Source organism: Triturus cristatus, unplaced genomic scaffold (genome assembly GCF_964204655.1).
Source record: "Triturus cristatus unplaced genomic scaffold, aTriCri1.1 SCAFFOLD_169, whole genome shotgun sequence".
NCBI lineage: Eukaryota > Metazoa > Chordata > Amphibia > Caudata > Salamandridae > Triturus > Triturus cristatus.
The window spans coordinates 501,413-645,591 of NW_028187409.1; positions in this window are offsets into that span (position 1 = coordinate 501,413).

Consider the following 144,179-nt stretch of genomic DNA (forward strand, 5'->3'; position numbering starts at 1 on the left):
CCCCTGGGTGTCTAGTTTTCAAAAATATATAGGTTTGCTAGGTTTCCCTAGGTGCTGGCAGAGCTAGGGTTCAAAAACTACAGCTAGGCACTTTGCCAAAAAAGGGTAATTTTTCACTGCAAAATTGAGGTGTGACCACATTGCATTTTGCGGCGTTTCCTGTCGCGGGCACTAGGCCGACCCGCACAAGTGAGGTACCAGTTTTCTCGTAGAACTTTGGGGAACGCGGGGTGGGAGGAAATTTGTGCATCCACGCAGATTCCAGAACTTTCCATCACAGGAATGTGGGGAAAATGTGTGTTTTTTGTCCATTTTTTACGTTTGCAAGGGATTCTGGGTAACAGACCCTGGTGGGAGGCACTCAAGTGACCCCATCCTGGATTCCCCTGGGTGTCTAGTTTTCATAAATATATAGGTTTTCTAGGTTTCCCTAGGTTCCGGCTGGGCTAGGGTTCAAAAACTGCAGCTAGTCACTTTGACAAAAAAGGGTAATTTTTCACTGCAAAATTGAGGTGTGAACATGTTGCGTTTTGCGCCGTTTTCTGTCATGGGCACTAGGCCGACCCGCACAAGTGAGGTACCATTTTTCTCGTAGGGCTTTGGGGAACACGGGGTGGGTGGAAATTTGTGCATCCACGCAGATTCCAGAACTTTCCATCACGGGAATGTGGGGAAAATGTGTTTTTTTGTCAATTCTGTAGGTTTGCATGGAATTCTGGGTAACAGACCCTGGTGGGAGGCACTCAAGTCACCCCATCCTGGATTCCCCTGGGTGTCTAGTTTTCAAAAATATCTAGGTTTGCTAGGTTTCCCTAGGTGCCGGCAGAGCTAGGGTTCAAAAACTACAACTAGGCACTTTGCCAAAAAAGGGTCATTTTTCACTGCAAAATTGAGGTGTGACCACGTAGCGTTTTGCGCTGTTTCCTGTCGCGGGCACTAGGCCGACCCGCACAAGTGAGGTACCATTTTTCTCATAGGACTTTGGGGAATGCGGGGTGGGTGGAAATTTGTGAATCCACGCAGATTCCAGAACTTTCCATCACAGGAATGTGGGAAAAATGTGTTTTTTTGTCAATTTTTTAGGTTTGCAAGGGATTCTGGGTAACAGACCCTGGTGGGAGGCACTCAAGTCACCCCATCTTGGAATCCCCTGGGTGTCTAGTTTTCAAAAATATATAGGTTTGCTAGGTTTCCCTAGGTGCCGGCAGAGCTAGGGTTCAAAAACTACAGCTAGGCACTTTGCCAAAAAAGTGTCATTTTTCACTGCAAAATTAAGGTGTGACCATGTTGCGTTTCGCGCCGTTTCCTGTCGCGGGCACTAGGCGACCCGTACAAGTGAGGTACCATTTTTCTCGCAGGACTTTGGGGAACGCAGGGTGGGTGGAAATTTGTGCATCCACGCAGATTCCAGAACTCTCCATCACGGGAATGTGGAGAAAATGTGTCTTTTTGTCAAATTTTTAGGTTTGCAAGGGATTCTGGGTAACAGACCCTGGTGGGAGGCACTCAAGTCACCCCATCCTGGATTTCCCTGGGTGTCTAGTTTTCAAAAATATATAGGTTTGCTAGGTTTCCCTAGGTGCCGGCAGAGCTAGGGTTAAAAAACTACAGCTAGGCACTTTGCCAAAAAAGTGTCATTTTTCACTGCAAAATTGAGGTGTGACCACGTTGCGTTTTGCACCGTTTCCTGTCACGGGCACTAGGCGACCCGCACAAGTGAGGTACCATTTTTCTCGTAGGACTTTGGGGAACGCGGTGTAGGTGGAAATTTATGGATCCATGCAGATTCCAGAACTTTCCATCACAGGAATGTGGGAAAAATGTGTTTTTTTGTCAATTTTTTAGGTTTGCAAGGGATTCTGGGTAACAGACCCTGGTGGGAGGCACTCAAGTCACCCCATCCTAGAATCCTCTGGCTGTCTAGTTTTCAAAAATATATAGGTTTGCTAGGTTTCCCTAGGTGCCGGCAGAGCTAGGGTTAAAAAACTCCAGCTAGTCACTTTGCCAAAAAAGGGTCATTTTTCACTGCAAAATTGAGGTGTGACCACGTAGCTTTTTGCGCTGTTTCCTGTCGCGGGCACTAGGCCGACCCGCACAAGTGAGGTACCATTTTTCTCATAGGACATTGGGGAACGCGGGGTGGGTGGAAATTTGTAGATCCACGCAGATTCCAGAACTTTCCATCACAGGAATGTGGGGAAAATGTGTTTTTTTGTCAATTCTTTAGGTTTGCAAGGGATTCTGGGTAACAGACCCTGGTGGGAGGCACTCAAGTCACCCCATCCTGGAATCCTCTGGGTGTCTAGTTTTCAAAAATATATAGGTTTGCTTGGTTTCCCTAGGTGCCGGCAGAGCTAGGGTTCAAAAACTACAGCTAGGCACTTTGCCAAAAAAGTGTCATTTTTCACTGCAAAATTGAGGTGTGACCATGTTGCGTTTCGTGCCGTTTCCTGTCGCGGGCACTAGGCGACCCGCACAAGTGAGGTACCATTTTTCTCGCAGGACTTTGGGGAACGCAGGGTGGGTGGAAATTTGTGCATCCACGCAGATTCCAGAACTTTCCATCACAGGAATGTGGGAAAAATGTGTTTTTTTGTCAATTTATTAGGTTTGCAAGAGATTCTGGGTAACAGACCCTGGTGGGAGGCACTCAAGTCACCCCATCCTAGAATCCTCTGGCTGTATACTTTTCAAAAATATATAGGTTTGCTAGGTTTCCCTAGGGGCCGGCAGAGCTAGGGTTCAAAAACTACAGCTAGGCACTTTGCCAAAAAAGTGTCATTTTTCACTGCAAAATTGAGGTGTGACCATGTGGCGTTTCGCGCCGTTTCCTGTCGCGGGAACTAGGCGACCCGCACAAGTGAGGTACCATTTTTCTCGCAGGACGTTGGGGAACGCAGGGTGGGTGGAAATTTGTGCATCCACGCAGATTCCAGAACTTTCCATCACAGGAATGTGGGGAAAATGTGTTTTTTTGTCAAATTTTTAGGTTTGCAAGGGATTCTGGGTAACAGACCCTGGTGGGAGGCACTCAAGTCACCCCATCCTGGATTTCTCTGGGTGTCTAGTTTTCAAAAATATATAGGTTTGCTAGGTTTCCCTAGGTGCCGGCAGAGCTAGGGTTCAAAAACTACAGCTAGGCACTTTGCCAAAAAAGAGTCATTTTTCACTGCAAAATTGAGGTGTGACCACGTTGCGTTTTGCGCCGTTTCCTGTCGCGGGCACTAGGCCGCCCCGCACAAGTGAGGTACCATTTTTCTCGTAGGACTTTGGGGAACGCGGGGTGGGTGGAAATTTGTGGATCCACGCATATTCCAGAACTTTCCATCACATAAATGTGGGGAAAATTTGTTTTTTTTGTCATTTTTTTAGGTTTGCAAGTGATTCTGGGTAACAGACCCTGGTGGGAGGCACTCAAGTCACCTCATCCTGGATTCCCCTGGGTGTCTAGTTTTCAAAAATATATAGGTTTGCTAGGTTTCCCTAGGTGCTGGCAGAGCTAGGGTTCAAAAACTACAGCTAGGCACTTTGCCAAAAAAGGGTAATTTTTCACTGCAAAATTGAGGTGTGACCACATTGCATTTTGCGGCGTTTCCTGTCGCGGGCACTAGGCCGACCCGCACAAGTGAGGTACCAGTTTTCTCGTAGAACTTTGGGGAACGCGGGGTGGGAGGAAATTTGTGCATCCACGCAGATTCCAGAACTTTCCATCACAGGAATGTGGGGAAAATGTGTGTTTTTTGTCCATTTTTTACGTTTGCAAGGGATTCTGGGTAACAGACCCTGGTGGGAGGCACTCAAGTGACCCCATCCTGGATTCCCCTGGGTGTCTAGTTTTCATAAATATATAGGTTTTCTAGGTTTCCCTAGGTTCCGGCAGGGCTAGGGTTCAAAAACTACAGCTAGTCACTTTGCCAAAAAAGGGTAATTTTTCACTGCAAAATTGAGGTGTGAACATGTTGCGTTTTGCGCCGTTTTCTGTCATGGGCACTAGGCCGACCCGCACAAGTGAGGTACCATTTTTCTCGTAGGGCTTTGGGGAATGCGGGGTGGGTGGAAATTTGTGGATCCACGCAGATTCCAGAACTTTCCATCACAGAAATGTGGGGAAAATGTGTGTTTTTTTGTCCATTTTTTACGTTTGCAAGGGATTCTGGGTAACAGACCCTGGTGGGAGGCACTCAAGTGACCCCATCCTGGATTCCCCTGGGTGTCTAGTTTTCAAAAATATATAAGTTTGCTAGGTTTCCCTAGGTGCCGGCAGAGCTAGGGTTAAAAAACTCCAGCTAGTCACTTTGCCAAAAAAGGGTCATTTTTCACTGCAAAATTGAGGTGTGACCACGTAGCGCTTTGCGCTGTTTCCTGTCGCGGGCACTAGGCTGACCCACACAAGTGAGGTACCATTTTTCTCATAGGACTTTGGGGAACGCGGGGTGGGTGGAAATTTGTAGATCCACGCAGATTCCAGAACTTTCCATCACAGGAATGTGGGGAAAATGTGTTTTTTTGTCAATTCTTTAGGTTTGCAAGGGATTCTGGGTAACAGACCCTGGTGGTAGGCACTCAAGTCACCCCATCCTGGATTCCCCTGGGTGTCTAGTTTTCAAAAATATATAGGTTTGCTAGGTTTCCCTAGGTGCCGGCAGAGCTAGGGTTCAAAAACTACAGCTAGGCACTTTGCCAAAAAAGTGTCATTTTTCACTGCAAAATTGAGGTGTGACCATGTTGCGTTTCGCGCCGTTTCCTGTCGAGGGCACTAGGCGACCCGCACAAGTGAGGTACCATTTTTCTCGCAGGACTTTGGGGAACGCAGGGTGGGTGGAAATTTGTGCATCCACATAGATTCCAGAACTTTCCATCACAGGAATGTGGGGAAAATGTGTTTTTTTGTCAAATTTTTAGGTTTGCAAGGGATTCTGGGTAACAGACCCTGGTGGGAGGCACTCAAGTCAACCCATCCTGGATTTCCCTGGGTGTCTAGTTTTCAAAAATATATAGGTTTGCTAGGTTTCCCTAGGTGCCGGCAGAGCTAGGGTTCAAAAACTACAACTAGGCACTTTGCCAAAAAAGGGTCATTTTTCACTGCAAAATTGAGGTGTGACCACGTTGCGTTTTGCGCCGTTTCCTGTCGCGGGCACTAGGCCGCCCCGCACAAGTGAGGTACCATTTTTCTCTTAGGACTTTGGGGAACACGGGGTGGGTGGAAATTTGTGCATCCACGCAGATTCCAGAACTTTCCATCACAGAAATGTGGGGAAAATGTGTTTTTTTTGTCAATTCTGTAGGTTTGCATGGAATTCTGGGTAACAGACCCTGGTGGGAGGCACTCAAGTCACCCCATCCTGGATTCCCCTGGGTGTCTAGTTTTTAAAAATATCTAGGTTTGCTAGGTTTCCCTAGGTGCCGGCAGAGCTAGGGTTCAAAAACTACAACTAGGCACTTTGCCAAAAAAGGGTCATTTTTCACTGCAAAATTGAGGTGTGACCACGTTGAGTTTTGCGCCGTTTCCTGTCGCGGGCACTAGGCCGCCCCGCACAAGTGAGGTACCATTTTTCTCGTAGGACTTTGGGGAACACGGGGTGGGTGGAAATTTGTGCATCCACGCAGATTCCAGAACTTTCCATCACAGAAATGTGGGGAAAATTTGTTTTTTTTTGTCATTTTGTTAGGTTTGCAAGTGATTCTGGGTAACATACCTTGGTGGGAGGCACTCAAGTCACCCCATCCTGGATTCCCCTGGGTGTCTAGTTTTCAAAAATATATAGGTTTTCTAGGTTTCCTTAGGTGCCGGCAGAGCTAGGGTTCAAAAACTACAGCTAGGCACTTTGCCAAAAAAGGGTAATTTTCACTGCAAAATTGAGGTGTGACCACGTAGCTTTTTGCGCTGTTTCCTGTCGCAGGCACCAGGCCGACCCGCACAAGTGAGGTATCATTTTTCTCGTAGTACTTTGGGGAATGCGGGGTGGGTGGAGATTTTTAGATCCACACAGATTCCAGAACTTTCCATCACAGAAATGTGGGGAAAATGTGTTTTTTTGTCAATTTATTAGGTTTGCAAGGGATTCTGGGTAACATACCTTGGTGGGAGGCACTCAAGTCACCCCATCCTGGATTCCCCTGGGTGTCTAGTATTCAAAAATATATAGGTTTGCTAGGTTTCCCTAGGTGCCGGCAGAGCTAGGGTTCAAAAACTACAACTAGGCACTTTGCCAAAAAAGGGTCATTTTTCACTGCAAAATTGAGGTGTGACCACGTTGCGTTTTGCGCCGTTTCCTGACGCGGGCACTAGGCCGCCCCGCACAAGTGAGGTACCATTTTTCTCTTAGGACTTTGGGGAACACGGGGTGGGTGGAAATTTGTGCATCCACGCAGATTCCAGAACTTTCCATCACAGAAATGTGGGGAAAATGTGTTTTTTTTGTCAATTCTGTAGGTTTGCATGGAATTCTGGGTAACAGACCCTGGTGGGAGGCACTCAAGTCACCCCATCCTGGATTCCCCTGGGTGTCTAGTTTTTAAAAATATCTAGGTTTGCTAGGTTTCCCTAGGTGCCGGCAGAGCTAGGGTTCAAAAACTACAACTAGGCACTTTGCCAAAAAAGGGTCATTTTTCACTGCAAAATTGAGGTGTGACCACGTTGAGTTTTGCGCCGTTTCCTGTCGCGGGCACTAGGCCGCCCCGCACAAGTGAGGTACCATTTTTCTCGTAGGACTTTGGGGAACACTGGGTGGGTGGAAATTTGTGCATCCACGCAGATTCCAGAACTTTCCATCACAGAAATGTGGGGAAAATTTGTTTTTTTTTGTCATTTTGTTAGGTTTGCAAGTGATTCTGGGTAACATACCTTGGTGGGAGGCACTCAAGTCACCCCATCCTGGATTCCCCTGGGTGTCTAGTTTTCAAAAATATATAGGTTTTCTAGGTTTCCTTAGGTGCCGGCAGAGCTAGGGTTCAAAAACTACAGCTAGGCACTTTGCCAAAAAAGGGTAATTTTTCACTGCAAAATTGAGGTGTGACCACGTAGCTTTTTGCGCTGTTTCCTGTCGCAGGCACCAGGCCGACCCGCACAAGTGAGGTATCATTTTTCTCGTAGTACTTTGGGGCATGCGGGGTGGGTGGAGATTTGTAGATCCACACAGATTCCAGAACTTTCCATCACAGAAATGTGGGGAAAATGTGTTTTTTTGTCAATTTATTAGGTTTGCAAGGGATTCTGGGTAACATACCTTGGTGGGAGGCACTCAAGTCACCCCATCCTGGATTCCCCTGGGTGTCTAGTATTCAAAAATATATAGGTTTGCTAGGTTTCCCTAGGTGCCGGCAGAGCTAGGGTTCAAAAACTACAGCTAGGCACTTTGCCAAAAAAGTGTCATTTTTCACTACAAAATTGAGGTGTGACCATGTGGCGTTTCGCGCCGTTTCCTGTCGCGGGAACTAGTCGACCCGCACAAGTGAGGTACCATTTTTCTCGCAGGACGTTGGGGAACGCAGGGTGGGTGGAAATTTGTGCATCCACGCAGATTCCAGAACTTTCCATCACAGGAATGTGGGGAAAATGTGTTTTTTTGTCAATTTATTAGGTTTGCAAGGGATTCTGGGTAACAGACCCTGGTGGGAGGCACTTAAGTCACCCCATCCTGGATTTCCCTGGGTGTCTAGTTTTCAAAAATATATAGGTTTGCTAGGTTTCCCTAGGTGCCGGCAGAGCTAGGGTTAAAAAACTACAGCTAGGCACTTTGCCAAAAAAGTGTCATTTTTCACTGCAAAATTGAGGTGTGACCACGTTGCGTTTTGCACCGTTTCCTGTCACGGGCACTAGGCGACCCGCACAAGTGAGGTACCATTTTTCTCGTAGGACTTTGGGGAACGCGGTGTAGGTGGAAATTTATGGATCCATGCAGATTCCAGAACTTTCCATCACAGGAATGTGGGAAAAATGTGTTTTTTTGTCAATTTTTTAGGTTTGCAAGGGATTCTGGGTAACAGACCCTGGTGGGAGGCACTCAAGTCACCCCATCCTAGAATCCTCTGGCTGTCTAGTTTTCAAAAATATATAGGTTTGCTAGGTTTCCCTAGGTGCCGGCAGAGCTAGGGTTAAAAAACTCCAGCTAGTCACTTTGCCAAAAAAGGGTCATTTTTCACTGCAAAATTGAGGTGTGACCACGTAGCTTTTTGCGCTGTTTCCTGTCGCGGGCACTAGGCCGACCCGCACAAGTGAGGTACCATTTTTCTCATAGGACATTGGGGAACGCGGGGTGGGTGGAAATTTGTAGATCCACGCAGATTCCAGAACTTTCCATCACAGGAATGTGGGGAAAATGTGTTTTTTTGTCAATTCTTTAGGTTTGCAAGGGATTCTGGGTAACAGACCCTGGTGGGAGGCACTCAAGTCACCCCATCCTGGAATCCTCTGGGTGTCTAGTTTTCAAAAATATATAGGTTTGCTTGGTTTCCCTAGGTGCCGGCAGAGCTAGGGTTCAAAAACTACAGCTAGGCACTTTGCCAAAAAAGTGTCATTTTTCACTGCAAAATTGAGGTGTGACCATGTTGCGTTTCGTGCCGTTTCCTGTCGCGGGCACTAGGCGACCCGCACAAGTGAGGTACCATTTTTCTCGCAGGACTTTGGGGAACGCAGGGTGGGTGGAAATTTGTGCATCCACGCAGATTCCAGAACTTTCCATCACAGGAATGTGGGAAAAATGTGTTTTTTTGTCAATTTATTAGGTTTGCAAGAGATTCTGGGTAACAGACCCTGGTGGGAGGCACTCAAGTCACCCCATCCTAGAATCCTCTGGCTGTATACTTTTCAAAAATATATAGGTTTGCTAGGTTTCCCTAGGGGCCGGCAGAGCTAGGGTTCAAAAACTACAGCTAGGCACTTTGCCAAAAAAGTGTCATTTTTCACTGCAAAATTGAGGTGTGACCATGTGGCGTTTCGCGCCGTTTCCTGTCGCGGGAACTAGGCGACCCGCACAAGTGAGGTACCATTTTTCTCGCAGGACGTTGGGGAACGCAGGGTGGGTGGAAATTTGTGCATCCACGCAGATTCCAGAACTTTCCATCACAGGAATGTGGGGAAAATGTGTTTTTTTGTCAAATTTTTAGGTTTGCAAGGGATTCTGGGTAACAGACCCTGGTGGGAGGCACTCAAGTCACCCCATCCTGGATTTCTCTGGGTGTCTAGTTTTCAAAAATATATAGGTTTGCTAGGTTTCCCTAGGTGCCGGCAGAGCTAGGGTTCAAAAACTACAGCTAGGCACTTTGCCAAAAAAGAGTCATTTTTCACTGCAAAATTGAGGTGTGACCACGTTGCGTTTTGCGCCGTTTCCTGTCGCGGGCACTAGGCCGCCCCGCACAAGTGAGGTACCATTTTTCTCGTAGGACTTTGGGGAACGCGGGGTGGGTGGAAATTTGTGGATCCACGCATATTCCAGAACTTTCCATCACATAAATGTGGGGAAAATTTGTTTTTTTTGTCATTTTTTTAGGTTTGCAAGTGATTCTGGGTAACAGACCCTGGTGGGAGGCACTCAAGTCACCTCATCCTGGATTCCCCTGGGTGTCTAGTTTTCAAAAATATATAGGTTTGCTAGGTTTCCCTAGGTGCTGGCAGAGCTAGGGTTCAAAAACTACAGCTAGGCACTTTGCCAAAAAAGGGTAATTTTTCACTGCAAAATTGAGGTGTGACCACATTGCATTTTGCGGCGTTTCCTGTCGCGGGCACTAGGCCGACCCGCACAAGTGAGGTACCAGTTTTCTCGTAGAACTTTGGGGAACGCGGGGTGGGAGGAAATTTGTGCATCCACGCAGATTCCAGAACTTTCCATCACAGGAATGTGGGGAAAATGTGTGTTTTTTGTCCATTTTTTACGTTTGCAAGGGATTCTGGGTAACAGACCCTGGTGGGAGGCACTCAAGTGACCCCATCCTGGATTCCCCTGGGTGTCTAGTTTTCATAAATATATAGGTTTTCTAGGTTTCCCTAGGTTCCGGCAGGGCTAGGGTTCAAAAACTACAGCTAGTCACTTTGCCAAAAAAGGGTAATTTTTCACTGCAAAATTGAGGTGTGAACATGTTGCGTTTTGCGCCGTTTTCTGTCATGGGCACTAGGCCGACCCGCACAAGTGAGGTACCATTTTTCTCGTAGGGCTTTGGGGAATGCGGGGTGGGTGGAAATTTGTGGATCCACGCAGATTCCAGAACTTTCCATCACAGAAATGTGGGGAAAATGTGTGTTTTTTGTCCATTTTTTACGTTTGCAAGGGATTCTGGGTAACAGACCCTGGTGGGAGGCACTCAAGTGACCCCATCCTGGATTCCCCTGGGTGTCTAGTTTTCAAAAATATATAAGTTTGCTAGGTTTCCCTAGGTGCCGGCAGAGCTAGGGTTAAAAAACTCCAGCTAGTCACTTTGCCAAAAAAGGGTCATTTTTCACTGCAAAATTGAGGTGTGACCACGTAGCGCTTTGCGCTGTTTCCTGTCGCGGGCACTAGGCTGACCCACACAAGTGAGGTACCATTTTTCTCATAGGACTTTGGGGAACGCGGGGTGGGTGGAAATTTGTAGATCCACGCAGATTCCAGAACTTTCCATCACAGGAATGTGGGGAAAATGTGTTTTTTTGTCAATTCTTTAGGTTTGCAAGGGATTCTGGGTAACAGACCCTGGTGGTAGGCACTCAAGTCACCCCATCCTGGATTCCCCTGGGTGTCTAGTTTTCAAAAATATATAGGTTTGCTAGGTTTCCCTAGGTGCCGGCAGAGCTAGGGTTCAAAAACTACAGCTAGGCACTTTGCCAAAAAAGTGTCATTTTTCACTGCAAAATTGAGGTGTGACCATGTTGCGTTTCGCGCCGTTTCCTGTCGAGGGCACTAGGCGACCCGCACAAGTGAGGTACCATTTTTCTCGCAGGACTTTGGGGAACGCAGGGTGGGTGGAAATTTGTGCATCCACATAGATTCCAGAACTTTCCATCACAGGAATGTGGGGAAAATGTGTTTTTTTGTCAAATTTTTAGGTTTGCAAGGGATTCTGGGTAACAGACCCTGGTGGGAGGCACTCAAGTCAACCCATCCTGGATTTCCCTGGGTGTCTAGTTTTCAAAAATATATAGGTTTGCTAGGTTTCCCTAGGTGCCGGCAGAGCTAGGGTTCAAAAACTACAACTAGGCACTTTGCCAAAAAAGGGTCATTTTTCACTGCAAAATTGAGGTGTGACCACGTTGCGTTTTGCGCCGTTTCCTGTCGCGGGCACTAGGCCGCCCCGCACAAGTGAGGTACCATTTTTCTCTTAGGACTTTGGGGAACACGGGGTGGGTGGAAATTTGTGCATCCACGCAGATTCCAGAACTTTCCATCACAGAAATGTGGGGAAAATGTGTTTTTTTTGTCAATTCTGTAGGTTTGCATGGAATTCTGGGTAACAGACCCTGGTGGGAGGCACTCAAGTCACCCCATCCTGGATTCCCCTGGGTGTCTAGTTTTTAAAAATATCTAGGTTTGCTAGGTTTCCCTAGGTGCCGGCAGAGCTAGGGTTCAAAAACTACAACTAGGCACTTTGCCAAAAAAGGGTCATTTTTCACTGCAAAATTGAGGTGTGACCACGTTGAGTTTTGCGCCGTTTCCTGTCGCGGGCACTAGGCCGCCCCGCACAAGTGAGGTACCATTTTTCTCGTAGGACTTTGGGGAACACGGGGTGGGTGGAAATTTGTGCATCCACGCAGATTCCAGAACTTTCCATCACAGAAATGTGGGGAAAATTTGTTTTTTTTTGTCATTTTGTTAGGTTTGCAAGTGATTCTGGGTAACATACCTTGGTGGGAGGCACTCAAGTCACCCCATCCTGGATTCCCCTGGGTGTCTAGTTTTCAAAAATATATAGGTTTTCTAGGTTTCCTTAGGTGCCGGCAGAGCTAGGGTTCAAAAACTACAGCTAGGCACTTTGCCAAAAAAGGGTAATTTTCACTGCAAAATTGAGGTGTGACCACGTAGCTTTTTGCGCTGTTTCCTGTCGCAGGCACCAGGCCGACCCGCACAAGTGAGGTATCATTTTTCTCGTAGTACTTTGGGGAATGCGGGGTGGGTGGAGATTTTTAGATCCACACAGATTCCAGAACTTTCCATCACAGAAATGTGGGGAAAATGTGTTTTTTTGTCAATTTATTAGGTTTGCAAGGGATTCTGGGTAACATACCTTGGTGGGAGGCACTCAAGTCACCCCATCCTGGATTCCCCTGGGTGTCTAGTATTCAAAAATATATAGGTTTGCTAGGTTTCCCTAGGTGCCGGCAGAGCTAGGGTTCAAAAACTACAACTAGGCACTTTGCCAAAAAAGGGTCATTTTTCACTGCAAAATTGAGGTGTGACCACGTTGCGTTTTGCGCCGTTTCCTGACGCGGGCACTAGGCCGCCCCGCACAAGTGAGGTACCATTTTTCTCTTAGGACTTTGGGGAACACGGGGTGGGTGGAAATTTGTGCATCCACGCAGATTCCAGAACTTTCCATCACAGAAATGTGGGGAAAATGTGTTTTTTTTGTCAATTCTGTAGGTTTGCATGGAATTCTGGGTAACAGACCCTGGTGGGAGGCACTCAAGTCACCCCATCCTGGATTCCCCTGGGTGTCTAGTTTTTAAAAATATCTAGGTTTGCTAGGTTTCCCTAGGTGCCGGCAGAGCTAGGGTTCAAAAACTACAACTAGGCACTTTGCCAAAAAAGGGTCATTTTTCACTGCAAAATTGAGGTGTGACCACGTTGAGTTTTGCGCCGTTTCCTGTCGCGGGCACTAGGCCGCCCCGCACAAGTGAGGTACCATTTTTCTCGTAGGACTTTGGGGAACACTGGGTGGGTGGAAATTTGTGCATCCACGCAGATTCCAGAACTTTCCATCACAGAAATGTGGGGAAAATTTGTTTTTTTTTGTCATTTTGTTAGGTTTGCAAGTGATTCTGGGTAACATACCTTGGTGGGAGGCACTCAAGTCACCCCATCCTGGATTCCCCTGGGTGTCTAGTTTTCAAAAATATATAGGTTTTCTAGGTTTCCTTAGGTGCCGGCAGAGCTAGGGTTCAAAAACTACAGCTAGGCACTTTGCCAAAAAAGGGTAATTTTTCACTGCAAAATTGAGGTGTGACCACGTAGCTTTTTGCGCTGTTTCCTGTCGCAGGCACCAGGCCGACCCGCACAAGTGAGGTATCATTTTTCTCGTAGTACTTTGGGGCATGCGGGGTGGGTGGAGATTTGTAGATCCACACAGATTCCAGAACTTTCCATCACAGAAATGTGGGGAAAATGTGTTTTTTTGTCAATTTATTAGGTTTGCAAGGGATTCTGGGTAACATACCTTGGTGGGAGGCACTCAAGTCACCCCATCCTGGATTCCCCTGGGTGTCTAGTATTCAAAAATATATAGGTTTGCTAGGTTTCCCTAGGTGCCGGCAGAGCTAGGGTTCAAAAACTACAGCTAGGCACTTTGCCAAAAAAGTGTCATTTTTCACTACAAAATTGAGGTGTGACCATGTGGCGTTTCGCGCCGTTTCCTGTCGCGGGAACTAGTCGACCCGCACAAGTGAGGTACCATTTTTCTCGCAGGACGTTGGGGAACGCAGGGTGGGTGGAAATTTGTGCATCCACGCAGATTCCAGAACTTTCCATCACAGGAATGTGGGGAAAATGTGTTTTTTTGTCAATTTATTAGGTTTGCAAGGGATTCTGGGTAACAGACCCTGGTGGGAGGCACTTAAGTCACCCCATCCTGGATTTCCCTGGGTGTCTAGTTTTCAAAAATATATAGGTTTGCTAGGTTTCCCTAGGTGCCGGCAGAGCTAGGGTTAAAAAACTACAGCTAGGCACTTTGCCAAAAAAGAGTCATTTTTCACTGCAAAATTGAGGTGTGACCACGTTGCGTTTTGCGCCGTTGCCTGTCGCGGGCACTAGGCCGCCCCGCACAAGTGAGGTACCATTTTTCTCGTAGGACTTTGGGGAACGCGGGGTGGGTGGAAATTTGTGGATCCACGCATATTCCACAACTTTCCATCACATAAATGTGGGGAAAATTTGTTTTTTTTGTCATTTTTTTAGGTTTGCAAGTGATTCTGGGTAACCGACCCTGGTGGGAGGCACTCAAGTCACCTCATCCTGGATTCCCCTGGGTGTCTAGTTTTCAAAAATATATAGGTTTGCTAGGTTTCCCTAGGTGCTGGCAGAGCTAGGGTTCAAAAACTACAGCTAGGCACTTTGCCAAAAAAGGGTAATTTTTCACTGCAAAATTGAGGTGTGACCACATTGCATTTTGCGGCGTTTCCTGTCGCGGGCACTAGGCCGACCCGCACAAGTGAGGTACCAGTTTTCTCGTAGAACTTTGGGGAACGCGGGGTGGGAGGAAATTTGTGCATCCACGCAGATTCCAGAACTTTCCATCACAGGAATGTGGGGAAAATGTGTGTTTTTTGTCCATTTTTTACGTTTGCAAGGGATTCTGGGTAACAGACCCTGGTGGGAGGCACTCAAGTGACCCCATCCTGGATTCCCCTGGGTGTCTAGTTTTCATAAATATATAGGTTTTCTAGGTTTCCCTAGGTTCCGGCTGGGCTAGGGTTCAAAAACTGCAGCTAGTCACTTTGACAAAAAAGGGTAATTTTTCACTGCAAAATTGAGGTGTGAACATGTTGCGTTTTGCGCCGTTTTCTGTCATGGGCACTAGGCCGACCCGCACAAGTGAGGTACCATTTTTCTCGTAGGGCTTTGGGGAACACGGGGTGGGTGGAAATTTGTGCATCCACGCAGATTCCAGAACTTTCCATCACGGGAATGTGGGGAAAATGTGTTTTTTTGTCAATTCTGTAGGTTTGCATGGAATTCTGGGTAACAGACCCTGGTGGGAGGCACTCAAGTCACCCCATCCTGGATTCCCCTGGGTGTCTAGTTTTCAAAAATATCTAGGTTTGCTAGGTTTCCCTAGGTGCCGGCAGAGCTAGGGTTCAAAAACTACAACTAGGCACTTTGCCAAAAAAGGGTCATTTTTCACTGCAAAATTGAGGTGTGACCACGTAGCGTTTTGCGCTGTTTCCTGTCGCGGGCACTAGGCCGACCCGCACAAGTGAGGTACCATTTTTCTCATAGGACTTTGGGGAATGCGGGGTGGGTGGAAATTTGTGAATCCACGCAGATTCCAGAACTCTCCATCACAGGAATGTGGAGAAAATGTGTCTTTTTGTCAATTTTTTAGGTTTGCAAGGGATTCTGGGTAACAGACCCTGGTGGGAGGCACTCAAGTCACCCCATCCTGGATTTCCCTGGGTGTCTAGTTTTCAAAAATATATAGGTTTGCTAGGTTTCCCTAGGTGCCGGCAGAGCTAGGGTTCAAAAACTACAGCTAGGCACTTTGCCAAAAAAGTGTCATTTTTCACTGCAAAATTGAGGTGTGACCACGTTGCGTTTTGCACCGTTTCCTGTCACGGGCACTAGGCGACCCGCACAAGTGAGGTACCATTTTTCTCGTAGGACTTTGGGGAACGCGGTGTAGGTGGAAATTTATGGATCCATGCAGATTCCAGAACTTTCCATCACAGGAATGTGGGAAAAATGTGTTTTTTTGTCAATTTTTTAGGTTTGCAAGGGATTCTGGGTAACAGACCCTGGTGGGAGGCACTCAAGTCACCCCATCCTAGAATCCTCTGGCTGTCTAGTTTTCAAAAATATATAGGTTTGCTAGGTTTCCCTAGGTGCCGGCAGAGCTAGGGTTCAAAAACTACAGCTAGGCACTTTGCCAAAAAAGTGTCATTTTTCACTGCAAAATTGAGGTGTGACCACGTTGCGTTTTGCACCGTTTCCTGTCACGGGCACTAGGCGACCCGCACAAGTGAGGTACCATTTTTCTCGTAGGACTTTGGGGAACGCGGTGTAGGTGGAAATTTGTGCATCCACGCATATTCCAGAACTTTCCATCACAGAAATGTGTGGAAAATGTGTGTTTTTTGTCCATTTTTTACGTTTGCAAGGGATTCTGGGTAACAGACCCTGGTGGGAGGCACTCAAGTGACCCCATCCTGGATTCCCCTGGTTGTCTAGTTTTAAAAAATATATAGGTTTGCTAGGTTTCCCTAGGTGCCGGCAGGGCTAGGGTTAAAAAACTACAGCTAGTCACTTTGCCAAAAAAGGGTAATTTTTCACTGCAAAATTGAGGTGTGAACACGTTGCTTTTTGCGCCGTTTTCTGTCACGGGCACTAGGCCGACCCACACAAGTGAGGTACCATTGTTCTCGTAGGACTTTGGGAAACGCGGTGTTGGTGGAAATTTGTGGATCCACGCATATTCCAGAACTTTCCATCACAGAAATGTGGGGAAAATGTGTTTTTTTTGTCATTTTTTTAGGGTTGCAAGTGATTCTGGGTAACAGACCATGGTGGGAGGCATTCAAGTCACCTCATCCTGGATTCCCCTGGGTGTCTAGTTTTCAAAAATATATAGGTTTGCTAGGTTTCCCTAGGTGCCGGCAGAGCTAGGGTTAAAAAACTCCAGCTAGTCACTTTGCCAAAAAAGGGTCATTTTTCACTGCAAAATTGAGGTGTGACCACGTAGCGTTTTGCGCTGTTTCCTGTCGCGGGCACTAGGCTGACCCGCACAAGTGAGGTACCATTATTCTCATAGGACTTTGGGGAACGCGGGGTGGGTGGAAATTTGTAGATCCACGCAGATTCCAGAACTTTCCATCACAGGAATGTGGGGAAAATGTGTTTTTTTGTCAATTCTTTAGGTTTGCAAGGGATTCTGGGTAACAGACCCTGGTGGTAGGCACTCAAGTCACCCCATCCTGGATTCCCCTGGGTGTCTAGTTTTCAAAAATATATAGGTTTGCTAGGTTTCCCTAGGTGCCGGCAGAGCTAGGGTTCAAAAACTACAGCTAGGCACTTTGCCAAAAAAGTGTCATTTTTCACTGCAAAATTGAGGTGTGACCATGTTGCGTTTCGCGCCGTTTCCTGTCGAGGGCACTAGGCGACCCGCACAAGTGAGGTACCATTTTTCTCGCAGGACTTTGGGGAACGCAGGGTGGGTGGAAATTTGTGCATCCACATAGATTCCAGAACTTTCCATCACAGGAATGTGGGGAAAATGTGTTGTTTTGTCAAATTTTTAGGTTTGCAAGGGATTCTGGGTAACAGACCATGGTGGGAGGCACTCAAGTCAACCCATCCTGGATTTCCCTGGGTGTCTAGTTTTCAAAAATATATAGGTTTGCTAGGTTTCCCTAGGTGCCGGCAGAGCTAGGGTTCAAAAACTACAACTAGGCACTTTGCCAAAAAAGGGTCATTTTTCACTGCAAAATTGAGGTGTGACCACGTTGCGTTTTGCGCCGTTTCCTGTCGCGGGCACTAGGCCGCCCCGCACAAGTGAGGTACCATTTTTCTCGTAGGACTTTGGGGAACACGGGGTGGGTGGAAATTTGTGCATCCACGCAGATTCCAGAACTTTCCATCACAGAAATGTGGGGAAAATGTGTTTTTTTTGTCAATTCTGTAGGTTTGCATGGAATTCTGGGTAACAGACCCTGGTGGGAGGCACTCAAGTCACCCCATCCTGGATTCCCCTGGGTGTCTAGTTTTTAAAAATATCTAGGTTTGCTAGGTTTCCCTAGGTGCCGGCAGAGCTAGGGTTCAAAAACTACAACTAGGCACTTTGCCAAAAAAGGGTCATTTTTCACTGCAAAATTGAGGTGTGACCACGTTGCGTTTTGCGCCGTTTCCTGTCGCGGGCACTAGGCCGCCCCGCACAAGTGAGGTACCATTTTTCTCGTAGGACTTTGGGGAACACGGGGTGGGTGGAAATTTGTGCATCCACGCAGATTCCAGAACTTTCCATCACAGAAATGTGGGGAAAATGTGTTTTTTTTGTCAATTCTGTAGGTTTGCATGGAATTCTGGGTAACAGACCCTGGTGGGAGGCACTCAAGTCACCCCATCCTGGATTCCCCTGGGTGTCTAGTTTTCAAAAATATCTAGGTTTGCTAGGTTTCCCTAGGTGCCGGCAGAGCTAGGGTTCAAAAACTACAACTAGGTACTTTGCCAAAAAAGGGTCATTTTTCACTGCAAAATTGAGGTGTGACCACGTAGCATTTTGCGCTGTTTCCTGTCGCGGGCACTAGGCCGACCCGCACAAGTGAGGTACCATTTTTCTCATAGGACTTTGGGGAATGCGGGGTGGGTGGAAATTTGTGGATCCACGCAGATTCCAGAACGTTCCATCACAGGAATGTGGGAAAAATGTGTTTTTTTGTCAATTTTTTAGGTTTGCAAGGGAGTCTGGGTAACAGACCCTGGTGGGAGGCACTCAAGTCACCCCATCTTGGAATCCCCTGGGTGTCTAGTTTTCAAAAATATATAGGTTTGCTAGGTTTCCCTAGGTGCCGGCAGAGCTAGGGTTCAAAAACTACAGCTAGGCACTTTGCCAAAAAAGTGTCATTTTTCACTGCAAAATTGAGGTGTGACCATGTTGCGTTTCGCGCCGTTTCCTGTCGCGGGCACTAGGCGACCCGTACAAGTGAGGTACCATTTTTCTCACAGGACTTTGGGGAACGCAGGGTGGGTGGAAATTTGTGCATCCACGCAGATTCCAGAACTCTCCATCACAGGAATGTGGGGAAAATGTGTTTTTTTGTCAATTTTTTAGGTTTGCAAGGGATTCTGGGTAACAGACCCTGGTGGGAGGCACTCAAGTCACCCCATCCTGGATTTTCCTGGGTGTCTAGTTTTCAAAAATATATAGGTTTGCTAGGTTTCCCTAGGTGCCGGCAGAGCTCGGGTTCAAAAACTACAGCTAGGCACTTTGCCAAAAAAGTGTCATTTTTCACTGCAAAATTGAGGTGTGACCATGTTGCGATTCGCGCCGTTTCCTGTCGCGGGAACTAGGCGACCCGCACAAGTGAGGTACCATTTTTCTCATAGGACTTTGGGGAACGCAGGGTGGGTGGAAATTTGTGGATCCATGCAGATTCCAGAACTTTCCATCACAGGAATGTGGGAAAAATTTGTTTTTTTGTCAATTTTTTAGGTTTGCAAGGGATTCTGGGTAACAGACCCTGGTGGGAGGCACTCAAGTGACCCCATCCTGGATTCCCCTGGGTGTCTAGTTTTCAATCATATATAGGTTTGCTAGGTTTCCCTAGGTGCCGGCAGAGCTAGGGTTCAAAAACTACAGCTAGGCACTTTGCCAAAAAAGTGTCATTTTTCTCTGCAAAATTGAGGTGTGACCACGTTGCGTTTTGCACCGTTTCCTGTCACGGGCACTAGGCGACCCGCACAAGTGAGGTACCATTTTTCTCGTAGGACTTTGGGGAACGCGGTGTAGGTGGAAATTTGTGCATCCACGCATATTCCAGAACTTTCCATCACAGAAATGTGTGGAAAATGTGTGTTTTTTGTCCATTTTTTACGTTTGCAAGGGATTCTGGGTAACAGACCCTGGTGGGAGGCACTCAAGTGACCCCATCCTGGATTCCCCTGGGTGTCTAGTTTTCAAAAATATATAGGTTTGCTAGGTTTCCCTAGGTGCCGGCAGGGCTAGGGTTCAAAAACTACAGCTAGTCACTTTGCCAAAAAAGGGTAATTTTTCACTGCAAAATTGAGGTGTGAACACGTTGCGTTTTGCGCCGTTTTCTGTCACGGGCACTAGGCCGACCCGCACAAGTGAGGTACCATTTTTCTCGTAGGGCTTTGGGGAACGCGGGGTGGGTGGAAATTTGTGGATCCACGCAGATTCCAGAACTTTCCATCACAGAAATGTGGGGAAAATGTGTGTTTTTTGTCCATTTTTTACGTTTGCAAGGGATTCTGGGTAACAGACCCTGGTGGGAGGCACTCAAGTGACCCGATCCTGGATTCCCCTGGGTGTAAAGTTTTCAAAAATATATAGGTTTGCTAGGTTTCCCTAGGTGCCGACAGGGCTAGGGTTAAAAAACTACAGCTAGTCACTTTGCCAAAAAAGGGTAATTTTTCACTGCAAAATTGAGGTGTGAACACGTTGCTTTTTGCGCCGTTTTCTGTCACGGGCACTAGGCCGACCCACACAAGTGAGGTACCATTGTTCTCGTAGGACTTTGGGAAACGCGGTGTTGGTGGAAATTTGTGGATCCACGCATATTCCAGAACTTTCCATCACAGAAATGTGGGGAAAATGTGTTTTTTTGTCAATTCTTCAGGTTTGCAAGGGATTCTGGGTAACAGACCCTGGTGGGAGGCACTCAAGTCACCCCATCCTGGAATCCTCTGGGTGTCTAGTTTTCAAAAATATATAGGTTTGCTTGGTTTCCCTAGGTGCCGGCAGAGCTAGGGTTAAAAAACTCCAGCTAGTCACTTTGCCAAAAAAGGGTCATTTTTCACTGCAAAATTGAGGTGTGACCACGTAGCGTTTTGCGCTGTTTCCTGTCGCGGGCACTAGGCTGACCCGCACAAGTGAGGTACCATTTTTCTCATAGGACTTTGGGGAACGCGGGGTGGGTGGAAATTTGTAGATCCACGCAGATTCCAAAACTTTCCATCACAGGAATGTGGGGAAAATGTGTTTTTTTGTCAATTCTTTAGGTTTGCAAGGGATTCTGGGTAACAGACCCTGGTGGGAGGCACTCAAGTCACCCCATCCTGGAATCCTCTGGGTGTCTAGTTTTCAAAAATATATAGGTTTGCTTGGTTTCCCTAGGTGCCGGCAGAGCTAGGGTTCAAAAACTACAGCTAGGCACTTTGCCAAAAAAGTGTCATTTTTCACTGCAAAATTGAGGTGTGACCATGTTGCGTTTCGTGCCGTTTCCTGTCGCGGGCACTAGGTGACCCGCACAAGTGAGGTACCATTTTTCTCGCAGGACTTTGGGGAACGCAGGGTGGGTGGAAATTTGTGCATCCACGCAGATTCCAGAACTTTCCATCACAGGAATGTGGGAAAAATGTGTTTTTTTGTCAATTTATTAGGTTTGCAAGAGATTCTGGGTAACAGACCCTGGTGGGAGGCACTCAAGTCACCCCATCCTAGAATCCTCTGGCTGTCTACTTTTCAAAAATATATAGGTTTGCTAGGTTTCCCTAGGTGCCGGCAGAGCTAGGGTTCAAAAACTACAGCTAGGCACTTTGCCGAAAAAGTGTTATTTTTCACTGCAAAATTGAGGTGTGACCACGTTGCGTTTTGCACCGTTTCCTGTCACGGGCACTAGGCGACCCGCACAAGTGAGGTACCATTTTTCTCGTAGGACTTTGGGGAACGCGGTGTAGGTGGAAATTTGTGCATCCACGCATATTCCAGAACTTTCCATCACAGAAATGTGGGGAAAATTTGTTTTTTTTTGTCATTTTGTTAGGTTTGCAAGTGATTCTGGGTAACATACCTTCGTGGGAGGCACTCAAGTCACCCCATCCTGGATTCCCCTGGGTGTCTAGTTTTCAAAAATATATAGGTTTGCTAGGTTTCCTTAGGTGCCGGCAGAGCTAGGGTTCAAAAACTACAGCTAGGCACTTTGCCAAAAAAGGGTAATTTTTCACTGCAAAATAGAGGTGTGACCACGTAGCTTTTTGCGCTGTTTCCTGTCGCGGGCACCAGGCCGACCCGCACAAGTGAGGTATCATTTTTCTCGTAGTACTTTGGGGAATGCGGGGTGGGTGGAGATTTGTAGATCCACACAGATTCCAGAACTTTCCATCACAGAAATGTGGGGAAAATGTGTTTTTTTGTCAAATTATTAGGTTTGCAAGGGATTCTGGGTAACATACCTTGGTGGGAGGCACTCAAGTCACCCCATCCTGGATTCCCCTGGGTGTCTAGTATTCAAAAATATATAGGTTTGCTAGGTTTCCCTAGGTGCCGGCAGAGCTAGGGTTCAAAAACTACAGCTAGGCACTTTGCCAAAAAAGTGTCATTTTTCACTGCAAAATTGAGGTGTGACCATGTGGCGTTTCGCGCCGTTTCCTGTCGCGGGAACTAGGCGACCCGCACAAGTGAGGTACCATTTTTCTCGCAGGACGTTGGGGAACGCAGGGTGGGTGGAAATTTGTGCATCCACGCAGATTCCAGAACTTTCCATCACAGGAATGTGGGGAAAATGTGTTTTTTTGTCAAATTTTTAGGTTTGCAAGGGATTCTGGGTAACAGACCCTGGTGGGAGGCACTCAAGTCACCCCATCCTGGATTTCCCTGGGTGTCTAGTTTTAAAAAATATATAGGTTTGCTAGGTTTCCCTAGGTGCCGGCAGAGCTAGGGTTCAAAAACTACAGCTAGGCACTTTGCCAAAAAAGAGTCATTTTTCACTGCAAAATTGAGGTGTGACCACGTTGCGTTTTGCGCCGTTTCCTGTCGCGGGCACTAGGCCGCCCCGCACAAGTGAGGTACCATTTTTCTCGTAGGACTTTGGGGAACGCGGGGTGGGTGGAAATTTGTGGATCCACGCATATTCCAGAACTTTCCATCACATAAATGTGGGGAAAATTTGTTTTTTTTGTCATTTTTTTAGGTTTGCAAGTGATTCTGGGTAACAGACCCTGGTGGGAGGCACTCAAGTCACCTCATCCTGGATTCCCCTGGGTGTCTAGTTTTCAAAAATATATAGGTTTGCTAGGTTTCCCTAGGTGCTGGCAGAGCTAGGGTTCAAAAACTACAGCTAGGCACTTTGCCAAAAAAGGGTAATTTTTCACTGCAAAATTGAGGTGTGACCACATTGCATTTTGCGGCGTTTCCTGTCGCGGGCACTAGGCCGACCCGCACAAGTGAGGTACCAGTTTTCTCGTAGAACTTTGGGGAACGCGGGGTGGGAGGAAATTTGTGCATCCACGCAGATTCCAGAACTTTCCATCACAGGAATGTGGGGAAAATGTGTGTTTTTTGTCCATTTTTTACGTTTGCAAGGGATTCTGGGTAACAGACCCTGGTGGGAGGCACTCAAGTGACCCCATCCTGGATTCCCCTGGGTGTCTAGTTTTCATAAATATATAGGTTTTCTAGGTTTCCCTAGGTTCCGGCAGGGCTAGGGTTCAAAAACTACAGCTAGTCACTTTGCCAAAAAAGGGTAATTTTTCACTACAAAATTGAGGTGTGAACATGTTGCGTTTTGCGCCGTTTTCTGTCATGGGCACTAGGCCGACCCGCACAAGTGAGGTACCATTTTTCTCGTAGGGCTTTGGGGAACGCGGGGTGGGTGGAAATTTGTGGATCCACGCAGATTCCAGAACTTTCCATCACAGAAATGTGGGGAAAATGTGTGTTTTTTGTCCATTTTTTACGTTTGCAAGGGATTCTGGGTAACAGACCCTGGTGGGAGGCACTCAAGTGACCCCATCCTGGATTCCCCTGGGTGTCTAGTTTTCAAAAATATATAAGTTTGCTAGGTTTCCCTAGGTGCCGGCAGAGCTAGGGTTAAAAAACTCCAGCTAGTCACTTTGCCAAAAAAGGGTCATTTTTCACTGCAAAATTGAGGTGTGACCACGTAGCGCTTTGCGCTGTTTCCTGTCGCGGGCACTAGGCTGACCCACACAAGTGAGGTACCATTTTTCTCATAGGACTTTGGGGAACGCGGGGTGGGTGGAAATTTGTAGATCCACGCAGATTCCAGAACTTTCCATCACAGGAATGTGGGGAAAATGTGTTTTTTTGTCAATTCTTTAGGTTTGCAAGGGATTCTGGGTAACAGACCCTGGTGGTAGGCACTCAAGTCACCCCATCCTGGATTCCCCTGGGTGTCTAGTTTTCAAAAATATATAGGTTTGCTAGGTTTCCCTAGGTGCCGGCAGAGCTAGGGTTCAAAAACTACAGCTAGGCACTTTGCCAAAAAAGTGTCATTTTTCACTGCAAAATTGAGGTGTGACCATGTTGCGTTTCGCGCCGTTTCCTGTCGAGGGCACTAGGCGACCCGCACAAGTGAGGTACCATTTTTCTCGCAGGACTTTGGGGAACGCAGGGTGGGTGGAAATTTGTGCATCCACATAGATTCCAGAACTTTCCATCACAGGAATGTGGAGAAAATGTGTTTTTTTGTCAAATTTTTAGGTTTGCAAGGGATTCTGGGTAACAGACCCTGGTGGGAGGCACTCAAGTCAACCCATCCTGGATTTCCCTGGGTGTCTAGTTTTCAAAAATATATAGGTTTGCTAGGTTTCCCTAGGTGCCGGCAGAGCTAGGGTTCAAAAACTACAACTAGGCACTTTGCCAAAAAAGGGTCATTTTTCACTGCAAAATTGAGGTGTGACCACGTTGCGTTTTGCGCCGTTTCCTGTCGCGGGCACTAGGCCGCCCCGCACAAGTGAGGTACCATTTTTCTCTTAGGACTTTGGGGAACACGGGGTGGGTGGAAATTTGTGCATCCACGCAGATTCCAGAACTTTCCATCACAGAAATGTGGGGAAAATGTGTTTTTTTTGTCAATTCTGTAGGTTTGCATAGAATTCTGGGTAACAGACCCTGGTGGGAGGCACTCAAGTCACCCCATCCTGGATTCCCCTGGGTGTCTAGTTTTTAAAAATATCTAGGTTTGCTAGGTTTCCCTAGGTGCTGGCAGAGCTAGGGTTCAAAAACTACAACTAGGCACTTTGCCAAAAAAGGGTCATTTTTCACTGCAAAATTGAGGTGTGACCACGTTGAGTTTTGCGCCGTTTCCTGTCGCGGGCACTAGGCCGCCCCGCACAAGTGAGGTACCATTTTTCTCGTAGGACTTTGGGGAACACGGGGTGGGTGGAAATTTGTGCATCCACGCAGATTCCAGAACTTTCCATCACAGAAATGTGGGGAAAATTTGTTTTTTTTTGTCATTTTGTTAGGTTTGCAAGTGATTCTGGGTAACATACCTTGGTGGGAGGCACTCAAGTCACCCCATCCTGGATTCCCCTGGGTGTCTAGTTTTCAAAAATATATAGGTTTTCTAGGTTTCCTTAGGTGCCGGCAGAGCTAGGGTTCAAAAACTACAGCTAGGCACTTTGCCAAAAAAGGGTAATTTTCACTGCAAAATTGAGGTGTGACCACGTAGCTTTTTGCGCTGTTTCCTGTCGCAGGCACCAGGCCGACCCGCACAAGTGAGGTATCATTTTTCTCGTAGTACTTTGGGGAATGCGGGGTGGGTGGAAATTTTTAGATCCACACAGATTCCAGAACTTTCCATCACAGAAATGTGGGGAAAATGTGTTTTTTTGTCAATTTATTAGGTTTGCAAGGGATTCTGGGTAACATACCTTGGTGGGAGGCACTCAAGTCACCCCATCCTGGATTCCCCTGGGTGTCTAGTATTCAAAAATATATAGGTTTGCTAGGTTTCCCTAGGTGCCGGCAGAGCTAGGGTTCAAAAACTACAGCTAGGCACTTTGCCAAAAAAGTGTCATTTTTCACTGCAAAATTGAGGTGTGACCATGTGGCGTTTCGCGCCGTTTCCTGTCGCGGGAACTAGGCGACCCGCACAAGTGAGGTACCATTTTTCTCGCAGGACGTTGGGGAACGCAGGGTGGGTGGAAATTTGTGCATCCACGCAGATTCCAGAACTTTCCATCACAGGAATGTGGGGAAAATGTGTTTTTTTGTCAATTTATTAGGTTTGCAAGGGATTCTGGGTAACAGACCCTGGTGGGAGGCACTTAAGTCACCCCATCCTGGATTTCCCTGGGTGTCTAGTTTTCAAAAATATATAGGTTTGCTAGGTTTCCCTAGGTGCCGGCAGAGCTAGGGTTCAAAAACTACAGCTAGGCACTTTGCCAAAAAAGAGTCATTTTTCACTGCAAAATTGAGGTGTGACCACGTTGCATTTTGCGCCGTTGCCTGTCGCGGGCACTAGGCCGCCCCGCACAAGTGAGGTACCATTTTTCTCGTAGGACTTTGGGGAACGCGGGGTGGGTGGAAATTTGTGGATCCACGCATATTCCACAACTTTCCATCACATAAATGTGGGGAAAATTTGTTTTTTTTGTCATTTTTTTAGGTTTGCAAGTGATTCTGGGTAACAGACCCTGGTGGGAGGCACTCAAGTCACCTCATCCTGGATTCCCCTGGGTGTCTAGTTTTCAAAAATATATAGGTTTGCTAGGTTTCCCTAGGTGCTGGCAGAGCTAGGGTTCAAAAACTACAGCTAGGCACTTTGCCAAAAAAGGGTAATTTTTCACTGCAAAATTGAGGTGTGACCACATTGCATTTTGCGGCGTTTCCTGTCGCGGGCACTAGGCCGACCCGCACAAGTGAGGTACCAGTTTTCTCGTAGAACTTTGGGGAACGCGGGGTGGGAGGAAATTTGTGCATCCACGCAGATTCCAGAACTTTCCATCACAGGAATGTGGGGAAAATGTGTGTTTTTTGTCCATTTTTTACGTTTGCAAGGGATTCTGGGTAACAGACCCTGGTGGGAGGCACTCAAGTGACCCCATCCTGGATTCCCCTGGGTGTCTAGTTTTCATAAATATATAGGTTTTCTAGGTTTCCCTAGGTTCCGGCTGGGCTAGGGTTCAAAAACTGCAGCTTGTCACTTTGACAAAAAAGGGTAATTTTTCACTGCAAAATTGAGGTGTGAACATGTTGCGTTTTGCGCCGTTTTCTGTCATGGGCACTAGGCCGACCCGCACAAGTGAGGTACCATTTTTCTCGTAGGGCTTTGGGGAACACGGGGTGGGTGGAAATTTGTGCATCCACGCAGATTCCAGAACTTTCCATCACGGGAATGTGGGGAAAATGTGTTTTTTTGTCAATTCTGTAGGTTTGCATGGAATTCTGGGTAACAGACCCTGGTGGGAGGCACTCAAGTCACCCCATCCTGGATTCCCCTGGATGTCTAGTTTTCAAAAATATCTAGGTTTGCTAGGTTTCCCTAGGTGCCGGCAGAGCTAGGGTTCAAAAACTACAACTAGGCACTTTGCCAAAAAAGGGTCATTTTTCACTGCAAAATTGAGGTGTGACCACGTAGCGTTTTGCGCTGTTTCCTGTCGCGGGCACTAGGCCGACCCGCACAAGTGAGGTACCATTTTTCTCATAGGACTTTGGGGAATGCGGGGTGGGTGGAAATTTGTGGATCCACGCAGATTCCAGAACTTTCCATCACAGGAATGTGGGAAAAATGTGTTTTTTTGTCAATTTTTTAGGTTTGCAAGGGATTCTGGGTAACAGACCCTGGTGGGAGGCACTCAAGTCACCCCATCTTGGAATCCCCTGGGTGTCTAGTTTTCAAAAATATATAGGTTTGCTAGGTTTCCCTAGGTGCCGGCAGAGCTAGGGTTCAAAAACTACAGCTAGGCACTTTGCCAAAAAAGTGTCATTTTTCACTGCAAAATTAAGGTGTGACCATGTTGCGTTTCGCGCCGTTTCCTGTCGCGGGCACTAGGCGACCCGTACAAGTGAGGTACCATTTTTCTCGCAGGACTTTGGGGAACGCAGGGTGGGTGGAAATTTGTGCATCCACGCAGATTCCAGAACTCTCCATCACAGGAATGTGGGGAAAATGTGTGTTTTTTGTCCATTTTTTACGTTTGCAAGGGATTCTGGGTAACAGACCCTGGTGGGAGGCACTCAAGTCACCCCATCCTGGATTTTCCTGGGTGTCTAGTTTTCAAAAATATATAGGTTTGCTAGGTTTCCCTAGGTGCCGGCAGAGCTCGGGTTCAAAAACTACAGCTAGGCACTTTGCCAAAAAAGTGTCATTTTTCACTGCAAAATTGAGGTGTGACCATGTTGCGTTTCGCGCCGTTTCCTGACGCGGGAACTAGGCGACCCGCACAAGTGAGGTACCATTTTTCTCGCAGGACTTTGGGGAACGCAGGGTGGGTGGAAATTAGTGCATCCACGCAGATTCCAGAACTTTCCATCACGGGAATGTGGAGAAAATGTGTTTTTTTGTCAATTTTTTAGGTTTGCAAGGGATTCTGGGTAACAGACCCTGGTGGGAGGCACTCAAGTCACCCCATCCTAGAATCCTCTGGCTGTCTAGTTTTCAAAAATATATAGGTTTGCTAGGTTTCCCTAGGTGCCGGCAGAGCTAGGGTTCAAAAACTACAGCTAGGCACTTTGCCAAAAAAGTGTCATTTTTCACTGCAAAATTGAGGTGTGAACACGTTGCTTTTTGCGCCGTTTTCTGTCACGGGCACTAGGCCGACCCACACAAGTGAGGTACCATTGTTCTCGTAGGACTTTGGGAAACGCGGTGTTGGTGGAAATTTGTGGATCCACGCATATTCCAGAACTTTCCATCACAGAAATGTGGGGAAAATGTGGTTTTTTTGTCATTTTTTTAGGTTTGCAAGTGATTCTGGGTAACAGACCCTGGTGGGAGGCACTCAAGTCACCTCATCCTGGATTCCCCTGGGTGTCTAGTTTTCAAAAATATATAGGTTTGCTAGGTTTCCCTAGGTGCCGGCAGAGCTAGGGTTAAAAAACTCCAGCTAGTCACTTTGCCAAAAAAGGGTCATTTTTCACTGCAAAATTGAGGTGTGACCACGTAGCGTTTTGCGCTGTTTCCTGTCGCGGGCACTAGGCTGACCCGCACAAGTGAGGTACCATTTTTCTCATAGGACTTTGGGGAACGCGGGGTGGGTGGAAATTCGTAGATCCACGCAGATTCCAGAACTTTCCATCACAGGAATGTGGGGAAAATGTGTTTTTTTGTCAATTTTTTAGGTTTGCAAGGGATTCTGGGTAACAGACCCTGGTGGGAGGCACTCAAGTCACCCCATCCTGGATTTTCCTGGGTGTCTAGTTTTCAAAAATATATAGGTTTGCTAGGTTTCCCTAGGTGCCGGCAGAGCTCGGGTTCAAAAACTACAGCTAGGCACTTTGCCAAAAAAGTGTCATTTTTCACTGCAAAATTGAGGTGTGACCATGTTGCGTTTCGCGCCGTTTCCTGTCGCGGGAACTAGGCGACCCGCACAAGTGAGGTACCATTTTTCTCGCAGGACTTTGGGGAACGCAGGGTGGGTGGAAATTAGTGCATCCACGCAGATTCCAGAACTTTCCATCACGGGAATGTGGAGAAAATGTGTTTTTTTGTCAAATTTTTAGGTTTGCAAGGGATTCTGGGTAACAGACCCTGGTGGGAGGCACTCAAGTCACCCCATCCTGGATTTCCCTGGGTGTCTAGTTTTCAAAAATATATAGGTTTGCTAGGTTTCCCTAGGTGCCGGCAGAGCTAGGGTTCAAAAACTACAGCTAGGCACTTTGCCAAAAAAGTGTCATTTTTCACGGCAAAATTGAGGTGTGACCACGTTGCGTTTTGCACCGTTTACTGTCACGGGCACTAGGCGACCCGCACAAGTGAGGTACCATTTTTCTCGTAGGACTTTGGGGAACGCGGTGTAGGTGGAAATTTGTGCATCCACGCATATTCCAGAACTTTCCATCACAGAAATGTGTGGAAAATGTGTGTTTTTTGTCCATTTTTTACGTTTGCAAGGGATTCTGGGTAACAGACCCTGGTGGGAGGCACTCAAGTGACCCCATCCTGGATTCCCCTGGGTGTCTAGTTTTAAAAAATATATAGGTTTGCTAGGTTTCCCTAAGTGCCGGCAGGGCTAGGGTTAAAAAACTACAGCTAGTCACTTTGCCAAAAAAGGGTAATTTTTCACTGCAAAATTGAGGTGTGAACACGTTGCTTTTTGCGCCGTTTTCTGTCACGGGCACTAGGCCGACCCACACAAGTGAGGTACCATTGTTCTCGTAGGACTTTGGGAAACGCGGTGTTGGTGGAAATTTGTGGATCCACGCATATTCCAGAACTTTCCATCACAGAAATGTGGGGAAAATGTGTTTTTTTTGTCATTTTTTTAGGGTTGCAAGTGATTCTGGGTAACAGACCATGGTGGGAGGCACTCAAGTCACCTCATCCTGGATTCCCCTGGGTGTCTAGTTTTCAAAAATATATAGGTTTGCTAGGTTTCCCTAGGTGCCGGCAGAGCTAGGGTTAAAAAACTCCAGCTAGTCACTTTGCCAAAAAAGGGTCATTTTTCACTGCAAAATTGAGGTGTGACCACGTAGCGTTTTGCGCTGTTTCCTGTCGCGGGCACTAGGCTGACCCGCACAAGTGAGGTACCATTTTTCTCATAGGACTTTGGGGAACGCGGGGTGGGTGGAAATTTGTAGATCCACGCAGATTCCAGAACTTTCCATCACAGGAATGTGGGGAAAATGTGTTTTTTTGTCAATTCTTTAGGTTTGCAAGGGATTCTGGGTAACAGACCCTGGTGGTAGGCACTCAAGTCACCCCATCCTGGATTCCCCTGGGTGTCTAGTTTTCAAAAATATATAGGTTTGCTAGGTTTCCCTAGGTGCCGGCAGAGCTAGGGTTCAAAAACTACAGCTAGGCACTTTGCCAAAAAAGTGTCATTTTTCACTGCAAAATTGAGGTGTGACCATGTTGCGTTTCGCGCCGTTTCCTGTCGAGGGCACTAGGCGACCCGCACAAGTGAGGTACCATTTTTCTCGCAGGACTTTGGGGAACGCAGGGTGGGTGGAAATTTGTGCATCCACATAGATTCCAGAACTTTCCATCACAGGAATGTGGGGAAAATGTGTTTTTTTGTCAAATTTTTAGGTTTGCAAGGGATTCTGGGTAACAGACCATGGTGGGAGGCACTCAAGTCAACCCATCCTGGATTTCCCTGGGTGTCTAGTTTTCAAAAATATATAGGTTTGCTAGGTTTCCCTAGGTGCCGGCAGAGCTAGGGTTCAAAAACTACAACTAGGCACTTTGCCAAAAAAGGGTCATTTTTCACTGCAAAATTGAGGTGTGACCACGTTGCGTTTTGCGCCGTTTCCTGTCGCGGGCACTAGGCCGCCCCGCACAAGTGAGGTACCATTTTTCTCGTAGGACTTTGGGGAACACGGGGTGGGTGGAAATTTGTGCATCCACGCAGATTCCAGAACTTTCCATTACAGAAATGTGGGGAAAATGTGTTTTTTTTGTCAATTCTGTAGGTTTGCATGGAATTCTGGGTAACAGACCCTGGTGGGAGGCACTCAAGTCACCCCATCCTGGATTCCCCTGGGTGTCTAGTTTTTAAAAATATCTAGGTTTGCTAGGTTTCCCTAGGTGCCGGCAGAGCTAGGGTTCAAAAACTACAACTAGGCACTTTGCCAAAAAAGGGTCATTTTTCACTGCAAAATTGAGGTGTGACCACGTTGCGTTTTGCGCCGTTTCCTGTCGCGGGCACTAGGCCGCCCCGCACAAGTGAGGTACCATTTTTCTCGTAGGACTTTGGGGAACACGGGGTGGGTGGAAATTTGTGCATCCACGCAGATTCCAGAACTTTCCATCACAGAAATGTGGGGAAAATTTGTTTTTTTTGTCAATTCTGTAGGTTTGCATGGAATTCTGGGTAACAGACCCTGGTGGGAGGCACTCAAGTCACCCCATCCTGGATTCCCCTGGGTGTCTAGTTTTCAAAAATATCTAGGTTTGCTAGGTTTCCCTAGGTGCCGGCAGAGCTAGGGTTCAAAAACTACAACTAGGTACTTTGCCAAAAAAGGGTCATTTTTCACTGCAAAATTGAGGTGTGACCACGTAGCATTTTGCGCTGTTTCCTGTCGCGGGCACTAGGCCGACCCGCACAAGTGAGGTACCATTTTTCTCATAGGACTTTGGGGAATGCGGGGTGGGTGGAAATTTGTGGATCCATGCAGATTCCAGAACGTTCCATCACAGGAATGTGGGAAAAATGTGTTTTTTTGTCAATTTTTTAGGTTTGCAAGGGATTCTGGGTAACAGACCCTGGTGGGAGGAACTCAAGTCACCCCATCTTGGAATCCCCTGGGTGTCTAGTTTTCAAAAATATATAGGTTTGCTAGGTTTCCCTAGGTGCCGGCAGAGCTAGGGTTCAAAAACTACAGCTAGGCACTTTGCCAAAAAAGTGTCATTTTTCACTGCAAAATTGAGGTGTGACCATGTTGCGTTTCGCGCCGTTTCCTGTCGCGGGCACTAGGCGACCCGTACAAGTGAGGTACCATTTTTCTCACAGGACTTTGGGGAACGCAGGGTGGGTGGAAATTTGTGCATCCACGCAGATTCCAGAACTCTCCATCACAGGAATGTGGGGAAAATGTGTTTTTTTGTCAATTTTTTAGGTTTGCAAGGGATTCTGGGTAACAGACCCTGGTGGGAGGCACTCAAGTCACCCCATCCTGGATTTTCCTGGGTGTCTAGTTTTCAAAAATATATAGGTTTGCTAGGTTTCCCTAGGTGCCGGCAGAGCTCGGGTTCAAAAACTACAGCTAGGCACTTTGCCAAAAAAGTGTCATTTTTCACTGCAAAATTGAGGTGTGACCATGTTGCGATAAGCGCCGTTTCCTGTCGCGGGAACTAGGCGACCCGCACAAGTGAGGTACCATTTTTCTCGCAGGACTTTGGGGAACGCAGGGTGGGTGGAAATTAGTGCATCCACGCAGATTCCAGAACTTTCCATCACGGGAATGTGGAGAAAATGTGTTTTTTTGTCAAATTTTTAGGTTTGCAAGGGATTCTGGGTAACAGACCCTGGTGGGAGGCACTCAAGTCACCCCATCCTGGATTTCCCTGGGTGTCTAGTTTTCAAAAATATATAGGTTTGCTAGGTTTCCCTAGGTGCCGGCAGAGCTAGGGTTAAAAAACTACAGCTAGGCACTTTGCCAAAAAAGGGTCATTTTTCACTGCAAAATTGAGGTGTGACCACGTTGCGTTTTGTGCCGTTTCCTGTCGCGGGCACTAGGCCGCCCCGCACAAGTGAGGTACCATTTTTCTCATAGGACTTTGGGGAACGCGGGGTGGGTAGAAATTTGTAGATCCACGCAGATTCCAGAACTTTCCATCACAGGAATGTGGGGAAAATGTGTTTTTTTGTCAATTCTTTAGGTTTGCAAGGGATTCTGGGTAACAGACCCTGGTGGTAGGCACTCAAGTCACCCCATCCTGGATTCCCCTGGGTGTCTAGTTTTCAAAAATATATAGGTTTGCTAGGTTTCCCTAGGTGCCGGCAGAGCTAGGGTTCAAAAACTACAGCTAGGCACTTTGCCAAAAAAGTGTCATTTTTCACTGCAAAATTGAGGTGTGACCATGTTGCGTTTCGCGCCGTTTCCTGTCGAGGGCACTAGGTGACCCGCACAAGTGAGGTACCATTTTTCGCGCAGGACTTTGGGGAACGCAGGGTGGGTGGAAATTTGTGCATCCACATAGATTCCAGAACTTTCCATCACAGGAATGTGGGGAAAATGTGTTTTTTTGTCAAATTTTTAGGTTTGCAAGGGATTCTGGGTAACAGACCATGGTGGGAGGCACTCAAGTCAACCCATCCTGGATTTCCCTGGGTGTCTAGTTTTCAAAAATATATAGGTTTGCTAGGTTTCCCTAGGTGCCGGCAGAGCTAGGGTTCAAAAACTACAACTAGGCACTTTGCCAAAAAAGGGTCATTTTTCACTGCAAAATTGAGGTGTGACCACGTTGCGTTTTGCGCCGTTTCCTGTCGCGGGCACTAGGCCGCCCCGCACAAGTGAGGTACCATTTTTCTCGTAGGACTTTGGGGAACACGGGGTGGGTGGAAATTTGTGCATCCACGCAGATTCCAGAACTTTCCATCACAGAAATGTGGGGAAAATGTGTTTTTTTTGTCAATTCTGTAGGTTTGCATGGAATTCTGGGTAACAGACCCTGGTGGGAGGCACTCAAGTCACCCCATCCTGGATTCCCCTGGGTGTCTAGTTTTTAAAAATATCTAGGTTTGCTAGGTTTCCCTAGGTGCCGGCAGAGCTAGGGTTCAAAAACTACAACTAGGCACTTTGCCAAAAAAGGGTCATTTTTCACTGCAAAATTGAGGTGTGACCACGTTGCGTTTTGCGCCGTTTCCTGTCGCGGGCACTAGGCCGCCCCGCACAAGTGAGGTACCATTTTTCTCGTAGGACTTTGGGGAACACGGGGTGGGTGGAAATTTGTGCATCCACGCAGATTCCAGAACTTTCCATCACAGAAATGTGGGGAAAATGTGTTTTTTTTGTCAATTCTGTAGGTTTGCATGGAATTCTGGGTAACAGACCCTGGTGGGAGGCACTCAAGTCACCCCATCCTGGATTCCCCTGGGTGTCTAGTTTTCAAAAATATCTAGGTTTGCTAGGTTTCCCTAGGTGCCGGCAGAGCTAGGGTTCAAAAACTACAACTAGGTACTTTGCCAAAAAAGGGTCATTTTTCACTGCAAAATTGAGGTGTGACCACGTAGCATTTTGCGCTGTTTCCTGTCGCGGGCACTAGGCCGACCCGCACAAGTGAGGTACCATTTTTCTCATAGGACTTTGGGGAATGCGGGGTGGGTGGAAATTTGTGGATCCATGCAGATTCCAGAACGTTCCATCACAGGAATGTGGGAAAAATGTGTTTTTTTGTCAATTTTTTAGGTTTGCAAGGGATTCTGGGTAACAGACCCTGGTGGGAGGCACTCAAGTCACCCCATCTTGGAATCCCCTGGGTGCCTAGTTTTCAAAAATATATAGGTTTGCTAGGTTTCCCTAGGTGCCGGCAGAGCTAGGGTTCAAAAACTACAGCTAGGCACTTTGCCAAAAAAGTGTCATTTTTCACTGCAAAATTGAGGTGTGACCATGTTGCGTTTCGCGCCGTTTCCTCTCGCGGGCACTAGGCGACCCGTACAAGTGAGGTACCATTTTTCTCACAGGACTTTGGGGAACGCAGGGTGGGTGGAAATTTGTGCATCCACGCAGATTCCAGAACTCTCCATCACAGGAATGTGGGGAAAATGTGTTTTTTTGTCAATTTTTTAGGTTTGCAAGGGATTCTGGGTAACAGACCCTGGTGGGAGGCACTCAAGTCACCCCATCCTGGATTTTCCTGGGTGTCTAGTTTTCAAAAATATATAGGTTTGCTAGGTTTCCCTAGGTGCCGGCAGAGCTCGGGTTCAAAAACTACAGCTAGGCACTTTGCCAAAAAAGTGTCATTTTTCACTGCAAAATTGAGGTGTGACCATGTTGCGATTCGCGCCGTTTCCTGTCGCGGGAACTAGGCGACCCGCACAAGTGAGGTACCATTTTTCTCGCAGGACTTTGGGGAACGCAGGGTGGGTGGAAATTAGTGCATCCACGCAGATTCCAGAACTTTCCATCACGGGAATGTGGAGAAAATGTGTTTTTTTGTCAAATTTTTAGGTTTGCAAGGGATTCTGGGTAACAGACCCTGGTGGGAGGCACTCAAGTCACCCCATCCTGGATTTCCCTGGGTGTCTAGTTTTCAAAAATATATAGGTTTGCTAGGTTTCCCTAGGTGCCGGCAGAGCTAGGGTTAAAAAACTACAGCTAGGCACTTTACCAAAAAAGGGTCATTTTTCACTGCAAAATTGAGGTGTGACCACGTTGCGTTTTGTGCCGTTTCCTGTCGCGGGCACTAGGCCGCCCCGCACAAGTGAGGTACCATTTTTCTCATAGGACTTTGGGGAACGCGGGGTGGGTGGAAATTTGTGGATCCATGCAGATTCCAGAACTTTCCATCACAGGAATGTGGGAAAAATTTGTTTTTTTGTCAATTTTTTAGGTTTGCAAGGGATTCTGGGTAACAGACCCTGGTGGGAGGCACTCAAGTGACCCCATCCTGGATTCCCCTGGGTGTCTAGTTTTCAAACATATATAGGTTTGCTAGGTTTCCCTAGGTGCCGGCAGAGCTAGGGTTCAAAAACTACAGCTAGGCACTTTGCCAAAAAAGTGTCATTTTTCACTGCAAAATTGAGGTGTGACCACGTTGCGTTTTGCACCGTTTCCTGTCACGGGCACTAGGCGACCCGCACAAGTGAGGTACCATTTTTCTCGTAGGACTTTGGGGAACGCGGTGTAGGTGGAAATTTGTGCATCCACGCATATTCCAGAACTTTCCATCACAGAAATGTGTGGAAAATGTGTGTTTTTTGTCCATTTTTTACGTTTGCAAGGGATTCTGGGTAACAGACCCTGGTGGGAGGCACTCAAGTGCCCCCATCCTGGATTCCCCTGGGTGTCTAGTTTTCAAAAATATATAGGTTTGCTAGGTTTCCCTAGGTGCCGGCAGGGCTAGGGTTCAAAAACTACAGCTAGTCACTTTGCCAAAAAAGGGTAATTTTTCACTGCAAAATTGAGGTGTGAACACGTTGCGTTTTGCGCCGTTTTCTGTCACGGGCACTAGGCCGACCCGCACAAGTGAGGTACCATTTTTCTCGTAGGGCTTTGGGGAACGCGGGGTGGGTGGAAATTTGTGGATCCACGCAGATTCCAGAACTCTCCATCACAGAAATGTGGGGAAAATGTGTGTTTTTTGTCCATTTTTTACGTTTGCAAGGGATTCTGGGTAACAGACCCTGGTGGGAGGCACTCAAGTGACCCGATCCTGGATTCCCCTGGGTGTAAAGTTTTCAAAAATATATAGGTTTGCTAGGTTTCCCTAGGTGCCGGCAGGGCTAGGGTTAAAAAACTACAGCTAGTCACTTTGCCAAAAAAGGGTAATTTTTCACTGCAAAATTGAGGTGTGAACACGTTGCTTTTTGCGCCGTTTTCTGTCACGGGCACTAGGCCGACCCACACAAGTGAGGTACCATTGTTCTCGTAGGACTTTGGGAAACGCGGTGTTGGTGGAAATTTGTGGATCCACGCATATTCCAGAACTTTCCATCACAGAAATGTGGGGAAAATGTGGTTTTTTTGTCATTTTTTTAGGTTTGCAAGTGATTCTGGGTAACAGACCCTGGTGGGAGGCACTCAAGTCACCTCATCCTGGATTCCCCTGGGTGTCTAGTTTTCAAAAATATATAGGTTTGCTAGGTTTCCCTAGGTGCCGGCAGAGCTAGGGTTAAAAAACTCCAGCTAGTCACTTTGCCAAAAAAGGGTCATTTTTCACTGCAAAATTGAGGTGTGACCACGTAGCGTTTTGCGCTGTTTCCTGTCGCGGGCACTAGGCTGACCCGCACAAGTGAGGTACCATTTTTCTCATAGGACTTTGGGGAACGCGGGGTGGGTGGAAATTCGTAGATCCACGCAGATTCCAGAACTTTCCATCACAGGAATGTGGGGAAAATGTGTTTTTTTGTCAATTTTTTAGGTTTGCAAGGGATTCTGGGTAACAGACCCTGGTGGGAGGCACTCAAGTCACCCCATCTTGGAATCCCCTGGGTGTCTAGTTTTCAAAAATATATAGGTTTGCTAGGTTTCCCTAGGTGCCGGCAGAGCTAGGGTTCAAAAACTACAGCTAGGCACTTTGCCAAAAAAGTGTCATTTTTCACTGCAAAATTGAGGTGTGACCATGTTGCGTTTTGCGCCGTTGTAGGAGAGTAGGGTCTGCTATCCTATGGTCACGCCAAATTTTTGCTTTTTGCTTCACTGGTTTTTGACATATTGATGCTGTGGGCCTGCCAATCAGACCCCCAGCCTGCTGTTCTCTCTACTAAATTAAAACTATGCACCCTAGGTGCATAACCAATTGGAAGTGGATCACCCTGTCAGCCCCTGTACCAGTGTACACTAGGTACCCAGGGCATTGGTGTACCCAAGGCCTGCCAGGGGCTGAAGCATGTATTATGCCACCCCAGGCTTGGCCTAACAATTTGACACAACTGGCTGATCACTCAGCTGGGGTAAGTTGGTGTAATCACCTCTTACTAAGGTGTAGTATACCTATACCTAACCTTAAATGGGACACCTGGTAACCTATAAGTCACTCCTGTGGCAGGCCTTAACAATCCTGAAGGCAGAGTGCTTGGTTCCATGTGAGATGGTGCTCTGGCATGAGCTGAGCCTGTCTGCAGTGGTCGGAACAACTTCCTTCTACTGTTTCCAGATATCGTCATACCATATACTCTTAAGTGCATTATGAACCTCGCGGTTAAATGCTATCTTTGGTTTGGCTTTATCAAAACATGTCAAGTAAGGTGTCATACAAATTGGAATACTAACCCCTCGCCAATTCTGGCGACGGGGTTAGCATTCCACCCTTCTAGAGGGACACGACATGTACAGTACCTGAAACCCGGGTAAAATCAGACATAGCCTCAGCTCCACAAAATGGATGCTGCCACCACAGACACAAGTCTGCCCTCCTGCTGCTGGGAGTCCTTCCAGCTTGGGAGGTGTGGACAAAGGGTTTCCTGCCAGGGGAGGTGCGTGCACCACCCCAGACAGGATTTTGTGTATTGGTCAGGTAGGGCTTGAAAGAAACCAGACATGCCTGTGGCTCACAAGGAGCCTCGGTGCATATGCCAGTTCAAACCGGTCCTGGGGCACACCAGTCCCAGGCCTGGGGCGAGCTGGACAAAGGATTGGGGGTGTAACCACACCCCTTCCTGGTCCCACCCATAGGGAGGGACCTAGCAGGTAGTCCGGCCCCTAGAATCCGCTTAAAGGTAGGAGCTGTGTCCTAAGACTTCAGACATCCTGGATTCAACTTAACACTAAGAAGAAGACGGGAACTTCGATGCTCTGCTGCACAGAGGACTGAAGCCAATCTCCCCTGTGGTCAGGGAGTGACCACCTTGCTAACGCAAGCACCATCCAGCGAATCAACATCTGCTTTGCCGCCGCCTCCCGCCGGAGCCCTAGCCCAGAGACTGACAAGACCTGGACTTCCAGACCTCTCACCACCCGATCCACAGTCCCTGAAAAGAGGAGACCCGTGGAGGCACCGAGACATGTGGAGCCGGCCATCTTGGAACGACTACGACAAGCTGACAAGTGCAACAACCGAGGCTTCCTCCAAGTTGTGCTTTGGGATCTGAGAAGCCCAACACCCGAGCAGCATCTGCACCAAAGGTGAGCCCTCCAGCATCTCCACGATCTGCGTGGGGCCCTTCTGCATTTTGCCACTCGACGCGCCTAACCGGTTGCTGGCCCGCTGGCTAGTAGCCATCTTGGCGACGAACTTCAAGAAATACACCGCTGGTCTGGTTGCTCCAGACTGGCCCTTGCTCCCCTCCAAAGGAGCAGTCCTTCTGACCTTGCTGGTCAGAACCATCAGCTTATTTCCTTTTCCTACAACAATTGCTTTTGCCAAGGCTTGTTTGCTTCGATCAAGTCGCCGACACCGCCGACAGCGAGAGCCTGCGTGGGACAGCTCGTGACTCGACTCCTGGACGTCGTCGACCTCCAGGGACCACGTGGCTGCAGAGACAAGCTACACCTTTCTCCCTGTTTGCACCCGACATTGCCTGGTACCCACCTGGTGCCACGCCGGTCACTGGCTAGTGACTGTGAACACTGTCCCCTCTGCTTACAGGTCTTCAACATCTCCGATCCACTCTTGGATCCACTGCATCTCTCCCGGACCGACCGCCTGCAGCATCTTTGTCTTCAGGCTCCACGGAACAGATAGAAGAAACCCGACGCACTTCGAGGCCTATGCACCCGCTTCCTGTGGGTGAGGTAAAGCTGGCACACCTGTGCCCAAGTGTAGTATTACATCTCTAGTGCCTGTGTCCCAAATCTTGAGTTCCTAGTCCATCCGGAAGATCCTCTTTGCAGTAACTTTGTACTTTTTACGCACCCATTGAAACCTATGGGAGCACGCGTGTGACTATTTGCTCTGCACACGCCACCCGTGGACCTCCTGGTCACTAACTGACGTTAGCTCCTTGTAGGCCCAGCGATTCTAGAGGCCCTAGGCCTTTTCCCTTTTCTGTTCGTGGTACTTATACCACTATTTTAGTATATGGTTTGAGTGGCCACCAGGGCCTATCCATATAAAGTGCAACTTCTGTGTATTCTACTGTAATCTTGTTTGACGATTTGTGCTCCTGTGCTCATAAAGAGACTAGGGGTTACTTTGAGAAATAAATACATATATATTTTGAATATATATCTGTGTGGTGTCCTTTCATTGGTATAAAAGGGGGTTACATTTGGTAAAACAGCTGGCTTAACACGCTTCACGTGTTTAGCCTCAAAGACTGCTTAGCCTACGCTACCACTAGGGCAGCTAGTCCGAAAAGGTTGACTTACAACCACACCATAAGGGTTGCTTGGCATGGTACAAGGTGATCACTTTAACTAGTGAGCATCATATACCAGGCCAACTTCTCACATTGGTGAGCAGCGGTTGGATTTGAGCTTGCTGTGTTTTACCATTGTAATCTCTTGGTTACCAATTGAAAGATCACATAGGTACCTGTAGGTACATATAAAACAAGATTAGATATACATAAGTTCTACTGAACTTAGTTGTTGTAGAGCAAAGGGAGTAGCACACCCTGACTACAACTACTAGATAGGTTTAGTAGGCAAACCCAAGTGTAGGTAGATTGCAACACATCCACCCACACTTAAGAGCAATGGCCGGGGCAGAGGGGTCCACTGTACCCATCTCTGTTGAGAGTGACCCCCAGAGGGCACCATCCAGCTTTGCTACCCTTAATCAGAATGAGCTCAGGCATTTGGCAACTCTTAGAGGCCTTAAACAGCCCAAGAACCCTACCTCTGCTGAGCTCAGAGAACTCTTACAGAATGATGAGAATCAGAGAGAACTCAAGAAAGCTTCCCAGTTAGCCCCCTTAGGGTCAGGAACAGGAGGCCCCCCTTCTGAAGATGCTACAGAGGTACCCAGTTCCAATAGCCATCCCTTAGATGAGAATCATACTACAGGGGAGGAAAGTGGTGAGGATACAGAAAGTAGTGATGATGAAGGGAGAACTAGCCCAGTGCCAAGTGTTATACTTGGCCCAGCTAAACTAAGGCTATTGGGGATTGACAGTGGGTTTACCCCATTGGATCTCCCCAGTGGACTTAACACAGGGCTTGGGAGGCAAAGGAATCGCTCAGGTGACTCCAATGCTTCTCATGGCTCTAGAGGCTCTCAAGGTCACTCCAGGAAAAGGATGACCACCCCTCAGAGGAGGGAACATGAGGCCAGAATGCAGGAAGCCCAGCTGAGGATCAGGAAGCAGGAGCTAGAAGTAGCCCTGATGGAAGAAAAACTGAACAAGGCTAGGCAACCTAGAGAGAGTGGGTCTATACCCACTGGTGGCAGCATTGTCCCTAAGGACAAAGATAGGGTCTTTGATAATAGGAACCTGTCTAAGGTTGTGCCCCCCTACAAAAGTGGGGATGACATCCACAAATGGATAACTGCTCTTGAGAGAGCCTGCAAAGTACAGCAGGTTCCTGAAGACCAGTGGGCAGAAATCCTCTGGCTCTCCTTTGAAGGAAGAGGCAGAGACAGACTCCTCACTGTTAGAGAAGAGGATGTCAGAAACTACAGAGTCCTGAAGAGTGTTCTGGTAGATGGGTTAGGCTTAACCACTGAAAAGTACAGGTTAATGTTCAGAGACACCCAAAAGACACAGACTCAGGACTGGTCTGAATATGTTGAATGTGCCACTAAGGCTTTGGAGGGTTGGTTGCTGGGAAGTAAGGTATCTGATTTTACAGGATTGTATAATTTGATGATGAGAGAACAGATTTTAAATAACTGTCAAAACCAGCAACTGCATCAACACTTGGTTGACTCTGATCTGACCTCTCCCCAAGAATTGGGAAAGAAGGCAGACAAATGGGTCAGAACCAGGGTTAAGCAAAAGAACCAGAACCAGGGCCAAGGGGGTGATCAGAAGAAAACAGACCAAAAGGGTGGAGATCAGAAATCTAAAGACCAGAAGTCTTCAACAGGGCCCCAAACTACTGCTAAGGAGGGTGGGTCCCAACAACAGTCCAAAAAGAAGAAAGAAGGTCAAAAGAAACACTGGTGCAATCATTGCAAAAATACAACTCACTGGACTAGTGATTGCAAAAAGGGTGGAGCCCCCAACACTGTTGCCCCTAAGGCACCTGCTCCCAGTACTACTGTTAGCAGTGTTGGTCCCCAGACAAAGGGTGTAGTGGGAATCACTATGGGAACTGAAGGAGATTCTGACTTAGACAGAACCCTGACACAGGCAGTCTTGATCTGTGATGGGGACATTGATTTGTCCCTGACTGTGAGCCCCAGTAACCTGGGCAAGTACAGACAGGCTCCTTTAATTAATGACAAAGTGGCTCAAGCCTACAGGGACACATGTGCCAGTGTCACTATGGTGACACCAGGCTTTGTGGACCCTGGACAGTACATACCAGGTGAGAACTACCTGGTGACCAATGCCAGCAATGCCACTACTTCACACAGTGTGGCAGTTGTTAACTTCTCATGGGGAGGGGTAACTGGCCTCAAAAGGGTTGTGGTTAGTGCAGACCTCCCAGTAGAATGTTTGTTGGGCAATGACCTAGAGAGTTCTCTATGGTCAGAAGTGGAGTACAGGACTCATGCAGAGATGTTAGGTATATCATCACATGTCCTTGCTGTGACCAGGTCACAGGCCAAAAAGTGCCTCACTGAACCTCAGGTCTTGGATCCTGGAACAATGGACCAAGCACCTACCAAGAAGAAGAACAGGAGGGTCAAGGCTGTGCCTTCCCCCCTGCCTCAGAGTGATGATCAGCCTTCCCAGGAAGCTGATCTAGAGGACCCTGAAGGAACTGTCCCTGAAGAGCTTGAACCTGATCAGGTTGAGTTTCTGGGGACAGGGGGACCTTCAAGGGCTGACTTGAGGCAGGCTCAGTTATCCTGTCCCTCTCTTGAACCCCTCAGACAGCTGGCTGCTGCTGAGGCTGCTGGGAATGCTCAAGGTACCCATAAAGTGTATTGGGATGAAGGGCTCCTTTATTCAGAGGCTAGAGACCCCAAGCCTGGTGCTACCAGGAGGTTGGTTATACCTCTGCAATTTAGGGGCTTCCTTCTTACCTTGGCCCATGACATTCCTTTAGCAGGACACTTAGGCCAGAACAAGACTTGGGACAGACTTGTCCCTCACTTTCACTGGCCTCATATGAATGAAGATACAAAGGAGTTTTGTCGCTCCTGTGTGACCTGCCAAGCCAGTGGCAAATCAGGTGGCACAACAAAGGCCCCCCTAATACCACTACCTGTGGTGGGGGTCCCCTTTGAAAGAGTGGGAATAGATATAGTGGGTCCCATGGATCCTCCCACTGCATCTGGGCACAGATTTATACTGGTGGTAGTGGATCATGCCACCAGGTATCCAGAGGCAATTCCCCTTAGGACCACTACAGCTCCTGTTGTGGCCAGGGCCCTGCTAGGAGTATTCTCCAGAGTGGGGTTTCCTAAGGAGGTAGTATCTGACAGAGGCACCAACTTTATGTCAGGATACTTGACAGCTATGTGGAAGGAATGTGGTGTCAACTACAAGTTCACCACCCCTTATCACCCACAATGCAATGGGCTTGTTGAGAGATTCAACAAGACCCTAAAGGGTATGATCAAAGGATTACCTGAAAAGCTCAGGCGAAGATGGGACATCCTTCTACCCTGCCTTCTGTTTGCTTACAGAGAGGTCCCACAAAAAGGAGTTGGCTACAGCCCCTTTGAATTGTTGTTTGGGCACCCTGTGAGAGGCCCACTGTGTTTGGTGAAGGAAGGATGGGAGTTACCTCTCAAAAAGCCTAAGCTAGACATAGTGGACTATGTACTTGGTCTCCGCTCCAGGATGGCTGAGTATATGGAGAAGGCATCCAAAAACCTTGAGGCAAGCCAGGCCTTACAGAAAGCTTGGCATGACCAAAAGGCTGTCTTGGTTGAGTTTCAGCCAGGACAGAAGGTATGGGTGTTGGAGCCAGTGGCCCCAGCAGCACTCCAAGACAAATGGTCTGGACCCCATACAATCCTGGAAAAGAAGGGAGAAGTCACCTACTTGGTCGACCTAGGAACTCCCAGGAGTCCCCACAGGGTACTCCATGTTAACAGGCTTAAAGCATATGTTGACAGGGCAGACATGGGCTTGCTCATGGCTACAGATGAGGGACAGGAGGAAGAGAGTGACCCTCTCCCAGACCTGTTGTCTCAGAACCCTGAAGATGGCTCAGTTGAAGGAGTGACCCTTGGAGGCAACCTCACTGCCCATCAGCAGAATGAATGTAGACAGGTTCTACAATCATTTTCACATATGTTTTCCTTGATACCTAGTCAAACTGACTGGTGTACCCATGTGGTGGACACTGGTGACAGTCTGCCTGTAAAGAACAAGCTTTACAGACAACCTGACCACGTCAGGGACTGTATAAAGGCTGAGGTACATAAAATGCTGGAATTAGGTGTCATTGAACCCTCAGAGAGCCCCTGGGCTAGCCCAGTGGTTCTGGTCCCCAAACCTCACACCAAGGATGGCAAGAGAGAGATGAGGTTCTGTGTGGATTACAGAGGACTCAATGCTGTCACCAGGACAGATGCACACCCTATTCCAAGGGCAGATGAGCTCATAGACAAACTAGCTTCTGCAAAGTTTTTGAGCACATTTGACTTAACAGCTGGCTATTGGCAAATCAGATTAGCTGAGGAGTCTAAGGCCAAAACAGCATTCTCAACCCCAGGTGGGCACTACCAGTTTGTGGTGATGCCCTTTGGTCTGAAGAATGCACCTGCCACCTTCCAAAGGCTGGTGAACCAAGTCCTTACTGGGTTGGATGACTTTTGCGCAGCATATCTGGATGACATTGCTGTCTTTAGCTCCACCTGGGAGGATCACCTGATCCACCTGAAGAAGGCTCTTGAGGCTCTGCAAAGGGCAGGCCTCACTATCAAGGCTACAAAGTGCCAGATAGGGCAGAGTAAGGTTGTATATTTGGGCCACCTTGTAGGTGGAGGCCAAGTTCAACCACTGGAGAGTAAGATACAATCCATCAAGGACTGGTCCCCTCCAACCACCCAGACTCAAGTTCGAGCTTTCTTGGGCTTGACTGGGTACTACAGGAAGTTTGTTAAGAACTATGGGTCCATTGTGACTCCTCTTAATGATCTGACATCCAAGAAGATGCCCAAAAAGGTTCAGTGGACAGTAAGCTGTCAAAAGGCATTTGATGACCTGAAGGAGGCCATGTGCTCTGCACCTATCCTGAAAAGTCCTGACTCCTCCAAAGAGTTTATTGTCCAAACAGATGCTTCTGAGTTGGGTGTGGGAGCTGTGCTGTCACAACTTAATGTAGATGGTCAAGACCAACCCATTGCTTTTATTAGCAGAAGGTTGACCCCCAGAGAGAAGAATTGGTCCGCTATTGAGAGGGAGGCCTTTGCTGTGGTGTGGGCCCTGAAGAAGCTGAGGCCATACTTGTTTGGCACTCACTTCAAGATTCAGACCGACCATAAGCCCCTCTTGTGGCTAAATCAGATGAAGGGTGAAAACCCCAAACTGCTTAGGTGGTCCATTTCCCTACAGGGGATGGACTTTACAGTGGAGCACCGGCCAGGTACTGACCATGGGAATGCAGATGGTCTCTCCAGGTACTTCCACTTAGGACATGAAGACGAGACTGGTCAAGGCTAGTTTAATGTCCCAGCGTTTGGGGGGGGGGTTGTGTAGGAGAGTAGGGTCTGCTATCCTATGGTCACCCCAAATTTTTGCTTTTTGCTTCACTGGTTTTTGACATATTGAGGCTGTGGGCCTGCCAATCAGACCCCCAGCCTGCTGTTCTCTCTACTAAATTAAAACTATGCACCCTAGGTGCATAACCAATTGGAAGTGGATCACCCTGTCAGCCCCTGTACCAGTGTACACTAGGTACCCAGGGCATTGGTGTACCCAAGGCCTGCCAGGGGCTGAAGCATGTATTATGCCACCCCAGGCTTGGCCTAACAATTTGACACAACTGGCTGATCACTCAGCTGGGGTAAGTTGGTGTAATCACCTCTTACTAAGGTGTAGTATACCTATACCTAACCTTAAATGGGACACCTGGTAACCTATAAGTCACTCCTGTGGCAGGCCTTAACAATCCTGAAGGCAGAGTGCTTGGTTCCATGTGAGATGGTGCTCTGGCATGAGCTGAGCCTGTCTGCAGTGGTCGGAACAACTTCCTTCTACTGTTTCCAGATATCGTCATACCATATACTCTTAAGTGCATTATGAACCTCGCGGTTAAATGCTATCTTTGGTTTGGCTTTATCAAAACATGTCAAGTAAGGTGTCATACAAATTGGAATACTAACCCCTCGCCAATTCTGGCGACGGGGTTAGCATTCCACCCTTCTAGAGGGACACGACATGTACAGTACCTGAAACCCGGGTAAAATCAGACATAGCCTCAGCTCCACAAAATGGATGCTGCCCCCACAGACACAAGTCTGCCCTCCTGCTGCTGGGAGTCCTTCCAGCTTGGGAGGTGTGGACAAAGGGTTTCCTGCCAGGGGAGGTGCGTGCACCACCCCAGACAGGATTTTGTGTATTGGTCAGGTAGGGCTTGAAAGAAACCAGACATGCCTGTGGCTCACAAGGAGCCTCGGTGCATATGCCAGTTCAAACCGGTCCTGGGGCACACCAGTCCCGGGCCTGGGGCGAGCTGGACAAAGGATTGGGGGTGTAACCACCCCCCTTCCTGGTCCCACCCATAGGGAGGGACCTAGCAGGTAGTCCGGCCCCTAGAATCCGCTTAAAGGTAGGAGCTGTGTCCTAAGACTTCAGACATCCTGGAATCAACTTAACACTAAGAAGAAGACGGGAACTTCGACGCTCTGCTGCACAGAGGACTGCAGCCAATCTCCCCTGTGGTCAGGGAGTGACCACCTTGCTAACGCAAGCACCATCCAGCGAATCAACGTCTGCTTTGCCGCCGCCTCCCGCCGGAGCCCTAGCCCAGAGACTGACAAGACCTGGACCTCCAGACCTCTCACCGCCCGATCGACAGTCCCTGAAAAGAGGAGACCCGTGGAGGCACCGAGACACGTGGAGCCGGCCATCTTGGAACGACTACGACAAGCTGACAAGTGCAACAACCGAGGCTTCCTCCAAGTTGTGCTTTGGGATCTGAGAAGCCCAACACCCGAGCAGCATCTGCACCAAAGGTGAGCCCTCCAGCATCTCCACGATCTGCGTGGGGCCCTTCTGCATTTTGCCACTCGACGCACCTAACCGGTTGCTGGCCCGCTGGCTAGTAGCCATCTGGGCGACGAACTTCAAGAAATACACCACTGGTCTGGTTGCTCCAGACTGGCCCTTGCTCCCCTCCAAAGGAGCAGTCCTTCTGACCTTGCTGGTCAGAACCATCAGCTTATTTCCTTTTCCTACAACAATTGCTTTTGCCAAGGCTTGTTTGCTTCGATCAAGTCGCCGACACCGCCGACAGCGAGAGCCTGCGTGGGACAGCTCGTGACTCGACTCCTGGACATCGTCGACCTCCAGGGACCACGTGGCTGCAGAGACAAGCTACACCTTTCTCCCTGTTTGCACCCGACATTGCCTGGTACCCACCTGGTGCCACGCCGGTCACTGGCTAGTGACTGTGAACACTGTCCCCTCTGCTTACAGGTCTTCAACATCTCCGATCCACTCTTGGATCCACTGCATCTCTCCCGGACCGACCGCCTGCAGCATCTTTGTCTTCAGGCTCCACGGAACAGATAGAAGAAACCCGACGCACTTCGAGGCCTATGCACCCGCTTCCTGTGGGTGAGGTAAAGCTGGCACACCTGTGCCCAAGTGTAGTATTACATCTCTAGTGCCTGTGTCCCAAATCTTGAGTTCCTAGTCCATCCGGAAGATCCTCTTTGCAGTAACTTTGTACTTTTTACGCACCCATTGAAACCTATGGGAGCACGCGTGTGACTATTTGCTCTGCACACGCCACCCGTGGACCTCCTGGTCACTAACTGACGTTAGCTCCTTGTAGGCCCAGCGATTCTAGAGGCCCTAGGCCTTTTCCCTTTTCTGTTCGTGGTACTTATACCACTATTTTAGTATATGGTTTGAGTGGCCACCAGGGCCTATCCATATAAAGTGCAACTTCTGTGTATTCTACTGTAATCTTGTTTGACGATTTGTGCTCCTGTGCTCATAAAGAGACTAGGGGTTACTTTGAGAAATAAATACATATATATTTTGAATATATATCTGTGTGGTGTCCTTTCATTGGTATAAAAGGGGGTTACATTTGGTAAAACAGCTGGCTTAACACGCTTCACGAGTTTAGCCTCAAAGACTGCTTAGCCTACGCTACCACTAGGGCAGCTAGTCCGAAAAGGTTGACTTACAACCACACCATAAGGGTTGCTTGGCATGGTACAAGGTGATCACTTTAACTAGTGAGCATCATATACCAGGCCAACTTCTCACAGCCGTTTCCTGTCGCGGGCACTAGGCGACCCGTACAAGTGAGGTACCATTTTTCTCGCAGGACTTTGGGGAACGCAGGGTGGGTGGAAATTTGTGCATCCACGCAGATTCCAGAACTCTCCATCACAGGAATGTGGGGAAAATTTGTTTTTTTGTCAATTTTTTAGGTTTGCAAGGGATTCTGGGTAACAGACCCTGGTGGGAGGCACTCAAGTCACCCCATCCTGGATTTTCCTGGGTGTCTAGTTTTCAAAAATATATAGGTTTGCTAGGTTTCCCTAGGTGCCGGCAGAGCTCGGGTTCAAAAACTACAGCTAGGCACTTTGCCAAAAAAGGGTCATTTTTCACTGCAAAATTGAGGTGTGACCACGTTCCGTTTTGCGCAGTTTCCTGTCGCGGGCACTAGGCCGCCCCGCACAAGTGAGGTACCATTTTTCTCATAGGACTTTGGGGAACGCGGGGTGGGTGGAAATTTGTGGATCCATGCAGATTCCAGAACTTTCCATCACAGGAATGTGGGAAAAATGTGTTTTTTTGTCAATTTTTTAGGTTTGCAAGGGATTCTGGGTAACAGACCCTGGTGGGAGGCACTCAAGTCACCCCATCCTAGAATCCTCTGGCTGTCTAGTTTTCAAAAATATATAGGTTTGCTAGGTTTCCCTAGGTGCCGGCAGAGCTAGGGTTCAAAAACTACAGCTAGGCACATTGCCAAAAAAGTGTCATTTTTCACTGCAAAATTGAGGTGTGACCACGTTGCGTTTTGCACCGTTTCCTGTCACGGGCACTAGGCGACCCGCACAAGTGAGGTACCATTTTTCTCGTAGGACTTTGGGAAACGCGGTGTAGGTGGAAATTTGTGCATCCACGCATATTCCAGAACTTTCCACAACAGAAATGTGTGGAAAATGTGTGTTTTTTGTCCATTTTTTACGTTTGCAAGGGATTCTGGGTAACAGACCCTGGTGGGAGGCACTCAAGTGACCCCATCCTGGATTCCCCTGGGTGTCTAGTTTTCAAAAATATATAGGTTTGCTAGGTTTCCCTAGGTGCCGGCAGGGCTAGGGTTCAAAAACTACAGCTAGTCACTTTGCCAAAAAAGGGTAATTTTTCACTGCAAAATTGAGGTGTGAACACGTTGTGTTTTGCGCCGTTTTCTGTCACGGGCACTAGGCCGACCCGCACAAGAGAGGTACCATTTTTCTCGTAGGGCTTTGGGGAACGCGGGGTGGGTGGAAATTTGTGGATCCACGCAGATTCCAGAACTTTCCATCACAGAAATGTGTGGAAAATGTGTGTTTTTTGTCCATTTTTTACGTTTGCAAGGGATTCTGGGTAACAGACCCTGGTGGGAGGCACTCAAGTGACCCCATCCTGGATTCCCCTGGGTGTCTAGTTTTCAAAAATATATAGGTTTGCTAGGTTTCCCTAGGTGCCGGCAGGGCTAGGGTTCAAAAACTACAGCTAGTCACTTTGCCAAAAAAGGGTAATTTTTCACTGCAAAATTGAGGTGTGAACACGTTGCGTTTTGCGCCGTTTTCTGTCACGGGCACTAGGCCGACCCGCACAAGTGAGGTACCATTTTTCTCGTAGGGCTTTGGGGAACGCGGGGTGGGTGGAAATTTGTGGATCCACGCAGATTCCAGAACTTTCCATCACAGAAATGTGGGGAAAATGTGTGTTTTTTGTCCATTTTTTACGTTTGCAAGGGATTCTGGGTAACAGACCCTGGTGGGAGGCACTCAAGTGACCCCATCCTGGATTCCCCTGGGTGTCAAGTTTTCAAAAATATATAGGTTTGCTAGGTTTCCCTAGGTGCCGGCAGGGCTAGGGTTAAAAAACTACAGCTAGTCACTTTGCCAAAAAAGGGTAATTTTTCACTGCAAAATTGAGGTGTGAACACGTTGCTTTTTGCGCCGTTTTCTGTCATGGGCACTACGCCGACCCGTACAAGTGAGGTACCATTTTTCTCGTAGGGCTTTGGGGAACGCAGGGTGGGTGGAAATTTGTGGATCCACGCAGATTCCAGAACTTTCCATCACAGAAATGTGGGGAAAATGTGTGTTTTTTGTCCATTTTTTACGTTTGCAAGGGATTCTGGGTAACAGACCCTGGTGGGAGGCACTCAAGTCACCCCATCTTGGAATCCCCTGGGTGTCTAGTTTTCAAAAATATATAGGTTTGCTAGGTTTCCCTAGGTGCCGGCAGAGCTAGGGTTCAAAAACTACAGCTAGGCACATTGCCAAAAAAGTGTCATTTTTCACTGCAAAATTGAGGTGTGACCACGTTGTGTTTTGCACCGTTTCTTGTCACGGGCACTAGGCGACCCGCACAAGTGAGGTACCATTTTTCTCGTAGGACTTTGGGGAACGCGGTGTAGGTGGAAATTTGTGCATCCACGCATATTCCAGAACTTTCCATCACAGAAATGTGTGGAAAATGTGTGTTTTTTGTCCATTTTTTACGTTTGCAAGGGATTCTGGGTAACAGACCCTGGTGGGAGGCACTCAAGTGACCCCATCCTGGATTCCCCTGGGTGTCTAGTTTTCAAAAATATATAGGTTTGCTAGGTTTCCCTAGGTGCCGGCAGGGCTAGGGTTCAAAAACTACAGCTAGTCACTTTGCCAAAAAAGGGTAATTTTTCACTGCAAAATTGAGGTGTGAACACGTTGCGTTTTGCGCCGTTTTCTGTCACGGGCACTAGGCCGACCCGCACAAGTGAGGTACCATTTTTCTCGTAGGGCTTTGGGGAACGCGGGGTGGGTGGAAATTTGTGGATCCACGCAGATTCCAGAACTTTCCATCACAGAAATGTGGGGAAAATGTGTGTTTTTTGTCCATTTTTTACGTTTGCAAGGGATTCTGGGTAACAGACCCTGGTGGGAGGCACTCAAGTGACCCCATCCTGGATTCCCCTGGGTGTCAAGTTTTCAAAAATATTGGACTAGGTTTCCCTAGGTGCCGGCATAGCTAGGGTTCAAAAACTACAACTAGGCACTTTGCCAAAAAAGGGTCATTTTTCACTGCAAAATTGAGGAGTGACCACGTTGCGTTTTGCGCCGTTTCCTGTCGCGGGCACTAGGCCGCCCCGCACAAGTGAGGTACCATTTTTCTCGTAGTGTGGAAATATGGATTTTTCTGGTCAGTTATGTCCCCTATCTTGGACCCCAACGGTTTCATGTATAAATCACAAGTACATGTATGTTCCCTCCAGTTCCAGTTATGAAGACGCAAACACATGTGCGTCCACCGCCAACATGTCCTCTTTCAGATCCGCCATGAATGGGCTGGATATTCCATTCCTAAGTACGAAAGGCCACCGGCTTTATATGGTTCACTTATGCCATTTTACAGTCCAGGCAAGTAGGCCCTGATTCTGCCGTCAAGCTTTTCCTGCCTTCTGCCTCTGAAAGCTTCAGTCTGAGCTCGCATCTGTATCCATGAACTTTGTCCTCATTCTCTGCGCAGCTAACGGTGCCTGACATCAGCCTGTTGCCTGCCAAAAACTGTATTTCACCTTCGAAATTATCTGCTCCGGTCCCTACCCAATGCATTCCTGTCTAGTAGTTTAAGTAAACATTCTTCCAGCTACCGAGCAAAGGGCCCGGCTTCTCTGTCTTTATGCAAGTAATTCATAGCCCGGTTACTATGGAAGATTCCTGCCCTCGCATCTAGTGTAGACACTTAGACGCTTGTACACACACTAACAGTCAGTATAGTCAGTATAGAATAAGATTCTACTCTAAGAGACCTCTCTTTTGGATAACATAGTTCTCTAAACATAGGATGTTAGATATGATTTGGGATTAGGTTGACTTGACCCTCCAGACTTCTGTCGCCACATGTAGAGCTAAATGTCAAGTCCCCTTCACCCCCTAGTTGCACGTCAATCACACGTCATGCTGCTGCGCGCGCATTTCTGCCAAGTATTTCTGCTGACATTGCGAAATTCTTTCATGGAACCACCCTATTATGACATCATACCTGATGACGTTCTTTAGTTACGCCCAGTTACACCCACTTTTGCTACGCATGTATGTTTTATCTCTACTATCAATTGTTACGCCTCCTGCATTTGCTTCACTGTAATGCCTATTGTATAAAAATGATTACTTATCAATAAAGTACGGTCTTCACTTCCTGAACCTTCGTGGTGATGGAATCTGGAGCTCATCGATTTAAATTGATTATGGAATAAAGCCCGTTCCGAACCTCTAATACCACGGATTCTGCCTCTTATTTTACTGAGCTATTGTTATAGATTTTCCGCATCAAATTAAGTCCCGGTAATTAAATTATTTACCACATGAATGGCGCCCGAATAGGGACACTTTCTCATCTCACGCGCCGGCGGTGCGTTGCAGGCCCGGTCTCCTGTCACAGCTGGACGGACAACAACGCGTACCCACAGGATTTCCTGTATTTCCCTCCTGCCGAGCGGGGGTAACTGAGGCTGCGATCAACACCCAGACGAGGCGGTGAGAAGTGCGAAGTATCCCGACCAGAGCCTAGCTGAGAGAGCAAGATCCGAGGTATACAGAGGCCCACCAGTTTCCGAAGTTTCCAAAGTTCCGAGTCGAGTCCAGTCCGGTTCAAGTTCAGTTCAGTTCCGAGGCCTTCCGTTCCGAGCTACCCGGTGAGTACCATTATCGGGGAGGCGTTCTGACGTGCACATAGGTTGTGCCGGTCAAGACGGGTTTGGGTACACAAATCCGGTCTGCACTGTTTCAGCAGTGTATCTGTACTGTTTAGCAGTATATCAAGTATGTCTAGTATATAATTCAGATTTACCTAGTTAGTATCGAGTATTATGCTTAGTGACTAGTTCCCTAAATGACCATCATTGTTTATTCATTAAATGTTAAATGTTAAAATGTTTTAAATACGTTCTGTATATTGTGGTGTGAATGACTGTTCATTATTGTGTTTTATGGTATTAAACGTGTTCAAAATTAGGTATCAGATCAGATCAGTTCTCAATATGCCGCTTTTTTCGAAATTAAGACAGATCAAAACCAGAAAAGGGGTACTCGAAGAAGCTGTTCCCATTCCTCCTAGGGACACTCCAGGGTACTTCATGTATCATAAACATGGCCTAGACGCCATATTATTTCTTGATCTATGGGTAGACTACACCAAGGAATTACCAGAAAGTCAGAGGTGGCCCGCAGCTGGGACCTGGGATGCAGATTGCATCGTGAAAGTAGAAGAAGAATTATGGAAAAGGAAAGCTAGACAATCACAGAAAGACGCCATTGAATTATGGCGTAAAGAATCGTATAGACGTACAGAAAAAGCACGTAGACAGGAAGAGAAGAATAAGGAGAATTCAAATAAAGTTCGAGAAAGTGTATTAATTGAAGAAGGTACTCGAGTAAAGTCAGAACAAACAGACAGACAAAGAAATGCCCTTGTGAATGGAATGTATCCTCTTCTGGCCGAAGGACTACCTAAGGCTACTCCGGAGATACCAAGAGACTTGCCACCCCCATTGTTTCCGATAAAAGCACATCCCAAAGGGCATCCCAGATCCGCAGAAGATGTTTTTCTTTCCTCTTATTTAGACGACGCAGCTCCCGAGTATGCTAATGCTGCACCACATAGACCGTCTGCCGAGGGGGTTCAACGCCAAGACCCTCCTTCGTGTGTGCCTCTACAACAGCACACCCCGACACAAGTTCCGGCAAGCACATCTGTTTCTACATCCGCATCCACACCTATGGTTGCTATATCTCGTTCAACGAATCCTTTCACATCCAGCACCCCAGGTGGTGCTACCGGAGGTACATCAAGCATTTTTTCTACGCCACCCAGAACAAATAAACTTTCCTTTCAAGAATTAGCTCACCAACGTACGCCCAAACTAGTAACTCCCAACACGCTCAAGGAACTTCTAATAGACTGTAGATATGACCCTGTGCCCGGAAAAGGGGACGAAATGATGCTGGCATCATTACGTATCCGACGAGCTGCAATATATTTAGGGAAGCTACCAGGAATGACTGCACATTTAGAAAATATATATCATTTTGTTCAATCAGGGCGAGATCCTGAGAGTATTAACAGAGCCATGGAGTACCAAAAGGTGGAAATACAGGGGGAACTGTTACGTTTCCTCATAAACTGTGTGATCAGAAACCAAGATCAACCAGGGGTAAATACGGAAGAAATGCAGATTCTTACCACATGGGGTAAAAATATATCAGAGGGGAGACACGATAAACGATCATGTATAGTAGCTATGAGCCGAAAGATCCGCAAAGAAATAGAACGAATACACGAGGAAAGATTAGCAGTAGACGAACCAGAACAAACTGAGGACGAGGAAGAACTAGAACTGCCCACAGGACAGTTAGAAACCATGGCCTATGTAGGTAGAGGAAGATCTTGCAATAATACTAGATGCTTTACTGATCCGATATGTCCGATACGTCCAGATAATAACAGAAAATTCCAAACTCCTATAATAAATATAAGGTCCCCCGAACATTCATTCCAAGCCGCTGACAAATTACTCCGAGAACGATGGGGTTATCATATACTCGATTCTATGGACGAACAAGAATTAGCCAGGTCAGCCGTTCACTGGGTTGATAGTCCTGGAAAATATGGTGATGATACACTAGTACATACGTTTTTAAACCTCGCCCCAGATGAACAGCGTTTAGCTGGTATCTATATGATTCAACAACTCCTTATATTATATAAAAGCCAACACTCCGATCCTGGTCCCTTACCTGATATATTGACTGAATTACTCACGAATAAATGGAGAGGTTCCGGTACTAAGTTAATTAGAGAAATACTAGAATTCAGAAAGCAGTACATCCTTTTTGTATGTCCTGAACATGTCTCACTGCCCATCAAGGAAAGAACGACGTATTACATGGATAGACAGAATCCCTTACGCGAAGTGCACCCGATAAAGGGTGATGACAATGAGTTTAAACGTGTGTTTGTATACACACCCATATCTAAAATAGAACTATTAGAAATGAAGAAAGTGGTACCCAGTCATGATAAAGACCCAGCAGGTTTCCATCGTGAAATTAAAGATATGTTACTCATGGGAGAATATACCTACCCCGACATTATGACAATATTGAAGGTATTAATGCCTGCGGGCATTTACGAAAAACTCAAGGAAAAGGATTGGGAGGTGGGAGACCAGAAGATAGATTGGACAGCATTAGAAAACGAATAAAAAGCTCGAGGTCCAGGTTCAGGGCTCGGGGACAAGATCAAAGCACTACCAGGTCTACTAGTACAGGTACTGCCACGTTTATTAACTACGAAAAAGGAAGACTGGGGTGCAATCTCAGCCTGTAAACAAAAATCAGATGAAGACACTAGTGATTTTTATTCCAGATTTGAGAAATGTTTTGGTATAAATAGTGGAATAAAAGCAAGTAGCGAGTCGTATCCACATCTGTTTGTGACAAAGTTAGTTGAAAATGCCTTGCTCCAAGTTAAGAATAGAGTATTGAAGTTCGAGAGTACCTGGCAAGGTAACACTCCGTCACAAATGTTACAAATGCTACAGTATCATCACAATAGAATTAGAGAAGAACAAGAACATGAACATAGACGCATGAAAGACACGAAAATGAAAATGCTAGTTTCCCAGACAGTACCAACTGACGGTCATAAGAAGGGTATAACACAGTCCAGTGTTTCAATAGGTCCTGTTAAAGGGACGTGCAACTATTGTAAACAGCCAGGTCATTATGTACACGATTGTCCAGTTTTAAAACATAATATTGCCATAGGTAACGCAAAAGAAAGACCACGACCAATTAGACAGGATCAGAACCAACAAGGAGCTCCGCAGCATGCACAGTCCATGCCAGCTCCGCAACAGTCTATGCCAGCTCCACCACCGCAGCCTATTGCTGCCACACAGACAACGACACAACAGATGTACCAGACCGCACAGTATGACTATCCTGATTATCAACGATACTCATGAAACAGCCTAGAGAGGGAAGTTGGCTTACCCCTTATCGAGGTCCCTGTAGATCAAGAAGGACCTTATGTACACAGTGAACTGTTAGGTCAAGATAGAAAATTCTTACTTGATACAGGGGCAAGTCGAACAACAATAAAACGTAGTGAAGTTCCAGGGGCACCCCTCTCAGGCGCACAGAATATTTCCCTTGGCTTTTCAGGAAAACCTATCATTAACGAAGTAACACAGCCTCTTCCACTTACGATCGGTCCCTTGACACGAACTACAGATTTATTGCTTACTAAATCATGTCCAGAAAACTTGTTAGGTGTAAAAACTTTGAAAGCTCTAGGAGCTATTATATGTTGTTCTCCGGAAGGAGTAAGATTATTTTTACGTGATTTCAAAGGGCACTACGTGTCCCGAGACATGGATCACCGACTACAGACTTTACCGACACATTTATGGGCACAAGGCCCTACAGATGTTGGTTGCATGAACATTACACCATATCGAGTCACACTAAAGGCAGGAGTGGTACTTCCACGAATGCGACAATACAAGTTACCCCCAGATGCTGTAGTGGCTTTACTACAAATCATTGACGAGCTTATTACCCAAGGAGTGGTTGTGGAAACTGACTCCAATGTATGTAATTCACCGATAATTCCGATTCTTAAACAAACCGATCCAACAGCCCCGCCAGTATATCGATTGGTTATTGATCTGCGCGAATTAAATAAATGCATAGTACCACAATACCCCGTAGTCCCAGACATTTCTCCATTACTGACAGCCATTGATTCCGAAGCAACATTCTTTACTGTAATTGATCTCAAAAATGCCTTCTTCAGCGTCCCAATAGATCCGGAAAGCCAATACTTGTTCGGTTTTAGTTTAAATGGACGTAGCTTTAAATTCACACGCGCACCTCAAGGATTTACAGAAAGCCCCAGCATTTATAGCCAAGCACTGAAACGAGAACTCGACAGTATCCACATGCCAGTCAACACTGCCCTGCTTCAATATGTCGATGATCTGCTGATCACCGCTAGAAGCGAACCTGAATGTGAGAAAGCCTCACTGACGGTATTACAATTTTTGGCCGAAAAGGGGCACAAGGTGTCCCCTTCTAAGCTGCAATTCTGTGTCCAGCGAGTTGTTTACCTTGGTCACTCGCTGTCCAAGGAGGGAAGGCAGCTTACACCAGATCGCATCCAGCTAATTGCTAATATGCCAATACCCAAGACACAAAAGGAGGTGCGGGCTTTCATAGGCCTCACTTCATATTGTAGGCAGTGGATCCCTCAGTATGCATTTCTAGCAAAACCCCTCATTCAATTGACAACACAGGAGGCAGCCACATCGACTGTTCTCCCTTGGACTCAGGAACATACACAAGCTTTTGAAAGCCTAAAGAAAGCCTTATGCCAAGCACCTGTTTTAGCAACACCATGTTACAATAAACAGTTTACACTCTTCGTTACAGAACGCGAAGGTACTGCCTTGTCAGTACTCACACAGGAACAAGCAGGATCACACAAACCATGTGCTTATTTTTCTAGTACATTAGATCCCGTAGCTCAGGCTTTGCCTGCGTGCCTGAAATCAGTGGCAGCAACAGCTTTAGCAATCAGACAAAGCGATGCCATAGTATTAGGACATCCATTAACAGTACAAGTACCACATGCAGTAGAGGTTCTCTTGAACCGCACACAAACACAACACTTGACTATAGCACGACTTACTGGTTACGAATTAACATTGTTTCAGCCACATATAGAAATCAGACGTTGTAGTACATTGAATCCTGCCACACTGTTACCTGTAAATGGAACAGACCCACTTGCACATGATTGTATTGAAGTTATCACTATCACGACGAAACCCAGACAAGATTTGACAGACGTCCCATTGTCAGACCCAGACCTGACGTTGTATGTAGATGGTTCATGTATGAGAACAGGTACAGGAGAGCTAGTGGCCGCTTACGCAGTCACAACAGACACTGAAATCATTGAAACAAATTGCATAAATACCTTGTCCGCTCAAGCAGCAGAGCTCATCGCTCTGACACAAGCCTGTATTCAAGCCGTAAATAAAAAAGTCAACATATACACTGATTCACGTTATGCATTCGGAGTTGTACATGACTTCGGCGTGCTGTGGCGAGAGAGAGGTTATTTAACTTCTCACGGTGCCCACATTCAGCACGGACCCCTTATTCATGCCTTATTAGATGCAATACATTTACCCACTGCAATATCAATTATGAAATGTAAAGCTCATACGAAAGTTACTGATATCATTTCTCAAGGCAATGATCTAGCTGACAGAACAGCTAAACAGACTGCTCAAACTCAAACATCCGACATGACAAAGACAATAGTCCCGACATCAACATATTGCATGACGGTTAAGGATCCCGCTCTTGACGTAATTGACATACAGACACATGCTACTCCAGACGAAATAAAGAAATGGACTGAATTAGGAGGGATCCAAACGGATCAAGGATGGATGACGAAGGAAAAATCTGTGTGGTTCCTTCCTGATTCAATGGTCCAAGTCGTTATTAACACTGTACATAGTCCAGCACATCTAGGAGAAAAAGCTATGCTAGACAGCATCCAACACATTTGGTTCAACAAACATTTATGAGCAGCAGCTAAACAAAAAGTTCGTACCTGTATGATCTGTTGTCAGTTTAACCCAGGTAAAAGCATTCCCGTAGAACAGGGTGGATTTCAGCCTCCTGATCACCCTTTTGAAGTCCTCCAGATGGATTATATCCAGATGGAACGATGTCGAGGATTCAAATATGTTCTCGTAGTTGTCTGTGCTCTTTCCCGTTGGACAGAGGCATACCCGGTTTCAGATTACACTGCCCCGACTACTGCCAAACAGTTAGTTCGAGAATTCTTCCCACGGTACGGTTTACCACGTGTTGTCTACTCAGATAACGGCCAGCCGTTCTCATCCGAACTAATGAAACACGTTTCACTTTTGTTAGGCTATCAGTGGAAATTTCACTGTGTCCGACACCCCGAGGCAGCAGGTCTCGTGGAACGACATAACCAGACCCTGAAAATTAGATTGTCCAAAATTTGTAGAGAGAAAGGTGTCGACTGGGTAGTAGCCTTACCCGTTGCACTCTTTTACATGAGAATGGTAGCACACTCTCGAACAGGGCTATCCCCTTATGAGGTGATCTTCGGTAGACCACCAAATATGTGGGGGACGCCTATACCACGCAAAATAACTGATATTGACTGTAATATGCTGACAGATTACTTGGCTTCCTTGATGTCTGCACTACAATCTTGTCGTTCACAGGTAGCTGCAGCCTTTCCCGACAACACCGAGGTGAAACCCCATGACGTAATTCCAGGGGATTTAGTTCTAGTGAGGAACTTTGATCGGAAGTCTCAACTGGATCCTAGGTGGAAATCACCTCAGCTCGTACTGCTAACGACGAGGACAGCCGTAAAGATCGAAGGACGAAAAGGCTGGATACATTCAAGTCATATCAAGAAATTTCATGGACTACCGTCAGACGTAAACGACACACCTTGCGTGTCTTTCCCGAGTGACTCTAAACTTCCTTTGGTTGAATTGAATACCCATGAACAATACAAACTAAAACTTAGGTCTAACAAGTCAGGCAATTTGATTGTTTAAGTCCTCTCCAAGGTGAAGCGGTCGAATTTGTCTCTGACATGTATCCCTTAGACCTGTACAGAGAAAGAAACAAAAGGATAAAGTTGAAACGACACGCGTACTGGAAATCACTGCGTAGTCATTGCACAGTGACGTTATTAATTCTGTTTTCCTTAAGTCTTTTAATAATTACTGCAAGTATATTGTTGCACATATATTATCCTATTTCTAGACATGTTTATAATGTTACTGCTGAACATTCTTTTAGTGAATTACCTCCGCATGAATTGTCTTATAGATTTGCGCTGCGCAATAACACTTTTATTAGTATGTTACATCATTCCCATCAGGTTAGCAATGCTACAAATTGTTGGATATGTGGCCGACTCCCTCCCTATCAGAACTATAAAGGAATTCTACCTCTCTTTCCATACCCGTTCACACACAACGGCTCCTGTGGAGCATGGTTTAGTTTAATTAATTACCTAGATTCGAATTCTGCAGTTTACCAGAAAAACTGGGTATGGGGAAATCTGAACTTAGTGATACTCAAAGTCTGCCACCCAAACAGGGAGGGACTTCCCAAAAGAACAGGAACTGATCTAGAAAATGAAGTGTATGGATTAGGTAATTTTACGCTGTAGGAAGGTGGATATCTGACTATGGTTACCCCCAAATTTTTGCCTAGTGTCTAGCTGGTTTTTCGACTTAGTTGGCCTGAGATCCTGCCATTCAGGCTCTCAGGCTATCTGCTCTCTCTGTAAAATGGACTCCATGTACCCTAGGTACATACCCAATTGGTTAGATCACCCTGTGAGCCCCTGTACCAGTGTACACTAGGTACCCAGGGCATTGGTGTATCTAAGGCCTACCAGGGGCTGAAGCATGTATTATGCCACCCCTGGCCTGGCCTAACAATCTGACACAACTGGCTGATCACTCAGCTGGGGTAAGTTGGTGTAATCACCTCTTACTTAGGTGTAGTATACCTATACCTAACCTTAAATGGGACACCTGGTAACCTATAAGTCACTCCTATGGCAGGCCTTAACAATCCTGAAGGCAGAGTGCTTGGTTCCATGTGAGATGGTGCTCTGGCATGAGCTGAGCCTGTCTGCAGTGGTCGGAACAACTTCCTTCTACTGTTTCCAGATAACGTCATACCATATACTCTTAAGTGCATTATGAACCTCGCGGTTAAATGCTATCTTTGGTTTGGCTTTATCAAAACATGTCGAGTAAGGTGTCATACGAATTGGAATACTAACCCCTCGCCAATTCTGGCGACGGGGTTAGCATTCCATCCTTCTAGAGGGACACGACATGTACAGTACCTGAAACCCGGGTAAAATCAGACATAGCCTCAGCTCCACAAAATGGATGCTGCCACCACAGACACAAGTCTGCCCTCCTGCTGCTGGGAGTCCTTCCAGCTTGGGAGGTGTGGACAAAGGGTTTCCTGCCAGGGGAGGTGCGTGCACCACCCCAGACAGGATTTTGTGTATTGGTCAGGTAGGGCTTGAAAGAAACCAGACATGCCTGTGGCTCACAAGGAGCCTCGGTGCATATGCCAGTTCAAACCGGTCCTGGGGCACACCAGTCCCGGGCCTGTGGCGAGCTGGACAAAGGATTGGGGGTGTAACCACCCCCCTTCCTGGTCCCACCCATAGGGAGGGACCTAGCAGGTAGTCCGGCCCCTAGAATCCGCTTAAAGGTAGGAGCTGTGTCCTAAGACTTCAGACATCCTGGAATCAACTTGAAACTAAGAAGAAGACGGGAACTTCGACATTCTGCTGCACAGAAGACTGAAGAAAATCTCCCCTGTGGTCAGGGAGTGACCACCTTGCTAACGCAAGCACCATCCAGCGAATCACCATCTGCTTTGCCGCCGCCTCCCGCCGGAGCCCGAGCCCAGAGACTGACAAGACCTGGACCTCCAGACCTCTCACCGCCCGATCGACAGTCCCTGAAAAGAGGAGACCCGTGGAGGCACCGAGACACGTGGAGCCAGCCATCTTGGAACGACTACGACAAGCTGACAAGTGCAACAACCGAGGCTCCCTCCAAGTTGTGCTTTGGGTCCTGAGAAGCCCAACCCTCGAGCAGCATCTGCACCAAAGGTGAGCCCTCCAGCATCTCCACGCTCTGCGTGGGGCCCTTCTGCATTTTGCCACTCGACGCGCCTAACCGGTTGCTGGCCCGCTGGCTAGTGGCCATCTTGGCGACGAAATCTACGACAAACACCGCTGGTCTGGTTGCTCCAGACTGGCCCTTGCTCCCCTTCAAAGGAGCAATCCCTCTGACCTTGCTGGTCAGAACCAACAGCTGATTTCCGAATCCTCCTACAATTGCTTTTGCCAAGGCTTGTTTGCTTCGATCAAGTCGCCGACACCGCCGACAGCGAGAGCCTGCGAGGGACAGCTCGTGAGTCGACTCCTGGACGTCGTCGACCTTCAGGGACCACGTGGCTGCGGAGACAAGCTACCCCTCATCACCTGTTTGCACCCGACATCGCCTGGTACCCCCCTGGTGCCACGCTGGTCACTGGCTAGTGACTGTGAACACTGTCCCCTCTGCTTACAGGTCTTCAACATCTCCGATCCACTCTTGGATCCACTGCATCTCTCCCGGACCGACCGCCTGCAGCATCTTTGCCTTCAAGCTCCACGGAACAGATAGAAGAAACCCGACGCACTTTGAGGCCTATGCACCCGCTTCCTGTGGGTGAGGTAAAGCTGGTACTCCGGTGCCCATGTGTAGTAATACATCTCTAGTGCCTGTGTTCCAAATCTTAAGTTCCTAGTCAACCCGGAAGATCTCCTTTGCAGTAACTTTGTACTTTTTACGCACCCATTGAAACCTATGGGAGCACGCGTGTGACTATTTGCTCTGCACACGCCACCCGTGGACCTCCTGGTCACTAACTGACGTTAGCTCCTTGTAGGCCCAGCGATTCTAGAGGCCCTAGGCCTTTTCCCTTTTCTGTTCGTGGTACTTATACCACTATTTTAGTATATGGTTTGAGTGGCCACCAGGGCCTATCCATATAACGTGCAACTTCTGTGTATTCTGTGATAATCTTGTTTGACGATTTGTGCTCCTGTGCTCATAAAGAGACTAGGGGTTACTTTGAGAAATAAATACATATATATTTTGAATATATATCTGTGTGGTGTCCTTTCATTGGTATAAAAGGGGGTTGCATTTGGTAAAACAGCTGGCTTAACACGCTTCACGAGTTTAGCCTCAAAGACTGCTTAGCCTACGCTACCACTAGGGCAGCTAGTCCAAAAAGGTTGACTTACAACCACACCATAAGGGTTGCTTGGCATGGTACAAGGTGGTCACTAGAACTAGTGAACAGCATATACCAGGCCAACTTCTCACATTGGTGAGCAGCGGTTGGATTTGAGCTTGCTGTGTTTTACCATTGTAATCTCTTGGTTACCAATTGAAAGATCACATAGGTACCTGTAGGTACATATAAAACAAGATTAGATATACATAAGTTCTACTGAACTTAGTTGTTGTAGAGCAAAGGGAGTAGCACACCCTGACTACAACTACTAGATAGGTTTAGTAGGTAAACACAAGTGTAGGTAGATTGCAACACATCCACCCACACTTAAGAGCAATGGCCGGGGCAGAGGGGTCCACTGTACCCATCTCTGTTGAGAGTGACCCCCAGAGGGCAACATCCAGCTTTGCTACCCTTAACCAGAATGAGCTCAGGCATTTGGCAACTCTTAGAGGCCTTAAACAGCCCAAGAACCCTACCTCTGCTGAGCTCAGAGAACTCTTACAAAATGATGAGAATCAGAGAGAACTCAGGAAAGCTTCCCAGTTAGCCCCCTTAGGGTCAGGAACAGGAGGCCCCCCTTCTGAAGATGCCACAGAGGTACCCCCTTTCAATAGTCACCCCTTAGATGGGATGCCTACCACAGAGGAAGAAAGTGATGGGGATACAGATGTGAGTGGGGATGAAGGGAGAACTAGCCCAGTGCCAAGTGTTATACTTGGCCCAGCTAAACTAAGGCTATTGGGGACTGACAGTGGGTTCACCCCATTGGATCTCCCCAGTGGACTTAACACAGGGCTTGGAAGGCAAAGGAATCGCTCAGGTGACTCCAATGCTTCCCATGGCTCTAGAGGCTCTCAAGGTCACTCCAGAAGGAGACTGACCACCCCTCAGAGGAGGGAACATGAGGCCAGAATGCAGGAAGCCCAGCTGAGGATCAGGAAGCAGGAGCTAGAAGTAGCCCTGATGGAAGAAAAACTGAGCAAGGCTAGGCAGCATAGAGAGAGTGGGTCTATACCCACTGGTGGCAGCAATGTCCCTAGGGACAAAGATAGGGTCTTTGACAATAGGAACCTGTCCAAGATTGTGCCCCCCTACAAAAGTGGGGATGACATCCACAAATGGATGACTGCTCTTGAGAGAGCCTGCAAAGTGCAGCAGGTTCCTGAAGACCAGTGGGCAGCAATCTTATGGCTCTCCTTTGAGGGGAGAGGCAGAGATAGACTCCTCACTGTTAGAGAAGAGGATGTCAGAAATTACAGAGTCCTGAAGAGTGTCCTAGTTGATGGGTTAGGCTTAACCACTGAACAGTACAGGTTAATGTTCAGAGACACCCAGAAGACACAGACTCAGGACTGGTCTGAATATGTGGAATGTGCCACTAAGGCTTTGGAGGGTTGGTTGCTGGGAAGTAAGGTGTCTGATTATACAGGATTGTACAATTTGATGATGAGAGAGCAGATTTTAAGTAATTGTCAAAACCAGCTTCTCCATCAACACCTGGTAGACTCAGATTTGACCTCTCCCCAAGAATTGGGAAAGAGGGCAGATAAATGGGTCAGGACCAGGATCAGGCCTAAAAACCAGGGTGGTGACCAAAAGAAAGATACCACCAAGCCTCAAGAGAAGGGTGGGGATAAAGAAAAAGAGAAACCTTCCTCAGGGCCCCAAAACTCCACACAGGGTGGTGGGTCCCAAGCTCCCTCCTCTACCACAGCTAAAAAGCCCTACTGCCATGAGTGTAAAACTCCTGGGCATTGGAAAACTGACAGCGGTTGCCCAAGGGCTAAAAACAAAACTGTTCCTCCAATTACTCCTGTCACACCACCTATTACTGTCAGCAGTAATCCCCCAGGTGGTGGGAGTGCCCCCAGAAATCTGGGTGGGTTTACTTGGGGAACACAGGGGGACCCTGGCTTAGCCAATTCCCCTACAGCAACCACTCTTGTCTGTGATGGTGGCATGGGGTTTGCCAACTTCACTGCCTGTCCCAACACTTTGGGTAGGTACAGACAGGAGCCCTACATCAATGGTACAAAAGCTGAGGCCTACAGAGACACTGGGGCTAGCATCACAATGGTGGCCCATTGGCTAGTTCCCTCTGAGCAGCTTTTGCCCGGTTTCTCCTACCAGGTGACTAACATTGATGGCAAACAGAACAGTCATCCCATGGCAGAGGTATGTCTCAGCTGGGGAGGGGTCACTGGCCCTAAAAGGGTAGCAGTGTCCCCAACCTTGCCTGTAGACTGCTTACTGGGGAATGACTTAGAACTCTCAGCTTGGGCTGGAGTTGAACAAGACACCCATTCTAAAATGGTAGGCCTTTCACAAAAGGGTAGGGGGGTTGTGCCATTCACAACCCCTGTCCAAATAGATTTCCTCCCTGAAAAGGTTGGAAGGGCAGTGGTAGCCACAGCCCAGGCACAGACAGACTTCCCTGTAGGGACTGGCAGAGCTGTGACAGTCACAGCTCAAACACAAACTGAGTGCCCCCCTGAAAAGGTTGGCAAGGCTGTAATGGTCTCAGCCTATACTCAGACTGACATAGGTGTAGTGAAGCCTGAAACAATGGATCACTCCACACAAACTGAGAGTAGTGGGGAGGAAGAAAAGTCTCCCTCTCCCCAGACATTAGGAAAAGGTCAGCCTCCTCAGGGATCTGACCTCACCCCTTGTGAAGGAACTGCCCCAGAGGTAGCCAGGCCTGGCCTGGCAGAGCCTCTGATGTCAGTGGCCCCTTCCAAGGTGGGACCCAGTCTGGTGCAGGTAGCCTGCCTCTCTCTACCCTGCCTCAGTCAGCCCAGGGCTGCAGAGGTCAGGGAGGCCAGTGGACCCCAAGAGGGCCCCTGTCCACAAGAACCCCCCCATCAAAAGAATGAGGATTGCCTGGCTAGTAGCCCTAGTCAGGTGATGGGTAAAAACATTCCTGAGGGATCTCCTTTACAGGTAGTTAGGGACCTCCCCCAGAGGGATTCTGTTGGGTACAGGCAAACATGGGACCTTAGGGCCCCAGACCTGACCTGTCCCTCCAGTAAGCCCACAAAAGGGACCCAGCCTCCAGCTTTAGGTAGCCAGAGGCTGACCCTGAGAGCACAGTGCAACTCAGTTAAGGAAAGAAAGGCATCCATGGTGGAGGGGGATTGGAGGAAGGTGAGGCCTCACTTTGAGGACACTCACTTCAGTACTCCATCTCAACACCAGCCTTTTACTTTGCCAAGACACACCAAAGGTAGAGATTCCCTATGGTGGAGACCCTCTGATACCCTTAGGGTGAGGGATTGCTTAGTGGACCATGAGACAGGGGGTAACCATGCCAGTGCTGGTTCCTCCTTATATGGCCACTTGGGCAATATAGGCTTACCTGGTCAAGGTCAGCCTTATCTCCCTTCGTTTGGGGGGGGTTGTGTAGGAAGGTGGATATCTGACTATGGTTACCCCCAAATTTTTGCCTAGTGTCTAGCTGGTTTTTCGACTTAGTTGGCCTGAGATCCTGCCATTCAGGCTCTCAGGCTATCTGCTCTCTCTGTAAAATGGACTCCATGTACCCTAGGTACATACCCAATTGGTTAGATCACCCTGTGAGCCCCTGTACCAGTGTACACTAGGTACCCAGGGCATTGGTGTATCTAAGGCCTACCAGGGGCTGAAGCATGTATTATGCCACCCCTGGCCTGGCCTAACAATCTGACACAACTGGCTGATCACTCAGCTGGGGTAAGTTGGTGTAATCACCTCTTACTTAGGTGTAGTATACCTATACCTAACCTTAAATGGGACACCTGGTAACCTATAAGTCACTCCTATGGCAGGCCTTAACAATCCTGAAGGCAGAGTGCTTGGTTCCATGTGAGATGGTGCTCTGGCATGAGCTGAGCCTGTCTGCAGTGGTCGGAACAACTTCCTTCTACTGTTTCCAGATAACGTCATACCATATACTCTTAAGTGCATTATGAACCTCGCGGTTAAATGCTATCTTTGGTTTGGCTTTATCAAAACATGTCGAGTAAGGTGTCATACGAATTGGAATACTAACCCCTCGCCAATTCTGGCGACGGGGTTAGCATTCCACCCTTCTAGAGGGACACGACATGTACAGTACCTGAAACCCGGGTAAAATCAGACATAGCCTCAGCTCCACAAAATGGATGCTGCCACCACAGACACAAGTCTGCCCTCCTGCTGCTGGGAGTCCTTCCAGCTTGGGAGGTGTGGACAAAGGGTTTCCTGCCAGGGGAGGTGCGTGCACCACCCCAGACAGGATTTTGTGTATTGGTCAGGTAGGGCTTGAAAGAAACCAGACATGCCTGTGGCTCACAAGGAGCCTCGGTGCATATGCCAGTTCAAACCGGTCCTGGGGCACACCAGTCCCGGGCCTGGGGCGAGCTGGACAAAGGATTGGGGGTGTAACCACCCCCCTTCCTGGTCCCACCCATAGGGAGGGACCTAGCAGGTAGTCCGGCCCCTAGAATCCGCTTAAAGGTAGGAGCTGTGTCCTAAGACTTCAGACATCCTGGAATCAACTTGAAACTAAGAAGAAGACGGGAACTTCGACATTCTGCTGCACAGAAGACTGAAGAAAATCTCCCCTGTGGTCAGGGAGTGACCACCTTGCTAACGCAAGCACCATCCAGCGAATCACCGTCTGCTTTGCCGCCGCCTCCCGCCGGAGCCCGAGCCCAGAGACTGACAAGACCTGGACCTCCAGACCTCTCACCGCCCGATCCACAGTCCCTGAAAAGAGGAGACCCGTGGAGGCACCGAGACACGTGGAGCCAGCCATCTTGGAACGACTACGACAAGCTGACAAGTGCAACAACCGAGGCTCCCTCCAAGTTGTGCTTTGGGTCCTGAGAAGCCCAACCCTCGAGCAGCATCTGCACCAAAGGTGAGCCCTCCAGCATCTCCACGCTCTGCGTGGGGCCCTTCTGCATTTTGCCACTCGACGCGCCTAACCGGTTGCTGGCCCGCTGGCTAGTGGCCATCTTGGCGACGAAATCTACGACAAACACTGCTGGTCTGGTTGCTCCAGACTGTCCCTTGCTCCCCTCCAAAGGAGCAATCCCTCTGACCTTGCTGGTCAGAACCAACAGCTGATTTCCGAATCCTCCTACAATTGCTTTTGCCAAGGCTTGTTTGCTTCGATCAAGTCGCCGACACCGCCGACAGCGAGAGCCTGCGTGGGACAGCTCGTGAGCCGACTCCTGGACGTCGTCGACCTTAAGGGACCACGTGGCTGCGGAGACAAGCTACCCCTCATCACCTGTTTGCACCCGACATTGCCTGGTACCCACCTGGTGCCACGCTGGTCACTGGCTAGTGACTGTGAACACTGTCCCCTCTGCTTACAGGTCTTCAACATCTCCGATCCACTCTTGGATCCACTGCATCTCTCCCGGACCGACCGCCTGCAGCATCTTTGCCTTCAAGCTCCACGGAACAGATAGAAGAAACCCGACGCACTTTGAGGCCTATGCACCCGCTTCCTGTGGGTGAGGTAAAGCTGGTACTCCGGTGCCCATGTGTAGTAATACATCTCTAGTGCCTGTGTTCCAAATCTTAAGTTCCTAGTCAACCCGGAAGATCTCCTTTGCAGTAACTTTGTACTTTTTACGCACCCATTGAAACCTATGGGAGCACGCGTGTGACTATTTGCTCTGCACACGCCACCCGTGGACCTCCTGGTCACTAACTGACGTTAGCTCCTTGTAGGCCCAGCGATTCTAGAGGCCCTAGGCCTTTTCCCTTTTCTGTTCGTGGTACTTATACCACTATTTTAGTATATGGTTTGAGTGGCCACCAGGGCCTATCCATATAACGTGCAACTTCTGTGTATTCTGTGATAATCTTGTTTGACGATTTGTGCTCCTGTGCTCATAAAGAGACTAGGGGTTACTTTGAGAAATAAATACATATATATTTTGAATATATATCTGTGTGGTGTCCTTTCATTGGTATAAAAGGGGGTTGCATTTGGTAAAACAGCTGGCTTAACACGCTTCACGAGTTTAGCCTCAAAGACTGCTTAGCCTACGCTACCACTAGGGCAGCTAGTCCAAAAAGGTTGACTTACAACCACACCATAAGGGTTGCTTGGCATGGTACAAGGTGGTCACTAGAACTAGTGAACAGCATATACCAGGCCAACTTCTCACATACGCTTAATCTCATGATCCTGAATGTCGAATCCGAAGCTACTCCAATTTTGCCCGCCATGTCAGTATTTCCAGTAAAAGGTAAATTATGTGTAAAAAAGAATGGTTCCATACATATGGGCCATAGTAGATGCACCACTGTAATAGAATTTAGTGATCAAGGCAAGTCTACATTTAGAGCTTCCCGCCATTCCTACTTCATATGTGGTCAGACGGCATACATACGTTTGCCACTAGATTGGGATGGTACCTGCTACATCGGATTCCTTTTGCCACCTGTTTTCCTAGCTCCTCCTGATTATCACAGAAATACTCATTTAGTACACAATAGAGAAAGGAGAGATCTCCCAATAGTCGATTACACTGAGACAGCATGGGAAAAATACACAGATTTCAATAAAGGTCTCTTTCCCTATATAGGTACAGTTACTAATAGTAAGCTGATACGTAGATTAACCAGAACCCTTGAAGCAGTAGTGAATGAAACTATTTCCGCCTTAGGCAATTTAACAGAAGAGCAGTCTGCTATGCGGATTGTTGTGCTTCAAAATCGTCTTGTCCTTGACGTCATCCTGGCCGATAGGGGCGGAGCTTGTAGGGTCATCGGATCAAGTTGTTGCATTTTCATACCAGAAAATTCGCCATCTGTATATAAAGCCATAACTCGCCTTCATAAGATTGTAAGCCAGATACACCAGAATCCAGGCACCTGGACTTGGTCCGGTTGGTTTTGGAGTGTATTATCTACCTTTGGATGGAAGGTCCTATCCTTCCTAGGTATTGGCTTCCTCATATTATTCAGTTGCTGTCTATGCCTACAATGTGGACCAGCGATCTGTGGTCTGTGTGCCACATCGTGTATTCCACCACCAAGATTTCATTCATCACGGAAGAAGAAAGAAGAACAAATGATGCTATATGAACAGATCGATGGATTAATGAAGATTGATATCTCTTGACGGGCAAGTAGGGGACAAGGAGGGAATGTGGAAATATGGATTTTTCTGGTCAGTTATGTCCCCTATCTTGGACCCCAACGGTTTCATGTATAAATCACAAGTACATGTATGTTCCCTCCAGTTCCAGTTATGAAGACGCAAACACATGTGCGTCCACCGCCAACATGTCCTCTTTCAGATCCGCCATGAATGGGCTGGATATTCCATTCCTAAGTACGAAAGGCCACCGGCTTTATATGGTTCACTTATGCCATTTTACAGTCCAGGCAAGTAGGCCCTGATTCTGCCATCAAGCTTTTCCTGCCTTCTGCCTCTGAAAGCTTCAGTCTGAGCTCGCATCTGTATCCATGAACTTTGTCCTCATTCTCTGCGCAGCTAACGGTGCCTGACATCAGCCTGTTGCCTGCCAAAAACTGTATTTCACCTTCGAAATTATCTGCTCCGCTCCCTACCCAATGCATTCCTGTCTAGTAGTTTAAGTAAACATTCTTCCAGCTACCGAGCAAAGGGCCCGGCTTCTCTGTCTTTATGCAAGTAATTCATAGCCCGGTTACTATGGAAGATTCCTGCCCTCGCATCTAGTGTAGACACTTAGACGCTTGTACACACACTAACAGTCAGTATAGTCAGTATAGAATAAGATTCTACTCTAAGAGACCTCTCTTTTGGATAACATAGTTCTCTAAACATAGGATGTTAGATATGATTTGGGATTAGGTTGACTTGACCCTCCAGACTTCTGTCGCCACATGTAGAGCTAAATGTCAAGTCCCCTTCACCCCCTAGTTGCACGTCAATCACACGTCATGCTGCTGCGCGCGCATTTCTGCCAAGTATTTCTGCTGACATTGCGAAATTCTTTCATGGAACCACCCTATTATGACATCATACCTGATGACGTTCTTTAGTTACGCCCAGTTACACCCACTTTTGCTACGCATGTATGTTTTATCTCTACTATCAATTGTTACGCCTCCTGCATTTGCTTCACTGTAATGCCTATTGTATAAAAATGATTACTTATCAATAAAGTACGGTCTTCACTTCCTGAACCTTCGTGGTGATGGAATCTGGAGCTCATCGATTTAAATTGATTATGGAATAAAGCCCGTTCCGAACCTCTAATACCACGGATTCTGCCTCTTATTTTACTGAGCTATTGTTATAGATTTTCCGCATCAAATTAAGTCCCGGTAATTAAATTATTTACCACAGTAGGACTTTGGGGAACACGGGGTGGGTGGAAATTTGTGCATCCACGCAGATTCCAGAACTTTCCATCACAGAAATGTGGGGAAAATGTGTTTTTTTTGTCAATTCTGTAGGTTTGCATGGAATTCTGGGTAACAGACCCTGGTGGGAGGCACTCAAGTCACCCCATCCTGGATTCCCCTGGGTGTCTAGTTTTCAAAAATATCTAGGTTTGCTAGGTTTCCCTAGGTGCCGGCAGAGCTAGGGTTCAAAAACTACAACTAGGCATTTTGCCAAAAAAGGGTAATTTTTCACTGCAAAATTGAGGTGTGACCACGTAGCGTTTTGCGCTGTTTCCTGTCGCGGGCACTAGGCCGACCCGCACAAGTGAGGTACCATTTTTCTCATAGGACTTTGGGGAATGCGGGGTGGGTGGAAATTTGTGGATCCACGCAGATTCCAGAACTTTCCATCACAGGAATGTGGGAAAAATGTGTTTTTTTGTCAATTTTTTAGGTTTGCAAGGGATTCTGGGTAACAGACCCTGGTGGGAGGCACTCAAGTCACCCCATCTTGGAATCCCCTGGGTGTCTAGTTTTCAAAAATATATAGGTTTGCTAGGTTTCCCTAGGTGCCGGCAGAGCTTGGGTTCAAAAACTACAGCTAGGCACTTTGCCAAAAAAGTGTCATTTTTCACTGCAAAATTAAGGTGTGACCATGTTGCGTTTCGCGCCGTTTCCTGTCGCGGGCACTAGGCGACCCGTACAAGTGAGGTACCATTTTTCTCGCAGGACTTTGGGGAACGCAGGGTGGGTGGAAATTTGTGCATCCACGCAGATTCCAGAACTCTCCATCACAGGAATGTGGGGAAAATGTGTTTTTTTGTCAATTTTTTAGGTTTGCAAGGGATTCTGGGTAACAGACCCTGGTGGGAGGCACTCAAGTCACCCCATCCTGGATTTTCCTGGGTGTCTAGTTTTCAAAAATATATAGGTTTGCTAGGTTTCCCTAGGTGCCGGCAGAGCTCGGGTTCAAAAACTACAGCTAGGCACTTTGCCAAAAAAGTGTCATTTTTCACTGCAAAATTGAGGTGTGACCATGTTGCGTTTTGCGCCGTTTCCTGTCGCGGGAACTAGGCGACCCGCACAAGTGAGGTACCATTTTTCTCGCAGGACTTTGGGGAACGCAGGGTGGGTGGAAATTAGTGCATCCACGCAGATTCCAGAACTTTCCATCACGGGAATGTGGAGAAAATGTGTTTTTTTGTCAAATTTTTAGGTTTGCAAGGGATTCTGGGTAACAGACCCTGGTGGGAGGCACTCAAGTCACCCCATCCTGGATTTCCCTGGGTGTCTAGTTTTCAAAAATATATAGGTTTGCTAGGTTTCCCTAGGTGCCGGCAGAGCTAGGGTTAAAAAACTACAGCTAGGCACTTTGCCAAAAAAGGGTCATTTTTCACTGCAAAATTGAGGTGTGACCACGTTGCGTTTTGCGCCGTTTCCTGTCGCGGGCACTAGGCCGCCCCGCACAAGTGAGGTACCATTTTTCTCATAGGACTTTGGGGAACGCGGGGTGGGTGGAAATTTGTGGATCCATGCAGATTCCAGAACTTTCCATCACAGGAATGTGGGAAAAATGTGTTTTTTTGTCAATTTTTTAGGTTTGCAAGGGATTCTGGGTAACAGACCCTGGTGGGAGGCACTCAAGTCACCCCATCCTAGAATCCTCTGGCTGTCTAGTTTTCAAAAATATATAGGTTTGCTAGGTTTCCCTAGGTGCCGGCAGAGCTAGGGTTCAAAAACTACAGCTAGGCACTTTGCCAAAAAAGTGTCATTTTTCACTGCAAAATTGAGGTGTGACCACGTTGCGTTTTGCACCGTTTCCTGTCACGGGCACTAGGCGACCCGCACAAGTGAGGTACCATTTTTCTCGTAGGACTTTGGGGAACGCGGTGTAGGTGGAAATTTGTGCATCCACGCATATTCCAGAACTTTCCATCACAGAAATGTGTGGAAAATGTGTGTTTTTTGTCCATTTTTTACGTTTGCAAGGGATTCTGGGTAACAGACCCTGGTGGGAGGCACTTAAGTGACCCCATCCTGGATTCCCCTGGGTGTCTAGTTTTAAAAAATATATAGGTTTGCTAGGTTTCCCTAGGTGCCGGCAGGGCTAGGGTTCAAAAACTACAGCTAGTCACTTTGCCAAAAAAGGGTAATTTTTCACTGCAAAATTGAGGTGTGAACACGTTGCGTTTTGCGCCGTTTTCTGTCACGGGCACTAGGCCGACCCGCACAAGTGAGGTACCATTTTTCTCGTAGGGCTTTGGGGAACGCGGGGTGGGTGGAAATTTGTGGATCCACGCAGATTCCAGAACTTTCCATCACAGAAATGTGGGGAAAATGTGTGGTTTTTGTCCATTTTTTACGTTTGCAAGGGATTCTGGGTAACAGACCCTGGTGGGAGGCACTCAAGTGACCCCATCCTGGATTCCCCTGGGTGTCAAGTTTTCAAAAATATATAGGTTTGCTAGGTTTCCCTAGGTGCCGGCAGGGCTAGGGTTAAAAAACTACAGCTAGTCACTTTGCCAAAAAAGGGTAATTTTTCACTGCAAAATTGAGGTGTGAACACGTTGCTTTTTGCGCCGTTTTCTGTCACGGGCACTAGGCCGACCCACACAAGTGAGGTACCATTGTTCTCGTAGGACTTTGGGAAACGCAGTGTTGGTGGAAATTTGTGGATCCACGCATATTCCAGAACTTTCCATCACAGAAATGTGGGGAAAATGTGGTTTTTTTGTCATTTTTTTAGGGTTGCAAGTGATTCTGGGTAACAGACCCTGGTGGGAGGCACTCAAGTCACCTCATCCTGGATTCCCCTGGGTGTCTAGTGTTCAAAAATATATAGGTTTGCTAGGTTTCCCTAGGTGCCGGCAGAGCTAGGGTTAAAAAACTCCAGCTAGTCACTTTGCCAAAAAAGGGTCATTTTTCACTGCAAAATTGAGGTGTGACCACGTAGCGTTTTGCGCTGTTTCCTGTCGCGGGCACTAGGCTGACCCGCACAAGTGAGGTACCATTTTTCTCATAGGACTTTGGGGAACGCGGGGTGGGTGGAAATTTGTAGATCCACGCAGATTCAAGAACTTTCCATCACAGGAATGTGGGGAAAATGTGTTTTTTTGTCAATTCTTTTTGTTTGCAAGGGATTCTGGGTAACAGACCCTGGTGGTAGGCACTCAAGTCACCCCATCCTGGATTCCCCTGGGTGTCTAGTTTTCAAAAATATATAGGTTTGCTAGGTTTCCCTAGGTGCCGGCAGAGCTAGGGTTCAAAAACTACAGCTAGGCACTTTTCCAAAAAAGTGTCATTTTTCACTGCAAAATTGAGGTGTGACCATGTTGCGTTTCGCGCCGTTTCCTGTTGAGGGCACTAGGCGACCCGCACAAGTGAGGTACCATTTTTCTCGCAGGACTTTGGGGAACGCAGGGTGGGTGGAAATTTGTGCATCCACACAGATTCCAGAACTTTCCATCACAGGAATGTGGGGAAAATGTGTTTTTTTGTCAAATTTTTAGGTTTGCAAGGGATTCTGGGTAACAGACCCTGGTGGGAGGCACTCAAGTCAACCCATCCTGGATTTCCCTGGGTGTCTAGTTTTCAAAAATATATAGGTTTGCTAGGTTTCCCTAGGTGCCGGCAGAGCTAGGGTTCAAAAACTACAACTAGGCACTTTGCCAAAAAAGGGTCATTTTTCACTGCAAAATTGAGGTGTGACCACGTTGCGTTTTGCGCCGTTTCCTGTCGCGGGCACTAGGCAGCCCCGCACAAGTGAGGTACCATGTTTCTCGTAGGACTTTGGGGAACGCGGGGTGGGTGGAAATTTGTGCATCCACGCAGATTCCAGAACTTTCCATCACAGAAATGTGGGGAAAATGTGTTTTTTTTGTCAATTCAGTTGGTTTGCATGGAATTCTGGGTAACAGACCCTGGTGGGAGGCACTCAAGTCACCCCATCCTGGATTCCCCTGGGTGTCTAGTTTTCAAAAATATCTAGGTTTGCTAGGTTTCCCTAGGTGCCGGCAGAGCTAGGGTTCAAAACTCCAGCTAGTCACTTTGCCAAAAAAGTGTCATTTTTCACTGCAAAATTGAGGTGTGACCATGTTGCGTTTCGCGCCGTTTCCTGTCGCGGGCACTAGGCGACCCGCACAAGTGAGGTACCATTTTTCTCGCAGGACTTTGGGGAACGCAGGGTGGGTGGAAATTTGTGCATCCACGCAGATTCCAGAACTCTCCATCACAGGAATGTGGGGAAAATGTGTTTTTTGTCAATTTTTTAGGTTTGCAAGGGATTCTGGGTAACAGACCCTGGTGGGAGGCACTCAAGTCACCCCATCCTGGATTTTCCTGGGTGTCTAGTTTTCAAAAATATATAGGTTTGCTAGGTTTCCCTAGGTGCCGGCAGAGCTCGGGTTCAAAAACTACAGCTAGGCACTTTGCCAAAAAAGTGTCATTTTTCACTGCAAAATTGAGGTGTGACCATGTTGCGTTTCGCGACGTTTCCTGTCGCGGGAACTAGGCGACCCGCACAAGTGAGGTACCATTTTTCTCGCAGGACTTTGGGGAACGCAGGGTGGGTGGAAATTTGTGCATCCACGCAGATTCCAGAACTTTCCATCACGGGAATGTGGAGAAAATTTGTTTTTTTGTCAAATTTTTAGGTTTGCAAGGGATTCTGGGTAACAGACCCTGGTGAAAGGCACTCAAGTCACCCCATCCTGGATTTCCCTGGGTGTCTAGTTTTCAAAAATATATAGGTTTGCTAGGTTTCCCTAGGTGCCGGCAGAGCTAGGGTTAAAAAACTACAGCTAGGCACTTTGCCAAAAAAGGGTCATTTTTCACTGCAAAATTGAGGTGTGACCACGTTGCGTTTTGCGCCGTTTCCTGTCGCGGGCACTAGGCCGCCCCGCACAAGTGAGGTACCATTTTTCTCATAGGACTTTGGGGAACGCGGGATGGGTGGAAATTTGTGGATCCACGCAGATTCCAGAACTTTCCATCACAGGAATGTGGGGAAAATGTGTTTTTTTGTCAATTTTTTAGGTTTGCAAGGGATTCTGGGTAACAGACCCTGGTGGGAGGCACTCAAGTCACTCCATCCTGGAATCCCCTGGGTGTCTAGTTTTTTAAAAATATATAGGTTTGCTAGGTTTCCCTAGGTGCCGGCAGAGCTAGGGTTCAAAAACTACAGCTAGGCACTTTGCCAAAAAAGTGTCATTTTTCAATGCAAAATTGAGGTGTGACCATGTTGCGTTTCGCGCCGTTTCCTGACGCGGGCACTAGGCGACCCGCACAAGTGAGGTACCATTTTTCTCGCAGGACTTTGGGGAATGCAGGGTGGGTGGAAATTTGTGCATCCACACAGATTCCAGAACTTTCCATCACAGGAATGTGGGGAAAATGTGTTTTTTTGTCAAATTTTTAGGTTTGCAAGGGATTCTGGGTAACAGACCCTGGTGGGAGGCACTCAAGTCACCCCATCCTGGATTCCTCTGGGTGTCTAGTTTTCAAAAATATATAGGTTTGCTAGGTTTCCCTAGGTGCCGGCAGAGCTAGGGTTCAAAAACTACAGCTAGGCACTTTGCCAAAAAAGTGTCATTTTTCACTGCAAAATTGAGGTGTGACCATGTTGCGTTTCGCGCCGTTTCCTGTCGCGGGCACTAGGCGATCCGCACAAGTGAGGTACCATTTTTCTCGTAGGACTTTGGGGGACGCGGTGTAGGTGGAAATTTGTGGATCCACGCATATTCCAGAACTTTCCATCACCGAAATGTGGGGAAAATGTGTTTTTTTTGTCATTTTTTTAGGTTTGCAAGTGATTCTGGGTAACAGACCCTGGTGGGAGGCACTCAAGTCACCTGATACTGGATTCCCCTGGGTGTCTAGTTTTCAAAAATATATAGGTTTGCTAAGTTTCCCTAGGTGCCGGCAGAGCTAGGGTTCAAAAACTACAGCTAGGCACTTTGCCAAAAAAGGGTAATTTTTCACTGCAAAATTGAGGTGTGACCACATTGCGTTTTGCGGCGTTTCCTGTCGCGGGCACTAGGCCGACCCGCACAAGTGAGGTACCATTTTTCTCGTAGGGCTTTGGGTAACGCGGGGTGGGTGGAAATTTGTGGATCCACGCAGATTCCAGAACTTTCCATCACAGAAATGTGGGGAAAATGTGTGTTTTTTGTCCATTTTTTACGTTTGCAAGGGATTCTGGGTAACAGACCCTGGTGGGAGGCACTCAAGTGACCCCATCCTGGATTCCCCTGGGTGTCTAGTTTTCAAAAATGTATAGGTTTGCTAGGTTTCCCTAGGTGCCAGCAGGGCTAGGGTTCAAAAACTACAGCTAGTCACTTTGCCAAAAAAGGGTAATTTTTCACTGCAAAATTGAGGTGTGAACACGTTGCGTTTTGTGCCGTTTTCTGTCACGGGCACTAGGCCGACCCACACAAGTGAGGTACCATTACTCTCGTAGGACTTTGGGAAACGCGGTGTGGGTGGAAATTTGTGGATCCACGCATATTCCAGAACTTTCCATCACAGAAATGTGGGGAAAATGTGGTTTTTTTGTCATTTTTTTAGGTTTGCAAGTGATTCTGGGTAACAGACCCTGGTGGGAGGCACTCAAGTCACCTCATCCTGGATTCCACTGGGTTTTTAGTTTTTAAAAATATATAGGTTTGCTAGGTTTCCCTAGGTTCCGGCAGAGCTAGGGTTAAAAAACTCCAGCTAGTCACTTTGCCAAAAAAGGGTCATTTTTCACTGCAAAATTGAGGTGTGACCATGTAGCGTTTTGCGCTGTTTCCTGTCGCGGGCACTAGGCCGACCCGCACAAGTGAGGTACCATTTTTCTCATAGGACTTTGGGGAACGCGGGGTGGGTGGAAATTTGTAGATCCACGCAGATTCCAGAACTTTCCATCACAGGAATGTGGGGAAAATGTGTTTTTTTGTCAATTTTTTAGGTTTGTAAGGGATTCTGGGTAACAGACCCTGGTGGGAGGCACTCAAGTCACCCCATCCTGGATTCCCCTGGGTGTCTAGTTTTCAAAAATATATAGGTTTGCTAGGTTTCCTGTAGGAGAGTAGGGTCTGCTATCCTATGGTCACCCCAAATTTTTGCTTTTTGCTTCACTGGTTTTTGACATTTTGAGGCTGTGGGCCTGCCAATCAGACCCCCAGCCTGCTGTTCTCTCTACTAAATTTACACTATGCACCCTAGGTGCATAACCAATTGGAAGTGGATCACCCTGTGAGCCCCTGTACCAGTGTACACTAGGTACCCAGGGCATTGCTGTATCTAAGGCCTACCAGGGGCTGAAGCATGTATTGTGCCACCCCTGGCCTGGCCTAACAAATTTGACACAACTGGCTGATCACTCAGCTGGGGTAAGTTGGTGTAACCACCTCTTACTTAGGTGTAGTATACCTATACCTAACCTTAAGTGGGACACATGTTAACCTATAAGTCACTCCTATGGCAGGCCTTAACAATCCTGAAGGTAGAGTGCTTGGTTCCATGTGAGATGGTGCTCTGGCATGAGCTGAGCCTGTCTGCAGTGGTCGGAACAACTTCCTTCTACTGTTTCCAGATATCGTCATACCATATACTCTTAAGTGCATTATGAACCTCGCGGTTAAATGCTATCTTTGGTTTGGCTTTATCAAAACATGTCGAGTAAGGTCTCATACGAATTGGAATACTAACCCCTCGCCAATTCTGGCGACGGGGTTAGCATTCCACCCTTCTAGAGGGACACGACATGTACAGTACCTGAAACCCGAGTAAAATCAGACATAGCCTCAGCTCCACAAAATGGATGCTGCCACCACAGACACAAGTCTGCCCTCCTGCTGCTGGGAGTCCTTCCAGCTTGGGAGGTGTGGACAAAGGGTTTCCTGCCAGGGGAGGTGCATGCACCACCCCAGACAGGATTTTGTGTATTGGTCAGGTAGGGCTTGAAAGAAACCAGACATGCCTGTGGCTCACAAGGAGCCTCGGTGCATATGCCAGTTCAAACCGGTCCTGGGGCACACCAGTCCCGGGCCTGGGGTGAGCTGGACAAAGGATTGGGGGTGTAACCATCCCCCTTCCTGGTCCCACCCTTAGGGAGGGACCTAGCAGGTAGTCCGGCCCCTAGAATCCGCTTAAAGGTAGGAGCTGTGTCCTAAGAATTCAGACATCCTGGAATCAACTTGAAACTAAGAAGAAGACGGGAACTTCGACATTCTGCTGCACAGAAGACGGAAGGAAATCTCCCCTGTGGTCAGGGAGTGACCACCTTGCTAACGCAAGCACCATCCAGCGAATCAACGTCTGCTTTGCCGCCGTCTCCCGCCGGAGCCCGAGCCCAGAGACTGACAAGACCTGGACCTCCAGACCTCTCACCGCCCGATCCACAGTCCCTGAAAAGAGGAGACCCGTGGAGGCAACGAGACACGTGGAGCCAGCCATCTTGAAACGACCACGACAAGCTGCAAGTGCAACAACCGAGGCTCCCTCCAAGTTGTGCTTTGGGATATGAGAAGCCCAACCCTCGAGCAGCATCTGCACCAAAGGTGAGCCCTCCAGCATCTCCACGATCTGCGTGGGGCCCTTCTGCATTTTGCCACTCGACGCGGCTAACCGGTTGCTGGCCTGCTGGCTAGTGGCCATCTTGGCGACGAACTTCAAGAACTACACCACTGGTCTGGTTGCTCCAGACTGGCCCTTGCTCCCCTCCAAAGGAGCAATCCCTCTGACCTTGCTGGTCAGAACCATCAGCTTATCTTGTTCTCCACAACAATTGCTTTTGCCAAGGCTTGTTTGCTTCGATCAAGTCGCCGACACCGCCGACAGTGAGAGCCTGCGTGGGACAGCTCGTGAACCGAATCCTGGACATCGTGGACCTTCAGGGACCACGTGGCTGCAGAGACAAGCTACACCTTTCTTCCTGTTTGCACCCGACATCGCCTGGTACCCACCTGGTGCCACGCTGGTCACTGGCTAGTGACTGTGAACACTGTCCCCACTGCTTTAAGGTCTTCTACAACTCTGATCCACTCTTGGATCCACCGCATCCCTTCCGGACCGACCGCCTGCAGCATCTTTGTCCACAGGCTCCATTGACCCGATAGAAGAAACCCGACGCACTTCGACACCTATGCACCCGATTCCTGTGGGTGAGGTAAAGCTGGCACTCTGGTGCCCAAGTGTAGAGTGACATCTCTAGTGTCTGCGTTTCCAATCTTAAGGTCATAGTCCATCCGGAAGACCCTTTTTGCAGTAACTTTGTACTTTTTACGCACCCATTGAAAACCTATGGGAGCACGCGTGTGACTATTTGCTCTGCACACGCACCCCGTGGACCTCCTGGTCACTAACTGAAGTTAGCTCCTTGTAGGCCCAGCGATTCTAGAGGCCCTAGGCCTTTTCCCTTTTCTGTTTGTGGTACTTATACCACTATTTTAGTATATGGTTTGAGCGGCCACCAGGGCCTATCCATATAAAGTGCAACTTCTGTGTATTCTACTGTAATCTTGTTTGACGATTTGTGCTCCTGTGCTCATAAAGAGACTAGGGGTTACTTTGAGAAATAAATACATATATATTTTGAATATATATCTGTGTGGTGTCCTTTCATTGGTATAAAAGGGGGTTGCATTTGGTAAAACAGCTGGCTTAACACGCTTCACGAGTTTAGCCTCAAAGACTGCTTAGCCTACGCTACCACTAGGGCAGCTAGTCCGACAAGGTTGACTTACAACCACACCATAAGGGTTGCTTGGCATGGTACAAGGTGGTCACTTTAACTAGTGAACATCATATACCAGGCCAACTTCTCACATTGGTGAGCAGCGGTTGGATTTGAGCTTGCTGTGTTTTACCATTGTAATCTCTTGGTTACCAATTGAAAGATCACATAGGTACCTATAGGTACATATAAAACAAGATTAGATATACATAAGTTCTACTGAACTTAGTTGTTGTAGAGCAAAGGGAGTAGCACACCCTGACTACAACTACTAGATAGGTTTAGTAGGCAAACCCAAGTGTAGGTAGATTGCAACACATCCACCCACACTTAAGAGCAATGGCTGGGGCAGAGGGGTCCACTGTACCCATCTCTGTTGAGAGTGACCCCCAGAGGGCACCATCCATCTTTGCTACCCTTAATCAAAATGAGCTCAGGCAGTTGGCAAATATCAGGGGCCTTAAACAGCCCAAGAATCCTACTTCTGCTGAACTCAGGGAGCTTTTACAGGCTGATGAAGATCAGAAAGCTCTCAGGAAAGCCTCCCAGTTAGGCCCCTTAGGGTCAGGAACAGGAGGCCCCCCTTCTGAAGATGCTACTGAAGTACCCCTTTCCAATAGCCATCCCTTAGATGAGAATCATACTACAGAGGAGGAAAGTGGGGAGGATACAGAAAGTAGTGAGGATGAAGGGAGAACTAGCCCAGTGCCAAGTGTTATACTTGGCCCAGCTAAACTAAGGCTATTGGGGACTGACAATGGGATCATCCCATTGGATCTCCCCAGTGGACTTAACCAGGGGTCTGGGAGGCAAAGGAATCACTCAGGTGAATCTAATGCTTCTCATGCCTCTAGAGGCTCTCAAGGTCACTCCAGGAGAAGGATGACCACCCCTCAGAGGAGGGAACATGAGGCCAGAATGCAGGAAGCCCAGCTGAGGATCAGGAAGCAGGAGCTAGAGGTAGCCCTGATGGGAGAGAAACTGAACAAGGCTAGGCAACCTAGAGAGAGTGGGTCTATACCCACTGGTGGCAGCATTGTCCCTAAGGACAAAGATAGGGTCTTTGATAAAAGGAACCTGTCTAAGGTTGTGCCCCCCAACAAAAGTGGGGATGACATCCACAAATGGATGACTGCTCTTGAGAGAGCCTGCAAAGTGCAGCAGGTTCCTGAAGACCAGTGGGCAGCAATCCTCTGGCTCTCCTTTGAAGGAAGAGGCAGAGACAGACTCCTCACTGTTAGGGAGGAGGATGTCAGAAATTACAGAGCCCTGAACAGTGTCCTAGTTGATGGGTTAGGCTTAACCACTGAACAGTACAGGTTAATGTTCAGAGACACCCAGAAGACACAGACTCAGAACTAGTCTGAATACATTGAATGTGCCACTAAGGCTTTGGAGGGTTGGTTGCTGGGAAGTAAGGTATCTGATTATACAGGATTGTACAATTTGATGATGAGAGAACAGATTTTAAATAACTGTCAAAACCAGCAACTGCATCAACACTTGGTTGACTCTGATCTGACCTCTCCCCAAGAATTGGGAAAGAAGGCAGACAAATGGGTCAGAACCAGGGTTAAGCAAAAGAACCAGAACCAGGGCCAAGGGGGTGATCAGAAGAAAACAGACCAAAAGGGTGGAGATCAGAAATCTAAAGACCAGAAGTCTTCAACAGGGCCCCAAACTACTGCTAAGGAGGGTGGGTCCCAACAACAATCCAAGGGAAAGAAGAAAGAAGGTCAAAAGAAACCCTGGTGCAATCATTGCAAGAATACAACTCACTGGACTAGTGATTGTAAGAAGGGTGGAGCCCCCAACACTGTTGCCCCTAAGGCACCTGCTCCCAGTACTACTGTTAGTAGTGTTGGTCCCCAGACAAAGGGTGTAGTGGGAATCACTATGGGAACTGAAGGAGATTCTGACTTAGACAGAACCCTGACACAGGCAGTCTTGATCTGTGATGGGGACATTGATTTGTCCCTGACTGTGAGCCCCAGTAACCTGGGCAAGTACAGACAGACTCCTTTAATTAATGAAAAAGTGGCTCAAGCCTACAGGGACACATGTGCCAGTGTCACTATGGTGACACCAGGCTTTGTGGACCCTGGACAGTACATACCAGGTGAGAATTACCTGGTGACCAATGCCAGCAATGCCACTACTTCAAATAGTGTGGCAGTTGTTAACTTCTCATGGGGAGGGGTAACTGGCCTCAAAAGGGTTGTGGTTAGTGCAGACCTCCCAGTAGAATGTTTGTTGGGCAATGACCTAGAGAGTTCTCTATGGTCAGAAGTGGAGTACAGGACTCATGCAGAGATGTTAGGTATATCATCACATGTCCTTGCTGTGACCAGGTCACAGGCCAAAAAGTGCCTCACTGAACCTCAGGTCTTGGATCCTGGAACAATGGACCAAGCACCTACCAAGAAGAAGAACAGGAGGGTCAAGGCTGTGCCTTCCCCCCTGCCTCAGAGTGATGATCAGCCTTCCCAGGAAGCTGATCTAGAGGACCCTGAAGGAACTGTCCCTGAAGAGCTTGAACCTGATCAGGTTGAGTTTCTGGGGACAGGGGGACCTTCAAGGGCTGACTTGAGGCAGGCTCAGTTATCCTGTCCCTGTCTTGAACCCCTCAGACAGCTGGCTGCTGCTGAGGCTGCTGGGAATGCTCAAGGTACCCATAAAGTGTATTGGGATGAAGGGCTCCTTTATTCAGAGGCTAGAGACCCCAAGCCTGGTGCTACCAGGAGGTTGGTTATACCTCTGCAATTTAGGGGCTTCCTTCTTACCTTGGCCCATGATATTCCTTTAGCAGGACACTTAGGCCAGAACAAGACTTGGGACAGGCTTGTCCCTCACTTTCACTGGCCTCACATGAATGAAGATACAAAGGAGTTTTGTCACTCCTGTGTGACCTGCCAAGCCAGTGGCAAATCAGGTGGCACAACAAAGGCCCCCCTAATACCACTACCTGTGGTGGGGGTCCCCTTTGAAAGAGTGGGAATAGATATAGTGGGTCCCATGGATCCTCCCACTGCATCTGGGCACAGATTTATACTGGTGGTAGTGGATCATGCCACCAGGTATCCAGAGGCAATTCCCCTTAGGACCACTACAGCACCTGTTGTGGCCAGGGCCCTGCTGGGAGTATTCTCCAGAGTGGGGTTTCCTAAGGAGGTAGTTTCTGACAGAGGTACCAACTTCATGTCAGGATACTTGATAGCTATGTGGATGAAATGTGGTGTCAACTACAAGTTCACCACCCCTTATCACCCACAATGCAATGGGCTTGTTGAGAGATTCAACAAGACCCTAAAGGGTATGATCAAAGGATTACCTGAAAAGCTCAGGCGAAGATGGGACATCCTTCTACCCTGCCTTCTGTTTGCTTACAGAGAGGTCCCACAAAAAGGAGTTGGCTACAGCCCCTTTGAATTGTTGTTTGGGCACCCTGTAAGAGGCCCACTGTGTTTGGTGAAGGAAGGATGGGAGTTACCTCTCAAAAAGCCTAAGCAAGACATAGTGGACTATGTACTTGGTCTCCGCTCCAGGATGGCTGAGTATATGGAGAAGGCATCCAAAAACCTTGAGGCAAGCCAGGCCTTACAGAAAGCTTGGCATGACCAAAAGGCTGTCTTGGTTGAGTTTCAGCCAGGACAGAAGGTATGGGTGTTGGAGCCAGTGGCCCCAGCAGCACTCCAAGACAAATGGTCTGGACCCCATACAATCCTGGAAAAGAAGGGAGAGGTTACCTACTTGGTGGACCTAGGAACTCCCAGGAGTCCCCACAGGGTACTCCATGTTAACAGGTTAAACGCATATGTTGACAGGGCAGACATGGGCTTGCTCATGGCTACAGATGAGGGACAGGAGGAAGAGAGTGACCCTCTCCCAGACCTGTTGTCTCAGAACCCTGAAGATGGCTCAGTTGAAGGAGTGACCCTTGGAGGCAACCTCACTGCCCATCAGCAGACTGAATGTAGACAAGTTCTACAATCATTTCAACATCTGTTTTCCCTAATACCTAGCCAAACTGACTGGTGTACCCATGTGGTGGACACCAGTGACAGTCTGCCTGTAAAGAACAAGCTTTACAGACAACCTGACCACGTCAGGGACTGTATAAAGGCTGAGGTACATAAAATGCTGGAATTAGGTGTCATTGAACCCTCAGAGAGCCCCTGGTCTAGCCCAGTGGTTCTGGTCCCCAAACCTCACACCAAAGATGGCAAGAGAGAGATGAGGTTCTGTGTGGATTACAGAGGACTCAATGCTGTCACCAGGACAGATGCACACCCTATTCCAAGGGCAGATGAGCTCATAGACAAACTAGCTTCTGCTAAGTTTTTGAGCACATTTGACTTGACAGCTGGCTATTGGCAAATCAGATTAGCTGAGGAGTCTAAGGCCAAAACAGCATTCTCAACCCCAGGTGGGCACTACCAATTTGTGGTGATGCCCTTTGGTCTGAAGAATGCACCTGCCACCTTCCAAAGGTTGGTGAATCAAGTCCTTACTGGGTTGGATGACTTTTGCGCAGCATATCTTGATGACATTGCTGTCTTTAGCTCCACCTGGGAGGATCACCTGATCCACCTGAAGAAGGCTCTTGAGGCTCTGCAAAGGGCAGGCCTCACTATCAAGGCCACTAAGTGCCAGATAGGGCAGAGTAAGGTTGTGTATTTGGGCCACCTTGTAGGTGGAGGCCAAGTTCAACCACTGGAGAGTAAGATACAATCCATCAAGGACTGGTCTCCTCCAACCACCCAGACTCAAGTTCGAGCTTTCTTGGGCTTGACTGGGTACTACAGGAAGTTTGTTAAGAACTATGGGTCCATTGTGACTCCTCTTAATGATCTGACATCCAAGAAGATGCCCAAAAAGGTTCAGTGGACAGTAAGCTGTCAAAAGGCATTTGATGACCTGAAGGAGGCCATGTGCTCTGCACCTATCCTGAAAAGTCCTGACTACTCCAAAGAGTTTATTGTCCAAACAGATGCTTCTGAGTTGGGTGTGGGAGCTGTGCTGTCACAACTTAATGTAGATGGTCAAGAACAACCCATTGCTTTTATTAGCAGAAGGTAGACCCCCAGAGAGAAGAATTGGTCAGCTATTGAGAGGGAAGCCTTTGCTGTGGTGTGGGCCCTGAAGAAGCTGAGGCCATACTTGTTTGGCACTCACTTCAAGATTCAGACCGACCATAAGCCCCTCTTGTGGCTAAATCAGATGAAGGGTGAAAACCCCAAACTGCTTAGGTGGTCCATTTCCCTACAGGGGATGGACTTTACAGTGGAGCACCGGCCAGGTACTGACCATGGGAATGCAGATGGTCTCTCCAGGTACTTCCACTTAGGACATGAAGACGAGACTGGTCAAGGCTAGTTTAATGTCCCAGCGTTTGGGGGGGGGTTGTGTAGGAGAGTAGGGTCTGCTATCCTATGGTCACCCCAAATTTTTGCTTTTTGCTTCACTGGTTTTTGACATATTGAGGCTGTGGGCCTGCCAATCAGACCCCCAGCCTGCTGTTCTCTCTACTAAATTTCCACTATGCACCCTAGGTGCATAACCAATTGGAAGTGGATCACCCTGTGAGCCCCTGTAGCAGTGTACACTAGGTACCCAGGGCATTGGTGTACCCAAGGCCTGCCAGGGGCTGAAGCATGTATTATGCCACCACAGGCTTGGCCTAACAATCTGACACAACTGGCTGATCACTCAGCTGGGTTAAGTTGGTGTAATCACCTCTTACTTAGGTGTAGTATACCTATACCTAACCTTAAATGGGACACCTGGTAACCTATAAGTCACTCCTATGGCAGGCCTTAACAATCCTGAAGGCAGAGTGCTTGGTTCCATGTGAGATGGTGCTCTGGCATGAGCTGAGCCTGTCTGCAGTTGTCGGAACAACTTCCTTCTACTGTTTTCAGATATTGTCATACCATATACTCTTAAGTGCATTATGAACCTCGCGGTTAAATGCTATCTTTGGTTTGGCTTTATCAAAACATGTCGAGTAAGGTGTCATACGAATTGGAATACTAACCCCTCGCCAATTCTGGCGACGGGGTTAGCATTCCACCCTTCTAGAGGGACACGACATGTACAGTAACTGAAACCCGGGTAAAATCAGACATAGCCTCAGCTCCACAAAATGGATGCTGCCACCACAAACACAAGTCTGCCCTCCTGCTGCTGGGAGTCCTTCCAGCTTGGGAGGTGTGGACAAAGGGTTTCCTGCCAGGGGAGGTGCATGCACCACCCCAGACAGGATTTTGTGTATTGGTCAGGTAGGGCTTGAAAGAAACCAGACATGCCTGTGGCTCACAAGGAGCCTCGGTGCATATGCCAGTTCAAACCGGTCCTGGGGCACACCAGTCCCGGGCCTTGGGCGAGCTGGACAAAGGATTGGGGGTGTAACCACCCCCCTTCCTGGTCCCACCCCTAGGGAGGGACCTAGCAGGTAGTCCGGCCCCTAGAATCCGCTTAAAGGTAGGAGCTGTGTCCTAAGACTTCAGACATCCTGGAATCAACTTGAAACTAAGAAGAAGACGGGAACTTCGACATTCTGCTGCACAGAAGACGGAAGGAAATCTCCCCTGTGGTCAGGGAGTGACCACCTTGCTAACGCAAGCACCATCCAGCGAATCAACTTCTGCTTTGCCGCTGCCTCCCGCCAGAGCCCGAGCCCAGAGACTGACAAGAACTGGACCTCCAGACCTCTCACCACCCGATTCACAGTCCCTGAAAAGAGGAGACCCGTGGAGGCAACGAGACACGTGGAGCCAGCCATCTTGAAATGACCACGACAAGCTGCAAGTGCAACAACCGAGGCTCCCTCCAAGTTGTGCTTTGGGATCTGAGAAGCCCAACCCTCGAGCAGCATCTGCACCAAAGGTGAGCCCTCCAGCATCTCCACGATCTGCGTGGGCCCCTTCTGCATTTTGCCACTCGACGCGCCTAACCGGTTGCTGGCCCGCTGGCTAGTGGCCATCTTGGCGACGAACTTCAAGAACTACACTGCTGGTCTGGTTGCTCCAGACTGGCCCTTGCTCCCCTCCAAAGGAGCAATCCCTCTGACCTTGCTGGTCAGAACCATCAGCTTATCTTGTTCTCCGCAACAATTGCTTTTGCCAAGGCTTGTTTGCTTCGATCAAGTCGCCGACACCGCCGACAGTGAGAGCCTGCGTGGGACAGCTCGTGAACCGACTCCTGGACGTCGTCGACCTTCAGGGACCACGTGGCTGCAGAGACAAGCTGCACCTTTCTTCCTGTTTGCACCCGACATCGCCTGGTACCCACCTGGTGCCACGCTGGTCACTGGCTAGTGACTGTGAACACTGTCCCCTCTGCTTACAGGTCTTCTACAACTCCGATCCACTCTTGGATCCACCGCATCCCTTCCGGACCGACCGCCTGCAGCATCTTTGTCCACAGGCTCCATTGACCCGATAGAAGAAACCCGACGCACTTCGACACCTATGCACCCGCTTCCTGTGGGTGAGGTAAAGCTGGCACTCCGGTGCCCAAGTGTAGAGTGACATCTCTAGTGTCTGTGTTTCCAATCTTAAGGTCATAGTCCATCCGGAAGACCCTTTTTGCAGTAACTTTGTACTTTTTACGCATCCATTGAAAACCTATGGGAGCACGCGTGTGACTATTTGCTCTGCACACGCACCCCGTGGACCTCCTGGTCACTAACTGAAGTTAGCTCCTTGTAGGCCCAGCGATTCTAGAGGCCCTAGGCCTTTTCCCTTTTCTGTTCGTGGTACTTATACCACTATTTTAGTATATGGTTTGAGCGGCCACCAGGGCCTATCCATATAAAGTGCAACTTCTGTGTATTCTACTGTAATCTTGTTTGACGATTTGTGCTCCTGTGCTCATAAAGAGACTAGGGGTTACTTTGAGAAATAAATACATATATATTTTGAATATATCTGTGTGGTGTCCTTTCATTGGTATAAAAGGGGGTTGCATTTGGTAAAACAGCTGGCTTAACACGCTTCACGAGTTTAGCCTCAAAGACTGCTTAGCCTACGCTACCACTAGGGCAGCAAGTCCGAAAAGGTTGACTTACAACCACACCATAAGGGTTGCTTGGCATGGTACAAGGTGGTCACTTTAACTAGTGAACATCATATACCAGGCCAACTTCTCACATTTCCCTAGGTGCCGGCAGAGCTAGGGTTCAAAAACTACAGCTAGGCACTTGGCCAAAAAAGTGTCATTTTTCACTGCAAAATTGAGGTGTGACCATGTTGCGTTTCGCGCCGTTTCCTGTCGCGGGCACTAGGCGACCCGCACAAGTGAGGTACCATTTTTCTCGTAGGGCTTTGGGGAACGCGGGGTGGGTGGAAATTTGTGGATCCACGCAGATTCCAGAACTTTCCATCACAGAAATATGTGGAAAATGTGTGTTTTTTGTCCATTTTTTACGTTTGCAAGGGATTCTGGGTAACAGACCCTGGTGGGAGGCACTCAAGTGACCCCATCCTGGATTCTCCTGGGTGTCTAGTTTTCAAAAATATATAGGTTTGATAGGTTTCCCTAGGTGCCGGCAGGGCTAGGGTTCAAAAACTACAGCTAGTCACTTTGCCAAAAAAGGGTAATTTTTCACTGCAAAATTGAGGTGTGACCACGTAGCGTTTTGCGCTGTTTCCTGTCGCGGGCACTAGGCCGACCCGCACAAGTGAGGTACCATTTTTCTCATAGGACTTTGGGGAACGCGGGGTGGGTGGAAATTTGTGGATCCACGCAGAATCCAGAACTTTCCATCACAGGAATGTGGGAAAATGTGTTTTTTTGTCAAATTTTTAGGTTTGCAAGGGATTCTGGGTAACAGACCCTGGTGGGAGGCACTCAAGTCACCCCATCCTGGATTTCCCTGGGTGTCTAGTTTTCAAAAATATATAGGTTTGCTAGGTTTCCCTAGGTTCCGGCAGAGCTAGGGTTCAAAAACTACAGCTAGGCACTTTGCCAAAAAAGGGTCATTTTTCATTGCAAAATTGAGGTGTGACCACGTTGCGTTTTGCGCCGTTTCCTGTCACGGGCACTAGGCCGCCCCACACAAGTGAGGTACCATTTTTCTCGTAGGACTTTGGGGAACGCGGGGTGGGTGGAAATTTGTGCATCCACGCAGATTCCAGAACTTTCCATCACAGAAATGTGGGGAAAATTTGTTTTTTTTGTCAATTCTGTAGGTTTGCATGGAATTCTGGGTTTTAGACCCTGGTGGGAGGCACTCAAGTCACGCCATCCTGGATTCCCCTGGGTGTCTAGTTTTCAAAAATATATAGGTTTGCTAGGTTTCCCTAGGTGCCGGCAGAGCTAGGGTTAAATAACTCCAGCTAGTCACTTTGCCAAAAAAGGGTCATTTTTCACTGCAAAATTGAGGTGTGACCACGTAGCGTTTTGCGCTGTTTCCTGTCGCAGGCACTAGGCCGACCCGCACAAGTGAGGTACCACTTTTCTCATAGGACTTTGGGGAACGCGGGGTGGGTGGAAATTTGTGGATCCACGCAGATTCCAGAACTTTCCATCACAGGAATGTGGGGAAAATGTGTTTTTTTGTCATTTTTTTAGGTTTGCAAATGATTCTGGGTAACAGACCCTGGTGGGAGGCACTCAAGTCACCTCATCCTGGATTCCCCTGGGTGTCTAGTTTTTCAAAAATATATAGGTTTGCTAGGTTTCCCTAGGTGCCGGCAGAGCTAGGGTTCAAAAACTACAGCTAGGCACTTTGCCAAATAAGTGTCATTTTTCACTGCAAAATTGAGGTGTGACCACGTTGCGTTTTGCGCCGTTTCCTGTCGCGGGCACTAGGCCGCCCCGCACAAGTGAGGTACCATTTTTCTCGTAGGACTTTGGGGAACGCGGGGTGGGTGGAAATTTGTGCATCCACGCAGATTCCAGAACTTTCCATCACAGAAATGTGGGGAAAATTTGTTTTTTTTGTCAATTCTTTAGGTTTGCAAGGAATTCTGGGTAACAGACCCTGGTAGGAGGCACTCAAGTCACCCCATCCTGGATTCCCCTGGGTGTCTAGTTTTCAAAAATATATAGGTTTGCTAGGTTTCCCTAGATGCCGGCAGAGCTAGGTTTAAAAAACAACAGCTAGTCACTTTACGAAAAAAGGGTCATTTTTCACTGCAAAATTGAGGTGTGACCACGTTACGTTTTGCGCCGTTTCCTGTTGCGGGCACTAAGCCGACCCGCACAAGTGAGGTACCATTTTTCTCGTAGGACTTTGGGGAACGCGGGGTGGGTGGAGATTTGTAGATCCACACAGATTCCAGAACTTTCCATCACAGAAATGTGGGGAAAATGTTTTTATTTGTCAATTTGTTACGTTTGCAAGGGATTCTGGGTAACAGACCCTGGTGGGAGGCACTCAAGTGACCCCATCCTGGATTCCCCTGGGTGTCTAGTTTTCAAAAATATATAGGTTTGCTAGGTTTCCCTAGGTGCCGGCAGGGCTAGGGTTAAAAAACTACAGCTAGGCACTTTGCCAAAAAACGGTAATTTTTCACTGCAAAATTGAGGTGTGACCACGTTGCGTTTTGCGGCATTTCCTTTCGCGGGCACTAGGCCGACCCGCACAAGTGAGGTACCAGTTTTCTTGTAGGACTTTGGGGAACGCGGGGTGGGTGGAAATTTGTGGATCCACGCAGATTCCAGAACTTTCCATCACAGAAATGTGGGAAAAATGTGTTTTTTTTGTCAATTTTTTAGGTTTGCAAGGGATTCTGGGTAACAGACCCTGGTGGGAGGCACTCAACTCACCACATCCTGGATTCCCCTGGGTGTCTAGTTTTCAAAAATATATAGGTTTGCTAGGTTTCCCTAGGTGCCGGCAGAGCTAGGGTTCAAAAACTACAGCTAGGCACTTTGCCAAAAAAAGGTAATTTTTCACTGCAAAATTGAGGTGTGACAACATTGCTTTTTTCGCCGTTTCCTGTCGCGGGCACTAGGCCGACCCGCACAAGTGAGGTACCATTTTTCTCGTAGGACTTTGGGGAACGTTGGGTGGGTGGAAATTTGTAGATCCACGCAGATTCCAGAACTTTCCATCACAGAAATGTGGGGAAAATGTGTGTTTTTTTGTCCATTTTTTACGTTTGCAAGGGATTCTGGGTAACAGACCCTGGTGGGAGGCACTCAAGTCTTCCCATCCTGGATTCCCCTGGGTGTCTAGTTTACAAAAATATATAGGTTTTCTAGGTTTCCCTAGGTGCTGGCAGAGCTAGGGTTCAAAAACTACAGCTAGTCACTTTGCCAAAAAAGGGTCATTTTTCACTGCAAAATTGAGGTGTGACCACGTTGCGTTTTGCGCCGTTTTCTGTCACGGGCACTAGGCCGACCCGCACAAGTGAGGTACCATTTTTCTCGTAGGGCTTTGGGGAACGCGGGGTGGGTGGAAATTTGTGGATCCACGCAGATTCCTGAACTTTCCATCACAGGAAATGTGGGAAAATGTGTTTTTTTGTCAAATTTTTAGGTTTGCAAGGGATTCTGGGTAACAGACCCTGGTGGGAGGCACTCAAGTCACCCCATCCTGGATTTCCCTGGGTGTCTAGTTTTCAAACATATATAGGTTTGCTAGGTTTCCCTAGGTGCCGGCAGAGCTAGGGTTAAAAAACTACAGCTAGGCACTTTGCCAAAAAAAGGTAATTTTTCACTGCAAAATTGAGGTGTGACAACATTGCGTTTTGCGCCGTTTCCTGTTGGGGGCACTAGGCCGACCCGCACAAGTGAGGTACCATTTTTCTTGTAGGACTTTGGGGAACGTTGGGTGGGTGGAAATTTGTACATCCACACAGATTCCAGAACTTTCCATCACAGAAATGTGGGGGAAATGTGTGTTTTTTTGTCCATTTTTTACGTTTGCAAGGGATTCTGGGTAACAGACCCTGGTGGGAGGCACTCAAGTCTTCCCATCCTGGATTCCCCTGGGTGTCTAGTTTACAAAAATATATAGGTTTTCTAGGTTTCCCTAGGTGCTGGCAGAGCTAGGGTTCAAAAACTACAGCTAGTCACTTTGCCAAAAAAGGGTCATTTTTCACTGCAAAATTGAAGTGTGACCACGTTGCGTTTTGCGCCGTTTCCTGTCGCGGGCACTAGGCCGACCCGCACAAGTGAGGTACCATTTTTCTCATAGCACTTTGGGGAATGCGGGGTGGGAGGAAATTTGTAGATCCACACATATTCCAGAACTTTCCATCACAGAAATGTGGGGAAAATTTGTTTTTTTGTCAATTTTTTTAGGTTTGCAAGGGATTCTGGGTAACAGACCCTGGTGGAAGGCACTCAAGTGACCCCATCCTGGATTCCCCTGGGTGTCTAGTTTTGAAAAATATATAGGTTTGATAGGTTTCCCTAGGTGCCGGCAGGGCTAGGGTTCAAAAACTACAGCTAGTCACTTTGCCAAAAAAGGGTAATTTTTCACTGCAAAAGTGAGGTGTGAACACGTTGCGTTTTGTGCCGTTTTCTGTCACGGGCACTAGGCCGACCCGCACAAGTGAGGTACCAGTTTTCTCGTAGGACTTTGGGGAATGCGGGGTGGGTGGAAATTTGTGGATCCAGGCAGATTCCAGAACTTTCCATCACAGAAATATGGGGAAAATGTGTTTTTTTTTGTCAATTTTTTAAGTTTGCAAGGGATTCTGGGTAACAGACCCTGGTGGGAGGCACTCAACTCACCACATCCTGGATTCCCCTGGGTGTCTAGTTTTCAAAAATATATAGGTTTGCTAGGTTTCTCTAGGTGCTGGCAGAGCTAGGGTTCAAAAACTACAGCTAGGCACTTTGCCAAAAAAGTGTCATTTTTCACTGCAAAATTGAGGTGTGACCATGTTGCGTTTCGCGCCGTTTCCTGTCACGGGCACTAGGCGACCCGCACAAGTGAGGTACCATTTTTCTCGTAGGACTTTGGGGAACGCGGGGTGGGTGGAAATTTGTGGATCCACCGCAGATTCCAGAACTTTCCATCACAGAAATGTGGGGAAAATATGTTTTTTTTGTCCATTTTTTACGTTTGCAAGTGATTCTGGGTAACAGACCCTGGTGGGAGGCACTCAAGTCACCCCATCCTGTATTCCCCTGGGTGTCTAGTTTACAAAAATATATAGGTTTGCTAGGTTTCCCTAGGTGCCAGCAGAGCTAGGGTTAAAAAACTACAGCTAGGCACTTTGCCAAAAAAGGGTCATTTTTCACTGCAAAATTGAGGTGTGACCACGTTGCATTTTGCGCCATTTCCTGTCGCGGGCACTAGGCCGACCCGCACAAGTGAGGTACCATTTTTCTCATAGGACTTTGGGGAACGCGGGGTGGGTGGAAATTTGTGGATCCACGCAGATTCCAGAACTTTCCATCACAGGAATGTGGGGAAAATGTGTTTTTTTGTCAAATTTTTAGGTTTGCAAGGGATTCTGTGTAACAGACCCAGGTGGGAGGCACTCAAGTCACCCCATCCTGGATTTCCCTGGGTATCTAGTTTTCAAAAATATATAGGTTTGCTAGTTTTCCCTAGGTGCCGGCAGAGCTAGGGTTCAAAAACTACAGCTAGGCACTTTGCCAAAAAAGGGTCATTTTTCACTGCAAAATTGAGGTGTGACCACGTTGCGTTTTGCGCCGTTTCCTGTCACGGACACTAGGCCGCCCCGCACAAGTGAGGTACCATTTTTCTCGTAGGACTTTGGGGAACGCGGGGTGGGTGGAAGTTTGTGCATCCACGCAGATTCCAGAACTTTCCATCACAGGAATGTGGGGAAAATGTGTTTTTTTGTCAATATTTTAGGTTTGCAAGGGATTCTGGGTAACAGACCCTGATGGGAGGCACTCAAGTCACCCTATCCTGGATTCCCCTGGGTGTCTAGTTTTCAAAAATATATAGGTTTGCTAGGTTTCCCTAGGTGCCGGCAGAGCTAGGGTTAAAAAACTACAGCTAGGCACTTTGCCAAAAAAGGGTCATTTTTCATTGCAAAATTGAGGTGTGACCACGTTGCGTTTTGCACCATTTCCTGTCGTGGGCACTAGGCCGCTGTAGGAGAGTAGGGTCTGCTATCCTATGGTCACCCCAAATTTTTGCTTTTTGCTTCACTGGTTTTTGACATATTGAGGCTGTGGGCCTGCTAATCAGACCCCCAGCCTGCTGTCCTCTCTAACTAAATTGACACTATGCACCCTAGGTGCATAACCAATTGGAAGTGGATCACTGTGAGAAGTTGGCCTGGTATATGATGTTCACTAGTTAAAGTGACCACCTTGTACCATGCCAAGCGACCCTTATGGTGTGGTTGTAAGTCAACCTTTTCGGACTAGCTGCCCTAGTGGTAGCGTAGGCTAAGCAGTCTTTGAGGCTAAACTCGTGAAGCGTGTTAAGCCAGCTGTTTTACCAAATGTAACCCCCTTTTATACCAATGAAAGGACACCACACCGATATATATTGAAAATATATATGTATTTATTTCTCAAAGTAACCCCTAGACTCTTTATGAGCAGAGGAGCACAAATCGTTAAACAAGAATACGTTAGAATACACAGAAAATGCACTTTATATGGATAGGCCCTGGTGGCCGCTCAAACCATATACTAAAATAGTGGTATAAGTACCACGAACAGAAAAGGGAAAAGGCCTAGGGCCTCTAGAATCGCTGGGCCTACAAGGAGCTAACTTCAGTTAGTGACCAGGAGATCCACGGGTGGCCTGTGCAGAGCAAATAGTCACACGCGAGCTCCCATAGATTTTCAATGGGTGCGTAAAAGTTACAAAGTTACTGCAAAAAGGATCTTCCGGATGGACTATGAACTCAAGATTGGAAACACAGACACTAGAGATGATACTCTACACTTGGGCACCGGAGTGCCAGCTTTACCTCACCCAAAGAAAGCGGGTGCATAGGTCTCGAAGTGCGTCGGGTTTCTTCTATCTGTTCAATGGAGCCTGTGGACAAAGATGCTGCAGGCGATCGGTCCGGAAGAGATGCGGTGGATCCAAGGGTGGATCGGAGTTGTAGAAGACCTGTAAGCAGAGGGGACAGTGTTCACAGTCACTAGCCAGTGACCAGCGTGGCACCAGGTGGGTACCAGGCGATGTCGGGCGCAAACAGGAAGGAAGTTGTAGCTTGTCTCTGCAGCCACGTGGTCCCTGAAGGTCGACAACGTCCAGGATTCGGTTCACGAGCTGTCCCGCGCAGGCTTTCGCTGTCGGCGGTGTCGGCGACTTGATCAAAACAAACAAGCCTTGGCAAAAGCAATTGTTGTGGGAAACAAAATAAGCTGATGGTTCTGACCAGCAAGGTCAGAGGGACTGCTCCTTTGGAGGGGCGCAAGGGCCAGTCTGGTGCAACCAGACCAGCGGTGTAGTTCTTGAAGTTCGTCGCCAAGATGGCCACTAGCCAGCGGGCCAGCAACCGGGTAGGCGCGTCGAGTGGCAAAATGCAGAAGGGCCCCACGCAGATCGTGGAGATGCTGGAGGGCTCACCTTTGGTGCAGATGCTGCTTGGGTGTTGGGCTTCTCAGATCCCAAAGCACAACTAGGAGGGAGCCTCGGTTGTTGCGCTTGCAGCTTGTCGTGGTCGTTTCAAGATGGCTGGCTCCACATGTCTCGGTGCCTCCACGGGTCTCCTCTTTTCAGGGACTGTGGATCGGGCGGTGAGAGGTCTGGAGGTCCAGGTCTTGACAGTCTCTGGGCTCGGGCTCCGGCGGGAGGCGGCGGCAAAGCAGATGTTGATTCGCTGGATGGTGCTTGCGTTAGCAAGGTGGTCACTCCCTGACCACAGGGGAGATTGGCTTCAGTCCTCTGTGCGGCAGAGCGTCGAAGTTCCCGTCTTCTTCTTGTAGTTAAGTTGATTCCAGGATGTCTGAAGTCTTAGGACACAGCTCCTACCTTTAAGCGGATTCTAGGGGCCGGACTACCTGCTAGGTCCCTCCCTAAGGGTGGGACCAGGAAGGGGGGTGGTTACACCCCCAATCCTTTGTCCAGCTCGCCCCAGGCCCGGGACTGGTGTGCCCCAGGACCGGATTGAACTGGCATATGCACCGAGGCTCCTTGTGAGCCTCAGGCATGTCTGGTTTCTTTCAAGCCCTACCTGACCAATACACAAAATCCTGTCTGGGGTGGTGCACGCACCTCCCCTGGCAGGAAACCCTTTGTTCACACCTCCCAAGCTGGAAGGACTCCCAGCAGCAGGAGGGCAGACTTGTGTCTGTGGTGGCAGCATCCATTTTGTGGAGCTGAGGCTATGTCTGATTTTACCCGGGTTTCAGGTACTGTACATGTCGTGTCCCTCTAGAAGGGTGGAATGCTAACCCGTCGCCAGAATTGGCGAGGGGTTAGTATTCCAATTCGTATGACACCTTACTCGACATGTTTTGATAAAGCCAAACCAAAGATAGCATTTAACCGCGAGGTTCATAATGCACTTAAGAGTATATGGTATGACGATATCTGGAAACAGTAGAAGGAAGTGGTTCCGACCACTGCAGACAGGCTCAGCTCATGCCAGAGCACCATCTCACATGGAACCAAGCACTCTGCCTTCAGGATTGTTAAGGCCTGCCATAGGAGTGACTTATAGGTTACCAGGTGTCCCATTTAAGGTTAGGTATAGGTATACTACACCTAAGTAAGAGGTGGTTACACCAACTTACCCCAGCTGAGTGATCAGCCAGTTGTGTCAAATTTGTTAGGCCAAGCCTGGGGTGGCATAATACATGCTTCAGCCCCTGGTAGGCCTTAGATACACCAATGCCCTGGGTACCTAGTGTACACTGGTACAGGGGCTCACAGGGTGATCCACTTCCAATTGGTTATGCACCTAGGGTGCATAGTGTAAATTTAGTAGAGAGAACAGCAGGCTGGGGGTCTGATTGGCAAGCCCACAGCCTCAATATGTCAAAAACCAGTGAAGCAAAAAGCAAAAATTTGGGGTGACCATAGGATAGCAGACCCTACTCTCCTACACAACCCCCCCCCCCCCAAACGCAGGGACATTAAACTAGCCTTGACCAGTCTCGTCTTCATGTCCTAAGTGGAAGTACCTGGAGAGACCATCTGCATTCCCTGTAGGGAAATGGACCACCTAAGCAGTTTGGGGTTTTCACCCTTCATCTGATTTAGCCACAAGAGGGGCTTATGGTCGGTCTGAATCTTGAAGTGAGTGCCAAACAAGTATGGCCTCAGCTTCTTCAGGGCCCACACCACAGCAAAGGCCTCCCTCTCAATAGCTGACCAATTCTTCTCTCTGGGGGTTAACCTCCTGCTAATAAAAGCAATGGGTTGGTCTTGACCATCTACATTAAGTTGTGACAGCACAGCTCCCACACCCAACTCAGAAGCATCTGTTTGGACAATAAACTCTTTGGAGTAGTCAGGACTTTTCAGGATAGGTGCAGAGCACATGGCCTCCTTCAGGTCATCAAATGCCTTTTGACAGCTTACTGTCCACTGAACCTTTTTGGGCATCTTCTTGGATGTCAGATCATTAAGAGGAGTCACAATGGACCCATAGTTCTTAACAAACTTCCTGTAGTACCCAGTCAAGCCCAAGAAAGCTCGAACTTGAGTCTGGGTGGTTGGAGGAGACCAGTCCTTGATGGATTGTATCTTACTCTTCAGTGGTTGAACTTGGCCTCCACCTACAAGGTGGCCCAAATACACAACCTTACTCTGCCCTATCTGGCACTTAGTAGCCTTGATAGTGAGGCCTGCCCTTTGCAGAGTCTCAAGAGCCTTCTTCAGGTGGATCAGGTGATCCTCCCAGGTGGAGCTAAAGACAGCAATGTCATCAAGATATGCTGCACAAAAGTCATCCAACCCAGTAAGGACTTGGTTCACCAGCCTTTGGAAGGTGGCAGGTGCATTCTTCAGACCAAAGGGCATCACCACAAATTGGTAGTGCCCACCTGGGGTTGAGAATGCTGTTTTGGCCTTAGACTCCTCAGCTAATCTGATTTGGCAATAGCCAGCTGTCAAGTCAAATGTGCTCAAAAACTTAGCAGAAGCTAGTTTGTCTATGAGCTCATCTGCCCTTGGAATAGGTTGTGCATCTGTCCTGGTGACAGCATTGAGACCCCTGTAGTCCACACAGAACCTCATCTCTCTCTTGCCATCTTTGGTGTGCGGTTTGGGGACCAGAACCACTGGGCTAGCCCAGAGGCTCTCTGAGGGTTCAATGACACCTAATTCCAGCATTTTATGTACCTCAGCCTTTATACAGTCCCTGACGTGGTCAGGTTGTCTGTAAAGCTTGTTCTTTACAGGCAGACTGTCACCAGTGTCCACCACATGGGTACACCAGTCAGTTTGGCTAGGTATTAGGGAAAACAGATGTTGAAATGATTGTAGAACTTGTCTACATTCAGTCTGCTGATGGGCAGTGAGGTTGCCTCCAAGGGTCACTCCTTCAACTGAGCCATCTTCAGGGTTCTGAGAAAACAGGTCTGGGAGAGGGTCACTCTCTTCCTCCTGTCCCTCATCTGTAGCCATGAGCAAGCCCATGTCTGCCCTGTCAACATATGCTTTTAACCTGTTAACATGGAGTACCCTGTGGGGGCTCCTGGGAGTTCCTAGGTCCACCAAGTAGGTGACCTCTCCCTTCTTTTCCAGGATTGTATGGGGTCCAGACCATTTGTCTTGGAGTGCTGCTGGGGCCACTGGCTCCAACACCCATACCTTCTGTCCTGGCTGAAACTCAACCAAGACAGCCTTTTGGTCATGCCAAGCTTTCTGTAAGGCCTGGCTTGCCTCAAGGTTTTTGGATGCCTTCTCCATATACTCAGCCATCCTGGAGCGGAGACCAAGTACATAGTCCACTATGTCTTGTTTAGGCTTTTTGAGAGGTAACTCCCATCCTTCCTTCACTAAACACAGTGGGCCTCTTACAGGGTGCCCAAACAACAATTCAAAGGGGCTGTAGCCAACCCCCTTTTGTGGGACCTCTCTGTAAGCAAACAGAAGGCAGGGTAGAAGGATGTCCCATCTTCGCCTGAGCTTTTCAGGTAATCCTTTGATCATACCCTTTAAGGTCTTGTTGAATCTCTCAACAAGCCCATTGCATTGTGGGTGATAAGGAGTGGTGAACTTGTAGTTGACACCACATTCCTTCCACATAGCTGTCAAGTATCCTGACATGAAGTTGGTACCTCTGTCAGAAACCACCTCCTTAGGAAACCCCACTCTGGAGAATACTCCCAGCAGGGCCCTGGCCACAACAGGTGCTGTAGTGGTCCTAAGGGGAATTGCCTCTGGATACCTCGTGGCATGATCCACTACCACCAGTATAAATCTGTGCCCAGATGCAGTGGGAGGATCCATGGGACCCACTATATCTATTCCAACTTTTTCAAAGGGGACCCCCACCACAGGTAGTGGTATTAGGGGGGCCTTTGTTGTGCCACCTGATTTGCCACTGCCTTGGCATGTCACACAGGAGTAACAAAACTCCTTTGTATCTTCATTCATATGAGGCCAGTGGAAGTGAGGGACAAGCCTGTCCCAAGTCTTGTTCTGGCCTAAGTGTCCTGCTAAAGGAATATCATGGGCCAAGGTAAGAAGGAAGCCCCTAAATTGCAGAGGTATGACCAACCTCCTGGTGGCACCAGGCTTGGGGTCTCTAGCCTCTGAATAAAGGAGCCCATCATCCCAATACACTTTATGGGTACCTTGAGCATTCCCAGAAGCCTCAGCAGCAGCCAGCTGTCTGAGGGGTTCAAGAGAGGGACAGGATAACTGAGCCTGCCTCAAGTCAGCCCTTGAAGGTCCCCCTGTCCCCAGAAACTCAACCTGATCAGGTTCAAGCTCTTCAGGGACAGTTCCTTCAGGGTTCTCTAGATCAGCTTCCTGGGAAGGTTGATCATCACTCTGAGGCAGGGGGGAAGGCACAGCCTTGACCCTCCTGTTCTTCTTCTTGGTAGGTGATTGGTCCATTGTTCCAGGATCCAAGACCTGTGGTTCAGTAAGGCACTTTTTGGCCTGTGACCTGGTCACAGCAAGGACATGTGGTGATATACCTAACATCTCTGCATGTGTCCTGTACTCCACTTCAGACCACAGAGAACTCTCTAGGTCATTGCCCAACAAACATTCTACTGGGAGGTCTGCACTAACCACAACCCTTTTGAGGCCAGTTACCCCTCCCCATGAGAAGTTAACAACTGCCACACTATGTGAAGTAGTGACATTGCTGGCATTGGTCACCAGGTAATTCTCACCTGGTATGTACTGTCCAGGGTCCACAAAGCCTGGTGTCACCATAGTGACACTGGCACATGTGTCCCTGTAGGCTTGAGCCACTTTTTCATTAATTAAAGGAGTCTGTCTGTACTTGCCCAGGTTACTGGGGCTCACAGTCAGCGACAAATCAATGTCCCCATCACAGATCAAGACTGCCTGTGTCAGGGTTCTGTCTAAGTCAGAATCTCCTTCAGTTCCCATAGTGATTCCCACTACACCCTTTGTCTGGGGACCAACACTGCTAACAGTAGTACTGGGAGCAGGTACCTTAGGGGCAACAGTGTTGGGGGCTCCACCCTTTTTACAATCACTAGTCCAGTGAGTTGTATTCTTGCAATGATTGCACCAGGGTTTCTTTTGACCTTCTTTCTTCTTCCCTTTAGGCTGGGACCCACCCTCTTTAGCAGTAGTTTGGGGCCCTGTTGAAGACTTCTGGTCTTTAGATTTCTGATCTCCACCCTTTTGGTCTGTTTTCTTCTGATCACCCCCTTGGCCCTGGTTCTGGTTCTTTTGCTTAACCCTGGTTCTGACCCATTTGTCTGCCTTCTTTCCCAATTCTTGGGGAGAGGTCAGATCAGAGTCAACCAAGTGTTGATGCAGTTGCTGGTTTTGACAGTTATTTAAAATCTGTTCTCTCATCATCAAATTGTACAATCCTGTATAATCAGATACCTTACTTCCCAGCAACCAACCCTCCAAAGCCTTAGTGGCACATTCAATGTATTCAGACCAGTCCTGAGTCTGTGTCTTCTGGGTGTCTCTGAACATTAACCTGTACTGTTCAGTGGTTAAGCCTAACCCATCAACTAGGACACTCTTCAGGACTCTGTAATTTCTGACATCCTCTTCTCTAGTAGTGAGGAGTCTGTCTCTGCCTCTTCCTTCAAAGGAGAGCCAGAGTATTGCTGCCCACTGGTCTTCAGGAACCTGCTGCACTTTGCAGGCTCTCTCAAGAGCAGTCATCCATTTGTGGATGTCATCCCCACTTTTGTAGGGGGGCACAACCTTAGACAGGTTCCTATTGTCAAAGACCCTATCTTTGTCCTTAGGGACAATGCTGCCACCAGTGGGTATAGACCCACTCTCTTTAGGTCGCCTAGCCTTACTCAGTTTCTCTTCCATCAGGGCTACTTCTAGCTCCTGCTTCCTGATCCTCAGCTGGGCTTCCTGAATTCTGGCCTCATGCTCCCTCCTCTGAGGGGTGGTCATCCTTCTCCTGGAGTGACCTTGAGAGCCTCTAGAGGCATGAGAAGCATTGGATTCACCTGAGTGATTCCTTTGCCTCCCAGACCCCTGGTTAAGTCCACTGGGGAGATCCAATGGGATGATCCCATTGTCAGTCCCCAATAGCCGTAGTTTAGCTGGGCCAAGTATAACACTTGGCACTGGGCTAATTCTCCCTTTATCCTCACTACTTTCTGTATCCTCCCCACTTTCCTCCTCTGTAGTATGATTCTCATCTAAGGGATGACTATTGGAAAGGGGTACTTCAGTAGCATCTTCAGAAGGGGGGCCTCATGTTCCTGTCCCTAAGGGGCCTAACTGTGAGGCTTTCCTGAGAGCTTTCTAATCTTCATCAGCCTGTAAAAGCTCCCTGAGTTCAGCAGAAGTAGGATTCTTGGGCTGTTTAAGGGCCCCTGATATTTGCCAACTGCCTGAGCTCATTTTGATTAAGGGTAGCAAAGATGGATGGTGCCCTCTGGGGGTCACTCTCAACAGAGATGGGTACAGTGGACCCCTCTGCCCCAGCCATTGCTCTTAAGTGTGGGTGGATGTCTTGCAATCTACCTACACTTGGGTTTACCTACTAAACCTATCTAGTAGTTGTAGTCAGGGTGTGCTACTCCCTTTGCTCTACAACAACTAAGTTCAGTAGAACTTAAGTATATCTAATCTTGTTTTATATGTACCTACAGGTACCTATGTGATCTTTTAATTGGTAACCAAGAGATTACAATGGTAAAACACAGCAAGCTCAAATCCAACCGCTGCTCACCAATGTGAGAAGTTGGCCTGGTATATGATGTTCACTAGTTAAAGTGACCACCTTGTACCATGCCAAGCAACCCTTATGGTGTGGTTGTAAGTCAACCTTTTCGGACCAGCTGCCCTAGTGGTAGCGTAGGCTAAGCAGTCTTTGAGGCTAAACTCGTGAAACGTGTTAAGCAAGCTGTTTTACCAAATGCAACCCCCTTTTATACCAATGAAAGGACACCACACAGATATATATTCAAAATATATATGTATTTATTTCTCAAAGTAACCCCTAGTCTCTTTATGAGCACAGGAGCACAAATCGTCAAACAAGATTACAGTAGAATACACAGAAGTTGCACTTTATATGGATAGGCCCTGGTGGCCGCTCAAACCATATACTAAAATAGTGGTATAAGTACCACAAACAGAAAAGGGAAAAGGCCTAGGGCCTCTAGAATCACTGGGCCTACAAGGAGCTAACCTCAGTTAGTGACCAGGAGGTCCACGGGTTGCGTGTGCAGAGCAAATAGTCACACGCGTGCTCGCATAGGTTTTCAATGGGTGCGTAAAAGTTACAAAGTTACTGCAAAAAGGATCTTCCGGATGGACTATGAACTCAAGATTGGAAACACAGACACTAGAGATGATTCTCTACACTTGGGCACCGGAGTGCCAGCTTTACCTCACCCACAGGAAGCGGGTGTATAGGCCTCGAAGTGCGTCGGGTTTCTTCTATCTGTTCAATGGAGCCTGTGGACAAGGATGCTGCAGGCGGTCGGTCCGGAAGGGATGCGGTGGATCCAAGAGTGGATCGGAGTTGTAGAAGACCTGTAAGCAGAGGGGACAGTGTTCACAGTCACTAGCCAGTGACCAGCGTGGCACCAGGTGGGTACCAGGCGATGTCGGGTGCAAACAGGAAGAAAGGTGTAGCTTGTCTCTGCAGCCACGTGGTCCCTGAAGGTCGACGACGTCCAGGAGTCAGTTCACAAGTTGTCCCACGCAGGGTCTCGCTGTCGGCGGTGTCGGCGACTTGATCAAAGCAAACAAGCCTTGGCAAAAGCAATTGTTGTGGAAAACGAGATAAGCTGATGGTTCTGACCAGCAAGGTCAGAGGGACTGCTCCTTTGGAGGGGAGCAAGGGCCTGTCTGGAGCAACCAGACCAGTGGTGTATTTCTTGAAGTTCGTCGCCAAGATGGCCACTAGCCAGCGGGCCATCAACCGGTTAGGCGCGTCGAGTGGCAAAATGCAGAAGGGCCCCACGCAGATCGTGGAGATGCTGGAGGGCTCACCTTTGGTGCAGATGCTGCTCGAGGGTTGGGCTTCTCAGATACCAAAGCACAACTTGGAGGGAGCCTCGGTTGCTGCACTTGCAGCTTGTCGTGGTCGTTTCAAGATGGCTGGCTCCACGTGTCTCGTTGCCTCCACGGGTCTCCTCTTTTCAGGGACTGTGGATCGGGCGTTGAGAGGTCTGGAGGTCCAGGTCTTGTCAGTCTCTGGGCTCGGGCTCCGGCGGGAGGCGGCGGCAAAGCAGATGTTGATTCGCTGGATGGTGCTTGCGTTAGCAAGGTGGTCACTCCCTGACCACAGGGGAGATTTCCTTCAGTCTTCTGTGCAGCAGAATGTCGAAGTTTCCGTCTTCTTCTTAGTTTCAAGTTGATTCCAGGATGTCTGAAGTCTTAGGACACAGCTCCTACCTTTAAGCGGATTCTAGGGGCCGGACTACCTGCTAGGTCCCTCGCTAAGGGTGGGACCAGGAAGGGGGGTGGTTACACCCCCAATCCTTTGTCCAGCTCACCCCAGGCCCGGGACTGGTGTACCCCAGGACCGGATTGAACTGGCATATGCACCGAGGCTCCTTGTGAGCCACAGGCATGTCTGGTTTCTTTCAAGCCCTACCTGACCAATACACAAAATCCTGTCTGGGGTGGTGCACGCACCTCCGCTGGCAGGAAACCCTTTGTCCACACCTCCCAAGCTGGAAGGACTCCCAGCAGCAGGAGGGCAAACTTGTGTCTGTGGTGGCAGCATCCATTTTGTGGAGCTGAGGCTATGTCTGATTTTACCCGGGTTTCAGGTACTGTACATGTCGTGTCCCTCTAGAAGGGTGGAATGCTAACCCCGTCGCCAGAATTGGCGAGGGGTTAGTATTCCAATTCGTATGACACCTTACTCGACATGTTTTGATAAAGCCAAACCAAAGATAGCATTTAACCGCGAGGTTCATAATGCACTTAAGAGTATATGGTATGACGATATCTGGAAACAGTAGAAGGAAGTGGTTCCGACCACTGCAGACAGGCTCAGCTCATGCCAGAGCACCATCTCACATGGAACCAAGCACTCTGCCTTCAGGATTGTTAAGGCCTGCCATAGGAGTGACTTATAGGTTACCAGGTGTCCCATTTAAGGTTAGGTATAGGTATACTACACCTAAGTAAGAGGTGGTTACACCAACTTACCCCAGCTGAGTGATCAGCCAGTTGTGTCAAATTTGTTAGGCCAGGCCAGGGGTGGCACAATACATGCTTCAGCCCCTGGTAGGCCTTGGATACACCAATGCCCTGGGTACCTAGTGTACACTGGTACAGGGGCTCACAGGGTGATCCACTTCCAATTGGTTATGCACCTAGGGTGCATAGTGTAAATTTAGTAGAGAGAACAGCAGGCTGGGGGTCTGATTGGCAGGCCCACAGCCTCAATATGTCAAAAACCAGTGAAGCAAAAAGCAAAAATTTGGGGTGACCATAGGATAGCAGACCCTACTCTCCTACAGGCCCCTTAGGGACTGGAACAGGAGGCCCCCCTTCTGAAAATGCTACTGAGGTACCCCTTTCCAATAGTCACCCCTTAGATGAGATTCATACTACAGAGGATGAAAGTGAGAAGGGTACTGATACAGAAGGTAGTGAGGATGAAGGGGGAACTAGCCCAGTGCCAAGTGTTATACGTGGCCCAGCTAACTTAAGGCTACTGGGGACTGACAATGGGATCACCCCATTGGATCTCCCTAGTGGACTTAACCAGGGGCTTGGGAGGAAAAGGAATCACTCAGGTGAATCTAATGCTTCTCATGCCTCTAGAGGCTCTCAGGGTCACTCCAGGAGAAGGATGACCACCCCTCAGAGGAGGGAGCATGAGGCCAGAATGCAGGAAGCTCAGCTGAGAATCAGGAAACAGGAGCTAGAAGTAGCTCTGATGGAAGAGAAACTGAGTAAGGCTAGGCAACCTAAAGAGAGTGGGTCCATACCCACTGGTGGCAGCATTGTCCCTAAGGACAAAGATAGGGTCTTTGATAATAGGAACCTGTCTAAGGTTGTGCCCCCCTAAAAAAGTGGGGATGACATCCACAAATAGATGACTGCTCTTGAGAGAGCCTGCAAAGTGCAGCAGGTTCCTGAAGACCAGTGGGCAGCAATCCTCTGGCTCTCCTTTGAAGGAAGAGGCAGAGACAGACTCCTCACTGTTAGGGAGGAGGATGTCAGAAACTACAGAGTCCTGAAGAGTGTCCTAGTTGATGGGTTAGGCTTAACCACTGAACAGTACAGGTTAATGTTCAGAGACACCCAGAACACACAGACTCAGGACTTGTCTGAATACATTGAATGTGCCACTAAGGCTTTGGATGGTTGGTTGCTGGGAAGTAAGGTATCTGATTATAATGGATTGTACAATTTGATGATGAGAGAACAGATTTTAAATAACTGTCAAAACCAGCAACTGCATCAACACTTGGTTGACTCTGATCTGACCTCTCCCCAAGAATTGGGAAAGAAGGCAGACAAATGGGTCAGAACCAGGGTTAAGCAAAAGAACCAGAACCAGGGCCAAGGGGGTGATCAGAAGAAAACAGACCAAAAGGGTGGAGATCAGAAATCTAAAGACCAGAAGTCTTCAACAGGGCCCCAAACTAGTACTAAAGAGGGTGGGTCCCAGCCTAAAGGGAAGAAGAAAGAAGGTCAAAAGAAACCCTGGTGCATTTCTTGCAAGAATACAACTCACTGGACTAGTGATTGTAAAAAGGGTGGAGCCCCCAACACTGTTGCCCCCAAGGCACCTGCTCCCAGTACTACTGTTAGCAGTGTTGGTCCCCAGACAAAGGGTGTAGTGGGAATCACTATGGGAACTGAAGGAGATTCTGACTTAGACAGAACCCTGACCCAGGCAGTCCTGATCTGTGATGGGGACATAGATTTGTCCCTGACTGTGAGCCCCAGTAACCTGGGCAAGTACAGACAGACTCCTTTAATTAATGAAAAAGTGGCTCAAGCCTACAGGGACACATGTGCCAGTGTCACTATGGTGACACCAGGCTTTGTGGACCCTGGACAGTACATACCAGGTGAGAATTACCTGGTGACCAATGCCAGCAATGCCACTACTTCACATAGTGTGGCAGTTGTTAACGTCTCATGGGGAGGGGTAACTGGCCTCAAAAGGGTTGTGGTTAGTGCAGACCTCCCAGTAGAATGTTTGTTGGGCAATGACCTAGAGAGTTCTCTATGGTCTGAAGTGGAGTACAGGACACATGCAGAGATGTTAGGTATATCACCACATGTCCTTGCTGTGACCAGGTCACAGGCCAAAAAGTGCCTTACTGAACCTCAGGTCTTGGATCCTGGAACAATGGACCAAGCACCTACCAAGAAGAAGAACAGGAGGGTCAAGGCTGTTCCTTCCCCCCTGCCTCAGAGTGATGATCAACCTTCCAAGGAAGTTGATCTAGAGAACCCTGAAGGAACTGTCCCTGAAGAGCTTGAACCTGATCAGGTTGAGTTTCTGGGGACAGGGGGACCTTCAAGGGCTGACTTGAGGCAGGCTCAGTTATCCTGTCCCTCTCTTGAACCCCTCAGACAGCTGGCTGCTGCTGAGGCTGCTGGGAATGCTCAAGGTACCCATAAAGTGTATTGGGATGAAGGGCTCCTTTATTCCGAGGCTAGAGACCCCAAGCCTGGTGCAACCAGGAGGTTGGTTATACCTCTGCAATTTAGGGGCTTCCTTCTTACCTTGGCCCATGATATTCCTCTAGCAGGACACTTAGGTCAGAACAAGACTTGGGACAGGCTTGTCCCTCACTTTCACTGGCCTCACATGAATGAAGATACAAAGGAGTTTTGTCGCTCCTGTGTGACCTGCCAAGCCAGTGGCAAATCAGGTGGCACAACAAAGGCCCCCCTAATACCACTACCTGTGGTGGGGTCCCCTTTGAAAGAGTGGGAATAGATATAGTGGGTCCCATGGATCCTCCCACTGCATCTGGGCACAGATTTATACTGGTGGTAGTGGATCATGCCACCAGGTATCCAGAGGCAATTCCCCTTAGGACCACTACAGCACCTGTTGTGGCCAGGGCCCTGCTGGGAGTATTCTCCAGAGTGGGGTTTCCTAAGGATGTGGTTTCTGACAGAGGTACCAACTTCATGTCAGGATACTTGACAGCTATGTGGAAGGAATGTGGTGTCAACTACAAGTTCACCACCCCTTATCACCCACAATGCAATGGGCTTGTTGAGAGATTCAACAAGACCCTAAAGGGTATGATCAAAGGATTACCTGAAAATCTCAGGCGAAGATGGGACATCCTTCTACCCTGCCTTCTGTTTGCTTACAGAGAGGTCCCACAAAAAGGAGTTGGCTACAGCCCCTTTGAATTGTTGTTTGGGCACCCTGTAAGAGGCCCACTGTGTTTGGTGAAGGAAGGATGGGAGTTACCTCTCAAAAAGCCTAAGCAAGACATAGTGGACTATGTACTTGGTCTCCGCTCCAGGATGGCTGAGTATATGGAGAAGGCATCCAAAAACCTTGAGGCAAGCCAGGCCTTACAGAAAGCTTGGCATGACCAAAAGGCTGTCTTGGTTGAGTTTCAGCCAGGACAGAAGGTATGGGTGTTGGAGCCAGTGGCCCCAGCAGCACTCCAAGACAAATGGTCTGGACCCCATACAATCCTGGAAAAGAAGGGAGAGGTTACCTACTTGGTGGACCTAGGAACTCCCAGGAGTCCCCACAGGGTACTCCATGTTAACAGGTTAAAAGCATACGATGACAGGGCAGACATGGGCTTGCTCATGGCTACAGATGAGGGACAGGAGGAAGAGAGTGACCCTCTCCCAGACCTGTTGTCTCAGAACCCTGAGGATGGTTCAGTTGAAGGAGTGACCCTTGGAGGCAACCTCACTGATCATCAGCAGACTGAATGTAGACAAGTTCTACAATCATTTCAACACATGTTTTCCTTGATACCTAGCCAAACTGACTGGTGTACCCATGTGGTGGACACTGGTGACAGTCTGCCTGTAAAGAACAAGCTTTACAGACAACCTGACCACGTCAGGGACTGTATAAAGGCTGAGGTACACAAAATGCTGGAATTGGGTGTCATTGAACCCTCAGAGAGCCCCTGGGCTAGCCCAGTGGTTCTGGTCCCCAAACCTCACACCAAAGATGGCAAGAGAGAGATGAGGTTCTGTGTGGATCACAGAGGACTCAATGCTGTCACTAGGACAGATGCACATCCTATTCCAAGGGCAGATGAGCTCATAGATAAACTGGCTTCTGCTAAGTTTTTGAGCACATTTGACTTGACAGCTGGCTATTGGCAAATCAGATTAGCTGAGGAGTCTAAGGCCAAAACAGCATTCTCAACCCCAGGTGGGCACTACCAATTTGTGGTGATGCCCTTTGGTCTGAAGAATGCACCTGCCACCTTCCAAAGGTTGGTGAATCAAGTCCTTACTGGGTTGGATGACTTTTGTGCAGCATATCTTGATGACATTGCTGTCTTTAGCTCCACCTGGGAGGATCACCTGATCCACCTGAAGAAGGCTCTTGAGGCTCTGCAAAGGGCAGGCCTCACTATCAAGGCCACTAAGTGCCAGATAGGGCAGAGTAAGGTTGTGTATTTGGGCCACCTTGTAGGTGGAGGCCAAGTTCAACCACTGGAGAGTAAGATACAATCCATCAAGGACTGGTCTCCTCCAACCACCCAGACTCAAGTTCGAGCTTTCTTGGGCTTGACTGGGTACTACAGGAAGTTTGTTAAGAACTATGGGTCCATTGTGACTCCTCTTAATGATCTGACATCCAAGAAGATGCCCAAAAAGGTTCAGTGGACAGTAAGCTGTCAAAAGGCATTTGATGACCTGAAGGAGGCCATGTGCTCTGCACCTATCCTGAAAAGTCCTGACTACTCCAAAGAGTTTATTGTCCAAACAGATGCTTCTGAGTTGGGTGTGGGAGCTGTGCTGTCACAACTTAATGTAGATGGTCAAGACCAACCCATCGCTTTTATTAGCAGAATGTTGACCCCCAGAGAGAAGAATTGGTCCGCTATTGAGAGGGAGGCCTTTGCTGTGGTGTGGGCCCTGAAGAAGCTGAGGCCATACTTGTTTGGCACTCACTTCAAGATTCAGACCGACCATAAGCCCCTCTTGTGGCTAAATCAGATGAAGGGTGAAAACCCCAAACTGCTTAGGTGGTCCATTTCCCTACAGGGGATGGACTTTACAGTGGAGCACCGGCCAGGTACTGACCATGGGAATGCAGATGGTCTCTCCAGGTACTTCCACTTAGGACATGAAGACGAGACTGGTCAAGGCTAGTTTATTGTCCCTGCGTTTGGGGGGGGGGTTGTGTAGGAGAGTAGGGTCTGCTATCCTATGGTCACCCCAAATTTTTGCTTTTTGCTTCACTGGTTTTTGACATATTGGGCTGTGGGCCTGCTAATCAGACCCCCAGCCTGCTGTTCTCTCTACTAAATTAACACTATGCACTCTAGGTGCATAACCAATTGGAACTAGATCACCCTGTGAGCCCCTGTACCAGTGTACACTAGGTACCCAGGGCATTGGTGTATCTAAGGCCTACCAGGGGCTGAAGCATGTATTGTGCCACCCCTGGCCTGGCCTAACAAATTTGACACAACTGGCTGATCACTCAGCTGGGGTAAGTTGGTGTAACCACCTCTTACTTAGGTGTAGTATACCTATACCTAACCTTAAATGGGACACATGTTAACCTATAAGTCACTCCTATGGCAGGCCTTAACAATCCTGAAGGTAGAGTGCTTGGTTCCATGTGACATGGTGCTCTGGCATGAGCTGAGCCTGTCTGCAGTGGTCAGAACCACTTCCTTCTACTGTTTCCAGATATCGTCATACCATATACTCTTAAGTGCATTATGAACCTCGCGGTTAAATGCTATCTTTGGTTTGGCTTTATCAAAACATGTCGAGTAAGGTGTCATACGAATTGGAATACTAACCCCTCGCCAATTCTGGCGACGGGGTTAGCATTCCACCCTTCTAGAGGGACACGACATGTACAGTACCTGAAACCCGGGTAAAATCAGACATAGCCTCAGCTCCACAAAATGGATGCTGCCACCACAGACACAAGTCTGCCCTCCTGCTGCTGGGAGTCCTTCCAGCTTGGGAGGTGTGGACAAAGGGTTTCCTGTCAGGAGAGGTGCGTGCACCACCCCAGACAGGATTTTGTGTATTGGTCAGGTAGGACTTGAAAGAAACCAGACATGCCTGAGGCTCACAAGGAGCCTCGGTGCATATGCTAGTTCAAACCGGTCCTGGGGCACACCAGCCCTGGACCTGGGGCGAGCTGGACAAAGGATTGGGGGTGTAACCACCCCCCTTCCTGGTCCCACCCTTAGGGAGGGACCTAGCAGGTAGTCCGGCCCCTAGAATCCGAATAAAGGTAGGAGCTGTGTCCTAAGACTTTAGACATCCTGGAATCAACTTAACTACAAGAAGAAGACAGGAACTTCGACGCTCTGCCGCACAGAGGACTGAAGCCAATCTCCCCTGTGGTCAGGGAGTGACCACCTTGCTAACGCAAGCACCATCCAGCGAATCAACGTCTGGTTTGCCGCCGCCTCCCGCCGGAGCCCGAGCCCAGAGACTGACAAGACCTGGACCTCCAGACCTCTCACTGCCCGATCCACAGTCCCTGAAAAGAAGGAACCCGTGGAGGCACCGAGACACGTGGAGCCAGCCATCTTGAAAAAACCATGACAAGCTGCAAGCGCAACAACCGAGGCTCCCTCCAGGTTGTGCTTTGGGTCCTGAGAAGCCCAACACCCGTGCAGCATCTGCACCAAAGGTGAGCCCTCCAGCATCTCCACGATCTGCGTGGGGCCCCTCTGCATTTTGCCACTCGACGCGCCTAACAGGTTGCTGGCCCGTTGGCTAGTGGCCATCTTGGCGATGAACTTCAAGAACTACACTGCTGGTCTGGTTGCTCCAGACTGGCCCTTGCTCCCCTCCAAAGGAGCAGTCCCTCTGACCTTGCTGGTCAGAACCCTCAGCTTATTTTGTTCCCCACAACAATTGCTATTGCCAAGGCTTGTTTGTGTCGACCAAGTCGCCGACACCGCCGACAGCGAGAGCCTGCGTGAGACAGCTCGTGAACCGACTCCTGGACGTCGTCGACCTTCAGGGACCACGTGGCAGCAGAGACAAGCTGCACCTTTCCTCCTGTTTGCACCCGACATCGCCTTGTACCCACCTGGTGCCACGATGGTCACTGGCTAGTGACTGTGAACACTGTCCCCTCTGCTTACAGGTCTTCTACAACTCCGATCCACCCTTGGATCCACCGCATCCGTTCCGGACCGACCGCCTGCAGCATCTTTGTCTTTAGGCTCCATTGAACATATAGAAGAAACCCGACGCACTTCGAGACCTATGCACCCGCTTCCTGTGGGTGAGGTAAAGCTGGCACTCCGGTGCCCAAGTGTAGAATATCATCTCTAGTGTCTGTTTTTCCAATCTTGAGTTCATAGTCCATCCGGAAGATCCTTTTTGCAGTAACTTTGTAACTTTTACGCACCCATTGAAAACCTATGGGAGCCCGCGTGTGACTATTTGCTCTGCACACGCAACCCGTGGACCTCCTGGTTACTAACTAAAGTTAGCTCCTTGTAGGCCCAGCGATTCTCGAGGCCCTAGGCCTTTTCCCTTTTCTGTTCATGGTACTTATACCACTATTTTAGTATATGGTTCGAGTGGCCACCAGGGCCTATCCATATAAAGTGCAACTTCTGTGTATTCTAACGTATTCTTGTTTAACGATTTGTGCTCCTGTGCTCATAAAGAGTCTAGGGGATACTTTGAGAAATAAATACATATATATTTTCAATATATATCTGTGTGGTGTCCTTTCATTGGTATAAAGGGGGGTTACATTTGGTAAAACAGCCTGCTTAACACGCTTTCACGAGTTTAGCCTCAAAGACTGCTTAGCCTACGCTACCACTAGGGCAGCTAGTCCGAAAAGGTTGACTTACAACCACACCATAAGGGTTGCTTGGCATGGTACAAGGTGATCACTTTAACTAGTGAACATCATATACCAGGCCAACTTCTCACACTAGGTTTCCCTAGGTGCCGGCAGAGCTAGGGTTCAAAAACTACAGCTAGTCACTTTGCCAAAAAAGGGTAATTTTTCCCTGAAAAATTGAGGTGTGACCACGTTGCGTTTTGCGCCATTTCCTGTCACGGGCACTAGGCCGACCCGCACAAGTGAGGTACCATTTTGCTCGTAGGACTTTGGGGAAAGCGGGGTGGGTGGAAATTTGTGCATCAACGCAGATTCCAGAACTTTCCATCACAGAAATGTGGGGAAAATGTGTTTTTTTGTCAATTTTTTAGGTTTGCAAGGAATTCTGGGTAACAGACCCTGGTGGGAGGCACTCAAGTCACCCCATCCTGGATTCCCCTGGGTGTCTAGTTTTCAAAAATATATAGGTTTGCTAGGTTTCCCTATGTGCCGGCAGAGCTAGGGTTAAAAAACAACAGCTAGTCACTTTGCGAAAAAAGGGTCATTTTTCACTGCAAAATTGAGGTGTGACCACGTTGCGTTTTGCGCCGTTTCCTGTCGCGGGCACTAGGCCGACCCGCACAAGTGAGGTACCATTTTTCTCATAGGACTTTGGGGAAAGCGGGGTGGGTGGAAATTTGTGGATCCACGCAGATTCCAGAACTTTCCATCACAGAAATGTGGGGAAAATGTGTTTTTTTTGTCCATTTTTTACGTTTGCAAGGGATTCTGGGTAACAGACCCTGGTGGGAGGCACTCAAGTCACCCCATCCTGGATTCCCCTGGGTGTCTAGTTTGCAAAAATATATAGGTTGCTAGGTTTCCCTAGGTGCCGGCAGAGCTAGGGTTCAAAAACTACAGCTAGTCACTTTGCCAAAAAGGGGTCATTTTTCACTGCAAAATTGAGGTGTGACCACGTTGCGTTTTGCGCCGTTTCCTGTCGCGGGCACTAAGCCGACCCGCACAAGTGAGGTACCAATTTTCTCATAGGTCTTTGGGAAACACGGGGTGGGTGGAAATTTGTGGATCCACGCAGATTCCAGAACTTTCCATCACAGGAATGTGGGGAAAATGTGTTTTTTTGTCAAATTTTTAGGTTTGCAAGGGATTCTGGGTAACAGACCCTGGTAAGAGGTACTCAAGTCACCCCATCCTGGATTTCCCTGGGTGTCTAGTTTTCAAAAATATATAGGTTTGCTAGGTTTCCTTAGGTGCCGGCAGAGCTAGGGTTCAAAAACTACAGCTAGGCACTTTGCCAAAAAAGGGTCATTTTTCACTGCAAAATTTAGGTGTGACCATTTTGCGTTTCGCGCCGTTTCCTGTCGCGGGCACTAGGCGACCCGCACAAGTGAGGTACCATTTTTCTCGCAGGACTTTGGGGAACGCAGGGTGGGTGGAAATTTGTGCATCCACGCAGATTCCAGAACTTTCCATCACAGAAATGTGGGGAAAATGTGTTTTTTTTGTCATTTTTTTAGGTTTGCAAGTGATTCTGGGTAACAGACGCTGGTGGGAGGCACTCAAGTCACCTCATCCTGGATTCCCCTGGGTGTCTAGTTTTCAAAAATATATAGGTTTGCTAGGTTTCCCTAGGTGCCGGCAGAGCTAGGGTTCAAAAACTACAGCTAGGCACTTTGCCAAAAAAGTGTCATTTTTCACTGCAAAATTGAGGTGTGACCATGTTGCGTTTCGCGCCGTTTTCTGTCGCGGGCACTAGGCGACCCGCACAAGTGAGGTACCATTTTTCTCGTAGGACTTTGGGGAACGCGTGGTGGGTGGAAATTTGTGGATCCACGCAGATTCCAGAACTTTCCATCAGAGAAATGTGGGGAAAATGTGTGTTTTTTGTCCATTTTTTACGTTTGCAAGGGATTCTGGGTAACAGACCCTGGTGGGAGGCACTCAAGTGACCCCATCCTGGATTCCCCTGGGTGTCTAGTTTTCAAAAATATATAGGTTTGCTAGGTTTCCCTAGGTGCCGGCAGGGCTAGGGTTCAAAAACTACAGCTAGTCACTTTGCCAAAAAAGGGTAATTTTTCACTGCAAAATTGAGGTGTGACTACATTGCGTTTAGCGGCGATTCCTGTCGCGGGCACTAGGCCGACCCGCACAAGTGAGGTACCATTTTTCTCGTAGGACTTTGGGGAACGCGGTGTGGTTGGAAATTTGTGGATCCACGCATATTCCAGAACTTTCCATCACAGAAATGTGGGGAAAATGTGTTTTTTTGTCATTTTTTTAGGTTTGCAAGTGATTCTGGGTAACAGACCCTGGTGGGAGGCACTCAAGTCACCTCATCCTGGATTCCCCTGGGTGTCTAGTTTTCAAAAATATATAGGTTTGCTAGGTTTCCCTAGGTGCCGGCAGAGCTAGGGTTAAAAAACTACAGCTAGGCACTTTGCCAAAAAAGGGTAATTTTTCACTGCAAAATTGAGGTGTGACCACATTGCATTTTGCGGCGTTTCCTGTCGCGGGCACTAGGCCGACCCGCACAAGTGAGGTACCAGTTTTCTCGTAGGACTTTGGGGAACGCGGGGTGGGTGGAAATTTGTGGATCCACGCAGATTCCAGAACTTTCCATCACAGAAATGTGGGGAAAATGTGTGTTTTTTGTCCATTTTTTACGTTTGCAAGGGATTCTGGGTAACAGACCCTGGTGGGAGGCACTCAAGTGACCCCATCCTGGATTCCCCTAGGTGTCTAAATTTCAAAAATATATAGGTTCGCTAGGTTTCCCTAGGTGCCGGCAGGGCTAGGGTTCAAAAACTACAGCTAGTCACTTTGCCAAAAAAGGGTAATTTTTCACTGCAAAATTGAGGTGTGACCACATTGCGTTTTGCGGCGTTTCCTGTCGCGGGCACTAGGCCGACCCGCACAAGTGAGGTACCATTTTTCTCATAGGACTTTGGGGAACGCGGTGTGGGTGGAAATTTGGGGATCCACGCATATTCCAGAACTTTCCATCACAGAAATATGGGGAAAATGTGTTTTTTTTGTCATTTTTTTAGGTTTGCAAGTGATTCTGGGTAACAGACCCTGGTGGGAGGCACTCAAGTCACCTCATCCTGGATTCCCCTGGGTGTCTAGTTTTCAAAAATATATAGTGTGAGAAGTTGGCCTGGTATATGATGTTCACTAGTTAAAGTGACCACCTTGTACCATGCCAAGCAACCCTTATGGTGTGGTTGTAAGTCAACCTTTTCGGACTAGCTGCCCTAGTGGTAGCGTAGGCTAAGCAGTCTTTGAGGCTAAACTCGTGAAACGTGTTAAGCAAGCTGTTTTACCAAATGTAACCCCCCTTTATACCAATGAAAGGACACCACACAGATATATATTGAAAATATATATGTATTTATTTCTCAAAGTATCCCCTAGACTCTTTATGAGCACAGGAGCACAAATCGTTAAACAAGAATACGTTAGAATACACAGAAGTTGCACTTTATATGGATAGGCCCTGGTGGCCGCTCAAACCATATACTAAAATAGTGGTATAAGTACCACGAACAGAGAAGGGAAAAGGCCTAGGGCCTCTAGAATCGCTGGGCCTACAAGGAGCTAACTTTAGTTAGTGACCAGGAGGTCCACGGGTTGCGTGTGCAGAGCAAATAGTCACACGCGAGCTCCCATAGGTTTTCAATGGGTGCGTAAAAGTTACAAAGTTACTGCAAAGAGGATCTTCCGGATGGACTATGAACTCAAGATTGGAAACACAGACACTAGAGATGTTACTCTACACTTGGGCACCGGAGTGCCAGCTTTAATCACCCACAGGAAGCGGGTGCATGGGTGTCGAAGTGCGTCGGGTTTCTTCTATCTGTTCAGTGGAGCCTGAAGACAAAGGTGCTGCAGGCGGTCGGTCCAGAAGAGATGCGGTGGATCCAAGAGTGGATCGGAGTTGTAGAAGACCTGTAAGCAGAGGGGACAATGTTCACAGTCACTAGCCAGTGACCAGCGTGGCACCAGGTGGGTACCAGGCGATGTCGGGTGCAAACAGGAAGGAAGGTGTAGCTTGTCTCTGCAGCCACGTGGTCCCTGAGGGGCGACGACGTCCAGGAGTCAGTTCACGAGCTGTCCCACGCAGGCTCTCGCTGTCGGCGGTGTCGGCGACTTGATTGAAGCAAACAAGTCTTGGCAAAAGCAATTGATGTGGAAAACGAAATAAGCTGATGGTTCTGACCAGCAAGGTCAGAGGGACTGCTCCTTTGGAGGGGAGCAAGGGCCTGTCTGGAGCAACCAGACCAGTGGTGTATTTCTTGAAGTTCGTCGCCAAGATGGCCACTAGCCAGCGGGCCATCAACCGGTTAGGCGCGTCGAGTGGCAAAATGCAGAAGGGCCCCACGCAGATCGTGGAGATGCTGGAGGGCTCACCTTTGGTGCAGATGCTGCTCGAGGGTTGGGCTTCTCAGATCCCAAAGCACAACTTGGAGGGAGCCTCGGTTGTTGCGCTTGCAGCTTGTCGTGGTCGTTTCAAGATGGCTGGCTCCACGTGTCTCGGTGCCTCCACGGGTCTCTTCTTTTCAGGGACTGTGGATCGGGCGGTGAGAGGTCTGGAGGTCCAGGTCTTGTCAGTCTCTGGGCTCGGGCTCCGGCGGGAGGTGGCGGCAAAGCAGACGTTGATTCGCTGGATGGTGCTTGCGTTAGCAAGGTGGTCACTCCCTGACCACAGGGGAGATTGGCTTCAGTCCTCTGTGCGGCAGAGCATCGATGTTCCCGTCTTCTTCTTGTAGTTAAGTTGATTCCAGGATGTCTAAAGTCTTACGGACACAGCTCCTACCTTTATTCGGATTCTAGGGGCCGGACTACCTGCTAGGTCCCTCCCTAAGGGTGGGACCAGGAAGGGGGGTGGTTACACCCCCAATCCTTTGTCCAGCTCGCCCCAGGCCCGGGACTGGTGTGCCCCAGGACCGGATTGAACTGGCATATGCACCGAGGCTCCTTGTGAGCCTCAGGCATGTCTGGTTTCTTTCAAGCCCTACCTGACCAATACACAAAATCCTGTCTGGGGTGGTGCACGCACCTCCCCTGGCAGGAAACCCTTTGTCCACACCTCCCAAGCTGGAAGGACTCCCAGCAGCAGGAGGGCAGACTTGTGTCTGTGGTGGCAGCATCCATTTTGTGGAGCTGAGGCTATGTCTGATTTTACCCGGGTTTCAGGTACTGTACATGTCGTGTCCCTCTAGAAGGGTGGAATGCTAACCCCGTCGCCAGAATTGGCGAGGGGTTAGTATTCCAATTCGTATGACACCTTACTCGACATGTTTTGATAAAGCCAAACCAAAGATAGCATTTAACCGCGAGGTTCATAATGCACTTAAGAGTATATGGTATGACGATATCTGGAAACAGTAGAAGGAAGTTGTTCCAACCACGGCAGACGGGCTCAGCTCATGCCAGAGCACCATCTCACATGTAACCAAGCACTCTGCCTTCAGGATTGTTAAGGCCTGCCATAGGAGTGACTTATAGGTTAACATGTGTCCCATTTAAGGTTAGGTATAGGTATACTACACCTAAGTAAGAGGTGGTTACACCAACTTACCCCAGCTGAGTGATCAGCCAGTTGTGTCAAATTTGTTAGGCCAGGCCTGGGGTGGCATAATACATGCTGCAGCCCCTGGCAGGCCTTAGATACACCAATGCCCTGGGTACCTAGTGTACACTGGTACAGGGGCTCACAGGGTGATCCACTTCCAATTGGTTATGCACCTAGGGTGCATAGTGTAAATTTAGTAGAGAGAACAGCAGGCTGGGGGTCTGCTTGGCAGGCCCACAGCCTCAATATCTCAAAAACCAGTGAAGCAAAAAGCAAAAATTTGGGGTGACCATAGGATAGCAGACCCTACTCTCCTACACAACCCCCCCCCCAAACGCAGGGACATTAAACTAGCCTTGACCAGTCTCGTCTTCATGTCCTAAGTGGAAGTACCTGGAGAGACCATCTGCATTCCCATGGTCTGTACCTGGCCGGTGCTCCACTGTAAAGTCCATACCCTGTAGGGAAATGGACCACCTAAGCAGTTTGGAGTTTTCACCCTTCATCTGATTTAGCCACAAGAGGGGCTTATGGTCGGTCTGAATCTTGAAGTGAGTGCCAAACAAGTATGGCCTCAGCTTCTTCAGGGCCCACACCACAGCAAAGGCCTCCCTCTCAATAGCTGACCAATTCTTCTCTCTGGGGGTCAACCTTCTGCTAACAAAAGCAATGGGTTGGTCTTGACCATCTACATTAAGTTGTGACAGCACAGCTCCCACACCCAACTCAGAAGCATCTGTTTGGACAATAAACTCTTTGGAGTAGTCAGGACTTTTCAGGATAGGTGCAGAGCACATGGCCTCCTTCAGGTCATCAAATGCCTTTTGACAGCTTACTGTCCACTGAACCTTTTTGGGCATCTTCTTGGATGTCAGATCATTAAGAGGAGTCACAATGGACCCATAGTTCTTAAAAAACTTCCTGTAGTACCCAGTCAAGCCCAAGAAAGCTCGAACTTGAGTCTGGGTGGTTGGAGGAGACCAGTCCTTGATGGATTGTATCTTACTCTCCAGTGGTTGAACTTGGCCTCCACCTACAAGGTGGCCCAAATACACAACCTTACTCTGCCCTATCTGGCACTTAGTAGCCTTGATAGTGAGGCCTGCCCTTTGCAGGGCCTCAAGAGCCTTCTTCAGGTGGATCAGGTGATCCTCCCAGGTGGAGCTAAAGACAGCAATGTCATCAAGATATGCTGCACAAAAGTCATCCAACCCAGTAAGGACTTGATTCACCAACCTTTGGAAGGTGGCAGGTGCATTCTTCAGACCAAAGGGCATCACCACAAATTGGTAGTGCCCACCTGGGGTTGAGAATGCTGTTTTGGCCTTGGACTCCTCAGCTAATCTGATTTGCCAATAGCCAGCTGTCAAGTCAAATGTGCTCAAAAACTTAGCAGAAGCCAGTTTATCTATGAGCTCATCTGCCCTTGGAATAGGATGTGCATCTGTCCTAGTGACAGCATTGAGTCCTCTGTAATCCACACAGAACCTCATCTCTCTCTTGCCATCTTTGGTGTGAGGTTTGGGGACCAGAACCACTGGGCTAGCCCAGGGGCTCTCTGAGGGTTCAATGACACCCAATTCCAGCATTTTGTGTACCTCAGCCTTTATACAGTCCCTGACGTGGTCAGGTTGTCTGTAAAGCTTGTTCTTTACAGGCAGTCTGTCACCAGTGTCCACCACATGGGTACACCAGTCAGTTTGGCTAGGTATCAAGGAAAACATGTGTTGAAATGATTGTAGAACTTGTCTACATTCAGTCTGCTGATGATCAGTGAGGTTGCCTCCAAGGGTCACTGTAGGAAGGTGGATATCTGACTATGGTTACCCCCACATTTTTGCCTAGTGTCTAGCTGGTTTTTCGACTTAGTTGGCCTGAGATCCTGCCATTCAGGATCTCAGCCTGGCTGTTCTCTCTTTAAAATGGACTCCATGTACCCTAGGTACATACCCAATTGGTTAGATCACCCTGTGAGCCCCTGTACCAGTGTACACTAGGTACCCAGGGCATTGGTGTATCTAAGGCCTGCCAGGGGCTGAAGCCTGTATTATGCCACCCCAGGCTTGGCCTAACAATCTGACACAACTGGCTGATCACTCAGCTGGGGTAAGTTGGTGTAACCACCTCTTACTTGGGTGTAGTATACCTATACCTAACCTCAAATGGGACACATGTTAACCTATAAGTCACTCCTATGGCAGGCCTTAACAATCCTGAAGGCAGAGTGCTTGGTTCCATGTGAGATGGTGTTCTGGCATGGGCTGAGCCTGTCTGCAGTGGTCGGAACAACTTCCTTCTACTGTTTCCAGATATCGTCATACCATATACTCTTAAGTGCATTATGAACCTCGCGGTTAAATGCTATCTTTGGTTTGGCTTTATCAAAACATGTCGAGTAAGGTGTCAAACGAATTGGAATACTAACCCCTCGCCAATTCTGGCGACGGGGTTAGCATTCCACCCTTCTAGAGGGACACGACATGTACAGTACCTGAAACCCGGGTAAAATCAGACATAGCCACAGCTCCACAAAATGGATGCTGCCACCACAGACACAAGTCTGCCCTCCTGCTGCTGGGAGTCCTTCCAGCTTGGGAGGTGTGGACAAAGGGTTTCCTGCCAGGGGAGGTGCATGCACCACCCCAGACAGGATTTTGTGTATTGGTCAGGTAGGGCTTGAAAGAAACCAGACATGCCTGTGGCTCACAAGGAGCCTCGGTGCATATGCCAGTTCAATCCGGTCCTGGGGCACACCAGTCCCGGGCCTGGGGCGAGCTGGACAAAGGATTGGGGGTGTAACCACCCCCCTTCCTGGTCCCACCCATAGGGAGGGACCTAGCAGGTAGTCCGGCCCCTAGAATCCGCTTAAAGGTAGGAGCTGTGTCCTAAGACTTCAGACATCCTGGAATCAACTTGAAACTAAGAAGAAGACGGGAACTTCGACATTCTGCTGCACAGAAGACTGAAGGAAATCTCCCCTGTGGTCAGGGAGTGACCACCTTGCTAACGCAAGCACCATCCAGCGAATCAACGTCTGCTTTGCCGCCGCCTCCCGCCGGAGCCCGAGCCCAGAGACTGACAAGACCTGGACCTCCAGACCTCTCACCGCCCGATCCACAGTCCCTGAAAAGAGGAGACCCGTGGAGGCACCGAGACACGTGGAGCCAGCCATCTTGAAACGACCACGACAAGCTGACAAGTGCAACAACCGAGGCTCCCTCCAAGTTGTGCTTTGGGATCTCAGAAGCCCAACCCTCGAGCAGCATCTGCACCAAAGGTGAGCCCTCCAGCATCTCCACGATCTGCGTGGGGCCCTTCTGCATTTTGCCACTCAACGCGCCTAACCGGTTGCTGGCCCGCTGGCTAGTAGCCATCTTGGCGAAGAACTTCACAAAATACACCACTGGTCTAGTTGCTCCAGACTGGCCCTTGCTCCCCTCCAAAGGAGCAGTCCTTCTGACCTTGCTGGTCAGAACAATCAGCTTATTTCATCTCCTACAACAATTGCTTTTGCCAAGGCTTGTTTGCTTCGATCAAGTTGCCGACAGCGAGAGCCTGCGTGGGACAGCTCGTGAACCGACTCCTGGGCATCGTCGACCTCCAGGGACCACGTGGCTGCAGAGACAAGCTACACCTTTCTTCCTGTTTGCACCCGACATTGCCTGGTACCCACCAGGTGCCACGCTGGTCACTGGCTAGTGACTGTGAACACTGTCCCCTCTGCTTACAGGTCTTCAACATCTCCGATCCACTCTTGGATCCACCGCATCTCTCCCGGACCGACCGCCTGCAGCATCTTTGTCCACAGGCTCCACGGAACAGATAGAAGAAACCCGACGCACTTCGAGGCCTATGCACCCGCTTCCTGTGGGTGAGGTAAAGCTGGAACACCCCTGCCCAAGTGTAGAATTACATCTCTAGTGCCTGTGTTCCAAATCTTGAGTTCCTAGTCCATCCGGAAGATCCTTTTTGCAGTAACTTTGTACTTTTTACGCACCCATTGAAACCTATGGGAGCACGCGTGTGACTATTTGCTCTGCACACGCCACCCGTGGACCTCCTGGTCACTAACTGAAGTTAGCTCCTTGTAGGCCCAGCGATTCTAGAGGCCCTAGGCCTTTTCCCTTTTCTGTTTGTGGTACTTATACCACTATTTTAGTATATGGTTTGAGCGGCCACCAGGGCCTATCCATATAAAGTGCAACGTCTGTGTATTCTACTGTAATCTTGTTTGACGATTTGTGCTCCTGTGCTCATAAAGACATTAGGGGTTACTGTGAGAAATAAATACATATATCTTTTGAATATATATCTGTGTGGTGTCCTTTCATTGGTATAAAAGGGGGTTGCATTTGGTAAAACAGCTGGCTTAACACGCTTCACGAGTTTAGCCTCAAAGACTGCTTAGCCTACGCTACCACTAGGGCAGCTAGTCCGAAAAGGTTGACTTACAACCACACCATAAGGGTTGCTTGGCATGGTACAAGGTGGTCACTTTAACTAGTGAACATCATATACCAGGCCAACTTCTCACACTCGGTTGTTGCGCTTGCAGCTTGTCGTGGTCGTTTCAAGATGGCTGGCTCCACATGTCTCGGTGCCTCCATGGGTCTCTTCTTTTCAGGGACTGTGGATCGGGCGGTGAGAGGTCTGGAGGTCCAGGTCTTGTCAGTCTCTGGGCTCGGGCTCCGGCGGGAGGCGGCGGCAAAGCAGACGTTGATTCGCTGGATGGTGCTTGCGTTAGCAAGGTGGTCACTCCCTGACCACAGGGGAGATTGGCTTCAGTCCTCTGTGCGGCAGAGCGTCGAAGTTCCCGTCTTCTTCTTGTAGTTAAGTTGATTCCAGGATGTCTAAAGTCTTAGGACACAGCTCCTACCTTTATTCGGATTCTAGGGGCCGGACTACCTGCTAGGTCCCTCCCTAAGGGTGGGACCAGGAAGAGGGGTGGTTACACCCCCAATCCTTTCTCCAGCTCGCCCCAGGCCCGGGACTGGTGTACCCCACGACCGGATTGAACTGGCATATGCACCGAGGCTCCTTGTGAGCCTCAGGCATGTCTGGTTCCTTTCAAGCCCTACCTGACCAATACACAAAATCCTGTCTGGGGTGGTGCACGCACCTCCCCTGGCAGGAAACCCTTTGTCCACACCTCCCAAGCTGGAAGGACTCCCAGTAGCAGGAGGGCAGACTTGTGTCTGTGGTGGCAGCATCCATTTTGTGGAGCTGAGGCTATGTCTGATTTTACCCGGGTTTCAGGTACTGTACATGTCGTGTCCCTCTAGAAGGGTGGAATGCTAACCCCGTCGCCAGAATTGGCGAGGGGTTAGTATTCCAATTCGTATGACACCTTACTCGACATGTTTTGATAAAGCCAAACCAAAGATAGCATTTAACCGCGAGGTTCATAATGCACTTAAGAGTATATGGTATGACGATATCTGGAAACAGTAGAAGGAAGTTGTTCCGACCACTGCAGACAGGCTCAGCTCATGCCAGAGCCCCATCTCACATGGAACCAAGCACTCTGCCTTCAGGATTGTTAAGGCCTGCAATAGGAGTGACTTATAGGTTACCAGGTGTCCCATTTAAGGTTAGGTATAGGTATACTACACCTAAGTAAGATGTGGTTACACCAACTTACCCCAGCTGAATGATCAGCCAGTTGTGTCAAATTTGTTAGGCCAAGCCTGGGGTGGCATAATATATGCTTCAGCCCCTGGCAGGCCTTAGATACACCAATGCCCTGGGTACCTAGTGTACACTGGTACAGGGGCTCACAGGGTAATCCACTTCCAATTGGTTATGCACCTAGGGTGCATAGTGTAAATTTAGTAGAGAGAACAGCAGGCTGGGGGTCTGCTTGGCAGGCCCACAGCCTCAATATGTCAAAAACCAGTGAAGCAAAAAGCAAAAATTTGGGGTGACCATAGGATAGCAGACCCTACACTCCTACATATAGGTGTGCTAGGTTTCCCTAGGTGCCGGCAGAGCTAGGGTTCAAAAACTACAGCTAGGCACTTTGCCAAAAAAGGGTAATTTTTCACTGCAAAATTGAGGTGTGACCACATTGCATTTTGCGGCGTTTCCTGTCACGGGCACTAGGCCGACCCGTACAAGTGAGGTACCAGTTTTCTCGTAGGACTTTGGGGAACGCAGGGTGGGTGGAAATTTGTGGATCCACGCAGATTCCAGAACTTTCCATCACAGAAATGTGGGGAAAATGTGTTTTTTTTTGTCAATTTTTTAGGTTTGCAAGGGATTCTGGGTAACAGACCCTGGTGGGAGGCACTCAACTCACCACATCCTGGATTCCCCTGGGTGTCTAGTTTTCAAAAATATATAGGTTTGCTAGGTTTCCCTTGGTGCCGGCAGAGCTAGGGTTCAAAAACTACAGCTCGTCACTTTGCCAAAAAAGGGTCATTTTTCACTAAAAAATTGAGGTGTGACAACGTTGCGTTTTGCGCCGTTTCCTGTCACGGGCACTAGGCTGCCCCGCACAAGTGAGGTACCATTTTTCTCGAAGGACTTTGGGGAACGCGGGGTGGGTGGAAATTTGTGCATCCACGCAGATTCCAGAACTTTTCATCACAGAAATGTGGGGAAAATGTGTTTTTTTTGTCGATTCTTTAGGTGTGCAAGGAATTCTGGGTAACAGACCCTGGTTGGAGGCACTCAAGTGACCCCATCCTGGATTCCCCTGGGTGTCTAGTTTTTAAAAATATATAGGTTTGCTAGGTTTCCCTAGGTGCCGGCAGGGCTAGGGTTCAAAAACTACAGCTAGTCACTTTGCCAAAAAAGGGTAATTTTTCACTGCAAAATTGAGGTGTGACCACATTGCGTTTTGCGGCGTTCCCTGTCGCGGGCACTAGGCCGACCCGCACAAGTGAGGTACCATTTTTCTCGTAGGACTTTGGGGAACGCGGTGTAGGTGGAAATTTGTGGATCCACGCATATTCCAGAACTTTCCATCACAGAAATGTGGGGAAAATGTGGTTGTTTTGTCATTTTTGTAGGTTTGCAAGTGATTCTGGGTAACAGACCCTGGTGGGAGGCACTCAAGTCACGTCATCCTGGATTCCCCTGGGTGTCTAGTTTTCAAAAATATATAGGTTTGCTAGGTTTCCCTAGGTGCCGGCAGAGCTAGGGTTCAAAAACTACAGCTAGGCACTTTGCCAAAAAAGGGTAATTTGTCACTGCAAAATTGAGGTGTGACCACGTTGCGTTTTGCTGCGTTTCCTGTCTCGGGCACTAGGCCGACCCGCACAAGTGACGTACCATTTTTCTCGTAGGGCTTTGGGGAACGCGGGGTGGGTGGAAATTTTTGGATCCACGCAGATTCCAGAACTTTCCATCACAGAATGTGGGGAAAATGTGTGTTTTTTGTCCATTTTTTACGTTTGCAAGGGATTCTGGGTAACAGACCCTGGTGGGAGGCACTCAAGTGACCCCATCCTGGATTCCCCTGGGTGTCTAGTTTTCAAAAATTTATAGGTTTGCTAGGTTTCCCTAGGTGCCGGCAAGGCTAGGGTTAAAAAACTACAGCTAGTCACTTTGCCAAAAAAAGGTTAATTTTTCACTGCAAAATTGAGGTGTGAACACGTTGCGTTTTGAGCCGTTTTCTGTCACGGGCACTAGGCCGACCCGCACAAGAGAGGTACCATTTTTCTCGTAGGGCTTTGGGGAACGCGGGGTGGGTGGAAATTTGTGGATCCACGCAGATTCCAGAACTTTCCATCACAGAAATGTGGGGAAAATGTGTGTTTTTTGTCCATTTTTTACGTTTGCAAGGGATTCTGGGTAACAGACCCTGGTGGGAGGCACTCAAGTGACCCCATCCTGGATTCCTCTGGGTGTCTAGTTTTCAAAAATATATAGGTTTGCTAGGTTTCCCTAGGTGCCGGCAGGGCTAGGGTTCAAAAACTACAGCTAGTCACTTTGCCAAAAAAGGGTAATTTTTCACTGCAAAATTGAGGTGTGACCACATTGCGTTTTGCGGCGATTCCTGTCGCGGGCACTAGGCCGACCCGCACAAGTGAGGTACCATTTTTCTCGTAGGACTTTGGGGAACGCGGTGTGGGTGGAAATTTGTGGATCCACGCATATTCCAGAAATTTCCATCACAGAAATATGGGGAAAATGTGTTTTTTTGTCATTGTTTTAGGTTTGCAAGTGATTCTGGGTAACAGACCCTGGTGGGAGGCACTCAAGTCACCTCATCCTGGATTCCCCTGGGTGTCTAGTTTTCAAAAATATATAGGTTTGCTAGGTTTCCCTAGGTGCCGGCAGAGCTAGGGTTCAAAAACTACAGCTAGGCACTTTGCCAAAAAAGGGTAATTTTTCACTGCAAAATTGAGGTGTGACCACATTGAGCTTTGCGGCGTTTCCTGTCGCGGGCACTAGGCTGACCCGCACAAGTGAGGTACCAGTTTTCTCGTAGGACTTTGGGGAATGCGGGGTGGGTGGAAATTTGTGGATCCACGCAGATTCCAGAACTTTCCATCACAGAAATGTGGGGAAAATGTGTGTTTTTTGTCCAATTTTTACGTTTGCTAGGGATTCTGGGTAACAGACCCTGCTGGGAGGCACTCAAGTGACCCCATCCTGGATTCCCCTGGGTGTCTAGTTTTCAAAAATATATAGGTTTGCTAGGTTTCCCTAGGTGCCGGCAGGGCTAGGGTTCAAAAACTACAGCTAGTCACTTTGCCAAAAAAGGGTAATTTTTCACTGCAAAATTGAGGTGTGACCACATTGCGTTTTGCGGCGTTTCCTGTCGCGGGCACTAGGCCGACCCGCACAAGTGAGGTACCAGTTTTCTCGTAGGACTTTGGGGAACGCAGGGTGGGTGGAAATTTGTGGATCCACGCAGATTCCAGAACTTTCCATCACAGAAATGTGGGGAAAATGTGGTTTTTTTGTCAATTTTTTAGGTTTGCAAGGGAATCTGGGTAGCAGACCCTGGTGGGAGGCACTCAACTCACCACATCCTGGATTCCCCTGGGTGTCTAGTTTTCAAAAATATATAGGTTTGCTAGGTTTCCCTAGGTGCCGGCAGAGTTAGGGTTCAAAAACTACAGCTAGGCACTTTACCAAAAAAGGGTAATTTTTCACTGCAAAATTGAGGTGTGACCACATTGCGCTTTACGCCGTTTCCTGTCGCGGGCACTAGGCCGACCCGCACAAGTGAGGTACCATTTTTCTCGTAGGACTTTGGGGAACGCGGGGTGGGTGGAAATTTGTGGATCCACGCAGATTCCAGAACTTTCCATCACAGAAATGTGGGGAAAATGTGTGTTTTTTGTCATTTGTTTAGGTTTGCAAATGATTCTGGGTAACAGACCCTGGTGGGAGGCACTCAAGTCACCTCATCCTGGATTCCCCTGGGTGTCTAGTTTTCAAAAATATATAGGTTTGCTAGGTTTCCCTAGGTGCCGGCAGAGCTAGTGTTCAAAAACTACAGCTAGTCACTTTGCCAAAAAAGGGTCATTTGTCACTGCAAAATTGAGGTGTGACCACGTTGCGTTTTGCGCCGTTTCCTGTCGCGGGCACTAGGCCGACCCGCACAAGTGAGGTACCATTTTTCTCATAGGACTTTGGGAAACGCGGGGTGGGAGGAAATTTGTAGATCCACACATATTCCAGAACTTTCCATCACAGAAATGTGGGGAAAATGTGTTTTTTTGTCAATTTTTTAGGTTTGCAAGGGATTTTGGGTAACAGAACCTGGTGGGAGGCACTCAAGTCACCCCATCCTGGATTCCCCTGGGTGTCTACTTTTCAAAAATATATAGGTTTGCTAGGTTTCCCTAGGTGCCGGCAGAGCTAGGGTTCAAAAACTACAGCTAGTCACTTTGCCAAAAAAGGGTAATTTTTCACTGAATAATTGAGGTGTGACAACGTTGCGTTTTGCGCCGTTTCCTGTCACGGGCACTAGGCTGCCCCGCACAAGTGAGGTACCATTTTTCTCAAAGGACTTTGGGGAACGCGGGGTGGGTGGAAATTGGTGCATCCACGCAGGTTGCAGAACTTTCCATCACAGAAATGTGGGGAAAATGTGTGTTTTTTGTCCAGTTTTTTACGTTTGCAAGGGATTCTGGGTAACAGACCCTGGTGGGAGGCACTCAAGTGACCCCATCCTGGATTCCCCTGGGTGTCTTGTTTTCAAAAATATATAGGTTTGCTAGGTTTCCCTAGGTGCCGGCAGAGCTAGGGTTCAAAAACTACAGCTAGGCACTTTGCCAAAAAAGTGTCATTTTTCACTGCAAAATTGAGGTGTGACCATGTTGCGTTTCGCGCCGTTTCCTGTCGCGGGCACTAGGCGACCCGCACAAGTGAGGTACCATTTTTCTCGTAGGGCTTTGGGGAACGCGGGGTGGGTGGAAATTTGTGGATCCACGCAGATTCCAGAACTTTCCATCACAGAAATGTGGGGAAAATGTGTTTTTTTTTAAATTTTTTAGGTTTGCAAGGGATTCTGGGTAATAGACCCTGGTGGGAGGCACTCAACTCACCACATCCTGGATTCCCCTGGGTGTCTAGTTTTCAAAAATATATAGGTTTGCTAGGTTTCCCTAGGTGCCGGCAGAGCTAGGGTTCAAAAACTACAGCTAGTCACTTTGCCAAAAAAGGGTCATTTTTCACTGAAAAATTGAGGTGTGACAACGTTGCGTTTTGCGCCGTTTCCTGTCACGGGCACTAGGCTGCCCCGCACAAGTGAGGTACCATTTTTCTCGAAGGACTTTGGGGAACGCGGGGTGGGTGGAAATTTGTGCATCCACGCAGATTCCAGAACTTTTCATCACAGAAATGTGGGGAAAATGTGTTTTTTTTGTCAATTCTTTAGGTTTGAAAGGAATTCTGGGTAACAGACCCTGGTGGGAGGCACTCAAGTGACCCCATCCTGGATTCCCCTGCGTGTCTAGTTTTTAAAAATATATAGGTTTGCTAGGTTTCCCTAGGTGCCGGCAGGGCTAGGGTTCAAAAACTACAGCTAGTCACTTTGCCAAAAAAGGGTCATTTTTCACTGCAAAATTGAGGTGTGACTACATTGCGTTTTGCGGCGTTCCCTGTCGCGGGCACTAGGCCGACCCGCACAAGTGAGGTACCATTTTTCTCGTAGGACTTTGGGGAACGCGGTGTAGGTGGAAATTTGTGGATCCACGCATATTCCAGAACTTTCCATCACAGAAATGTGGGGAAAATTTGGTTTTTTTGTCATTTTTGTAGGTTTGCAAGTGATTCTGGGTAACAGACCCTGGTGGGAGGCACTCAAGTCACGTCATCCTGGATTCCCCTGGGTGTCTAGTTTTCAAAAATATATAGGTTTGCTAGGTTTCCCTAGGTGCCGGCAGAGCTAGGGTTCAAAAACTACAGCTAGGCACTTTGCCAAAAAAGGGTAATTTGTCACTGCAAAATTGAGGTGTGACCACGTTGCGTTTTGCTGCGTTTCCTGTCTCGGGCACTAGGCCGACCCGCACAAGTGACGTACCATTTTTCTCGTAGGGCTTTGGGGAACACGGGGTGGGTGGAAATTTTTGGATCCACGCAGATTCCAGAACTTTCCATCACAGAATGTGGGGAAAATGTGTATTTTTTGTCCATTTTTTACGTTTGCAAGGGATTCTGGGTAACAGACCCTGGTGGGAGGCACTCAAGTGACCCCATCCTGGATTCCCCTGGGTGTCTAGTTTTCAAAAATTTATAGGTTTGCTAGGTTTCCCTAGGTGCCGGCAAGGCTAGGGTTCAAAAACTACAGCTAGTCACTTTGCCAAAAAAGGTTAATTTTTCACTGCAAAATTGAGGTGTGAACACGTTGCGTTTTGAGCCGTTTTCTGTCACGGGCTGTGAGAAGTTGGCCTGGTATATGATGCTCACTAGTTAAAGTGATCACCTTGTACCATGCCAAGCAACCCTTATGGTGTGGTTGTAAGTCAACCTTTTCGGACTAGCTGCCCTAGTGGTAGCGTAGGCTAAGCAGTCTTTGAGGCTAAACTCGTGAAGCGTGTTAAGCCAGCTGTTTTACCAAATGCAACCCCCTTTTATACCAATGAAAGGACACCACACAGATATATATTCAAAATATATATGTATTTATTTCTCAAAGTAACCCCTAGTCTCTTTATGAGCACAGGAGCACAAATCGTCAAACAAGATTATCACAGAATACACAGAAGTTGCACGTTATATGGATAGGCCCTGGTGGCCACTCGAACCATATACTAAAATAGTGGTATAAGTACCACGAACAGAAAAGGGAAAAGGCCTAGGGCCTCTAGAATCGCTGGGCCTACAAGGAGCTAACGTCAGTTAGTGACCAGGAGGTCCACGGGTGGCGTGTGCAGAGCAAATAGTCACACGCGTGCTCCCATAGGTTTCAATGGGTGCGTAAAAAGTACAAAGTTACTGCAAAGAGGATCTTCCGGATGGACTAGGAACTCAAGATTTGGAACACAGGCACTAGAGATGTAATACTACACTTGGACACAGATGTGCCAGCTTTACCTCACCCACAGGAAGCGGGTGCATAGGCCTCGAAGTGCGTCGGGTTTCTTCTATCTGTTCCGTAGAGCTTGAAGACAAAGATGCTGCAGGCGGTCGGTCCGGGAGAGATGCAGTGGATCCAAGAGTGGATCGGAGATGTTGAAGACCTGTAAGCAGAGGGGACAGTGTTCACAGTCACTAGCCAGTGACCAGCGTGGCACCAGGTGGGTACCAGGCAATGCCGGGTGCAAACAGGAAGAAAGGTGTAGCTTGTCTCTGCAGCCACGTGGTCCCTGGAGGTCGACAACGTCCAGGAGTCGAGTCACGAGCTGTCCCACGCAGGCTCTCGCTGTCGGCGGTGTCGGCGACTTGATCGAAGCAAACAAGCCTTGGCAAAAGCAATTGTTGTAGGAAAAGGAAATAAGCTGATGGTTCTGACCAGCAAGGTCAGAAGGACTGCTCCTTTGGAGGGGAGCAAGGGCTAGTCAGGAGCAACCAGACCAGCGGTGTATTTCTTGAAGTTCGTCGCCAAGATGGCTACTAGCCAGCGGGCCAGCAACCGGTTAGGCGCGTCGAGTGGCAAAATGCAGAAGGGCCCCACGCAGATCGTGGAGATGCTGGAGGGCTCACCTTTGGTGCAGATGCTGCTCGGGGGTGGGGCTTCTCAGATCCCAAAGCACAACTTGGAGGGAGCCTCGGTTGTTGCACTTGTCAGCTTGTCGTAGTCGTTCCAAGATGGCTGGCTCCACGTGTCTCGGTGCCTCCACGGGTCTCCTCTTTTCAGGGACTGTGGATCGGGCGGTGAGAGGTCTGGAGGTCCAGGTCTTGTCAGTCTCTGGGCTCGGGCTCCAGCGGGAGGCGGCGGCAAAGCAGACGTTGATTCGCTGGATGGTGCTTGCGTTAGCAAGGTGGTCACTCCCTGACCACAGGGGAGATTGGCTTCAGTCCTCTGTGCAGCAGAGCGTCGAAGTTCCCGTCTTCTTCTTAGTTTTAAGTTGATTCCAGGATGTCTGAAGTCTTAGGACACAGCTCCTACCTTTAAGCGGATTCTAGGGGCCGGACTACCTGCTAGGTCCCTCCCTATGGGTGGGACCAGGAAGGGGGGTGGTTACACCCCCAATCCTTTGTCCAGCTCGCCCCAGGCCCGGGACTGGTGTGCCCCAGGACCGGTTTGAACTGGCATATGCACCGAGGCTCCTTGTGAGCCACAGGCATGTCTGGTTTCTTTCAAGCCCTACCTGACCAATACACAAAATCCTGTCTGGGGTGGTGCACGCACCTCCCCTGGCAGGAAACCCTTTGTCCACACCTCCCAAGCTGGAAGGACTCCCAGTAGCAGGAGGGCAGACTTGTGTCTGTGGTGGCAGCATCCATTTTGTGGAGCTGAGGCTATGTCTGATTTTACCCGGGTTTCAGGCACTGTACATGTCGTGTCCCTCTAGAAGGGTGGAATGCTAACCCCGTCGCCAGAATTGGCGAGGGGTTAGTATTCCAATTCGTATGACACCTTACTCGACATGTTTTGATAAAGCCAAACCAAAGATAGCATTTAACCGCGAGGTTCATAATGCACATAAGAGTATATGGTATGACGATATCGGGAAACAGTAGAAGGAAGTTGTTCCGACCACTGCAGACAGGCTCAGCTCATGCCAGAGCACCATCTCACATGGAACCACGCACTCTGCCTTCAGGATTGTTAAGGCCTGCCATAGGAGTGACTTATAGGTTACCAGGTGTCCCATTTAAGGTTAGGTATAGGTATACTACACCTAAGTAAGAGGTGATTACACCAACTTACCCCAGCTGAGTGATCAGCCAGTTGTGTCAAATTGTTAGGCCAAGCCTGGGGTGGCATAATACATGCTGCAGCCCCTGGCAGGCCTTGGGTACACCAATGCCCTGGGTACCTAGTGTACACTGGTACAGGGGCTGACAGGGTGATCCACTTCCAATTGGTTATGCACCTAGGGTGCATAGTTTTAATTTAGTAGAGAGAACAGCAGGCTGGGGGTCTGATTGGCAGGCCCACAGCCTCAATATGTCAAAAACCAGTGAAGCAAAAAGCAAAAATTTGGGGTGACCATAGGATAGCAGACCCTACTCTCCTACACAACCCCCCCCCCCAAACGCTGGGACATTAAACTAGCCTTGACCAGTCTCGTCTTCATGTCCTAAGTGGAAGTACCTGGAGAGACCATCTGCATTCCCATGGTCAGTACCTGGCCGGTGCTCCACTGTAAAGTCCATCCCCTGTAGGGAAATGGACCACCTAAGCAGTTTGGGGTTTTCACCCTTCATCTGATTTAGCCACAAGAGGGACTTATGGTCGGTCTGAATCTTGAAGTGAGTGCCAAACAAGTATGGCCTCAGCTTCTTCAGGGCCCACACCACAGCAAAGGCCTCCCTCTCAATAGCTGACCAATTCTTCTCTCTGGGGGTCAACCTTCTGCTAATAAAAGCAATGGGTTGGTCTTGACCATCTACATTAAGTTGTGACAGCACAGCTCCCACACCCAACTCAGAAGCATCTGTTTGGACAATAAACTCTTTGGAGTAGTCAGGACTTTTCAGGATAGGTGCAGAGCACATGGCCTCCTTCAGGTCATCAAATGCCTTTTGACAGCTTACTGTCCACTGAACCTTTTTGGGCATCTTCTTGGATGTCAGATCATTAAGAGGAGTCACAATGGACCCATAGTTCTTAACAAACTTCCTGTAGTACCCTGTCAAGCCCAAGAAAGCTCGAACTTGAGTCTGGGTTGTTGGAGGGGACCAGTCCTTGATGGATTGTATCTTACTCTCCAGTGGTTGAACTTGGCCTCCACCTACAAGGTGGCCCAAATATAAAACCTTACTCTGCCCTATCTGGCACTTAGTAGCCTTGATAGTGAGGCCTGCCCTTTGCAGAGCCTCAAGAGCCTTCTTCAGGTGGATCAGGTAATCCTCCCAGGTGGAGCTAAAGACAGCAATGTCATCCAGATATGCTGCGCAAAAGTCATCCAACCCAGTAAGGACTTGGTTCACCAGCCTTTGGAAGGTGGCAGGTGCATTCTTCAGACCAAAGGGCATCACCACAAACTGGTAGTGCCCACCTGGGGTTGAGAATGCTGTTTTGGCCTTAGACTCCTCAGCTAATCTGATTTGCCAATAGCCAGCTGTTAAGTCAAATGTGCTCAAAAACTTTGCAGAAGCTAGTTTGTCTATGAGCTCATCTGCCCTTGGAATAGGGTGTGCATCTGTCCTGGTGACAGCATTGAGTCCTCTGTAATCCACACAGAACCTCATCTCTCTCTTGCCATCTTTGGTGTGAGGTTTGGGGACCAGAACCACTGGGCTAGCCCAGGGGCTCTCTGAGGGTTCAATGACACCTAATTCCAGCATTTTATGTACCTCAGCCTTTATACAGTCCCTGACGTGGTCAGGTTGTCTGTAAAGCTTGTTCTTTACAGGCAGACTGTCACCAGTGTCCACCACATGGGTACACCAGTCAGTTTGACTAGGTATCAAGGAAAACATATGTGAAAATGATTGTAGAACCTGTCTACATTCAGTCTGCTGATGGGCAGTGAGGTTGCCTCCAAGGGTCACTCCTTCAACTGAGCCATCTTCAGGGTTCTGAGACAACAGGTCTGGGAGAGGGTCACTCTCTTCCTCCTGTCCCTCATCTGTAGCCATGAGCAAGCCCATGTCTGCCCTGTCAACATATGCTTTAAGCCTGTTAACATGGAGTACCCTGTGGGGACTCCTGGGAGTTCCTAGGTCGACCAAGTAGGTGACTTCTCCCTTCTTTTCCAGGATTGTATGGGGTCCAGACCATTTGTCTTGGAGTGCTGCTGGGGCCACTGGCTCCAACACCCATACCTTCTGTCCTGGCTGAAACTCAACCAAGACAGCCTTTTGGTCATGCCAAGCTTTCTGTAAGGCCTGGCTTGCCTCAAGGTTTTTGGATGCCTTCTCCATATACTCAGCCATCCTGGAGCGGAGACCAAGTACATAGTCCACTATGTCTAGCTTAGGCTCTTTGAGAGGTAACTCCCATCCTTCCTTCACCAAACACAGTGGGCCTCTCACAGGGTGCCCAAACAACAATTCAAAGGGGCTGTAGCCAACTCCTTTTTGTGGGACCTCTCTGTAAGCAAACAGAAGGCAGGGTAGAAGGATGTCCCATCTTCGCCTGAGCTTTTCAGGTAATCCTTTGATCATACCCTTTAGGGTCTTGTTGAATCTCTCAACAAGCCCATTGCATTGTGGGTGATAAGGGGTGGTGAACTTGTAGTTGACACCACATTCCTTCCACATAGCTGTCAAGTATCCTGACATAAAGTTGGTACCTCTGTCAGATACTACCTCCTTAGGAAACCCCACTCTGGAGAATACTCCCAGCAGGGCCCTGGCCACAACAGGAGCTGTAGTGGTCCTAAGGGGAATTGCCTCTGGATACCTGGTGGCATGATCCACTACCACCAGTATAAATCTGTGCCCAGATGCAGTGGGAGGATCCATGGGACCCACTATGTCTATTCCCACTCTTTCAAAGGGGACCCCCACCACAGGTAGTGGTATTAGGGGGGCCTTTGTTGTGCCACCTGATTTGCCACTGGCTTGGCAGGTAACACAGGAGCGACAAAACTCCTTAGTATCTTCATTCATGTGAGGCCAGTGAAAGTGAGGGACAAGTCTGTCCCAAGTCTTGTTCTGGCCTAAGTGTCCTGCTAAAGGAATGTCATGGGCCAAGGTAAGAAGGAAGCCCCTAAATTGCAGAGGTATAACCAACCTCCTGGTTGCACCAGGCTTGGGGTCTCTAGCCTCTGAATAAAGGAGCCCTTCATCCCAATACACTTTATGGGTACCTTGAGCATTCCCAGCAGCCTCAGCAGCAGCCAGCTGTCTGAGGGGTTCAAGAGAGGGACAGGATAACTGAGCCTGCCTCAAGTCAGCCCTTGAAGGTCCCCCTGTCCCCAGAAACTCAACCTGATCAGGTTCAAGCTCTTCATGGACAGTTCCTTCAGGGTCCTCTAGATCAGCTTCCTGGGAAGGCTGATCATCACTCTGAGGCAGGGGGGAAGGCACAGCCTTGACCCTCCTGTTCTTCTTCTTGGTAGGTGCTTGGTCCATTGTTCCAGGATCCAAGACCTGAGGTTCAGTGAGGCACTTTTTGGCCTGTGACCTGGTCACAGCAAGGACATGTGATGATATACCTAACATCTCTGCATGAGTCCTGTACTCCACTTCTGACCATAGAGAACTCTCTAGGTCATTGCCCAACAAACATTCTACTGGGAGGTCTGCACTAACCACAACCCTTTTGAGGCCAGTTACCCCTCCCCATGAGAAGTTAACAACTGCCACACTGTGTGAAGTAGTGGCATTGCTGGCATTGGTCACCAGGTAGTTCTCACCTGGTATGTACTGTCCAGGGTCCACAAAGCCTGGTGTCACCATAGTGACACTGGCACATGTGTCCCTGTAGGCTTGAGCCACTTTGTCATTAATTAAAGGAGTCTGTCTGTACTTGCCCCGGTTACTGGGGCTCACAGTCAGGTACAAATCAATGTCCCCATCACAGATCAAGACTGCCTGTGTCAGGGTTCTGTCTAAGTCAGAATCTCCTTCAGTTCCCATAGTGATTCCCACTACACCCTTTGTCTGGGGACCAACACTGCTAACAGTAGTACTGGGAGCAGGTGCCTTAGGGGCAACAGTGTTGGGGGCTCCACCCTTTTTGCAATCACTAGTCCAGTGAGTTGTATTTTTGCAATGATTGCACCAGGGTTTCTTTTGACCTTCTTTCTTCTTTTTGGACTGTTGTTGGGACCCACCCTCCTTAGCAGTAGTTTGGGGCCCTGTTGAAGACTTCTGGTCTTTAGGTTTCTGATCTCCACCCTTTTGGTCTGTTTTCTTCTGATCACCCCCTTGGCCCTGGTTCTGGTTCTTTTGCTTAACCCTGGTTCTGACCCATTTGTCTGCCTTCTTTCCCAATTCTTGGGGAGAGGTCAGATCAGAGTCAACCAAGTGTTGATGCAGTTGCTGGTTTTGACAGTTATTTAAAATCTGTTCTCTCATCATCAAATTATACAATCCTGTAAAATCAGATACCTTACTTCCCAGCAACCAACCCTCCAAAGCCTTAGTGGCACATTCAACATATTCAGACCAGTCCTGAGTCTGTGTCTTTTGGGTGTCTCTGAACATTAACCTGTACTGTTCAGTGGTTAAGCCTAACCCATCTACCAGAACACTCTTCAGGACTCTGTAGTTTCTGACATCCTCTTCTCTAACAGTGAGGAGTCTGTCTCTGCCTCTTCCTTCAAAGGAGAGCCAGAGGATTGCTGCCCACTGGTCTTCAGGAACCTGCTGTACTTTGCAGGCTCTCTCAAGAGCAGTTATCCATTTGTGGATGTCATCCCCACTTTTGTAGGGGGGCACAACCTTAGACAGGTTCCTATTATCAAAGACCCTATCTTTGTCCTTAGGGACAATGCTGCCACCAGTGGGTATAGACCCACTCTCTCTAGGTTGCCTAGCCTTGTTCAGTTTTTCTTCCATCAGGGCTACTTCTAGCTCCTGCTTCCTGATCCTCAGCTGGGCTTCCTGCATTCTGGCCTCATGCTCCCTCCTCTGAGGGGTGGTCAGTCTCCTTCTGGAGTGACCTTGAGAGCCTCTAGAGCCATGGGAAGCATTGGAGTCACCTGAGCGATTCCTTTGCCTTCCAAGCCCTGTGTTAAGTCCACTGGGGAGATCCAATGGGGTGAACCCACTGTCAGTCCCCAATAGCCTTAGTTTAGCTGGGCCAAGTATAACACTTGGCACTGGGCTAGTTCTCCCTTCATCCCCACTCACATCTGTATCCCCATCACTTTCTTCCTCTGTGGTAGGCATCCCATCTAAGGGGTGACTATTGGAAGGGGGTACCTCTGTGGCATCTTCAGAAGGGGGGCCTCCTGTTCCTGACCCTAAGGGGGCTAACTGGGAAGCTTTCTTGAGTTCTCTCTGATTCTCATCATTCTGTAAGAGTTCTCTGAGCTCAGCAGAGGTAGGGTTCTTGGGCTGTTTAAGGCCTCTAAGAGTTGCCAAATGCCTGAGCTCATTCTGATTAAGGGTAGCAAAGCTGGATGGTGCCCTCTGGGGGTCACTCTCAACAGAGATGGGTACAGTGGACCCCTCTGCCCCGGCCATTGCTCTTAAGTGTGGGTGGATGTGTTGCAATCTACCTACACTTGGGTTTACCTACTAAACCTATCTAGTAGTTGTAGTCAGGGTGTGCTACTCCCTTTGCTCTACAACAACTAAGTTCAGTAGAACTTATGTATATCTAATCTTGTTTTATATGTACCTACAGGTACCTATGTGATCTTTCAATTGGTAACCAAGAGATTACAATGGTAAAACACAGCAAGCTCAAATCCAACCGCTGCTCACCAATGTGAGAAGTTGGCCTGGTATATGATGCTCACTAGTTAAAGTGATCACCTTGTACCATGCCAAGCAACCCTTATGGTGTGGTTGTAAGTCAACCTTTTCGGACTAGCTGCCCTAGTGGTAGCGTAGGCTAAGCAGTCTTTGAGGCTAAACTCGTGAAGCGTGTTAAGCCAGCTGTTTCACCAAATGTAACCCCCTTTTATACCAATGAAAGGACACCACACAGATATATATTCAAAATATATATGTATTTATTTCTCAAAGTAACCCCTAGTCTCTTTATGAGCACAGGAGCACAAATCGTCAAACAAGATTATCACAGAATACACAGAAGTTGCACGTTATATGGATAGGCCCTGGTGGCCACTCGAACCATATACTAAAATAGTGGTATAAGTACCACGAACAGAAAAGGGAAAAGGCCTAGGGCCTCTAGAATCGCTGGGCCTACAAGGAGCTAACGTCAGTTAGTGACCAGGAGGTCCACGGGTGGCGTGTGCAGAGCAAATAGTCACACGCGTGCTCCCATAGGTTTCAATGGGTGCGTAAAAAGTACAAAGTTACTGCAAAGAGGATCTTCCGGATGGACTAGGAACTCAAGATTTGGAACACAGGCACTAGAGATGTAATACTACACTTGGACACAGATGTGCCAGCTTTACCTCACCCACAGGAAGCGGGTGCATAGGCCTCGAAGTGCGTCGGGTTTCTTCTATCTGTTCCGTGGAGCTTGAAGACAAAGATGCTGCAGGCGGTCGGTCCGGGAGAGATGCAGTGGATCCAAGAGTGGATTGGAGATGTTGAAGACCTGTAAGCAGAGGGGACAGTGTTCACAGTCACTAGCCAGTGACCAGCGTGGCACCAGGTGGGTACCAGGCAATGTCGGGTGCAAACAGGAAGAAAGGTGTAGCTTGTCTCTGCAGCCACGTGGTCCCTGGAGGTCGACGATGTCCAGGAGTCGAGGCACGAGCTGTCCCACGCAGGCTCTCGCTGTCGGCGGTGTCGGCGACTTGATCGAAGCAAACAAGCCTTGGCAAAAGCAATTGTTGTAGGAAAAGGAAATAAGCTGATGGTTCTGACCAGCAAGGTCAGAAGGACTGCTCCTTTGGAGGGGAGCAAGGGCTAGTCTGGAGCAACCAGACCAGTGGTGTATTTCTTGAAGTTCGTCGCCAAGATGGCTACTAGCCAGCGGGCCAGCAACCGGTTAGGCGCGTCGAGTGGCAAAATGCAGAAGGGCCCCACGCAGATCGTGGAGACGCTGGAGGGCTCACCTTTGGTGCAGATGCTGCTCGGGGGTGGGGCTTCTCAGATCCCAAAGCACAACTTGGAGGGAGCCTCGGTTGTTGCACTTGTCAGCTTGTCGTAGTCGTTCCAAGATGGCTGGCTCCACGTGTCTCGGTGCCTCCACGGGTCTCCTCTTTTCAGGGACTGTGGATCGGGCGGTAAGAGGTCTGGAGGTCCAGGTCTTGTCAGTCTCTGGGCTCGGGCTCCGGCGGGAGGCGGCGGCAAAGCAGACGTTGATTCGCTGGATGGTGCTTGCGTTAGCAAGGTGGTCACTCCCTGACCACAGGGGAGATTGGCTTCAGTCCTCTGTGCAGCAGAGCGTCGAAGTTCCCGTCTTCTTCTTAGTTTTAAGTTGATTCCAGGATGTCTGAAGTCTTAGGACACAGCTCCTACCTTTAAGCGGATTCTAGGGGCCGGACTACCTGCTAGGTCCCTCCCTATGGGTGGGACCAGGAAGGGGGGTGGTTACACCCCCAATCCTTTGTCCAGCTCGCCCCAGGCCCGGGACTGGTGTGCCCCAGGACCGGTTTGAACTGGCATATGCACCGAGGCTCCTTGTGAGCCACAGGCATGTCTGGTTTCTTTCAAGCCCTACCTGACCAATACACAAAATCCTGTCTGGGGTGGTGCACGCACCTCCCCTGGCAGGAAACCCTTTGTCCACACCTCCCAAGCTGGAAGGACTCCCAGCAGCAGGAGGGCAGACTTGTGTCTGTGGTGGCAGCATCCATTTTGTGGAGCTGAGGCTATGTCTGATTTTACCCGGGTTTCAGGCACTGTACATGTCGTGTCCCTCTAGAAGGGTGGAATGCTAACCCCGTCACCAGAATTGGCGAGGGGTTAGTATTCCAATTCGTATGACACCTTACTCGACATGTTTTGATAAAGCCAAACCAAAGATAGCATTTAACCGCGAGGTTCATAATGCACTTAAGAGTATATGGTATGACGATATCGGGAAACAGTAGAAGGAAGTTGTTCCGACCACTGCAGACAGGCTCAGCTCATGCCAGAGCACCATCTCACATGGAACCACGCACTCTGCCTTCAGGGTTGTTAAGGCCTGCCATAGGAGTGACTTATAGGTTACCAGGTGTCCCATTTAAGGTTAGGTATAGGTATACTACACCTAAGTAAGAGGTGATTACACCAACTTACCCCAGCTGAGTGATCAGCCAGTTGTGTCAAATTGTTAGGCCAAGCCTGGGGTGGCATAATACATGCTGCAGCCCCTGGCAGGCCTTGGGTACACCAATGCCCTGGGTACCTAGTGTACACTGGTACAGGGGCTGACAGGGTGATCCACTTCCAATTGGTTATGCACCTAGGGTGCATAGTTTTAATTTAGTAGAGAGAACAGCAGGCTGGGGGTCTGATTGGCAGGCCCACAGCCTCAATATGTCAAAAACCAGTGAAGCAAAAAGCAAAAATTTGGGGTGACCATAGGATAGCAGACCCTACTCTCCTACACGGGCACTAGGCCGACCCGCACAAGAGAGGTACCATTTTTCTCGTAGGACTTTGGGGAACGCGGGGTGGGTGGAAATTTGTGGATCCACGCAGATTCCAGAACTTTCCATCACAGAAATGTGGGGAAAATGTGTGTTTTTTGTCCATTTTTTACGTTTGCAAGGGATTCTGGGTAACAGACCCTGGTGGGAGGCACTCAAGTCACCCCATCCTGGATTCCCCTGGGTGTCTAGTTTACAAAAATATATAGGTTTTCTAGGTTTCCCTAGGTGCTGGCAGAGCTAGGGTTCAAAAACTACAGCTAGTCACTTTGCCAAAAAAGGGTCATTTGTCACTGCAAAATTGAGGTGTGACCACGTTGCGTTTTGCGCCGTTTCCCGTCGCGGGCACTAGGCCGACCCGCACAAGTGAGGTACCATTTTTCTCATAGGACTTTGGGAAACGCGGGGTGGGAGGAAATTTGTAGATCCACACATATTCCAGAACTTTCCATCACAGAAATGTGGGGAAAATGTGTTTTTTTGTCAATTTTTTAGGTTTGCAAGGGATTTTGGGTAACAGAACCTGGTGGGAGGCACTCAAGTCACCCCATCCTGGATTCCCCTGGGTGTCTACTTTTCAGAAATATATAGGTTTGCTAGGTTTCCCTAGGTGCCGGCAGAGCTAGGGTTCAAAAACTACAGCTAGTCACTTTGCCAAAAAAGGGTAATTTTTCACTGAAAAATTGAGGTGTGACAACGTTGCGTTTTGCGCCGTTTCCTGTCACGGGCACTAGGCTGCCCCGCACAAGTGAGGTACCATTTTTCTCGAAGGACTTTGGGGAACGCGGGGTGGGTGGAAATTGGTGCATCCACGCAGGTTCCAGAACTTTCCATCACAGAAATGTGGGGAAAATGTGTGTTTTTTGTCCAGTTTTTTACGTTTGCAAGGGATTCTGGGTAACAGACCCTGGTGGGAGGCACTCAAGTGACCCCATCCTGGATTCCCCTGGGTGTCTTGTTTTCAAAAATATATAGGTTTGCTAGGTTTCCCTAGGTGCCGGCAGAGCTAGGGTTCAAAAACTACAGCTAGGCACTTTGCCAAAAAAGTGTCATTTTTCACTGCAAAATTGAGGTGTGACCATGTTGCGTTTTGCGCCGTTTCCTGTCGCGGGCACTAGGCGACCCGCACAAGTGAGGTACCATTTTTCTCGTAGGGCTTTGGGGAACGCGGGGTGGGTGGAAATTTGTGGATCCACGCAGATTCCAGAACTTTCCATCACAGAAATGTGGGGAAAATGTGTGTTTTTTGTCCAGTTTTTTACGTTTGCAAGGGATTCTGGGTAACAGACCCTGGTGGGAGGCACTCAAGTGACCCCATCCTGGATTCTCCTGGGTGTCTAGTTTTCAAAAATATATAGGTTTGCTAGGTTTCCCTAGGTGCCGGCAGGGCTAAAAAACTACAGCTAGTCACTTTGCCAAAAAAGGGTAATTTTTCACTGCAAAATTGAGGTTTGAACACGATGCGTTTTGCGCCGTTTTCTGTCACGGGCACTAGGCCGACCCGCACAAGTGAGGTACCATTTTTCTTGTAGGACTTTGGGGAACGCGGTGTGGGTGGAAATTTGTGGATCCACGCATATTCCAGAACTTTCCATCACAGAAATGTGGGAAAAATTTGTTTTTTTTGTCATTTTTTTAGGTTTGCAAGTGATTCTGGGTAACAGACCCTGGTGGGAGGCACTCAAGTCACCCCATCCTGGATTTCTCTGGGTGTCTAGTTTTCAAAAATATATAGGTTTGCTAGGTTTCCCTAGGTGCCGGCAGAGCTAGGGTTCAAAGACTACAGCTAGGCACTTTGCCAAAAAAGGGTCATTTTTCACTGCAAAATTGAGGTTTGACCACGTTGCGTTTTGCGCCGTTTCCTGTCGCGGGCACTAGGCCGCCCCGCACAAGTGAGGTACCATTTTTCTCGTAGGACTTTGGGGAACGCGGGGTGGGTGGAAATTTGTGCATCCACGCAGATTCCAGAACTTTCCATCACAGAAATGTGGGGAAAATGTGTTTTTTTTGTCAATTTTTTAGGTTTGCAAGGAATTCTGGGTAACAGACCCTGGTGGGAGGCACTCAAGTGACCCCATCCTGGATTACCCTGGGTGTCTAGTTTTCAAAAATATATAGGTTTGCTAGGTTTCCCTAGGTGCCGGCAGGGCTAGGGTTCCATAACTACAGCTAGTCACTTTGCCAAAAAAGGGTAATTTTTCACTGCAAAATTGAGGTGTGACCACATCGCGTTTTGTGGCGTTTCCTGTCACGGGCACTAGGCTGCCCCGCACAAGTGAGGTACCATTTTTCTCAAAGGACTTTGGGGAATGCGAGGTGGGTGGAAATTGGTGCATCCACGCAGATTCCAGAACTTTCCATCACAGAAATGTGGGGAAAATGTGTGTTTTTTGTCCAGTTT